This window comes from Balaenoptera borealis (assembly GCF_965194805.1).
Source record: "Balaenoptera borealis genome assembly, chromosome: 20".
NCBI classification, from domain to species: domain Eukaryota; kingdom Metazoa; phylum Chordata; class Mammalia; order Artiodactyla; family Balaenopteridae; genus Balaenoptera; species Balaenoptera borealis.
Window position 1 is genome coordinate 34414387 of NC_138879.1, and position 144179 is coordinate 34558565.

Consider the following 144179-nt stretch of genomic DNA (forward strand, 5'->3'; position numbering starts at 1 on the left):
ACCCACACACTCAGGCTTAAACTTGGTGATTTCTTTCCATGCCGCCGATATAACATGCTTTTTATTTTATTTTCCATTTCTACTTTACTGGAGTTCGGAGTCATCCCAGTTTAACAAAGTTTTCCTCTCACACACATACAAACACACTTGCCCGTGCACACACACACGGATATAATTTTGAAACATTTTTCTCAAAATTGTTTATTTAGGTTTATTTTCTTTCATTTATTTTTAGCTTTGTTTCCCTCCCTGCTCTGGCCTGGGTGCAGGTAAAGTGGGTGTACAATGAGGGAGAAGTGTTCAAGAGAGGGGATGGGGAGCAAAGAGAAAGATAGTGTTTCGGGAGGGGTAAGCTGGAGTTTGCTTTGGGGATAGGGTGGGCAGCAAAAAGGTAAATGCTAATCGTGATCACTACTATTTATGGGGCACCTGCTGGGTGCTAGACAAGTCATAGATATCCTTATAATCTCTTATAATCCTTGTAAGCACTACTAGACAGTCATATCATTTTACAGATGAGGGTCACATATTTTATACAAAATAGGACTGGGATGCTAGCTCAGGATTGCTTTATTTAATATCCTAATTCCCGCTTTTCCTGTAGTAATGGTAACAGTAATAGTAATTACTATAGTAATATAGTAATAGTTATTCTATTCCTCCAGGACTCTTTACCCCATTTCTTCTCTTTCATATTGCGTTGTTATTTGCACGAGAAGAAGGAAGACAGAAGAATGAGGAGGGTAGGAAATTAAGATTTATTTATCTATTTAGTATCTCATTTAATTCTCCCACTAAATCTTTGAGGTATAGTTATCTCATGGTACAGATGAGAAAACAGAGGCTTAGAGAAACTAAATAACTTGCCTAAGGTAATGGTTATTGGCATCCAGACTATCTGATTCCAGAAGCAAAGCATTTCCTACTATAAAATGCTGCCCCGCCTCCATAGGGAGCAGTTGCCAGGAAATGAACACTATGAAATCCCCTCTGACCTAGCTCTTGTGTGCGAGGTGAGCTGACTCATGCCAGAAGGCTTGCAGAACTCTCCTTCCAGGCAGAGAAGTTTAAAAAGGCTGGTTAGCCAGTGAGGAACACTAGGAGGGGCATACTTTATGTTTATCAAATTCTATGCAGTAGATATTTACTAAGACCTACCTAAATACATTCCACTGTGGTTAGAGAATATACTTTGTATTATTTCAATCCTTTAAATTTATTGAGACCCAAATGTGGTCTGTCTTCTTATTGGTTACTATTTGTATGGTGTCTCTTTTTCTAGCCTTTTACTTTCAACCTATTTGTATCTTTGAAACTAAAGTGTGGTTCTTGTGTACAGCATGTAGTCAGATCATGTTTTTTGTGCATTCTGCCAGTCTCTGCCTTTTAATTGGAGCATCTAATCCATTTACATTAAATTACTAAAAAGATAGCATTTACATCTGCCATTCACTACCTATTTTTATGTTATATATCTTTTTTGCTTTTCAATTTCTCTATTACTGCCTTCTTCTGTGTTAAATATTTTCTAATATACTCTTTTTATTCCTTTGTTATTTCTTCCATCTTCTTTCTGCCCTCCTTCCTCTCCTCTCCTTTAGGAACTCACATCATGTGTATGTTGGTGAGCTTGTTGATGTCTCACAGGTGTTTGAGCCTCTGTTCATTTTTCTTTATTCTTTTTCTTTTCTGTTTCACAGACTGGATCATCTCAGTTGATCTATGTCCTGATTCATGAATTCTCTCTTCTGCCTGATCAAATCTGCTGTTGAGCCCCTCTAGTGAATTTTTCATTTCAGTTATTGTACTGTTCAACTCCAGAATTTCCATCTGGTTCTTTTTTTTTTTAATTTATTTATTTTTATTTATTTATGGCTGTGTTGGGTCTTCGTTTCTGTGCGAGGGCTTTCTCCAGTTGTGGCAAGCGGGGGCCACTCTTCATCATGGTGCGCGGGCCTCTCGCTATCGCAGCCTCTCTTGTTGCGGAGCACAGGCTCCAGACGCGCAGGCTCAGTAATTGTGGCTCACGGGCCCAGTTGCTCCGCGGCATGTGGGATCCTCCCAGACCAGGGCTCGAACCCGTGTCCCCCACGTTGGCAGGCAGATTCTCAACCACTGCGCCACCAGGGAAGCCCCCATTTGGTTCTTTTTAAAAAATAATAATAATTTCTATTTCCTTACTGATACTCTGTTTAAAGAGACATCATTCTCATGCTTTCCTTTATTTCTTTAGACATGATTTCCTAATGTTCTTGGAACATTTAAAAATAACTGATGTAAAGTATTTGTCTAGAAAGTCCAACATCTGTGCTTACTCAGAGACAGTTTCTGTTAATTTTTTTTTCTTATATGAGCCATGTTTTCTTGTTTCTTTGTATGTATCACCAACTGTCATCAATTTTTTGTTCAAAACTGGACATGGACATTTAAAATAACACAATGTGGCACTGTGGACACCAGATTCCCCCCTTCCCAGGGTTTGTTGTTGTGGCTGTTTGTTGTTGTTATTTGTTTAGTGACTTTTCTGAATTAATTCCGTAAAGTGTGTATTCTTCATCATGTGTTTCTCTAAACTCTCTGCTTGGTTAGCTTCCTGATCAGCTAATGACTAGATAAGGATTTCCTTAAGTGCCTAAAACCAATAAGCTTCCCAGTGTTTTCCAAGGACTTGGAGTTATTTGCAGACTATTGGTTTTTAAGACTACCATGGAGCTAGGGTGGGGGTAATGGGAAAAGGTCAAGTTAAAACCCCACAAAGGGCTTCCCTGGTGGCGCAGTGGTTGAGAGTCTGCCTGCCAATGCAGGGGACACGGGTTCGCGCCCTGGTCTGGGAGGATCCCACATGCCGCGGAGCAACTGGGCCCGTGAGCCACAACTACTGAGCCTGCGCATCTGGAGCCTGTGCTCCGCAACAAGAGAGGCCACGATAGTGAGAGGCCCGCGCACCGCAATGAAGAGTGGCCCCCGCTTGCCGCAACTAGAGAAAGCCCTAGCACAGAAACGAAGACACAACATAGCAATCAATCAATCAATCAATAAATCTTTAAAAAAAAAAAAAAAAAAACCCCACAAAGCCTGCTGTTCTTACCAAGATTCAACCACTTTCTTTGAATAAGCATTTTTCTGAATTGTTGCAAGCTTTTTGCTAATTTACAGAGTTCTGAAAAAGTTGATCCTGACAATTTTTGCTAGTTTTCTTTTATGGAGGCAGAATTTTCAGGGGTCCTTATTCTGCCATATTACTCTTTTAATGTCAGTAGACTCTGTAGTAGTAACCCCTCTTGCGTTCCTGATTTAAGTAATCTGTGTTTTCTTTCTTTTTTCTTGATTAATCCATCTAATAGATTATTTATTTTATTAATTTTTTCAAAGAACCAGCTTTTGGCTTTAATTTTCTCTGCTCTTTTTTTCATTGATTTCTTCTCATATCTGTTATTTCCTTCTATTTACTTTTGGTTTAATTTGCTCTTCTTTTTCAAGTTTATTAAGCTGGAACATCAGATCATTATTGTTAAACTTTCTTCTTGTCTAATATAGGTATTTAAAAATATAAATCTCCCTCTAAGCACTGTTTTAGCTATATTCCACAAGTTTTGATAAATGTTTTCATTATCAATTTCATTCAAAATATTTTCTAATTTCCTTTATAATTTCTTCTATGTAATTTATTTGTAATTACTTATAAAGATATGGCTTCATTTCCCACTATCTAGTGCTTTCCAGTGTATCTTATTGTTATTAATTTCTAATTGAATTCCATTTTAGTCAGCTCTACTATCTCAGATGTTTGTCTTTTGAAATATGTTGAGACTGACAGGATGTTAATTTCAATATGATAATGAACTTGTCTATTTCTCACTTAGTATTTGTCCCTTTTTTCCCCCATGTATTGTGAAGCTTTATTATTAGGCACTATTATGCATTGAATTATATCCTCCCAAAATAGAGACACTAGGATGGCTCTAATGCTTTGGCAGCCAACATAAGCAAAATATATGTTGAAGTCCTAACCCCTGATTTGGACATACGGTTTTGCAGGTTTAATCAATTAAGATGGGGTCATTACAGTGGGCCCTAATTTGACATGATGTAGGAAAATGCCATGTGAAGACAAATGCAGGTGACACTGAAGGCAGAGATTGAACTGCTGTAGCTGCAAGCCAAGGGACACCAAAGATTGCCGGAAAATCCTCATAAGCTAGGAAGAGGCAAGAAAGGAGCCTTTCCTACAGATTCCAGAGGAAGCGTGGCCCTCTGATACCTTGATTTCAGACTTCCAGCCTCTAGAACTGTGAAAGAATAAATTTTTGTTTTAAGTCTCCTAGTCTGTGGTACTTTGTTATGGCAACACTAGGAAACTAATACAAGTACATACACGTTAAGGATTTTATGTATTTTTTATTATTTAACCTCTTGAAAGTCCCCCTTTATCTCTCATAGTAATCTTTCTCTTAAAATCTACTTTGTCCAATAGCAACATAGTTACCTAGTTTTCTTATCTTACTACTTGCATGGTATAGCTTTCTAACGTGTTAATTTCTATTTCTCTGTGTCTTTATGTTTAAAGTGTGTCTCCTGTAGACTGAAGGTATTTGGGTCTTGCTTTTTATGCAGTCTGACAAGCTCAGCCTTTTAATTAGTGTGTTTAGTCCATTTGTATTTAACGTACTTATAGATTTTAAGTCTACCAAAACGCTACTTGTTTCTTGGTTGTCTCTTTGTGTGTTTTTTCCCTATGTTACTCTTTTCCAGTCTTCTTTTGGACTAATCCAATATGCTGTACATTTCATTTTCATTTCCTCTTATTGGTCTTTTGCCTATACCTCTATTTCTTTCTTTTTTTAACTTTTAATTTTATGTTGGAATATAGTTTTTTTTTTCCCAAAGGTCAATAACTGGACTTAAATGAATAATTCTGGTAAAGCGTTTGTGCACAGATATGCAGGTATAAAACATATATCAAAAATGAACAAAAAGAGGGCTTCCCTGGTGGCACAGTGGTTAAGAATCCACCTGCCAATGCAAGGGACACAGGTTCAAGCCCTGGTCTGGGAAGATCCCACATGCCGCGGAGCAACTAAGCCCGTGTGCCACAGCTACTGAGCCTGTGCTCTAGAGCCCGTGAGCCACAACTACTGAAGCCCGTGCACCTAGAGCCCATGCTCCGCAACAAGAGAAGCCACCGCAATGAGAAGACCACGCACCACAACAAAGAGTAGCCCCCGCTAGCTGCAAATAAAGAAAGCCTGCGTGCAGCAATGAAGACCCAATGCAGTCAAAAATAAATAAATAAATAAAATGAACAAAAAGATTCCTTAAGTACATCTTAGAACAGCCATGACTAAGTTTAACTTGATATATATTTCAGAGCTTAAAACCCAAGAAACTAACAAATTTTTGCACAAGTTTAACTTGAGACACAAGCATTTATTGTCCTAACACTGGAAATACTTTCTTGACATTTGATTTGATACTCTTATTGGTAAGCTTTGCCTTTTAAAAGTTTTCCTAGGAGAAAATACAAGAAAAAAGTATCTATCCAGATTACCCATCACTCTTTGAACATTACTTAGGAATAACACAATCTCAAAATAGCTCAATTTTGAAAAACACAGAAAATGCTGGAGTGTTATTCTTATACTCAGGATCTCTTTTTTTTTTTTTTTTTTAAGACACCAACTGTACTTGAACATTTGTTACTTTTTTTTTTTTTAATTTATTTTTGGCTGTGTTGGGTCTTGGTTTCTGTGTGAGGGCTTTCTCTAGTTGTGGCAAGCGGGGGCCACTCTTCATCGCGGTGCACGGGCCTCTCACTATCGTGGCCTCTCTTGTTGCGGAGCACAGGCTCCAGACGCGCAGGCTCAGTAGTTGTGGCTCACGGGCCTAGTTGCTCCGTGGCATGTGGGATCTTCCCAGACCAGGGCTCAAACCCGTGTCCCCTGCATTGGCAGGCAGATTCTCAACCACTGCGCCACCAGGGAAGCCCCCAGGATCTCTTCTTGAAAAAGAAATGAGTATAAAAAAGTAATTTTGTCCTGACATTGGTGGGATGAGATACATTTGTACTGTTCACAAATTCTACACACAAGACTGTCTGTTTTAAATAAGATCAACACTAATAGGGAACAAGAAGTAGAGAAGCCAACTTTAGGAGATGCATTCATTCCAGGGTACTTGGTTAATGCCTCTCAGGTTTTACCAGCACATCTCTGAAAGGGGATGCACATCCTAATCTCACAGCTATTTAACAGTGATCACTTTCCTTATACACAGAAAATACGCTTACCTCTTTGACAGCTCCAGTCTTGACTGCAAAGAAAAGGTTATTACAAAAACACAATTCTAGGTGCCCAACTACATTTTATCATCACAAATAGCTCTCAGTGTTTCTTAACAGGAGGATTATTGGCATTGCGTGTAACATAATTCTTAGTTGTGGGGGACCATTCCAGACACTTAGCATTCCTGTCCTATTCACTAAAAACCAGCAGTTTTCAAGGTCACTGTGACAAGCAAAAACATACCCATATGTTTCCAACTGCCCCTTAATGAGAATCACTGAGATCCAAGATTAAAATCTATTAACTTCGTGACTTGCACAGAAAGCAACTGCTTCATTACCTTCAGTAACAATGATTGAAGAGGAATACTTTGTTTAAAAAAACATTGTAATTAAATATTACTTTGGAAAGACAAGCTGATTTCTTCAAATCCACAGTGATCTGAAAGGATTAGATGCACAATGTGCCATACTTATTGTCCCCAAATGCACACATACATTCACAGGAAAATGACTGTTTACCTTCTACTGGCAAATCTTAACCCATTTATCTTTAGTATAAAAATATGGGGCTTCCCTGGTGGCGCAGTGGTTGAGAGTCTGCCTGCTAATGCAGGGGACGCGGGTTCGAGCCCTGGTCTGGGAAGATCCCACATGCCGCGGAGCGGCTGGGCCCGTGAGCCGCAACTGCTGAGCCTGCGCGTCTGGAGCCTGTGCTCCGCAACAGGAGAGGCCGCGATGGTGAGAGGCCCGCGCACCGCGATGAAGAGTGGCCCCCGCTTGCCACAACTAGAGGAAGCCCTCGCACAGAAACGAAGACCCAACACAGTCAAATAAATAAATAAATAATAATTAAAAAAAAAAAAAAAAAATACGTCCATCCACTACAATAAGATAAAAAAACGTGTAGATCTTCTTGATAAATTCCCTCACACTGATGTTCCTGGAAACTGCTGTTGTCTTTGCTCCAAAACTTGCTGATACAATAGTTGTTGCTGTTTCTGTAAAAACTGCACCACTTCTGGACTTCTTAGTAAGAAGTCTGTTTTGATTTAACACTTGTTCTAAAAGAGTAGGTCTTGCAGGTTGATCCCCGAAAGATTCTGTTCTCTCTTTAACAGTGGAGAGTATATTATCTGCACTTTCCTCAAGTTTGACGTTTCCCGCGCTGCCAGCCTGGGCGGCCTCACCACAGTTCAGGGCCTGGTCACTTTTCTTCTTCTTGTGCTTATCCTTGTACATCTTGTTGCGGTGTTTCTTGCACATCCACGGCTTGCACTGTTTGGCCACCTGGCTCGTGGTCTCGCTGCAGCCCTCGTAGGTGCAGGCCTTGCTCATTCTGCCCCCGCCACTGCCCCTGCTCCGGGTTCTCGTGCTGCCTCCCTCTCCCCCAGAGTGGGTCTCCTCCTCCTCCAGATCCTCCAAACTAGCTGTGCTCTCGCCTCCCTCCGGGGTCCGAAGCGTCCAGCAGGTCTGTCTCGTCTTCCCCTGCCTCCTCCTCGCCATCCCCCGCCACTTCGCACAGGTACCGAACGGGCTTGCCCGCCCCGGCGCTGCCCCCCCAGGGCCGGAGCCTGCCGCAGGACGCATTTCGGCCGCAGCCTCATCCTGCTCTCCACAGGGGCGCATCACCAGCAGGGTGAACTGCAAGGTCGCGGCCGGGACGGAGGCTGGAGCCAGGGCCTGGCTGGGGACAGGGGCGGGGGCCCCGGGGCTGAGCGCGCCGCTAGCGGCGCCGGCCCCGCGCCCTCGGCGACAGCCTGCACCTCCGTGCTGCTGAGACCTGGCGAGGGTCCACGACCCCAACCTTTCAGCACCTGCCGGGCCCAAGAGCACTTAGCAAACCAAGACCCGGGACCCGCGAGAGGAAAAGGGGCTGGAATATAGTTGGTTAACAATGTTGTGTTAGTTTCAGGTGTACAGCAAAGTGATTCAGTCATACATATACATGTATCTATTCTTTTTCAAATTATTTTCCCATTTAGGTTGTTACATAATATTGAGCAGAGTTCCCTGTGCTATACAGTAGGTTCTTGTTGGTTATCCATTTTAAGTATAACATTGTGTACATGTCAATCCCAAACTCCCTAACTATCCCGTCTTTCAATTACATTTCTGGTGGTTGTTCTAGGGATTATAATATGCATCCTTAACTCCTCACAGTCTATTTAGAATGAATATATTAAATGAATGAATATGTAAAATATGAGAATCTTATTACATTAAAATTTTATTTACCACCTTTTGCTATTGTTGTCATGTATTTTACATATACATACATAATAAACCCCACACTATCGTGAAAGTCATTAACAAGGAAGTCATTAGACTAGGGTGGCTCTAATGCTTTGGTAGCCAAAGTAAGCAAGCCAAAACCTAAACCAGAGTCAATTTCTATAAATGCCTCAAGGGAAAAAAATCAAAACTTGAGAACAACCAATCTCAAACAGCCAACTAGAATTTCCCAAATAATGCAACTGCTCAAACTAGAGCCAATTCAATAATTTCCTTGCTTTGCTCCTGCGACTGCTCTGTAAAAGCCTTTTCCCTTGGCTCCTGACAGTAGAGTACCCTCTAACCAGTTTCAGTTTGGCACTGCCTGATTCAAATCAATGTTTGCTCCAATGAACTCTTCAAAAGTTTAATGTGCCTCAGTTTATCTTTCAACAGTATTATATTATTACATTTACTTTATTTTTTTATAAATTTATTTATTTATTTTTGGCTGTGTTGGGCTTTCTCTAGTTGCAGCGAGCTGGGACTACTCTTCGTTGCAGCGTGCGGCCTTCTCATTGCGGTGGCTTCTCTTGTTGTGGAGCATGGGCTCTAGGTGCAGAGGCTTCACTAGTTGTGGCACACAGGCTCAGTAGTTGTGATGCACAGGCTTAGTTGCTCCGCGACATGTGGGGTCTTCCCGGACCAGGGCTCGAACCCGTGTCCGCTGCATTGGCAGGCAGATTCTTAACCACTGTGCCACCAGGGAAGTCCTACATTTACTTTAAACAGTCAGTCACCTCTCAAAGAAAATAAAAGAAGAAGAAAATACGTTATACATAAAAAGATAGATATGTTCTCCACATATTTACCATTTCCAGTACTCTTCACCCTGCCGATGGCTACAAGTTTACTTCAGCATATCCTGTAGTGCAGACCTGCTGGCAATGAATTCTTTCAGCTTTTATTTATCTGAAAATGTCTTTATTTCATCTTCATTTTTAATGGGTAATTTCACAGAATATATAATTCCTGGTTGACTCTCCTTTCAACACTTTAAAGATGTCATTCTGTTGTCTTCTGTCCTCCATTGTTTCTGATGAGATGTCAACTGTCATTTGTATTGGTGCTCCCTTGTAGGTAATGTATTTTATTTCCTCTGGTGGGTTTTGAGATTCTCTCTTTAACTGTGATTTTCAGCATATTAACTATAATGTGCCTAAATGTCTTTTTTTTTTTTAATCCTGCTTAGGGTTTGCTAGGCTTCTTGGATTTGTAACTTGTTCTCTTTTTCCAAATTTGGGCAATTTTTTTTGGTCTTTGTTTCTTCATTTTTTTTGGCCTCATTTTGTCTCTCCAATTATATATATGTTAGCTTGCTTGATATTGTCCCATAGTTTACTGAGGCTTTGTTAATCTTTTTAAATCTTATTTTCTTTTTCTTCTTTAGATAGGATCATTTCTATTGATCTGATTTCAGGTTTACTAATCCTTTCTTCTGAAGTCTCCAATTTGCTGTTAATTCCCTAAAGTTAAATTTTAATTTCAGATATTTTATTTTTCCATTCTAGAATTTCCACTTGGTCCTTTTTTTATAGTTTCCATTGTTTTGCTGAAATTTACCATCCATCTATTCATTATACTATATTTTTCTTTAAGTACATAAAAATATTTTAATAGCTACTTAACATTATTGTCTATTAATTCCAACATTTGGGTCATCTTGGAGTCTGTTCAATTGATTTTTATTTGTTTGTTTTTCTTCATCAGGGGTCAAATCTCTGGGCTTTTTCACAGTAATAATTATTTTATTGTATGCTGGACATCGTGGGTGATATATTTTTTTAATATTTATTTACTTATTTATTTATTTATTTGGTTGCACCGGGTCTCACTTGCGGCATGCAGGTTCCTTAGTTGCAGCTCACCACCTCCTTAGTTGCAGCATTTGAGCTCCTTAGTTGCGGCAGGCAGGATCCTTAGTTGTGGCTCTCTGGCTCCTTAGTTGCAGCATGCAAACTCTTAGTTGTGGCATGCATGTGGGATCTAGTTCCCTGAGCAAGGGATTGAACCCAGGCTCCCTGCATTGGGAGTGCGGAGTCTTAACCACTGTGCCACCAAGGAAGTTCCCATTGTGGGTGATATATTTTAAGAAGTCTGGATTACATTGTCTTCCTTTAAAGAGTATTGATTTTTGTTCTGGTAGGTAGTTAAATTACAGGCATATCCTTTTGGCCATTTTAGCCTTGGTTTTATTCTTTATTAGAGTGGGTGTATTTCAGTTTGGACCTTTTTTTTTTTTTAATAAATTTATTTATTTATTTATTTATTTTTGGCTGCATTGGGTCTTTGTTGCTGCACGCAGGCTTTCTCTAGTTGGGGAGAGTGAGGGCTACTCTTTGTTGTGGTGCACGGGCTTCAGTAGTTGTGTCACGTGGGCTCAGTAGTTGTGGCTTGTGGGCTCACTAGTTGTGGCACGTGGGCTTAGTTGCTCCATGGCATGTGGGATCTTCCCTGACCAGGGCTCGAACCTGTGTCCCCTGCATTGGCAGGTGGATTCTTAACCACTGCACCACCAGGGAAGTCCCTCAGTTTGGACTTTAATCTTAGGGCTCAGCCCTTAAACTAAGACATATTCCTGACTTCTAAATTATGTCTTTTCTGGAGTCTCACCTGAAAGCCCAAAGTGCTCATAGAAGTCTCTGCACTCTGGCTTGACCAGACACTAATACCTCTCAGAACAGCACAACCTCTAGTATCACCGTTCAGCTCTCAGCCCACAACAGATCATCTTTGCTAGGCCTCCCAGAGCCTCACTCTGTGCCTGTGCAGCCTAGCCCTCACCCAGGGACCGTGGTGAATTCCTGTGCAACTTCCTCTTCTTTAATAACCTGCCCCCAATTTTCAGCTGCTTCAGTAGCCCAGTAACCCACTCCCTGCCCCCTCAGCTCAGCAAGCCATCCTTCCACTTAGGATTCACCTCCATGCACCACAGAAGAAATCTGTGGTGATTGTGAGGCTTAGTTCACGTGTTTCTTGTCTCTCCAGTATCATACCCCTACACCAACCACCTTTTGCTTGAAAAAAGGTGCATCACATATCTCGTTCAGTTCTATAGTTGTTCAATGAGAGGGAATCTTGTGCCAATTACTCTGTTATAGCCAGAGGTGGACATTATTATGTCTTTTTTTACTTTTTTTTAAAAATTTATCTTCTCATTTCTAATTTCTCTTTATTTATTTGTTTTGGCTGCATAGGGTCTTAGTTGCAGCATGCAGGATCTTCGTTGAGGCATGTGGGAATCTTTCTTGTGGCACAGACTCTTCATTGTGGCGCACAGGCTTCTCTCTAGTTGTGGCATGCGGGTTTTCTCTCTCTAGTTGCGGTGCTCGGGCTCCAGGGTGCGTGAGCTCTGTAGTTGCAACACGCAGGCTCTCTCACTGAAAAGTGTGAGCTCAGTAATTGTGGCGCACGGGCTTAGTTGCCCTGCGACATGTGGGATCTTAGTTCTCCAACCAGGGATCGAACCCACGTCTCCTGCATTGGAAGATGGATTCTTTACCACTGGACCACCAGGGAAGTCCCCTATTCTGTCTTTTTGGACATCAGATTCTTTCATAAGTTTTTGTTTCTCATGTTTTTTGTTTTTGTTTTTTTAATATTTATTTATTTATTTATTATGGCTGCACCGGGTCTTAGTTGCAGCACATTGGATCTTCGTTGCAGCATGCGGGATCTTTTAGTTGTGGCATGTGGGCTTCTTAGTTGTGGCATGTGGACTCTTAGTTGTGGCATGTGAACTCTTAGTTGTGGCATGCATGTGGGATCTAGTCCCCCAACCAATGACTGAACCCGTGTCCCCTGGGTTGGGAGCATGGAGTCTTACCCACTGGACCACCAGGGAAGTCCCTGTTTCTCATGTTTTTGATGCTCCTTTCTACTGGGGCCCTAAGCTTAGGCCTAGTCCACCATTTGGATAATCCAGCACCACCCTGTCTCCTATTCCAATCTTTTCCCACTCTATCTTCTAATCCTAAAAATGGATTAGGATCAAGAGAATAAGGAGACAAGCCACAGAATGGGAGAAAATATTGGCAAAACACATAGCTGACAAAAGACTGTTACTCAAGATATACAAAGAACTCTTAAAACTCAATAATAAGAAAACAAACAACCCAAATAAAATATGGGAAAGACCTGAATGAGCATTTTACCAAAGAAGATATACAAATGTCAAATAAGCATATGAAAAGGTGCTCCACATGATATGTCGTCAGGGAAATGCAAATTAAAGCAAAGAAATACCAGTCTACATTGATTAGAATGGCCAAAATCTAGAACCCGGACAACACCCAACAGGAACTCTCATTCATTGTTGGTGGGAATACAAAAATGGTACAGCTACTTTGGAACACAGTTTGGCAGTTTCTTACAGAGCTAAACATAGTCTTACCATTCAATTCAGCAATCATTGACATTTACCCAAAGGAGTTGAAAATTTATATCCACACAAAAGCCTACACACAGATATTTATTTCAGCTTTATGCATAATTGCCACAACTTGGAAGCAGTCAAGATGTCCTTCAGTAGGTGAATGGGTAAATAAACTTTGGTACATCCAGACTATGGAATATTATTCAGTGCTAAAAAGAAATGAGCCATCAAGTTACGACATGGAGGAAACTTAAATGTGTATTACTAAGTGAAAGAAGCCAAGGCTACATACTATATGATTCCAATTATATGACTTCCTGGATAAGGCAAAATATATGGAGACTCTACAAAGGATTAGTGGTTTCCAGAGGATTTTTAAGGTTATGAAACTATTCTGTGTGATACCATAACGGGGGGTACATGTCATTTAGTAATACATTTAGTAAATGCATTTAGTAAAACCCATAGACTGTACAACACCAAAGTGAACCTTAGCATAAACTATGGACTTTGAGTGATAATGATGTATCTATGTAGGTTCATCAGTTGTAACAAGTGTACCACCGTGGTCTCTGATGTTGCATGTGTGGGGTCAGGGGATAGATGGGAACTCTCCCACAGCACAGTTTTTTGCTGTGACCCTAAAACTGCTCTAGAAAGAAAGTCTATTTTGAAAAATGGATTAGGAGTCAAAATGATGCTGGATTAAACAAATGCTAGAGGGAACTCCAGCTAAAGGAAATGTAACACACTTAGGGAATTTCCAGGAGAATGTGTTGTTTACATGGGTTATGAAGCCATCTAAAGCTAGACAGAATTCATTTATACTTAGAACATTAGCCCATTCTTTTAACTGGACTCACAGAGGAAGCAATAGGTCTACGAATTCAAAACATCAAATAATTGCTTAACAACAAACAAACACGATGGGCATTTTGGAGCCCAGGAGTTTATCATCCTGAGTAGTATGCTTTAGACTAATTTTAAAAATGAGGGGCTTCCCTGGTGGCGCAGTGGTTGGGAGTCCGCCTGCCAATGCAGGGGACACGGGTTCGTGTCCCGGTCCGCGAAGATCCCACATGCCGCGGAGCGGCTAGGCCCGTGAGCCACAACTACTGAGCCTGCGCGTCTGGAGCCTGTGCTCTGCAATGGGAGAGGCCGCGACAGTGAGAGGCCCGCGCACCGCGATGAAGAGTGGCCCCCGCTCGCCGCAACTGGAGAAAGCCTTCGCACAGAAACGAAGACCCAACACAGCCAAAATAAATAAATAAATAAATATATTAAAAATGAGTTGTATTTCTATGTACTTTATCGCCAGTGATATTCATTGTGGCTTTTTTTCATAATAACAGAAACCTGGAAACTATCTAAACATTTAGTAATAAAGGACTGCTTAAGTAAATTGATACATCCATGTGATGTGACAGTGTACAAACCTTCACAAAAATGCTACAGGCGAATATTTAAGGACATGGGGGAATACTTTCATGATAACTTTATTTTTTGTTTAGTTTTTGAGGTGATTGTATTTTTATTCTAGCTTTAATTCCATTTTAAGAAAACAGTTTGCTAAAATGTTTTATTAAAAATTATAAAACATTTGGGGAAAACATATTTTTACTTTCTTTCCCTATCTCTCATTTTTTTTTCTTTTGAGAAAGACCAAAGACACACAATCATTTTGCATCTGTTATATTTACTTATATTCTTTTTTGTTGTTATTGTTCTAGCCATGATGTGATATTCTAGGTGAAGTTTTTTTGTTTGTTTTTTTTAACATCTTTATTGGAGTATAATTGCTTTACAATGGTGTGTTAGTTTCTGCTTTATAACAAAGTGAATCAGTTATACATATACATATGTTCCCATATCTCTTCCCTCTTGCATCTCTCTCCCTCCCACCCTCCCTATCCCACCCCTCTAGGTGGTCACAAAGCACCGAGCTGATCTCCCTGTGCTATGCGGTTGCTTCCCACTAGCTATCTATTTTACGTTTGGTAGTGTACATATGTCCATGCCACTCTCTCACTTTGTCACAGCTTACCTAGGTGAAGTTTTTAACCACTTTATAGCAACATCATTTGGGAGTAGGTTAAATAGCCATTTGCGTGTATTGATTTTATATTTCTAGATATTAATGTTTTTTCTTTTTTCCTTTTTGGTTTTCTTGAAGTATAGTTGATTACTGTTGTGTAATTTCTGCTATACAGCAAAGTGATTCAGTTATACATATTTATATATATATATATATATATTCCTTTTTTATATTCTTTTCCATTATGGTTTATCACAGGTTATTGAATATTAGTTCCCTGTGCTATATAGTAGGACCCTGTTGCTTATCCACTGTATATACAATAGCTTACATCATGATAACATTTTTTTTTAATTTATTTTATTTATTTATGTATTCTCTTTTGGCTGCATTGGGTCTTAGTTGCGGCACGTGGGATCTTTTTTTTTTTTTAATTAATAGCTACTTTTATTTATTTATTTATTTTTGGCTGTGTTGGGTCTTCGTTTCGTGCGAGGGCCTTCTCCAGTCGCGGCAAGCGGGGCCCACTCTTCATTGCGGTGCGGGGGCCACTCTTCATCGCGGTGCGCGGGCCTTTCACTGTCGCGGCCCCTCCCGTTGCGGGGCACGGGCTCCAGATGCGCAGGCTCAGTAGTTGTGGCTCACGGGCCCAGCTGCTCTGCGGCATGGGGGATCCTCCCAGACCAGGGCTCGAACCCGTGTCCCCTGCACTGGCAGGCGGACTCTCAATCACTGCGCCACCAGGGAAGCCCATGATAACATTTTTAAGTGAACAAAGCAACTTGCAGATAACATTTTTAAGTGAACAAAGCAACTTGCAGAAAAGTATATACAATTTGATCCTGTTTCATTTAAATTTGTGTGTACAAAGAGGTTATACATCAAAATGTTTAGTTATTTGTGGGTAAATGTATTATGGGCATTTTTCTTCTTTATCATTTATGCATTTTCTAAATTTGTACAAACAATGTATATATTGTTTTTAAGAAGAAAAATATATAATTTTTAAAATGAGTTGAATGATATGAACAAAAAGGAGTTAATGTTAGAAATAGGGAAGATGGCTGATTTTTATCAACTTTATTTCCACAGAAGAATGATGGCTCATGACATTAAGCAAAATGTTATTACATTAAATTAGAATCATACTAATCTTCTCATAATGTGCCCCCCGCCCAAAATAAGGAAGTAGTAAGTGGACAGTATTTTCTATAGTTTACCCTTCTTCTATAGGAAATGGCCGGGTATGCCTCTTATATACCAGGAGTTTTGTATCAATTTTTTAGGAACCCTCACAGCTCTGAGTTTGCATTCTCCCTGTTTCTTCAGCTCCCCGTTTCTTCGGAGCTGTTAAGTGACTTGTCCAAGTTCATATATGACTTTTATATGAGACATCTGTTAAAAACAAACAAAACAAAAAACAAAAAAACCCCCAACAACCTACATTATAAGATTCCGAAATACACACTTAAGCGGCTTAAGATTCTTGTCGGTATAGCACAGTGGTCAAAGACACCAACACCAGCTCTGGAGCTCAGAATGGCTGGTTTCAAATCCCAAATCCGCCGTTTATTCTGTGCGTCTTCTGGACAAATTACTTGGCTTCTCGGTGCCTCCGTGTGTTAGCCATAAAAGGGAGGCAACATGACTAAGGGTTTCTGTGAGGATTAAATGAGTGAAGGTATGTAAAGCACTTAAAACAAGAACTCAATAACTGGTAAGTGTCAGCTGGAGTCCAATGTCACATCCATTCTCTTCCATCCTAGGAGCCAGGTCATTGCTCAGATGCAGTATTGTGACTGGAAAGCAGGGCTCCAACTCTGCTGGTCTCTTGTTCTTAGCTCCTGTCTGCCAGGGAGCCCTCAGGAGTTTAAATCGCCATGGCCTCTGAGGGTGTGCGACCTACAAAAAGCCACCTTGAGGGTATGATCGGAGCATTAGTATACTCCTTCAGTTAAATGAGCCAAAAGAAATTCTCTAAGGTTGGAGTTTTTCATCTGAGGTCCTTGGATCTCCAGTGTTACCAAGGTATTTAAAACTGTGTTTGTGGCTGTCCTTCAAACCCACACAGTAAAATCAGGGACATTATATTATAGTTGTACCTCATTTGGAAACAAAGATGGTATCTCCACTTTGTCCGCCAAACTTGGCTGTTTCCAGAAATTAAATCTGGAATTCAAAATAGAAGATTAGCCATATTTTTATCACTGTCATTACTGTAATTATTTGACTAGCTTTCTCTAGATTGTTGCCCAAAAGGAGATCCAAATAGGGTTGGCAGACTGGCAGCTTTAATACAATAAGTGTTTGGAAATCCAAGGGTTTTATAAGACAGCATTTGTTTTAAAAAATGGGAAGGGGGAGCATGTTACCTATATTTCTTCTATTTCTATATTGTTGTTAAAAATCTTAATATGACCACGCATGACACATCATACATTTGGATTTATATGGAAGGGGAAAACAAAAAACTAAAAATATTGCACTGGTTATTATCATAAAGAAATTAAAAAAAAAAAAAGCAGCAAGACCCTTATTCATGTTGCACACAGAGCAGCTCATTCTAATTATCTATTAAGAGGCCAAAAACACATTCTTGAACTCAACTGTGCTTGGCTTTTTTTACCTAATGATTTTGCAAGAGCACATTCTTAAGAGATTTAGCTCCAAACCTTTTGCTCAGCTCCTAATGGTGGAATTTTGTTTGTTTGTTTCTTCTTGCTCAGCTACTAACCAGGTGATGGGGAGGTGGGACCCTGCACGTTTGGCCACACCCCATCAGCCACCGGCAACTGGCCACTGCCAGGTCTGGATGTCTGCGGAGGCACCATGATTGAGGCCCTGGGTCACATTTCCTTGGTGTCCCCCAGGCTCTCCACCCCCACAGAAGGTTATGCTTTTGGACAATTGCAGATCCCTTATTCTTTCCCCCGTCGCCTGGGGTAACTGTGGAGCCTCAGGAAGACAGAAACATCAATGATGGTCAAGGTTTGCTGTACATTTCTTACTCCATGTTGGAAATCCATCAGGGCCTGTATCACTAGCTGCTTCTGCATCTTCTCTCCCCATGCCCACCCCAACCCTACAACTTCTCTCCTTCCTGTTGCCCAGTAGTTCTACTTCCTGATGTTTTCCTAAGTAACATGCCTGATACCATATCCCTTTAAAACATACTACAAAATTATACAGGTATGGCATGCTTGTGGCAATACATTTACAGAGAGGAAGGATTAAAACAGTGAAAAGCCCCCCTCCATCAGTCCCTCTGTGCAGAGGTGACCACTATCAAGTTTCACAGAAGTCCTTCCAGAATATTTGTATCCATATCCTGTATCAGGAGCCTCTTTTTTAATGCAAATGGGAAATATACTCTATAAATATATTAATGTGCTACAATTTGCATTTTCACTTAATACTACATCTATGTCTTCCCTGGAATCTTCTACTGCTGGGGAGGTGGTAGACCTTAGTGGTTAAGAGGACAGACCCTGAAGCGGACAACCTAGATCTGGACCCCGGCTCCTTCATCTGCTAGCTGTGTGATGACAGGCAAGGGACTTAACCTCTGTACCTCAGTTTCCTCTTCTGTAGAAAGGAAATACTAACAGTTCCTATCTCATGTAAATGAATTAACACATGTAAAGTGCTTAGAAAAACAGCGGGCCCAGAGCTATCGTCATCATCTCTATTCTCCAAACTTCCCTGTCACGATTCTCATCTCCAGCCGTGGGTCTCAGTCTGGGGCCAGAATGGCAGCAGTGACCCCTCCTAGGCTATGAGGATGACCAGGCCAGCATGGTGGTAGGGCTGCTCAGAGCCCCTCAGGCCATGCTGGGTCCATTTCCTGCTCCTGAATGAACAGCTGTGTCATGAAACAGTGTCCAAATGTGTGAGGTGCCCAAAGGGCTCACGGCACCTGTGTTCCAAGACTTGGATCCCTACAGCTCTGGGCCAGCCAGAACCCATGGGTGGTCACCTCTGGCCACTAACAGCGTCATTTTCTCCTCCCAGTATGCCCTACCAATATAATTTTCTATGTGAGCCCCTGTGTGAGAAAGGTCACAAAGCACTGCTCACAGCACTCACTGAATGTATCAGTCCTGGCCCAAATAAAACATTCAGCCTCTGAAAGCCCTGAGCCAGCCCCCAGTTGGAGTAGCTGCATCACTGCCTTTTTCCTCTGCAATGAAAGGGAATCTCAGGTTTGCCAGGTCAGCCCCCAAGAGAAAGCTTCACAGCAGAGAGCAAGTGTAGTCAAGCAGAAGTCCCTCTGATTAGTCTGCTGGGCAGGGCAGTGCCAGCGTTCCGCCTGTGTCCTCCTCTGCCTCAGTACTTGGCAGATCTTCCTGTGCACGCGTCCCCTGTTTGGTTGGGGTTTGGTTAATGCAACTTCCGACACAGCAGGTCTGGGGTGGGCGGAGACCCTGCATTCCTAATCAGCTCCCAGGAAGGGGCCGCTGCTGATGTGTGGACCCACGGGAGCAGCAAGGTCTTGGCTTAGCCCACTGAACCCTTTCCCTTAGTGTTTGAAACCCAGGAGCCAAGAGAGTGGCCTGTGCCGTTGACCCTGAGGCTGTATCTCAGTGAAACTGACCTGGTTCAGTGGAAACTTGCTGGCTGAGATGTGTAACCAACACAACCAGTGCCTTTGGACTCTGTTATGATGGGTTTGTTTTTTGTTTTAAAAAAATTCAGACATTACCTTATAGCCACATTTCATATAGTAAAACCCTCCCCAAACCCTGCCCCAATCCAGTCACTCAACACGTGGGGTAGCATTACTGCAAGGTTAACAAATTTACCAGCCTGTGTGTCCTGCAGAGCAAACTGCCAATCCCCTTGTATCCCAAATGCATTTTTTCTGGGGTTTCATTATACTTATGTTCCCATAATCTCTCACTGGTTCATCTCCGAATGACTTTTCTGTTAACAGAAACAAAACAAAACAAAACAAAAAACCACCTGAGTTGTTTTCTTAATATAACCACTTTGAAAGTGGAGATCATGTGTTCTAAGTGGCTAGAGCCCTGGGAGAAAAGCTGTACCACTCAAACATTAGAATAAGACACAACAGTTTGGAGATAATGGGTGGATGTGCAGAAATGTCCAAGCCTCCTATTCTAAAGAGCATCACTGATGAGAATTAGATGACTGACTTCCTCCTACCTGAAAGAGGAAATTAGAGAAAATCTAAACATGACAACTATGATATGAAATATGACACAAGTTATTTCTAACAGGTGAAAATAAATTAAAAATAAGGGGGTTCAAGTGCTACCAAAAATTTGGAGCAGGACCTTGGGCAAGTTGCATAATGGAAACATAAATGATAACTAATGTCTCATCAAGCGCTTACTACGTGCCAGGGCCTGTGCTAAATGCTTTACATGCATTATTATCTCACTCAGTCCTCACCACACTCCTATTGGTGGGTATTGTGATGAGGAAACCAAGGCTCGGAGAGGTTAGATAACTTATCTTATGAAAAAACGACTAAGAAGAGTACAAGGCAGAACTGTACCTGGTTCATCAGACTCCAGCGCCCACGTTCTAACCACAAGCATCTCTGTTATTTCACCTATGCTGAGTCTGCCGTTTCAGGGTAAAATGGAGGTTGGGCTTCATTATTCCAAAGGTGGCTTCTGGCTTTAACATTTTGTGACCCTACAATGACCGAAGATTGTATGCTTAGATTCCAGTAAAGACTCACAGTTCAGACCGGAGCTTTATTTCTCCCTTGAGTCCACTGGGACACGGAAGAGATGATATTCTCCTGGCTGACCCATTCCCATGGGGGTGCCTGGACTGTTTAAAGAGCTGTGTGCTCCCTGTAACCCCACTCTCATTTAGGCAGTGAATCTTTAGAATGAACATTTTAGAAGAGGATACCTAAATATAACTTGAAAGTGAAATGAATCCACTGTAAAGAATATCCAGTGCTAATACTCAGTAGTGACTTTTCTTTCTGAAGGTTAAGTTGGAGTTTACTTCATTTTTATTTATTTATTTTCTGGGGCCACGCTGCGTGGCATGGAGGATCTAGTTCCCTGACCAGGGATAGAACCCGTTCCCCCTGCAGTAGAAGCACAGAGTCTTAACCACTGGACCACCAAGGAAGTCCCAGAGTTGGAGTTTATTATTATTATTTTTTGGCCACTCCACACGGCTTGTGGGATTTAAGTTCCCTGACCAGGGATCGAACCCAGGCCCTCGGCAGTAAGAGCAAGGAGCCCTAACCTCTGGACCGCCAGGGAATTCGCCAGACTTGATTACTTAGCTTCTTTCGAGTCTTATTAAAGTCTTAAGAGTAGACCAATACTTTCTGAATGTAACATTTTCAAGCATTACTTTAACCTTTCATTATAAATCTAAGGGTGGGTTAGTCTCATTCTACAAATGAAGACACTCACCCTTTGTCACCCAGCTCAGATGAGGACCCAACTCGGATTTCAAAACCCGTTTTCTTTCCAGCAGTTCTCCAGATGTAGTCTGTGGACTCCTGCAGGTCCTCTAGACGCTTTTGGGGGGGTCTGTGAGGTCAAAACTCCTAAGACATCATTTGTCTTTTCACATCAGCAAACACTGATGTTTGCAATGACGGTGCAAAAGCAACAAACTGCTGCACTTGAGCACCAATCTAGTCAGTGGTGTCCTTGGCCTCACTCACAGTAGGAAAGAAAAAAAAAAAGCCAGTTGCACTTAAGAATGTCCCTGATGGAGCAGAGACAATTGTTGTTATTAAATCGTGACCCTTAAAGGCACAGTTTCCACAGCATACCACAGTATGGCAGTTGTCTCAAGGAAAACCACTCGTGCAACTGGTCCCATTGTGAGCTGGACTGCCCCATTTTTCATGGAACACCAGTGTTACTTGAAATAATTACAGACAGAAAATCAGTGGTCATTCTGACATGGGTATTGGCAGACATTGTCTTGACAACGAATGAGGTGAGCCTCTCACTTCAAGAACGACTGACAGTGTTAGTTGCCAATGAAAAAGTTTGAGCTTTCAAGCAAAAATTAGAATTTTGGAAAACTTGTATCTGCTATAGTGAGCTGATAGCTTCCCAATACTTAAAGACTTTCCTGATGAGATGAGGCGCTTGGCAGTATTAATAAACGTAATTTTAAAATACTGCATAATTAAATGTGTCAGGATTTGAAAGATGGCAGATATCCAGCAACCCTCCCAACAAGGTCTGATCACAACCCAGGAGGCGAGGGTATCGCAGACTCTTCCTTGGGGGCTCTATCTCAGCCCCAGGGATTGTGGCTGCCCCTCATATATGACTCCAGCCCCTGCTATAGTTAGTAGTTCTCTGGTTGAATTACCGTGTGGTCTCTCTCTCTCCTGATTGGATCGAGGCTGATACAGCTGGCCTTGCAAGCAAGCGCTGAGATCAGTCACCAGGGAAGAAAACCAAACCAGAACAGTCACTGCTGTGAAGGGAAGAGAGCAAGGAGAGGGGCACGACCAACCACCCTCCTCATCTTTGTCAACAGCAAGAGCTGTCTATTTGACATGGAGGGGGGCGGGGAGGTGGTTTGAAGGAGAAAGTTTGGAACAGCTGCTTTTAGATGTAAATAAAGAATTGAAAATTAGACTCAAATAGTACCTACATCTTGAGCAGGCTAGTTCTTTCACCAGTGAAGAGTTTTTGTGATGTCATCCCTTCAGAACAGTTAAAGGACTAGGGAGTGAATGACCCAACTGGTTCAGGTTTGGAAGTAGCTTAAAAAGTAGTTAACAGGTGACGAAGTTACCATCACAGTGTCCAAGATGAGGACAGCACAGAGGAGACCAATCATATCAGTGATGTGAGTTGAACTGGAGAGCTTGAAGGTTTCACAAGAAGAGGAAAAAGATCCAGTGTGAAACTGGACCAAGTCAGGGTCAGAGTCTTTCTATACAGAGTTGAACAGCTGAGAGCTAAAGCAGTTTAGAACTTAACAGTGACCACGGTCACTGCAGCATTATTTACAATAGCCAAGATGTGGAAACAACCTAAGTGTCCATCCATGGATGAATGGATTAAAAAAAATGTGGTAATACATACCATGGAGTATTATTCAGCCTTAAAAAAGAAGGAAATCCCGCCTATGTGACAACATAGACGAACCAAAGGGCATTATGCTAAGTGAAATTCACCAGTCACAGAGGGACAAATACTGCATGACTCCACTTACATAAGGTATCTAGAATAATCAAACTCATAGGGGCAGAGAATGGTGGTTTCCAGAGACTGGAGCTAGGGGAAATGGGGAGCTCTTGTTCAATGGGTATAAAGTTTGTTATGCAAGATGAATGCATTCTAGAGATCTGCTGTACAATATAGTTAACAATACTGTATTGTGCGCTTAAAAATTTTGTTAAGAGGGTAGGTCTCATGTTGTGTTCTTACTACAAAAACAAAACAAAAAAAAAGTATATGGAAACTTTTGGAGGTGATAGATATTTATTAACTTGTTTGTGGTGATGGTTTCACAATTGTGTGCATTCATCAAATTGAAAACATTAAATATGTGCAGTTTTTGGTATATCAGTTATAACTCAATAAAGCTGTTTTTTAAAAAATTGTTAATCCAAACCAAAACAATAAACACTTGATTAAAAAAAAAAAAAAGAAAATGGTGAGGAGACAACCTGAAGATGGACAAAATTGGGCCATGGGGCCAGAAAGGTAATTAGCCATGAGCTCCCAAGGATAAAGGCAGCAGGGGGAAAGGTGAGGCAGGCGCCCTGAAGCTGCTTACACTCAGGCCAAGACAGAGCCTCTTTAGCGACAGCCACCATCCTGCTCTGAAATGACACTAGACTCTCCCTCTTCTGGTTGGGTGGTCTTTGGCAAGTTATTCAGTTTTGAGTTGAGAGGAGTTAGATGAGTCACTGCTTTGAGCCCAGAGAAAATCCTAGTCAGTCCCTGGCATGGGCTTTTTGCCTAGCACCTATGTTTTCACCTCTCCTCTTCTCTGTCACTCCTAGAATAAACGGTATTGTTTAGAGTTTCCACATCTGAAAATTATGTCTGATTTTGAGCAGTAAGAAATACATTTACATTTTACATGGTGATCCAGGACACAGATGGCTATATGTAAATTGTCTTTCATTAAGCAAACTGAAATTTACTAAATGTGGTGCACTATTTTTCTGTTCTATTTCATTTTTCAAAATGCAGGTCATGACCCCCTAAATCAATACCGTGACTCTTCTAGTAGACTGCTATTCGTAGTCTGAAAACCACCACCATAGAGGAAAAAGGTGACTCATAAACTGATTATAATCTGAAGAAAAGACACCCTGAGCTCAACACTTTCCTGTGGTCTAGTCAATGTCTAGTAGTTATCTTTTTTTTTTTCTTTAAACATCTTTATTGAAGTATAATTGCTTTACAATGGTGTGTTAGTTTCTGCTTTATAACAAAGTGAATCAGTTATACATATACATATGTTCCCATATCTCTTCCCTTTTGCATCTCCCTCCCTCCCACCCTCAGTTATCTTTTTTTTTAAAGAGGTATAATTGACATACAACATAAGTCTCAGAAGTACAATATATTCAGTATTTGTATACGTAGCAAAATGATCACCACAAAGTCTAGTTACCAGACGTAGTAACAATTTTTTTTTTGTGATGAGAATCTCTAAGGTCTACTCTTAACAACTTTCAAATACAGTATGCAACACAGTATTAACTACAGTCACCATGCTGTATGTTACATCCCCAGGACTTATTTTATAACTAGAATTTTATACCTTTTGACCACCTTCACCCATTTTGCCCACCACCCAGCCCCTGCCTCTGCCAACCACCAATCTGTTCTTTGTAAGTGGTTTTTTTTGAAATTCCACAGATAAGTGAGATCATACGCTATTTGTCTTTCTCTGACTTAATTCATTTAGCATGATGCCCTCAAGATCCATCCATGTTATCACAAATGGCAAGATTTCATTCTTTTTTATGGCTGAATATATATATATATACACACATACCACATTTTCTTCATCCATTCATCCATCGATGGACATCAGTGTTTCCATATCTTGGCTATTGTAAACAATGCTGCAATGAACATGGGGGTGCACATATCTTTTCGAGTTAGTGTTTTGCTTTTTTTCATATCTTTATTGGAGTATAAATGCTTTACAATGTTGTGTTAGCTTCTGCTGTACAACAAAGTGAATCAGCTATATGTATACATATATCCCCATATCCCCTCCCTCTTGAGCCTCCCTCCCACCCTCCCTATCCCACCCCCCCATCCCACCCCTCTAGGTGGTCACAGAGCACTGAGCTGATCTCCCTGTGCTATGCAGCTGCTTCCCACTAGCCACCCATTTTACATTCATTCGGTGGTGTATATACGTCAATGCTACTCTCTCACTTCATCCCAGCTTCCCCTCCCCCGCCCCCTTGCCCTCAAGTCTGTTCTTCACGTCTGTGTCTTTATTCCTGCCCTACCACTAGGTTCATCAGTACTGCTTTTTTTTTTTTTAATTAATTAATTATTTATTTATTTATTTTTGGCTCTGTTGGGTCTTCGTTTCTGTGCGAGGGCTTTCTCTAGTTGCGGCAAGCAGGGGCCACTCTTCATCGCGGTGCGCGGGCCTCTCACTATCGCGGCCTCTCTTGTTGCGGAGCACAAGCTCCAGACGCGCAGGCTCTGTAGTTGTGGCTCACGGGCCTAGTTGCTCCGCAGCATGTGGGATCTTCCCAGACCAGGGCTCGAACCCGTGTCCCCTGCATTGGCAGGCAGATTCTCAACCACTGCGCCACCAGGGAAGCCCCAAGGGGTTCCCTTTTTTGCACACGCTTTCCAACAATTGTTATTTCTTGTCTTTTTGATAAGAGCCATGCTAACAGGTGTGAGGTGATATCTCATTGTGGTTTTGATTTGCATTTCCCAGATTAGTGATGTTGAGCATTTTTTTTTCATGCACCTGTTGGCCTTTACTATTTGTCTTGTTTTCCAAACCCTGGAAAGAAAGCATGCTTACACAAGAAACCCAGTGCCAAGATCCCATCATTCATGTTAATCTCACTCTTTCTGGAGTCATACCTCTCAAATCAATAAATACACACTTTGATACGTATCGATGTCATGCAAATTAAAACTGGACAGCATCTCCTTTGGTCCAATAGCTCCCAAATCTAACAAACTCCACTGGACTAAACCTTGCAACACCAGAGTCTTTAGTCAAGGCAAACCTCGTTCCAGAAATTTTTAATCTTTTGCATTATTATAAAACAATATAAAGCAATTTGCAAAACTCAACCACACAAGATGACTCAGCACAGAAGTTTAGTTCAATATGACTTTATTTAAAAATCTGCAAAGCTGAAGGAGGGATCTGATGTTTTGTTAAAAGAAAACAATTTTCACACTGTATATTTTAGCCTTTTTAGCTCTGTGCTGAATAATAACAGAAAAGGAAGTTTCTGTTCAAGATCCTCATTCCAGCACACTCAGCCAGGTGCTCGGGACCTTGTAGCAAGATAACCCTGGTCTGAGCCCACAGTAAATCCTCTCCCCCGAGTGGAGCCCCAGTTCTTCCCCAGGCACACATACTTATTTCCACTGCTCTCCACAGGCCCTAAGAATCCTTCATTTTACAGTTGAAAAGAGTATGAAAGGATTCCTTAACTCATTGACTGCAATAAACCCAACTACTGGTTAACTCTTGACAATTACAAGTATAAAATACTTGAAATGTATAAGATGTTCCATACTGAATGGAACATCTTAAATGTTAAAAAATTAAGTCAAGTAACATGCTTTCACGTTTTAAAATGTTACTTAATAAAACTTACTGAGACAAGATATGCAGCACTTTTTTGTACTTGGTATTATAAACTCCTACTGACAATGGCTACTCGATGGTCCAAAAAAATAAAAAAGAGAAGAAACCATACATATTGCTTTATAAACAATGCCTGAAGAATGTCATGTTTTGAATTTTGTTACTAAAATTAAGCCTGCGGAAAAAAAAGAGGTCTAAAAAAGCAACACCCATGTTATTTTAAATGATGAGGTAGATTTTTTCCTATGCGATAAAGATAACCAAAAATGCATACAACTCTCAAATCTTCTTTAAAAAAAAAAAAAAAAAAGTTCAGGTTATAGTCACTTTCACAAATAAGACATCTATAAACCATGAGGTGGCGCGGTCATACTCAGGGAAGCTCCGCACTTTGTGTTACTTGGAGATTCGATAATCAGTCTTGGATCAATTAATTCTCTCCAAAAAATGGTGATCTGAGGAAAAACAGAAAATATTCAGTTTAGAGACTTCATTTTGAGGTCGTATGAATTGTAGTCATTTAAAAAGTCAATTTCCATTTGTGCAGAATGCTTGAAGACCTGGAGTAATTTGAGTCCCAGTAAACTCAGTTCAATTAGGGTAGAAGGTCTTTTTTACCTAGAATGCAGCTAAATTTTACATTAAACATATTTCATCTTTCTTTGATTTAGAGCTGGGGCTGTGCGGGGAGGGGTAGCTAGCTGGTTACAAAGCGGTCAGGAGGATTTGCCCAACAAGCCTCTGTGGAAAGGCAGCCCACAGATCTCCTGGGAGGCAGATGTGGCCCAGGAAGTTTATCACTATACTGTTGATGCCCTTTTGTGCAGCTCTGTAGTTCTCTTCCTGTGCTGCCTAAAAATAGGAGGTATTTCACATTTTACCAAGAGAAAGCAAAGCTAACATTGGCCATATGAATAATGAGAGCCATCTAGTGTCAAAAAAGGTAATTACAGGCCCTACTTCAGGCCGCTGTTTAGTAAGGCCTCCAAGAGGAAAGCCTACAACGTTTAATTTTCCAATGTAGTTTCCAAGAACACATTTCAACAAAAAAGTGGGGCTGCATATATTGCAAATGAAGAAGTACAGGAGACTGGGCAAAATCTGCTGAGCCTACCACAGACCCTAAAAATGTGCTTTTGGAGTAAATCCCTGAGTGTCATCTATCCCTAAGACAAAGCAAAACATACAGTCTGCTTAGGGTTTCCACAAATTCACGTTTCAGATAAAACGTGACTCTGCAATACTAAAACTCAGAATAATATCATAACATTTCAAGTATAAGCACCTTAAGAAGTGGTTTCTTAAATATAAATTCTCTTCACTTTAATGCTACCATACTCTAATGAGGCAGCCATTCCAGCAACGCTGGAAGTCTGGCCGCCTACAAAGCTCTAAACCATGTATTTCCTAAAATGGAAATTTAAGGGCTGAAACAAAATCAAAAGACAGATTCATCATTTTACGTCATTCTTCAAAATGACCTGTGCTGTTATAAGTCAGAATCATGGTTAACATTTGAGAGGTAGTTGTAACTGCAAGGAGGCGTGATGGAGATTTCTGGAGGGGCTGCTCAGGTGCTATTTCTTGATCTGGGTGCTGGTTACTACATGGGGTATGTTCACTGGTGAAAATCTCCCAAGCTGTACATTTATGTGTACTTTTTTTTTCAATAAAAAGTTGTTAAAATGCTACTCTTTTCTACTGACACCCTTATAAAACAGTGATTTGATCTGATTTGATTTGATATTGATTTTTGGCAGTGCCACATGGCTTGTGGGATCTCAGTTCCCTGACCAGGGACTGAACCAGGGCCATGGCAGTGAAAGCCCAGAATCCTAACCACTAGGCCACCAGGGAACTCCCAAAACTGATTTTATGCAACTGTACCCTCTTAAATAAGATTTGTGCATCTTGTCTTATAGGCTCTCTGACATTCAAGATGGCATCCTAACTTGGCACTGGGCACTGTTACAGCCACCCTGTAGGCACGACAGAGATCCCCAAGGCTGAGATCCTTTATGATTTTAATACAGGCAGTTCAGGAAGCTGCAATGTCACCTTCCAGGCCACCAGTAGCCAGTCAAGAGAGTGGACAACCAAGCAATCCCAAGAAGAGAAGCGTGCCTACCCTCTTCTCCTGCGTCACAGCGTACTCCACTACCTCAGCTCCATTTTCGTTGTGATAAACCAAATCAAATTTCCCAGGTTCTTTCACGGCTGAAACCAGACAGTAGGAAGGAGAGACAATAAGTCATTTCCCAGTAGTGAAATGTTCCTCTACAGGGAATTCATATCATTAGAAAAACAACCACAAACACACTGTCCATTGATGTGGAGGCTGGGGACACACATGGAAGTATGGAGTGCTCAGTGACGGGAGAGCCTTCGAAAACCCTGCATCAACAGACAGGAGCTTCTCGGCTCTTGATCAGTGACAATCTTTCCTTCATCAAAAAGAAATGAGCTTGATACGCTACCACTAGTAATCCCGGAGAAGAACGTGTAACCACAAGATAATCCCCAAAATAGCTGGTATGTTTCAACAAGGGAAGGTAATGTGAATTCTGCAAAGTTCTTATATCTTGCTGTGTCCTCAGAAATCACACAGGCGTCCTACTTGGTAATACAGCAGTCCTCACTTTACATGGTAGGGTGGGGCCGTTAAAGTGACCATGCAGGCTGAAATCATGCAAAACAATCTTAATGGGAAAACTTATGACTGTCTCATAATCTTTTAAATTTTTTGTCAAAACTTTAAAACCTTTACTGTACAGGGAAATGAAAAAATACTAAAATTGCTATTTATGTAGTACACTGATCTAATTTAAAACAGAAATACTGGGAATTAAAGTGTTCTATGTCTTTGTAAGAAACTTATCGAGGGTAGTTTGAGCAGTGCTCACCTTCTTGTCATGTAACCACAGTACAGAGTGAGAATCTTTTCTACGCCTTACACAACTGTCATACTCCTCTCAGTCTGTTATTCTTCGAGCTTTTAACGCCACGCAATAGCTCTGAGAGTTTCTTTTTCACAGTTTTGCGAAGTTTTTGCTGATGTCACTTCTAGGACGTCCTCATCCCTCTCATTACAACCACTTTCCTCGCTGACGGCAAGAAGCTCACATAAAGCTCAATGTCAACATTCCCACAGTGAGCTATTTCTTCTATGATTTCACTTAAACTCGATTTGGGTGTCACTTTTAGCATTATCACTTTTTGTTTCTTTGTTGTGCTTTCATCTTTGTTGGCCAATTCCCTATTTCAATTATCCATTTTTGTGAACTGTCACGTGGGTTTATCACTGAGAGACAAGGAAGCAGCACAACTACACACTTTGCTGTGTTACGGGAATTGAGTAACAGATGCACAGTGACCAACCACCAACAGACTTTGAAAGAAGTGATGTGACTTGTCACTAATCATATGGCCATGTGTTATTTGTGCAGTGATTTGTGGACGGGAGAGCTAGCAGTACTCTATACAATTACTCACAGTTAAGAGTTAACATACCAATGTCACTGGGGAGCTGGTTTTATTTAACTAAACCATGGTAACAGAAATTCATGTATATTAGAACCATGCAAGGTGAGGACTACCTGTACTTCTGCTAGAAAACAGATAAAGTGTTTCTTGATGCTCCCAAAAAGAAAAGTCCTAACTGGATGTCATCACTGTCAATCACCTGACAAGAAGTGATCAGGCTGTGTCCACAGAATTTGACCATGGACAAACCTCTGTCCACCATTCCTAAGAAGGGGGATTTCTTCAAATGAAACCTAATCAGAAGAAAGCTGGAAAACCAGTGGAAGTTCTTGTGTGTGTGTGTGTGTGTGTGTGTGTGTTTTTTCTGGCCGCACCGCACGGCTTGTGTGATCTTTGTTCCCCGACCAGGGGTTGAACCTCGGCCCCGGCAGTGAAAGCACTGAATCCGAACCACTGGACAGCCAGGGAATTCTCTGAAAAACCTTTTTGAATGATTTCTATGTACTGGAGTTTTGAATCTTTTACTCCCTACCTTATTTAAACACAAACAGAAAATAATTAATTCCTTAGAGTCTGCTGAAGAAAAAGAGATCTCCTCTACTCCCTGGCCAGGGACCCCTGCACACACAACCCCAGTTAAGCCATATATAGTAAAAGCCCTCTTATTCCAGGATTTCAGAACCAATAATGGGTGGGGTGAATCAGGGATAAAGCAGGGAACCATTTAAAATAATGTGTGAGAGTGTGGATACACTTATACTTTAGACATTTTACTTTGACTTAACACACAGAAGTATGTTCATTTGCCAATCTTTTGAAACAGAGCTAGTAGGTCTTATGAGTCCACCAACTAGAGCTGTCTTTCTTTTAAAAATCATATCCTTAATGTAGATATGCAATTTCCACAATTTTTGAGTTTTGAGGGGTTTTTTTTAAGTGATGCAAGAATACAAAAGCTGGCAACGCAATGTAAGTGCAGAATCTTCCCAGATTTTTACCAAATTCCTCCCAATCTCTTATAGCTGACCCACCACATATAATTCAAAAGGGAATTTTTCAGTAACAATCCTGAGTCAGCATTCAACTTAGGTTTCACAGACATAGTTTTTTTTGCCATCAATTTTCATCAATTTATGTAATTTTACGAAATTACATAACTACAGTGACAACAACAACGTGCCTAACAGCTCTGGGAACAAACCCAACAACTCTTAGTAGACACGCACCTCCACTTGTGGGAGTGCAGCGCCCACCACCCGGCCGCTCTGTGCTGACAGAGGTATGCAGAGAGCCAGGCAGCCACGGGGGCCAAGGAAGACAGCAGCGCCTGTGTGTGAAAGCTGTTCAGAAACCAGTGTAGATGTGAAGAGCCTACATTGCCAAATTCTTTTCTAGAGCACTCACCAGGTAAAGATGAAAGAATTTCTATATCTACTTGCTGGGTCTCCGGATTATGGCTTAATATTTTTCCTTCCTTTCAAAAAACAAAAGTCCAAGTCAAAAATCAACATGTGAAATATTATGAATATACTAAAACCACTGAGTTGCACACTTTAAAACAGTTAAATAGTGAGTTTTGTTATGTGGCTTTTATCTCAACAAAAAAAGTTTTTAAATATATCAACATGCATTTGAAATAAAACTCCCACATACCAAGCCAGCATCTCCCCTGGTCTCAATCATCCCAGGAGCAGGTACCAAACAGGGACAGCCCCTATAGCCCACAGCCTGCTACTTAGTCAAACTAGCCGATCCTAAGCTGTCTCCCTCACCCTGCCTTGCCTACACCAAGGAAACCCCAATAAAAGCTGCTCCCTCCTGCTTCTGCCTCCCAGCCACAACCAGGTGCTGTCACCTGTGGTCCTGCCTGGTGTGGCATCCCCCCTCTTCTCTCGGGAAATGTAAGTATTAAATTCCTTTCTCAGTAGCACTGACTTCTCTGTGTCATCACTCAGTCACTTCCATAAATTAAAATCCCACGGATACAAATGAGACAGGTTAGGGGCTGAGGAGACTACATTCTTTGAAGGTAGATTTGACTTTTAAAGACAAGCTTAATGAATAAACCCGATGATCTAGCTGGATAACAGTACTTGACATCAAAGCAAAAAAGTGGTACTGATTTTCACCCTTGAAACGGTTTTGAAAGCAACTTCAAAAAAGTTCTAAAAATACTGGGAAATAAAGTAAGCAAATAGCTTTCCAAGATGATAACTATAATGACCAACATCCATTTAACGAGTTTTAAAAAAATCAATATCATCTAGAATCAACACTTGGTAGAGGCTGTGGGACATACCAATTCACGTTTATCTCCATTTCCTCACGTATCACAGAATTAAATTAGTCATCTATGGTAGGGTGAAAAAACATCCTGGTTTGCCCAACACAGGTCCATTTACATTTCCTTTCAGTATAATTATTAATACAATATTAATCCTTTTCACTCACAAGTGTTCTGATTTATATAAGTTATGTGGTCACCTATATTAAGAGGCTAAGATGAAAAAGATGATAAAACACCAGTTACCCAGAACTAACCAACCAAATCCCTTCACGAACTGATTCTTCTTCTAGCCTGCTTTTGAAGAAAGATTCTTACCAAGATTTTAAAAGGCTACCAAGGTATCAACTCAGATTGAATCAAATCTTCTTATACCTTATCTGTATTACTATATTAACGTTATCAATTATTCCCTTAAAAAAAATGGACTTACATTCTGAATCTCACATCAAAATAAGAAAGTATGCATTTTAACAAGATTTTCAACAAAATTTTGAATGGGTGAGAAAGGAAAGGAAACATGTAATTACTGATTGAGTCAAACTTTTACTGAAAACTGTGATAAAGTTCATATGCCAATATGAAGTCCCATACAAATATTAAGTGAGTAAATTCCAAGGATACTATTTGTGAATTACCTGTGGTTAACTGGTAAAGCAAAACAAACCATATTAGACGATAATAACCAGTAGTAATTCACAAATATATGAAATAGATTCCTATGCTGAAAATAATCATATTTTCTGGCTGAGAGCTATCTATTTTTCTCTTTCAAAGTTTAGGATCATGGGAGAGGGGTACTCAAATAACTTTGTGTATCTAAGCTGATTAGAAATAAATGAGTAATAAAAAAAAAATTAAATTTGTCATTCTCATTCTATATTCTTCCCAAGTATTAAGAAAAATAACACTGGGAGACTTCAAAGTGATACTATCAAAAAGTTTACATTTTGAAAATATTTTTATTTTCTACTTTATGACATTATTTACTCCATAAAAATCCATGTTATCCATATTAGCAGTATTAAATATGACTTAAGCTTCTTTAATATACTGACATTTGATGACTTTAAAATAAAGAAACTTACCTTATAGTCAGAAACATCAGGAGAATAATCGGATGTTAGTTCCAAAAGCTAAAAAAGAAGAAAAAAACTCACAAATACACATGCCCTGTGGCTCCTTTCCCCTACTCCTGAGAAAACAAAACACACAGTACTGGGGTGCCCACTCCACCACTCTGGGAGCCCTACCATAAGCCTGTGGCAAAACAGGTGTTCCAGTAGGAAAGGTTTTTTTGGATTTGGGAGGTTTTTGGGGTGATATGTAGAGCTTTTTTTTATTGAGCACTTGCTATGTTCCAGACACCAAGCTGAGCCATTTCTACTCATTCAGAAAACAATTACTAGGCACCTACTACATGCTAGGCAAGAGAACACGAAAGATATGATCCAGGAAGAGTTATTATAAATATGATATAATATAAATTAGTTTAATACATTTATTACATTTTATTAATATAAGTTATATTAAATTAAATATAAATGTAACCTGACATGCTAATGAGTAAGTTTATTTAGAGGGGGAATAATCTTTTTTGTTGTAACTACTGTTGTTTTTAAAAAATATACCTTAAATGCAATCTTTTCTCCAACTTGAGGGGCAGCTGCTAAAAGCGGTAAGAGACTGTAGTCCTTCTTGTGTGTCTCTATGGGATTCTGAAAAACAGTATTAGTCATGTGATTTTGTTACTAGTGAGAAACTGTGAACCCATGACGTCAATTCCAGAAACACTACGTGAGGAAAGGGGAAGAGGTAAACTCACGATAAATAATACTTACCTGGATAACAGTAGATGAGTTTGTCACCATTTCATTCAACTGCTGTTGCTTCTGATAATCAGCATTTCTATTTAAAACACAGGGAACAGCATGCCCTCGTCCTCGACCTCTGCCCCGCATACCCCGACCCCTCGCTCCCTTCCAAGAAAGAAGGTCCTCTCCCCTACTCCAACCTCTTCCCAAAGTGATGGGGAGAGTCACATTGGGAGGAGGACCAAGGGCCTGTCTGCCACCATTTGAGTCCGACTGCTTCCATCCAGCAGCATTTGGAACCTGTGCGGATGGCCCTGGACAACGTTTTCCTGCAAAGAGACCTACAGTCTTTAAGAAATCTGCAGTACACACCGGGGTGCTCTTTGACATCACACATTGGTCATCTGACTCTGAACTAGAGTCTGAACTAGAAGATGATGTTCTGGAGGTCTTGCCCTTGATGCGGGTAGAGGGAAAACCAGTTTTTGCAGCCACTTTGTCTGCAGTTGTGGTTTTCATAGAGGATCCTTCCTTTGATACTTCAGTCAAGATTTCCTCTGGGGAATGTCTGACCTCCAAGATGACATTGCTGAGACCATCACTGGTTGATTCATGATAAGACTCAGACTCTGAGGAGGAATCGGGACTATCTTTTGTATGAATGCCTGTGCGACCTTTTCTTTTGGCTTTCACAAGGCTGTTTCTAGCAGGAGGACCTTTTGGAGGACTGCACTTCAGGATGGTCCACTCTTTCACTGACTGTGCTTTAGAAGACTTGGGAGTCTTTGCCTGCTTTTTATATTCACACTTCTCCTTTTTCTTTGGTGATTTTCTTTTGGTCTCTCCACCATCAGCATCCACTACACCACATGTGGCTTTGTTTTTCCTCTTGTTTTTTTTACTCACACTCTGATCTGTGACAGCTTTTGGTTCTAGATCCAAGGTCTTCTCACTGTTATTGTTCTCACGCCTCTTCCAATGCTTCTTTGAATTTTTGTAATCTAGTTCGGTTTCTTCATCTTCCTCCAGCTTAAATGCCCGCTTCTTTGCTTTTCTAGGTAATAAACGAGTACTATCACCATTACTAACTGTTACAGGACTCTCAGCAACTCCTCTCTCTTCTAATTTAACTCTATCAAAAGAACAAGAGAGAAAGCTTTAGTAAGTAATTCATAAGCATGTCTCCAGGATGTAGTTATATACTAAGAGGACTGCAAACTGTCACTGTCATCAGGCAATGAAAAAATGTCAAATCACTTAAGGACAAAAGACTCTTCTTAACAAAATGGCCTATATGGCATCACTTATGGTCAACTTTCAACAAAACGGCCTATATGGCATCACTTATGGTCAACTTTCAAATGACTAGTTTTATTTATTGATCAACTACTGCATCCTAAACATTTTCTATAGATTTTCCCTAATCTAAACACCACCATGAAGTAGGTATCTTTCATTTTAAAACAGATCACAAAATTACGGTTCAGACACGTAACTGCCCAGGATCCACAGCTAATAAGCCACAGAAATAGGATTCAAACCTGTTTGTCTAACGCCAACATTCACAATCTTTCCACTACATTATGTGCCTACGCTAAATGGTGATAAGGCTAACTATCCATTTTTGTTTTTAACTGTAAGCTACTTTTTAAAAAAATCAGATTTCATTTTTATTTTGTTTAAATTTAGGAAAACACCAAACAATTTATAATTTATGTTCTCTGGGGTACTGACAACCATCGTAAAATTCCATAACATTTGGTGATTCTTAATTTTATGTGCCAACTTGACTAGGCCCTGGGGTGACCAGATATTTGGTTAAACATTGTTCTGGGCATGTTTGTCGGGGTGTTTCAGGATCAGATTAACATTTGAATTTGTACACTAAATAGAGTGCCTTTGTGAGCAGACGGTCCCAGCGTGAATGGCCCTCACCCAATCCACTGAAGGCCTGAACAGAATAAAAGGCTGAGCAAGAGGAAATTCGCTCTCCCTGCCTGACTATCTTTGAGCTGGGACGTCAGAAGAACTTCTGCCTCAGACTAGGAATCAGACTGAAACACACCATCTGCTTTCCTGGCCTTTGCACTTGGGCCGGAACTTTATCATCAGCTTTCCCAGGTCTCCAGCTTGCCGACTGCAGATCTTGGGACTTCTCTGCCTCCATAATCTCATGAGCCAGGTCCTTATAATAAATCTCATTTCTGTACCTAGAGCTATAGCTATGTCTATATCTATATCATCTCCTATTGTTTCTGTTTCTCTGGAGAACTCTGACTAATATACAGTTCGTCCAAAATCATTTCACTATAGTAAAGGAATTCTGTTCCTCCATGAACTGGCAACAGCTAATTCTAATAGGCACAGCCCAGTGACAGAGAGCTGAGTGAGTGTTGTCAATGTCAAGCACATACTGGGTGTTTAAAAATGCCTGCTGGGGCTTCCCTGGTGGCGCAATGGTTAAGAATCCACCTGCCAATGCAGGGGACATGGGTTCAAGCCCTGGTCCAGGAAGATCCCACATGCCATGGAGCAACTAAGCCCGTGCGCCACAACTACTGACCCTGCACTCTAGAGCCCGTGAGCCACAACTACTGAGCCCACATGTCACAACTACTGAAGCCCACATGCCTAGAGCCCGTGCTCTGCAACAACAGAAGCCACTGCAATGAGAAGCCCACTCACTGCAACAAAGAGTAGCCCCCGCTCACCACAGCTAGAGAAAGCCCATGCACAGCAACGAAGACCCAATGCAGCCAAAAATAAATAAAATAAATAAATTTATTTTAAAAAAAATGTCTCCTAAAAACATACATTATTCTTTCAATACATTTACATCCAGCTATATCTTTCATCAAGTACTTTTAGTGACCAGGGAAAGATGTCGACAATCATATTTGAAAATAAAGTACAGGGCTTCCCTGGTGGCACAGTAGTTAAGAATCCGCCTGCCAATGCAGGGGACACGGGTTCGAGCCCTGGTCCGGGAAGATTCCACATGCCGCGGAGCAGCTAAGCCCGTGTGCCACAACTACTGAGCCTGCGCTCTAGAGTCCGGGAGCCACAACTACTGAGCCCACGGGCCTAGAGCCCATGCTCCGCAACAAGAGAAGCCACTGCAATGAGAAGCCTGTGCACCGCAACGAAGAGTAGCCCCCGCTCACCACAACTAGAGAAAGCCCGAATGCAGCAACAAAGACCCAACGCAGCCAAAAATAAACAAATAAAATAAATAAATTTATTTTAAAAAAATAGAAAATAAAGTACAATTGGTGAGTAATAAGATAGATTATAGGCATTCTTTAAATTTTTTTAAGGTATAGTAATCCTGTGGATTTATCTCAATGCGGTAGTTGAAAAAAATCCTCAATTATTCTTCAGAATACATAAATACACAGACACATACAAATGAAGATAAAATAAAAGCTACTGATAGCAGGAGTAGGATGAAGAGAGAAATAAAACTCTGAAAGAGCAGGGACTTAAATAAAAACTCACTACCCCTTGTTCTCAGCTGTGGACCTTGGCACCTAGCAGCAAGGAAGTAATTCTTAAACGGGCAAAAGCTAGTTTGGCATACTGTGAATCTAAGAACTACTTAGGAACTTCCTGGATATGGAACTTTCCATAACATTCTTGATCAATTTGTTTTCACTTGTAGCAATGCTATGATTCAAGTTTCAATTCTGAGATGACAATTAGTACCAAACTTTCCCTCACACTTTGAAAATGGAAGCAAGACCTTCTGTTCAGTCACTGTGGTGCATTAATTCACTGCAACACTGCACGTGCTGCATCCCGTGTAGGCAGGACCCCTGGCTTTCACAGGCGCCTACAACAGCATCACGCTTTCAAGAGCAGCTCCTGTCATCAGCTCACCCATTCTGAAGATCATGGATCTGTGGATACTTGACCTGTGATTGCTGCAGCCTCGCTATCTGCTACTCCTGAAGAGAATAATTTCAGTTTGGAACATATTAAGACTGAGAAACAGAACATCATCCAGAGAACAAGAAACGTTCCACCTGGGTCTGCTCAGTTACCGTTCTTTTCAGGGTGGACACTTTCCCTGGCAATGTTCTTCATTTCTCCACTTGGATCACAGACAACAAATGTAACTGTCCTTTTGCAAAGAAAAGTGAATTACCTGTATAATTAGCAATGAAAGAGATTTGATTCCAAGAAATGTTTAAAACAGACTCTCCACTGTTCATTCAAACTCTTTGCAGGGCAAACTGGGCACTAGTATCAAAATGCAAGGTATTCCCTTTAAATCTGCAAGTGCACCTCTAGGATTCTTTCATACATAAATAAGACATGCCCATCTGCACTGCCTGACACCTCCCCACTCCCACTAGCCATTGCCTGCCAAGGCCAAAGTGACTGGATTCAAATCCTTCTTCTGCCTTTAGTTAAAATTTTAAAATATCATTACCTCAACTTTTCTCATCGGTACAAATGGGGGTAACAGTAATAAGTATAGTACTCAAATGAGCTATCATATATATTTAGAGCAGCGCTGGGCTCAGAGCAAGTGCTATCTACACATTAGCTCTAATTTTTATCAATACAGTGAATGTGGTTAGTCCTCTGCGGGCAGGAGTTGGTGGGCTTTTAATGAACTTGTCCCATCAAATGGAGGTGAAATCCAACAAAAAGGGTGGAAGCAGGGGCCTGCAATCTCTTTGGGCCCCACCTGCTCCCTGCAGCCTCCCTCCTGTCTAGCTGCTGTTTGCAGTGCCCTGCATTACCACCTTCAGAGAAGCCAGTTACCTGACCAAGGGCACACAGCTAGTGAGTCACAGAGCCAAGATCTGAATCCAGGGTTCTGATTCCAGACCCTGAGCTTTTAATCACTCTGCTCTCTTACCTTTCACACCATATTGAACAAAAGTAACGCATGTATTTTTGGCATAAATACAGACCTGTACAACTCTTCTGGAGGCCAACTTGACAGTACTTATCAAATTTTAAAATTTGACCAAGGAGTACCCCTTCTGGGAATGTATCTTACTGAATCATTGCCCAAGTACACAAAGATATAGAAGAATACTCACCACAGCAGTATGTAACAGTGAAAACCAGACGACAACTGCCAAGGTCTGAATGTTTTGGTGCTCCCCCCAAATTCATATGTTGAAATCCTAACCCCCCAATGTTATGGTGTTAGGAGATGGGGCCTTTGGGAAGCGATTACATCATAAGGGTAAAGCCCTCATGAATGGGATTAGCGCCCTTATGAAAGAGACCCCCAGGGCTCCCTAGTCCCCTTCCACCATGTAAGGACACAGGAAAAAGGTACCGTCTGTGAACCAGAAAGCAAGCCCTCACCAGACCATGAGTCTGCTGGCACCCTGATCTTGGGCTCCTCAGCCTCTAAACTGTGAGAATTAAATTTCTGTTGTTTATAAGCTACCCAGTTTATGGTATTTTTATTATAGAAGCCCAGTCAAACTAAGATTACAACCTAAAATGTCCATTAATAAGGGGCTGGTTATATAAATTAACATGGTCATGCAAAGGAATAATATAGCATTTAAAAAGAATGATGTAGCGATTGCATCACATATCGTATATACTAAAATGAAAGATACCCAAGATACGTTAGGTAAAAAAAAAAGTGAGGTGCAGGAAAAAATGTATATTATAATGACATGTGTATTTAAAAAGTGTAAGTATATATGTTTGTATATGTATGGAAAGGACACTCCAAATTTAACTGAGGATACTTCTGGAGAGTGGGGTGTAGGAAGAGTATGTGAGAAAAGAAATAAGGGATTTTGTACCCTGAACTATTTTGAAGTATAATTTTTTTTTTAACAATAAGCCTTTTTGTTTGCTTTGTTTTAATAAAAGAATAGGAAGGGACTATGAATGTTCCACAATGAAAGCAGCCCAGGCCTAACTTCCACTGGTCTCTGTTTACCCATGGGCATTGGACAAACACGCTCCTGAACATGAGAGAAGAGCTCTCAGTATTCTAAATCCCCAAAACCATCAGCACGCTACAAAACGAGATTTAGCGTCAAGAGACCCAGAGCTGCACAAGGATCGGCAGCCTTAATGGCAAGTACCTTCTCTGGCTCCCGAGGTTCCAGGAAACCAAACTGCCCTCAGCCTGGCTCAGACACTCTGTCTTCTTCACTCCCACTGCCAGCCTCACAGACATGTCAAGAGGGGCTTGGCTGGCTGTCCAAGGAGCCACTGATCACAGCAACATGAAATGAGAGCTCATCTCTAATGTTCAGTATTTAATAATCAGTATTAAATGCCGCACAGTCAAAAGAGTGCCAGAGGAGAGAAGGCATTCTGTTTCCGCACAGAATGACTCTTCAACAGGGAGCTCTCACTCCAGCTGGTTGCTCTCCAGGTGCTGCAGCCAGGCCTCTGTGAAGCTCTCTTCAGGGGGTGTTATGGGATGAACTGTGTCCCCTCAAAATTCTTATGCTGAAGCCCTCATCCATAGTACCTCTAAATGTGACTGTATTTAGACAGGGCCTTTGAAGAGGTAATCAAGTTAAGATGAGGCCGTTGACAGCGGGCCCTAATCCAATCTGACTGGCGTCCTTATGAGAGAGAAAATCTGGACACACAAAGAGACACCAGGTCACGTGCCTTTTTCTGAGGACAGAAAAAAGGTCATGTGAGGACACAGAAGAGAGACACCTACTAGCCAAGCAGAGAGAAACAAAACTTGCAGAAAGAAACAAAACTTGCCAACACTTAACCTTGGACTTCCAGCCTCCAGAACCATGAGAGAGAAATTTCGGTTGCTTAAGCCTGTGGTGTTTTGTTAGAGCAGCCCTAGCAGACGGATGGGGCTCCAGGCAAATGGGAGCACTTCCTCCTCCCAGGGGAGATGGAGACCGCCTTCAGGAGCTCCATGTTAGCAGCCTGGGGGCAGAGGAAGTCAGATTCTGGGGGCTCAAAAGAAGGGGCTGTGAGGAAGTGGCCATGGCACATAAGCGTGGAAATGCTCACGCCTCCAGGGCTGGGTCTCAGGATTCCCACAACCAGGCCCCGCTTCTCCTCATGAGAGCTCTCTCAGCACTCCTGGCAATCCCAACAGAATTCTTCTGCTGGTCACACTCATCCCTTCACCAAGTCAGGGTAGCTTTTGCCTCCACAACTGTACAAGGCTATCCAACCTTCAAGGTACTGTGAAATTCCCTGACCATTTGCGTTCCACGATGATCTCTTCTTTCTCAACCATCTTCTGCACTTAGCAGCAAAACCTGGTATGATTATCCGGTCAGATAATTATCCACTCCACATGACACAAGAAGATAATACACAGAAACACAAAACTAGTTATTTTGGTCTACTCCAACAATATTGGGTACCTTTGAGAAAAGAAACTGTTTTCTTCTGTAGCTCTGAAGAAAAGTGAGTCTGTCAGGGGAAGACAGAGAATGACTATGGACATGAAACCACAAAAACATACAAAACTTTTCCAAATTCAACTTTTTCCTAAGGTCTGCCCCATTTACCACTGAAGCTAGCTGCAGAGGTATTTCTTGCCATATGCAATTGTGCATTCTGGTGTTTAGGAGGAATTCTGCCTGCCATTGTGCTGTATTTATTTCCCATAACAGCTTTCATGGTTTGCTTTTGACATTGTTGACTTCATTATAAAGAGTCTAATTTCCAGATGATTCATTAAATGAAGTATAACTGCAGTTAGCCATCAGCAAGTTATTAATTCATTAGACAGGAGATAGATCAGAAAGCAAACTTAACAGGAGAGGATGCAGTCCTTACAACTGCAATATTTAAATAGTCCCTGAATTGCAGACAGAATGGAGATCTATTTCACAGTGAATAAAAAGGAAAAAGACCTCTTTTGAAACTTGGATTATTTCAAATTGTCACTGGAAACAGCTAAACATTATTAGTAAATCAGTGTTCCTGCTTTTAAAAGAGAGAAAGACTCACATATGCTCAAAGATGTAGCAGTTGTTCCAAGTTAAATTCCCTGATGCTCTGAAGAAATCTTATGAATCTGACATACTCTGGGGAAAGGAATATTCAACATGCAACAAATGGCAAGCAGAAGTAAGTAGCCTGGTTCACAACTCTAGAATTTTTTTCACTGTAGATGAAGCTTTTAAAAAGAAGCCCTGAATAAATCAGTCCAAGATATGAATCCGAACTGAAATGATCGTGTCTTACCATTTTATTGAGACAAATCAGCCACACGTGAGCAATTTACACCACAACCGCTCCTTGATACTCATCTCAGTATCATTTTTTAAAACTTCCAAAAGCATATTTAAAACTATTTTGTTTCCCAATTCACAACCCAAAAGGTTCCAAACACCTATTTAAGTGAACCCAGGTGAGACACAGAATGACGCCCACCAGTCCCAGGGGGTATCACAGGAGCTCAGAGATTGGACACGCTGCAAGTGGTGAAGAAAACATGACTGTTGGTCTGTTTGCTTGGGTCTCCGGCACCTGACCCTGCGAGCTGCCGGGAGAAGGCGGGGTCTCAGGCACGCCCGGCACCCGGCGCACCTAACACAGTGCCCGGCTAAATGAGCGCTTGCTAAGTCAAGGCTGCAAGAAACGCGAGCCCTGCCCACACCCAAGATCAGGGTTTTTTCCAAGTGTGGTCCACCAACCTTCTGCATTAGAAGCTTCCCGGGGAAAGATGCTCGTTACAAGGCAGATTCCTGAGCCCCATACCTGACTGGACCAATCAGAATCTCCGGGGTTCACGGAAGTGCAGTTTGACAGCGCCCCGCCACCCCAGCTCACCCCGACCCTCACCCGGACCCACACCCACACGCGGTCTCCAGTCGCCGGAGGCTCCCCCCGGGCGTGCGCAGGCGGGTCCCCGGCGCCCCACCGCAGCGCCCCCATCCCGCCCGCGCACCTGAGGCAGTCGTTGTCTCGTACCAGGCGCGCGCTCTCGGTGGGGGGCAAGAGCCCCCCCTCCAAGTAGAGGCCCAGGAGGGCCCCAGAACTGAAGCCGAAGCGCTGGCGGATGAGACTGATGAGATCCGTGACTACTCGGCATCTGTTCAAGTCGATGAGAAGCCAGAAGGACGTGCAGTGCGGGGTGGCTGGCGGCGGGTAATCGAATTGAAGGCGTAGCCTAACCGTCTCGGAGGCTGCCATCTTGCTCGATGCGCAACGGAAGCCGAGAGACTCCACTGGGCCGCCGAGAGGCGTGCGCGGGGCCCGCCCCCTGGAGCCTGTTAACGGGTGCCACCTGTTGGTGGCAAATGGCTGCTCCAGGCTTTGTGAATGATGAGAACGCGGCGCGGGATTGATTCAGGTCCGCTCAAGACAGGGCTAGGGAAGAGAATAAGCGAAATGCCTTTATTCCTTTCCTGCTGAGCCCTACGTAGGGTCCGAATTTAGGCAACTCTCTAGATAAACAAGCACTGCTCAGCTGTGGTCTTCTTCTAAGATATTTGCTCATATACATAAAATAATTTCAAAAACGTAACTCCCAATGCATCTAGTTTACAAAATGTTTCATCATACAGAGTTGCGAAAGATGTAATTCCTAATGTATTGTAAATATTGACATTTTAAAATAAAACCATTAATCACTCTTTTAAAAGTATCCAGTGGAATTTAAATACCTTAGCAGTTTAATACCTACCACCATGCAAATTTTAAAATATAAAAAATACATCCTCTTATTAACTCTTAGGTAAGTGAATCAGAAATTTTACATCACTTGAACTTCCATTCCATTTCTTCGACATAATATATTAACTCCGTTAGTTTTCATGACAAAGGTATGAATTAAGAGCTATTATTATTCCCATTTTGAAGATTAAAAAACAACAAAAAGTTCAGAGAGGTTAAGTAACTTCCCCAAGGTCACTGGACTAAGTACGTGGCTAATACCTTGCAGTCAGTAGATACGTTTTAAAAAAATTTTTTTTGTTTTATTTTCCTGTGACCCTAATGCTCTAGGTCTTCTGGATTGAGTTATTTCTGTTATTAGAGGTACACAATTGATCAAAATAGCATAAAACGCCACACATTTTGTTACATAATTATTAAACGGAGAAAATAAAATGGACATGGACCATATCTATTAATAAAATAAATGGAGCTCTGTGTGGGGTTTTTTAATTAGTCCAAGTCTCTGTGAATGGATATTGCTAAATGAGACAGGGCTCCCCATCAATTCTGGACCTATTTTTTGTTTTTATAGATGTGACGCCCTGAGAAAACACGTTCATTTATGTAAGTAGATAAGAGTGGAATGACTTATGTTATTGGCTATATCAGTCAATTCCTTAAAACTCTTTCCAACTTACATGCTAAAATCACCTAGAGATCGTTCGTTAAAAATTATTTTCAGTACTCCTTCAGTCAACAATTCAGTTAGGTTCAATAATGTTAAAAACAAAGAATTGGGAATCACATGACTTTCAAAGAAAGTGTTTACCCAGTCGCTAGAGTTGTTCAGTTTCTCAATATCTGGGAAGGCTCTACTAAGATTTAAGTGATTATTATACCACTTACTTTTACAATTAGAGGTGCCTGGTCCATGGCGTTAAAATTAGATGAAACTGGGGTAAAAATGACAATTCCATAAAAATGGGGATTATGATCAAAGACCTGTATATTGATGACAGATGGATAGAGAGATGGATGATTGTCAACTATTATATATAGATTTATTAGCAATTTAATCTGATAGTTGAAATCAATTATGTTTATAAATATTCATTTGATAGAATTGGAAGAGCATATCAACATCTAAGAAAGAAGAGTTAATCCCAATAAAATGAAGCTGAGTTCTCAAGTTCAGGGCATTGTTACATTTTTTGTACGAATGATTGCTGTTATGGACATGATTTACAGCAGAATCCACTACATGTTTCCCTAATCTAAGTTTAATAATAGCTGGTGGAAACGAACAAGTACAGTAGGTCTTGTAAGGCTATGTGGATGGGGTCAGGAGGGAGAAAGACACTTTGAGGAGAACAGAAACAGTGCACAGGCACATTCTCAGGCAATCAGCTGTAGGAAGGAGTCCCAGTGAAAGAGGGAGATGAACTGAATTCTCTTAAAACCACACAGGCCTACCTCTCCTTAGAAAGTGCATGCGACTCCTCAGGACACATTTACGCCCAGTTTGAAGACTGCTACTCCAAAACATGGAAAGTTACCTAAGCAGTGTTTACCTGGCTAGTCTTGTTTCCTTTCTGGAGATGTGCAAAACACCACCATTCCCCCTATTACCGGAACCTCGAGTGTGTCCTCCGTGGTTTCTGGTGAGAAATCTGCTATCCTTGGAATTGTCTTTACTTTATAGGTAAGGTGTCATTTTTCTCTGCTTTCAAGATTTTTTTTTTGTCTTTGGGTTTCAAAATTTTAATTATGCTGTGTCTTGGCATGGATTTTTTTAGGTTTATCCTGCTGGAGTTTCACTCAGCTTCGAGAATCTGTAGGTTTATATCTCATGCCAAATTTGGGGCATTTTCAGCCATTATTTCTTTGGGTACTTTTTCAGCCTCTCTTCCTAGGATTCCAATCGCTTAAACATTAGATCTCTTATTATAGTCCCACAGATCCTTGAGGCTCTTTTTTTTTTTTAACTTTATTTTCTCTCAGTTGTTCAGACTGCGAATTTTCTATTGTTCTCTTTTAGATCACTGATTATTTCCTCTCTCCCTTCCATTTTGTTGTAGAGTCCATCCACTGAGCTTCTTACTTTGGTAATTGTATTTTTCAGTTCTAAAATTTCCTTCTGGTTCTCCTTTACATCTTCTATTCCTTTGCTGAGACTTTCTATTTCCTTGCTGAGTCTTTCTTTTCTTTCACTCATTTCAACATGTTTATCCTGTCTGCTTTAAAATATTTGTCAGATAATTCTAACATCACCATTATCTCTGTGTCGGCATCTATTAATTGTCTTTTTTTCAGTTTGAGATCTTCCTGGTTCTGGGTATGAAATTGAAGAAGTTGAAATCTGAACATTTTCATATTATGGTCTGAGATTCTGGATCTTGTTTATTCTGTTTTAGCTGTCTTTCTCTGACACTGCTCTGGTGGGGGAGGGGAGGTACTGCAGGTGGGGATTGAAGTCCAAGTTCCTTACTTGGGCTGTGTTAACACCTGAAGGCGCAAGTGGCAGAGAAGCTCCTCCTTGCTGCTGCCACTGGTGGGAGTTCCCATCCTGGTTGACATGTAAGAATGGACTCAAGCAAACTCATTTGTCTCTGGTCCCTGATTTATTTTTATCTGAGTTTGGAAATTTGAGAAACAAGGTGCATTCTGATACACCCCACATATAGAGTTGAATTCCTGTTGTTGCACCTATAGGATTTAAATTTAGAAACTGAAGCTGAAAATAAGGAGCATGAAAAATAGCATTGGCCTCTCTGGGTTTTCCTTGCTCCTAAGAATCATTTCTAGTCCATTTCTTCTCTCATATTTTCCTGTTCTCACTCAGCTTTGTCAAGCACACTTTTATCTTCCCTCCTCCTTGACTTGGGGGCTTTGTTATGATTCCCTGCCTGCTATCATCCTGTTTGAGTTTTGGAAATAGTTGCTATGGCGTTTAGCCCGGTTCCTTCAGGAAATTAGCCCTGAAGAAGAGAAAAAACACTTTTTTTGCAACGATGAAACAAAATTGCCTGCCCCCGCAGATCTGGTCATGTGACTGCCTGCCTAATCCTCTTCCCCGGATTCACACCACCTGCAGTGAATCTTGAATTAGTAGCTTGTCAGCAGTAGCTGCATTCTGATCCAGACCAACCAAGATCCCTTGTACTTTATTCTCCAACAATTCCCTTATTACTTATAGCTCCCTGAATATGCTGGTGCCTCTGAGGCCCTGCATACAATAAAAGAATAATTTATCCCAAACTTGGAAAAAGGCAAAATGCTGTTTGCCTCTCTGATATCACGGCAGAGGAGTTTCAATAGGGCTGCATGGCTCTCATAGGATACTCTCAAATACTACTTCATGGTCAGGGTCTGTTTGGCCAACCATCCAGGACAGACTGATCCTCAATCTCATGGTGTCCACAGTTTAGTGAGGAAAATAAAATAAATAACCACACAAATGATTATTTTAAAACAATTATGGTGAGCATCAGGAAGTAGAGGTACAGGATGTTGTGAGATCCTATGCAGACTTCACCTAGTCTGCAGTGTTGGGAAAGGCTTCCCTGGGAAGTGACATTTAAACTGACAGCTGAAGTCTCAATAGTAACTAGTCAGGTGCAGGGGAGAGAAAACATGCAAAAGGGCAGTCCATACAGGGAGAACAGCACGTTTAAGTGCACAGAGAAAGACACACACAGAAGGAAGATGGTGTGAAGACACAGAGGGAAGAGACTGGCATGTAACACCCTGGATTGCAAGCCTATGCTCTGAAAATTCACTGGGAGGGCCTTTAACGAGCCCCCAGCCAAAGAGCCTCCATCAGCTTCTCATACCCTTCCCCAACATATAATTAAAAAAATAAAGTATTGTTGCAAACAGTTTTGAGATAAGTTCCCAATAGATTTCTTCCAATCCTGTTGCCTCCCCCAAAGCTCTATTACATTTTTGATCTGTCCCGAGAAGATGAGTTTACATCACAGAAATGCAAGTTCAAACTGAACCACAAGCATCACCTTAAAAAATGTTCTTTTGCCACTCTCCATGAGAGAAAATTCCATTGGCTCTTCGGTCTTGACTCTCTTTTGCTGGTCTTTCTGCACAGTCCCCTTCTTTTCATCTATCTCTCTTCTTTCCTCTCCTAGAAGGAAACCAAATTCCTCTCATATTCCTGTGCAGCACAGTTTAGCAATTCTTTGTTGCCTTGGCTGATGCCGCTATACTCTCAGCTCCCACCTCCTAATGTCAAGGAACCAATAGGTTTCTTTTTTTCTCATTATCGTTTATTACAGGATATTGAATATAATTCTCTGTGCTATACAGTAGGACCATGTTGTTTATGTATTTTATGTATAGTAGTTCGTATCTGCTAACCCCAAACTCCTAATTTATCCCTCCCCACACCCTTTTCCCTTTTGTAATCATCCATTGGTTTTCTACGTCTGAGTCTGTTTCTGTTTCATACATAAGTTAATTTGGGTCGTATTTTAGATTCCACGTATAAGTGATATTTGTCTTTCTCTTTCTGACTTACTTCAGTTAGTACGATGGTTTCTAGGTCCATCCATGTTGCTGCAAATGACATTATTTCATTCAAAAAGATATTTTTCTTAAAGACCATTCCAGTTCTTGGGAGGAACTTTACTACTGGCTCTTAGAATAATAATCTTTCACTTGGTTCCCAGGTGTGTTTTGTTGCTTTGATTGTAGTGATTATAAACTGTAAAGAAAAGGGGATATGTTAAGTGTTTGCCCTCATAAAAGACCACCCAGTGTTGAAGGCCAGATTAAAATGGAGATTATAGGGCACCTACTCACAGTTTGCTGTACTTAACACCACATTTATCTACACAGCCACTGTAAGTGACTCATTGTTTGGTGATTCTTGTGTCATAAGAGCATTTTGGGGATTCCCTTGTTTGGTTAGCCTTTGCTTATATCGTCAAAAACTTAAACAGATGAAACAGTATGCATTTCAAGTCCTAAGGCATTTTAAGAATGGACTTCTACAATCCACCAGAGGTCTAGTCCTACTTTTTCCTAGCTGACTTTTTCCTTATATCTTATTATAAAAATTTCGGGACACATATAAAGGTTGAAAAAAATATATAGTGAACACCCATATACCTGCCATCCATATTCTACCATTAACATCTTACTATAATACTTGCTTTATCACATATTTATCCATCTATTCATTGCTCTTTCCACCCATCATTCCATAGTATATTTTGGATTCATTTTAAAGATTGCATACACTTCCTCCTAAACACTTCAAACCCATATGATTAACTAAAGGTGAAGTTTTGTTTACAATTTTTCCTTTTCAAGCAAAATTTGCCTCTTATGAAATGAACAAATCAAGTGTATGTTTGCTGAGTTTCGACAAATATATACATCTGTTGTAATCCAAACACCTGTTAAAAACAAGACGACAGGACCCAAATGAAGTCACTTATGCTAAGCCCCACATCACCAAACCGAGACTTAATTACAGTTTTGGCTGTCCCAGAAATGGAATCTTAAACCAGTCCATCAGGATTTGCCTATTCAGCCCTAGTTAATCTGCCTGATAGACTCCTGCCATCCTGTAAAGGCAAGTAAACTTGCAATAACCAACCCACTTTTTTGTCTGTATAACTTCCTCATTCTGCTCCATTCTACCTATAAAATTCTTTCATTTTGTACATTGGAGCTCTTTTCTATCTGCTAGGTTGAGTGATGCCTGATTCATGAATCACTGAATAAAGCCAATAAGATCTTTAAATTTACTCAGTTGAGGGGACTTCCCTGGCGGCCCAGTGGTTAAGACTCCACCCTCCCAATGCAGCGGGCACAGGTTTGATCCCTAGTCAGGGAACTAAGATCCCGCATGCTGCAAGACGTGGCCAGAAAAAAAAAAATTTTTACTCAGCTGAATTTTCTTTGTTAACACACCTATCAAAATGTGCAATATTACCACTACCCCAGGAAATTTCATATCCCTTCCCTGTCAATGCCTGCCTTTTATCCCTTTGATCCCTGCCTTTTATCAACCACAGTTTCTAGTTGATTTTTACTCCGTCATTTTATCAGGGAATTCCCTCTCCTCCATTACTTCTGCTGAATAAGCCCATCCCATGATTTAAAAATAACACTTTTGGGCTTCCCTGGTGGCGCAGTGGTTGAGAGTCTGCCTGCTAATGCAGGGGACACGGGTTCGAGCCCTGGTCTGGGAAGATCCCACATGCCGCGGAGCAACTAGGCCCATGAGCCACAACCACTGAGCCTGCGCGTCTGGAGCCTGTGCTCCGCAACAAGAGAGGCCACGATAGTGAGAGGCCCGCGCACAGCCATGAAGAGTGGTCCCCGCTTGCCGCAACTGGAGAAAGCCCTCGCACAGAAACGAAGACCCAGCACAGCCAAAAATAAATAAATAAATACATAAAATTTAAAAAAAAAAAAAAAAAATAACACTTTTAATGTTGTATCCAGTCGCCCCTCAGTATCTATAGGGGATTGGCTCCAAAACACCCCACAGATACCAAAATTCACAAATGCTCAAGTCCCTCATATAAAATAGTGTGGTATTTGCATATAATCTCCCATATACTTTAAATCATCTCTAGATTACTTATAATACCTAATACATGCTATGTAAATAGTTGTAGATACAGGCATGCCTCATTTTATTGTGCTTCACGGGTATTGCATTTTTCACAAATTGAAGGTTTGTGGCAACCCTGTTTCAAGGAAGTCTATTGCTGCCATTTTTCCAATAACATTTGCTCACTTTGTATCTTGTGTCACATTTTGGTAATACTTCACAATTTGCCAATATTTCAAACTTTCATTATTATTATATTTGTTACGGTGATTTGTGATCTGTGATCTTTGGTGTTACTATTACAAAAAGAGTATGACTTGCTGAAGGCTCAGATGATGGTCAGTATTTTTTTTAGCAATAACATATTTTTTAATTAAGGCATGTACATTTTTTAAGGCATAATGCTATTGCACACTTAATAGACTACAGTACCTTGTAGACATAACTTTTACATGCACTGGGAAACAAAAACATCTGTGTGACTCTATTGTGGTGGTCTGGAATCAAACCTGCAGTATCTCCAAGGTATGCCTGTACAATGTTAATGCTATGTAAATAGTTGCCTGCATGCAGTAAATTCAAGTTTTGCTTTTAGGAACTTTCTAGAATTTTTTCCAAATATTTTTGATCTCCTGTTGGTTGAATCCACGGATGTGGAATCCACAGATATGGGACCAGCCAATAGTGAGGGAGGGCTGACTTGCAGAATAACGGTTGCAGCCTTTAATGCAATAGTACCACTTCTATTTTATCTTAGAGAAATAACCTCAAATATGAAAAATACCATATGCAAAATATAGATATTTATCATAGTGCTATTTTTCTGTGAAAAAGTGAAGCCGTAGAGTCTAATTATGGAAGAGTTTAAGTGTATTTGAGGCTCTGGTGACACAGAACAACTTTGAATGTTTAGATAGGAAAAGTTTAGGACAATCTTTGTTACATCATTACTTCTGTTTGACTAACGGTGTAACTTTTATATAAACAGTATCTTTCAAATGTTTCTCCAGAGGCTCATCCCCAACACCAGCATTATGGGATTTTACTCATTCTGGAGCATCCCATGCTAAAGTTTAAGAGAACCTGGTTGCATATTTCTCTTCTCTGGCCCAAATCTCAGCACCCTCCCCCTTCATCTGCAGGACTCTGCCATTTCACAAGGCTGCAGATGAAAACATCTGTCCGTTAATGACCTGCAGGGGCAGAGGGTTAGAGAAGGGAACAGGAAAGAGAGCTGTCACATGTACTTCATTTTTCTGTTTTGTCATGTGCACCTTTGAAGCAGAATATTTAGAAGTAACCTGACCCTCATACCGCCCTGCACAGTCTTGTTTCCTAGCTCTGAGGTGAGTTATTCTGTACCCCCTAAAATGACATTTAGACACACACACACACACAAGAAAACACCTCTCCCATCCTTTTTCCTCCCTTCCCCTTCCCAAACCTCTAATTGCCTCTTTAAAATGACTGTTGTCATGTTAACAAAAAGGTTAGGTGTCATTTAGGGGGCTCGGTCCTTTATGTCTCAGCGTAGAAAGAATTCATCGAGAGGCAAACTGATAGATAAGAAGTGATTTATTAGAATAGGACGCTTGCGAGGCTTAACAAGCAGTCAGGCAAGCGTTGCGATGCCCCGAGTACTTAGTGGGTTACATTTTTATAATCAGAGGAAGAGAGAGGAGGGGGAGAAGACCTTCTTTGTCTTTCTTGAGTAGATGTCACGCTTTCCTCATCAATTCCTCCTCCAGATTGGGTTTTTTGTCCCTACATGGTCAGGCCAGGACTGTCATGGCATTTTGGAAAAATTATTTCAGGTCTCAGTACAATGAGGACCTTTCACTTTGATATGTCACCTTTCCATAAATGACTTTTTTGTGTGCACAGAACATGTGCCGGTTGTCATTAACTTGATGACACCACTGGGCAGGATATAGGTCTCATGCCACCATTGTTGTATTGTTTTGGGGCATGTCTCATGCTTCTGTTGCATGATTTTGTTGCTAATCAAGCTAGCTTTATTTTCTTGTTAAGCAAGCCTATCTGGCTTTGATGCTAAGCCACTTGTTCTGCTTTATGAGTCAAGCAAACCCACATTTTTTCAGGATTTTCCCATTACTTTCTTGAGTGATCATTAATCTTACTGCGGTCTCCCAAAGTTCCCTATCAACAATCCCCTAATGGGGTTTCTAAGCTAACTATTTGATTAGCCTACTCAATCCTTATCATTAACAACACAGAATTATGCCAATGACAAATTATCGAGAAAAAAAACAGAATAAAAAATTTTATTATCGTATTTAAAAAGATGACGTAAAAGACAAGAAGAAAAAAAATCCCAAATGCCAACAATGTTTATGCAGTATCTAATTTTTTCCCCCAAATTTCCAAAATGTCCATTATATTCGTAATTTTATAAGAAAAATAATTTTAAGAACAAATCTATGAAAATGGAATCCCCCAGTTTCCAAGTTAAGCTGGCCAGGTTTAATCTGATTTGGGGCAGATGCAGCAGTTTGAAATGCCAGGTCTTTTGTTGAGGAAGGAAGAGATGGGCGGGGCAGGAAGGACGGTCCTCGTAGTTATTTCTCTGTAGCGTCTCAGTTCTGTCGCACAACCCAAGTCAAATCAATGCATTAAACGCCTCTTCCTTTCTGCTTGTCCCCAAAACGGCAAAGAACCACGTACTGGGGCAAAAACAACACCCCGAACACCGTTGCAGGAAACCTAGTGGGCGGGATGGGCAGAGAGCGCGCGAGACGTCGCTAGCCGCTCCACCCTCCCAAGCCCCGCCCACCCCGCCCCGACGCCCAGGCCCCGCCCCTGACCGCCCAGGTCAGGCCCCGCCCCCGTCCCGGCTGGGCCTCGCCCAGCCCCCCCCCACCGTCACGTGGTGAGGCGCGGGGTGCAGCCCGTAGCTGATGCTGGCGCGCGGTATTCATCATGGAGCTGGCGTCGCGGAGTTGTTCTCTGCCGCTGCTGCTGCTGCTCCTGGGCCTGAGCACGGGTAGGTTCGGGCAAAAGGTGCTTCAGCGGCCGGTGCCTCCTTCTCTTCTTTAGGGATGAGAATCTGTTAGTGGGTTTGTGCTTTTTAAAGCATATTCCTTTTCCCCTGTTTCTACCTTGCGTAATTATTTCGCTTTTGAGCCTTACTCTATTTTTTTTTTTTCCTGATTCAAAGTTCTTTTTCTACTTTATTCTGGCTCTGGGTGGTCTGCTGCCCTGTTTCTTCCCTGCGCGTAGGTAGAAGCAGTTTTGCAAAATGTAAGATTTGGAGAAGCTGCTGATCAATGAGGTTTCCACGATCTTAAGGCCACCTCCCTTTTCCTGCCGTGATTGGCTGCTAAATGAGATTATAAGGTCTTTTTATTTTGAGCTGAAACACACGGTACCAAAAGACTCTGAAAAATCCTACCACGAATGGGACGTTTAATTGAGAGTAAGCCTTTCTCCCTCTACCTGATCAGAACAGGCAAGATAATATGTCCCCTCACCGCAGTCCTTTTTGGCAAAAACAAATTCGTGTTTAATGGGATGACTTGCAAATTGATTTTCAGTCTTTTCTTTAAGCAAAATGAGCCCTGGTGTGAATCAAGAACTGAGAATTCGAACTGGCCACAAACTTGCCTTGTGATCTTAGGCAAGTTGCTTAACTTGTTTTCCCTTTTGTAAAATGGGGATATGACCCTTCGGCTTGTGTCTGGGAAATGTTGTCGAATAGGTTGCCCCCCAGATTTTTTTTTTAATATAAATTTATTTTATTTTATTATTATTTATTTTTGGCTGTGTTGGGTCTTTGTTGCTGCGCGCGGGCTTTCTCTAGTTGCGGCGAGCGGGGGCTACTCTTCGTTGCGGTGCGCGGGCTTCTCATTGCAGTGGCTTCTCCTGTTGTGGAGCACGGGCTCCAGGCGCGCGGGCTTCAGTAGTTGTGGAACGCGGGCCCAGCCGTTGTGGCTCGCGGGCTCTAGAGCGCAAGCTCAGCAGTTGTGGTGTATGGGCCCAGTTACTCCGCGGCATGTGGGATCTTCCCGGACCAGGGCTCGAACCCATGTCCCCTGCGTTGGCAGCCGGATTCTTAACCACTGCGCCACGAGGGAAGCCCTACCCGCCAGATTCTAACAGTGGTCACGGGCAGGAAAGGGAGGAGGAGGAGTGCCAGGGGTTAGGTCAAAACGGACCAAGCCTTATCTATCATTTTTAAGGAGACTGTAATCTTGTGTTACTTGAATGTAGGATCTTATAGCCACGTCTATAATAAATATTTTAGCCTTTCTGTTTTGCTTATCAGACCATTTTCTGCTTGTCTTAATCTTCATCCTTAACAAGTTTCAAAACAGCATTGTCTCCTCATATACTCCCTTCTCTTATTTTGGGGACCAGTTTTTGTTTTTTCACTTGCCACAGGGGCAATGAAATTCAAAAAAGGAGGAAGTAGAGGCAGACAACTCCAGTCACCAAGGATCACCCTCTCATCACCTTTCAACATTAGCCTTCTTTACCCACAGAGTAGTATTGGAGAAAAAAAGATACTGTAACTTGAAAGTTGTTACTTTAGCAAAGGTGACATAGAAAATGTGTTCAACCTGCTCTTATACACATTTTGCAGATGCTAGAAAAGTTAACTTTGGTTAACTCTAAATTGGAAGAAAATTGGAGTTGCGGGATTAACGAATATATATATATGGCTTTTATAAATTTTCTGCCAAACTGCCTTCCCAGTGTGCACTTTTGCCAACAGTGCTGAGGGCTGGTCTCCTGTCTCATTGTGGAGGTTGAGCCCCTGCCATCTGTCAAATAAGCAAAGGTTTTTTTAGTGACCTCATTATTGCTTTAATTTTCATATCTTTGAATATTAGTGATGTTAAACATTCTTTCACGTATTTATGACATTCGTATTTCCCTTTTCGTGACGTTTATCCATTTAATTATTAGGATCTTACTTTTTTTGTTGTTGTTGTTATAATTACTATTATTTATTGAACGCCTAGTAAGTGCTAGGTATTGTACAACTATCTTGATTGTTGCAAGGCTCTTGCATTTTTTAGTTGATCTAACGATTAAGGAAATACCCTTTTTCATATTTGTTGCCGATCTTTCTTTGTTGTTTTGCCTTTTATTTATTTTTTTTATTTTTTAAATTTTTTTGATAGATAAGAAATGGATTTATTTAGAGAGAAACACATCACAGACAGAGTGTGGGCCATCTCAGAAGGTGAGAAAGGCCTGCCTTTTATTTTTGTTGTACAGAAATGTAACAAGTTTCTGTCCTCAACTCTTGATATTTTGTTTTATAGTCTCTAGGGTATGCTTTAATCGTTTCCCCATCCAGCGGTCAAAAAGACATTCAACTCTATTTTCATATTATTTCTCGCATCTGAATTTTAAAATTGAAATATCTGATCCACTTGGAATTTATTTTGGTTTATAGTGTTAAGAAAGAACCTACATCTCTATTATTTTTCTTCAAAAATCTAACAGTTGCCCCAGAGTAATATAGTGAGTAATCTTGCCCCACTAACTTGTGATGCTTCTTTAATCGTATATTAAATGAGGAACAAAAATCAGCATGCTGCATTTTGAGATTTTTTCTTTTTTCCCCCAAGTGTAAATCTCTCTCTCTTTTAAACAGAATTATAAACACGTTTTATGCTTGCTGTTAAAAATCCAAACATTACAGAGGGTGTAGGTGAAAACGTGAAAGCCTCCAGCCCCCTGTGCCACTATTAAGTTTGGTATGTTTTTTCATAACTGAGTTTTTGGGGTTTTTTTTCCCTTATCTCCATAACATATTGGAGTAAATAAATTGTCTGAAATATAAACCAAATCATCACTAGCCTAGCCCAGCCATGTCTCCTGGGCTGGGAATTTAACTGGACATAGACATTCTTCCGGAAAATCGAATTGTGTTTCTGTTTCAGGAGCTGTCATCAGCTGGCCCACAAAAGAGGGCAAGGAAGTATGGGATTATGTGACTGTCCGGAAGGACGCCCACATGTTCTGGTGGCTCTATTATGCCACCAGCCCCAGCAAGAACTTCTCAGAACTGCCCCTGGTCATGTGGCTTCAGGTAAAATTGGTTTCACTGCCTGGCCTGAGGTTGAGGCCAAGTTTCCCCCACTTACCACCTTGCTTGCCCTTAAAGGCTCACAGCTCAGCAGTGAAGAACTGATGTGGTCCAGCAGCCAGCTGGGGCTCTCCTAGGCTTGGGGATTCAGCGTCCTTCTGAGGCAGGCAAAGGCGATGGTACAGCCAAGGAAGCCAAATCAGAGAGTGAGAGGTTCTAGCCTTTTACGGGGGTCTTTTTCTGTTGAGCCCAGCACAGGCAGCGGTAGGAACCCTTACTGGAAGCTCCTGAAGACACATTTGACAATATGCTGACAGAAAGTGTTTCTGGAAGGTTCCAAAGCAAAGACTGAGGTACCCTGACCAGCCCTTCCTCTCCCTCCCCTCCCAGTCCTTTCCTAGACCTGAATTCCTTGCCCCTAGAAAAACTGATATTTTGAAAGAAGTCAGCCTTTTGTATCTTAGCATTAAGTGTTGGGCCCTATCCTTCTCCCTAAAGAGTGTTTGCATTTTAATCTTGAGCTCTAGTGGTAGGATTGAAGACAGGAAACTGGTTGAAAATTATTTGAGGGCAGGCAAAGGATCCTTCCTTTCATTCCTGAAATGTCTGTCCAAAGGTGGCCCACACCCACCTGGAAGACCAAGATCTAGGGAGGGGTTGAGGAATGCGGGTCTTGCTTCACCTTCTGGAAACTATAGGCATGGCCCAGCTGGGGCGCCAGGTTCCTCACCAGTAAATAAGGCACCCTGATACTCACCCCCATGGGATGTAAATGTCACTTCCTCCAAAAACGTCATTATTCATAAGCAACCTCCCAGTGCTCCCAGCTTTGCCTTCCAGACCAGTGGCTACAGGCTTCCTGATGAGATAGTGAAGAAGAGCAGTTTGCAGGGAGGGGCCTTTCTCTCTTGGGATTATCGCAAGTATTTTCTTTGAAGGCTGCGGTGAGGCTCAGCCCGAGAGTGCAGATAGGAAAATGTCTCAGAAGAAGAACCCGTCTGTGTGGCCCAGGGAGCTTTTGTGCATCCCGGGCGGCTGGAGATGAAGCTGTGACAGGGCTGTCAGGGAGAGCCGTGCAGTGGACAAGCCCAGTTCTGCCTTCCTGCCACTTACAGCCGTGGCAAAACACTTCCCTTCTCTGGGCTTTGGTTTTCTAATCTGCGGGATTTCAGCGCTTTTCAAACTTTTTATTAATCAGCAGAACTTTTTCCACTCCCAAGTGAAAGCTTGCAGACCAGCCAAAGCAGAAGAAAGAAGTGCTGGGGCCGAGGTTGGGGCGGAGTGCCAAGTCCCACCCACTCAGCCTCCCCTTTGTCACATGCTACCCCTCAGGTACTTTTTGGGCTTCCAGGAACACAATTTGAAAACCACTGAATTTCAGAAACTGCAAACCTTCCTTCTGGTTGATTGCAGAATAGGGCAGTTGTTTTATTTGAATGAGTTACCAACATTTACAAATCAAGACGTTTCCTTCCTTTTTCCAAAAACCAGGAGATGTGATTACTTGGGGCCTGAACTTGCTATCCCGGAGCTGAGCGGTGGGGGCCCTCTTGCACACAGGCAGGAGCTTCTGGAGGAGGGGACCCACCTGCCCTCTTTGCTCCGTGTGGTGCACTTCTGGCCCCTCAAGACCGTGCAGTTTGTGACCTTTGGTTTCTGTGATCTGAGATGCTATTTGATGGTTATCAACTGGCCAGCTGGCCTGCTCTTCATCTCCTCAGAGGCCCAAGGGAAGAGGAAAAGCGTATGATTAAGGAAGAAATAATTAATTCAGGTTAAAAGGAGATCTGTCTTAGCAGCCTACTGAGAATCTGTGCACTGACTTCTCTGGACAGGTCTTTGGGAATCAAGGTCACATCATCTGAGTGGAATAGCTCTGAGTGATGTAGTGTGCTACTTTAGGTACACTTTCAAGTCATTTAAGCGTTTTAGTTTGTCCTTTGACACACTTGCCATATTTCAGAGTCACTGCATAGTCCCGGGCCATGACAGTACCCCATCCCAGAGTTCTAGATGAAGAGATTTTGCAGTGGTATGTTATCAAGTAGAACAGAACAGGAGAATGGGATTTCTCCCACAAAGACCATACCTCTAGGATTCCAGCTTCTCTCCTTTCACTTTGGTCCTATCCCAGCCCAGTAAGTCCACTAGGAAAAAGGGGCCCAGCTTTCACTCAAGGACCCTTGCTTTTATTTTATTTTGTTTTTGTTTTTGTTTTTTTGCTTTGCTTTTTTTTTAAATTGAAGAATAGTTGGTGTACAGTATTATATGTTACAGGTATACAGTATAGTGATTCACAATTTTTAAGGGTTCTACTCCATTTATAGTTCTATAAATATTGGCTATATTCCCTGTGTTGTACAATATATCCTTGTAGTTTATTTTATACATAGTGGTTTGTACCTCTTAATCCCCTTCCTTTACATTCCCCCCTCCCTTCCCTCTCCCCCCTGGTAACCACTAGTTTGTTCTCTATATCTGTGAGTCTGCTGCTTTTTTGTTACAGCCACTAGTTTGTTGTATTTTTTAGATTTTCCATATAAGTGACATCATACAGTATTTGTCTTTCTCTGTCTGACTTATTTCACTTAGCATAATACCCTCCAAGTCCAGTCATGTTGCTGCAATTGGCAAAATTTCATTATTTTTTATGATTGAGTAGTATTCCATTGTATATATATACACCACATCTTCTTTATCCATTCATCTGTTGATGGGCACTTAGGTTGCTTCCCATATCTTGGCTATTGTAAATAACGCTTCTATGAACATTAGGGTGCATGTATTTTTTCAAATTAGTGTTTTTGTTTTTTTCAAATATATACTCAGGAGTGGAATCACTGGATCATGTGGTAGTTCTATTTTTAGTTTTTTGAGAAACCTCCATACTGTTTTCCACAGTGGCTGCACCAATTTACATTCCCACCAACAGTGTTACAAGGATTCCCTTTTCTCCACATCCTCACCAACATTTGTTATTTGTGTTCTTTTTGATGATAGCCATTCTGACAGGTGTGAGGTGATATCTCACTATGGTTTTGATTTGCATTTCCCTGATGATTAGCAGTGTTGAGCATCTTTTCATGTTCATGCTGGCCATCTGCATTTCCTCTTTGGAAAAATGTCTATTGAGTTCTTCTGCCCATTTTTTAGTCAGGTTGTTTGTTTTTTTGATGTTGAGTTATATGAGCTGTTCATATATGTTGGATATTAACCCCTTATTGGTTGTATCATTTGCAAATATTTTCTCCCATTCCATAGGTCTTTTCATTCTGTCAATGGTGAGGACATTGCTCTTAATTTATTGCATGTTACGTGCATTTTTCAATGTTGCCATGTAGTTTATCATAGTTTGTGATCCTAAATAGCAGTGTCACATTCCGTCCTGTAGACATGTCATGATTTACTAACCCATTTCCGTACTGCGGGACATTGGAGTTTCATCCTTTTGCTGTTATAAATACCACTGCAGTAAACAGCTCCCTCTGACTTGTGAGCTTTTTACCACTGTATTAGGAAATCTTAAGATACAGAGTGCATATAATTAGAGGGATTTATAGCCTCCCAGTTTTATAATAGTTAGCTTGATGTCAGTTCAAAACATTAGTTTCATAAAGTCTCTCTGTTGGGGTCCTTTAGTTACCCCTGAGCCCTGACTATGTTGTCTTTTTTTTTCCTTTAGATTTCCCTGTACAGATTGCCCTGGCTTCTGTTTTGCCTGAGCTGTTTCCTTCCATCTTTGCGTATCTCCCTTTCCTATCCATCTTGCACAGGGAGACAACATCCTTTTATTCAAGGCCCTCGGCCTATCCTGTTGGCTCAGATGGCCCCTGAGGTTTTGTCCAGAAAAGCACTGACCATCCTTTCCCCTGACCATCTCCTGAAGGACCTCCTCCCCTCTCTTAGCCCTTAGAACCCATAGAACCTCTGCCTCTCATAGTCTGGGGCCCCAGCACTGAGCTTCTGTTCAGAATCCTGCCTCGCCCCTGGCCTTGGATGCCCACGGTATTGAGTGCTTCCTGCCCTGGGACTTCCGCATTTACTATGTTATATCCTGGGGATCATCTTGATCAAACTGCCCCTCAGTCTGGGTCCCTTGTAAATCCTCAGGGACACTGAGGAGAGGGTGGTGGAGAGTCACAAGGCCCCGGGTCCAGTCCTGGTGGAGCCCCTAATTGCCACGTTCCCTCTCTGGGCCATACTGCTCATCTTCGAAGGGAGAGGGTTTGGACGAGATGTTTTGAAGTCAGCAAACCCCACGTGAGGCCAAGGCTCAAGCTCAGAGAATCAGAGGTAGGAACGTTCCCTCTGGGGGCTCTTAGCCTGGTTGCTTCCTCTTTTTAGAAAGACTTGAGCAGTTACCAGGGGGCTCAGTTAGTGCAGACACTGGATCAATTGTGTCCTGTGTGTAAGGTTGACCCAGCCATCACTGACTCATAAATTGTTCATAGTGAATGGGGTCATGGTTGTAATGACGAAGGTTTGACTAACATTTTCTCTGACTTTATTTTTGTTTGTTGTTTTTTGCTTTCACAGGGTGGTCCAGGTGGTTCCAGCACTGGATTTGGGAACTTTGAGGAAATCGGGCCCCTTGACAGAGAACTCAAACCACGAAGAACTACTTGGGTACAGTGAGGAAGGCCTCGAACTCACACTGCCGTGTGGCCTCCCCCAGGCTGAGTCCCACCCAGCCCTACCCCGTTCTGGGTGGCGTCACAAGTTGAGCGATCCCACTCCACCCCCCTCCTTCTTCCTCTGTGTCCAGGGGGACCTTGGGTACTTGTCCACAGGCTTCCTCTCCGGCCAGCCTCTTCCATTTCTTGGGGCAGCTTAATCCCACACTGGTCACCTTCCCGACTCGGTGACCTTTCTCTCCACTTGCCTGCAGCAACCTCTGTCTACTCTAGCAGACACCCTGGACCTTGTCATTACCCACATATTGGCCATCCCTGCAATCTGAGACGCCAGGGTCCCACCTTCTGGCCACAACCTGCAGTCCTTTCCCCTCCTACTCTCCTGCTTCGATTCTTGTCTTCCTCAGGACTTCAAACCCCTTGTCCTCTGCCCTTCTGATGTCTCTCTAGCTCTCTGTCTCCCCCCGCCCCCTCATTCTTAGCTTCACTTCCTTACCTAACCCCCACCCCTGGTTCCCTCATCCTTCTCCCTCCACATCCTTGCCGCGCCCAGCCTGGGGTCAGTCCCCCTGTCCACGTGCTCGGCCCCTTCCTCCAGGCCGCCAAACACTGGTGGGCAGCACCACACCAGTGGGCAGGGTCCACGTGCTCGGCCCCTTCCTCCAGGCTGCCAAACACTGGTAGGCAACACCACCCCAGTGGGCAGGGTGGGGCTGTTGCTCCCAGCTGGTGGCCCCCCTCTGCTCTGTGCTTCTCCTCTGCTCCTCTCCCGTCTGTTGATGGACACTTAGGTTGTTTTCACCTTTTGGCTGTTGTGAATAATGCAGGGAACATTAGCGTGCAAGTATTTGTTTGGGCCCCTATTTTCAATTTGGTGGGGGGTGGGGAATTGCTGGGTCCTATGGTAGCTCTATGTTTAATACCCAAGTATTGTTAATGTTCTTCATCCACCCCTTTTCCATCGCCTCTCATGGGTGCTTTCAAGATGCACCCCCCCCACCCCCAATCCACTTCCCACATGGTGCTTGAGTGAAACCCTCCAATGCCAATCACTCCTTAGTTTACCATCTTTCAGTTCCCCAAAGATTGGATCCAGATTCCTGGGCATCAACTGGCTCCTGCTACCTCTAGCCACACCTCCCATCTTCTCTCCATGTGCACTCTTCCTTGAGGCCTCTGCGTGGGCCATTCCTGGGCTTGGACTTCATTCCTTTGGTCACCCGGTCACACCTAACTCACCATACTCACCTCTAAGACTCAGTGCGGGAGCACCTCCACCTGAAGATCCCCTCTGAGCCCTTTGATTTTCTTGTCTGTCTCCATACTGGTCTTCCTTAAGCACATTTTACTTACTCTTGCCTCAGGGTCTTTGCACATGCTGTTCCCTCAGCCTGGAACATTCACATACTCACTTCCAGTAGCAGAGTACCCCACTGGCTTGTCCCCAAGCCTCCCACGACTAATAGGGTAATGTGACTGGGACAGAGAGCCTGAACAAGAAGTGAGGAGATGCTGGCCTTGGTCCTGATGCTGCCATCACCTATCCAACTTTGTGACCTTGGACAAGTCCTGGGCCTTTTCTGGGCTTTAATGTCCTGATCAGTAAAGGACATGGCTGTAGTGTGTCATCACTGGGGATCCTTCGGGATGTAAAATTCTATAAATCTAAGCCTCTTTGGGAAAGGTGTTAGAATAAATTCTGTTCTTGTAGTGTTCAGCAAAGCCAGGCCAATGTGGAAACTGGATTCATCTTGAAGAAAACAGAGGTGTGGTATTCCGACCTCTCACTGCTTCGAGCCATTGCTCAGACTGACACCGCATGGTTCTACCTGCACGAATGAATTACATTCAGGACATTTGTAGTGTGTGAAAGTAACAGCCTAGATGCTTCAATCCCTGTGTATATGTTAATCTTTCCTTCTTGCCTCTCCTTTTCTTTGCCTTTCTTTGCCATAGTGGTCTATGTTCCTGTTCCAAATTTTTTTTTAATCCATTTTAGTAACAGATCATAACCACACTGATGTCCTCACATGTGTGGTTTTTGTTGAGCTCATATAGGATGATCAAAAGATAGTTGGTGACTGACTGGCTGATTGCAACATTTGACTTTCCTCTGTGGTTTATAGCTCCAGTCGGCCAGTCTCCTGTTTGTGGATAACCCAGTGGGCACCGGGTTCAGTTATGTGAACAAGAGTGACGCGTACACCAAAGACCTGGCCATGGTGGCATCAGACATGATGGTTCTCCTGAAGACTTTCTTTGAATGCCACAAAGAATTCCAGGTAAGCAAGCTCAGAGGGGGGCTAGCAGTTGCAGCACTGCATCCATCAGATGCAAACTTCCCCGAGAGTTACATGCCCAGCTGATTCCAGAGAAAACCTTTTTGCCCCCAGGATCAGATTGTGGACTCCTGTCTCAGTCATCACTAAAGGTGGTTTTAGCTTGAAAAACATGACCCTGCGGCCAGTATTCTAATTAAACATAATAATCAGATATGGGAGGAAAGATCAGCAAAAGCAGATTTGTTTTGTCTGGCCATTACATGCAATAGAAATTTGAAATTGATTCGTGTGAATTAAAAGGCATTCAGGATATTTAATTCTTTGTAAATTCCTTTTCTTCCTAGACGATTCCATTCTACATTTTCTCAGAGTCCTATGGAGGAAAAATGGCTGCTGGCATTGCTCTAGAACTTTATAAGGTAACAAGGAAGATGACTTTGTTTTGGTGTTGGACAGAAACTGATTATCTTACTTGTTGTAGTCACCTGATAATTGAATATTCTTTGAATAGGACCTTGTACATACAGAGTAAGTCTGTAATAATAACCATGAAAAGTTTCAAAAAGAACAATGAAGTTTGCCCCACCAGATATCGAACAGGCTATACAGCTAAGCGAGTAAAGCAATTTGGGGCTGGCATAGCAATGTATTATATACATTATAATATGTATATATATATTATACGTAATATATAATATATAATACATAATATATAATACATTATGTATTATATATGTATATGTGCCCAAAGGGGCACTTTGGCAGTATCTATAAACTTTTAAAATGTATGTGCCCTTTGACCCAAAAATTTCACTTCCAGGAATCTGTTCTGTGGGAATACTTATACATGTGTGTGTGTGTGTCAGAAGATGGTAAGTTCATCATTGCTTATAATGTCCGTAAATGGAAAACAAGATCAGTGGCTGTCTGTAAAAGATTACTTAAATGAAATACGTGGATCCTTCCATGATGGACACTTTGAAGCCATCAGAAAGAATGGGTAGATCTGTGCATATGTATACATGTATGTATATATATATGCTTGTGAAAACAAAGAAAGGAGTTAGAAGGATATATACCATGTTAACTGGTTAGTGAGTGTGAGGGTGCAGGTGGGGCAGAGGTAAAACTTTTTTCACATTTTCTCCTGTCTCCTTCTGTGATTAAATTTTTTACAGTGAGCTTGTATGAGCTTTTTTTTTTTTAATTGAAGTATACTTGATGGACAATATTATATAAGTTACACATACACAATATACTGATTCACAATTTATAAAGATTATATTCTATTTATAGTTGTAAAATATTGGCTATATTCGTGTTATACAGTATGAGCTTTATTTTTTTAAGATTTATTAATTCTCTTTAAAAATGAACCTTTTATAAGAAGCAGTATAGGTGCATAACAGAAAATTAGAAAATACAGCAAGCACAAATTTAAAAAATTAAAAAGAGATCACCATTGTTAACACCTTAGTGTATAGCCTTTAAATCTTTTTCTGCGCTCTTAGAAATAAGTAAATTTTTTAACCAATAGGAGATAGTAGTATACGTAATGTCTGTAGCCTGCTTTCTGCCGTCACTAGTCCTCCCTTTCCTACTTCAGTAAATTTTCATCTCAAATATTCAGGCTTTAATGATCCCAACACGTCCTTTATGGTCAGTTTGTTTAAGCCAGGACTCAGTCCAGATCCGTGAATTACATGTGGCTGGGATGTCCCTAAAGTCTGTTTTCATCTAACACAGTTCCTTTCTTATGACCCCCATTTGGTAAAGAAACTAGACTACTTACAGAATATCGCATTTTCTGGATTTGTGTGGTAGCATCTTCATGGTGTTATTTAGTTTATTCCTCTCTTCATGGTGTTTCCTACAAAACTGGAGGTCATAGTTAAAGGCCTGATGCATTCAAGGTAAAAGTTTTAGATAGAATATATTATAATAGGTCAGATTTCAGGAAACGATGGCCCATAGGTCAAATCCAGTCCACCACCTGCTTTTATACGACCCATGAGCTAAGAATGGTTTTTACATTATCGAGTGACAGTGGTGGGGGTGGGGTGGATTAAAAGAAGAATAATATTTCATGACACATGAAAATTGTGTGAAACTCAAATTTCAATGTCCACAAATAAAGGTGTTTTTTGTAATTTATTTTTAATTTATTTTATTTTTTTAACGTCTTTATTGGAGAATAATTGCTTCACAATGGTGTGTTAGTTTCTGCTTTATAACAAAGTGAATCAGTTATACATATACATATGTCCCCATATCTCTTCCCTCTTGCGTCTCCCTCCCTCCCACCCTCCCTATCCCACCCCACTAGGTGGTCACAAAGCACCGAGCTGGTCTCCCTGTGCTATGCGGCTGCTTCACACTAGCTATCTATTTTACGTTCGGTTGTGTATATATGTCCATGCTGCTCTCTCACTTTGTCCCAGCTTACCCTTCCCCCTCCCCGTATCCTCAAGCCCATTCGCTAGTAGGTCTGTGTCTTTATTCCCGTCTTGCCCCTAGGTTCTTCAGATACCTAGCATAAGGTATTTGTTTTTCTCTTTCTGACTTACTTCACTCTGTATGACAGACTCTAGGTCCATCCACCTCACTACAAATAACTCAATTTCGTTTCATTTTATGGCTGAGTAGTATTCCATTGTATATATGTGCCACATCTTCTTTATCCATTCATCTGTCGATGGACACTTAGGTTGCTTCCATGTCCTGGCTATTGTAAATAGAGCTGCAATGAACATTTTGGTACATGACTTTTTTTGAATTATGGTTTTCTCAGGGTATATGCCCAGTAGTGGGATTGCTGGGTTGTATGGTAGTTCTATTTTTAGTTTTCTAAGGAACCTCCATACTGTTCTCTATAGTGGCTGTATCAATTTACATTCCCGCCAACAGTGCACCCTTTCCGGCATTTATTGTTTGTAGGTTTTTTGATGATGGCCATTCTGACCGGTGTGAGGTGATATCTCATTGTAGTTTTGATTTGCATTTCTCTAATGATTAATGATGTTGAACATTCTTTCACGTGTTTCTTGGTAATCTGTATATCTTCTTTGGAGAAATGTCTATTTAGGTCTTCTGCCCATTTTTGGATTGGGTTGTTTGTTTTTTTGATATTGAGCTGCATGACCTGCTTATAAATTTTGGAGATTAATCCTTTGTCAGTTGCTTCCTTTGCAAATATTTTCTCCCATTCTGAGGGTTGTCTTTTCGCCTTGTTTATGGTTTCCTTTGCTGTGCAAAAGCTTTTAAGTTTCGTTAGGTCCCACTTGTTTACTTTTGTTTTTATTTCCCTTTCTCTAGGAGGTGGGTCAAAAAGGATCTTGCTGTGATTTATGTCATAGAGTGTTCTGCCTATGTTTTCCTCTAAGAGTTTGATAGTTTCTGGCCTTATATTTAGGTCTTTAATCCATTTTGAGTTTATTTTTGTGTTGGTGTTAGGGAGTGTTCTAATTTCATTCTCTTACATGTAGCTGTCCAGTTTTCCCAGCACCACTTATTGAAGAGGCTGTCTTTTCTCCACTGTATATTCTTGCCTCCTTTATCAAAGATAAGGTGACCATACGTGCATGGGTTTATCTCTGGGCTTTCTGTCCTGTTCCATTGATCTGTATTTCTGTTTTTGTGGCGGCACCATACCGTCTTGATTACTGTAGCTTTGTAGTATAGTCTGAAGTCCGGGAGCCTGATTCCTCCAGCTCCGTTTTTCTTTCTCCAGATTGCTTTGGCTATTCAGGGTCTTTTGTGTTTCCATACAAATTGTGAAATTTTTTGTTCTAGTTCTGTGAAAAATGCCAGTGGTAGTTTGATACGGATTGCATTGAATCTGTAGATTGCTTTGGGTAGTAGAGTCATTTTCACATTGTTGATTCTTCCAATCCAAGAACATGGTATATCTCTTCATCTATTTGTGTCATCTTTAATTTCTTTCATCAGTGTCTTATAATTTTCTGCATACAGGTCTTTTGTCTCCTACAGGTAGGTTTATTCCTAGATATTTTATTCTTTTGGTTGCAGTGGTAAATGGGAGTGTTTTCTTAATTTCACTTTCAGATTTTTCATCATTAGTGTATAGGAATGCAAGAGATTTCTGTGCATTAATTTTGTATCCTGCTACTTTACCAAATTATTGATTAGCTCTAGTAGTTTTCTGGTAGCATCTTTAGGATTCTCTATGTACAGTATCATGTCATCTGCAAACAGTGACAGCTTTACTTCTTCTTTTCTGATTTGGATTCCTTTTATTTCTTTTTCTTCTCTGATTGCTGTGGCTAAAACTTCCAAAACTATGTTGAGTAATAGTGGTGAGAGTGGGCAACCTTGTCTTGTTCCTGATCTTAGTGGAAATGGTTTCAGTTTTTCACCATTGAGGACGATGTTGGCTGTGGGTTTGTCATAGATGGCCTTTATCATGTTGAGGAAAGTTCCCTCTATGCCTACTTTCTGCAGGGTTTTTATCATAAATGGGTGTTGAATTTTGTTGAAAGCTTTCTCTGCATCTATTGAGATGATCATATGGTTTTTCTCCTTCAGTTTGTTAATATGGTGTATCACATTGATTGATTTGCGTATATTGAAGAATCCTTGCATTCCTGGGATAAACCCCACTTGATCATGGTGTATGATCCTTTTAATGTGCTGTTGGATTCTGTTTGCTAGTATTTTGTTGAGGATTTTTGCATCTATGTTCATCAGTGATATTGGCCTGTAGTTTTCTTTCTTTGTGACATCTTTGTCTGGTTTTGGTATCAGGGTGATGGTGGCCTCGTAGAATGAGTTTGGGAGTGTTCCTCCCTCTGCTATAGTTTGGAAGAGTTTGAGAAGGATAGGTGTTAGCTCTTCTCTAAATGTTTGATAGAATTCGCCTGTGAAGCCATCTGGTCCTGGGCTTTTGTTTGTTGGAAGATTTTTAATCACAGTTTCAATATCAGTGCTTGTGATTGGTCTGTTCATATTTTCTATTTCTTCCTGGTTCAGTCTCGGAAGGTTGTGCATTTCTAAGAATTTGTCCATTTCTTCCAGGTTGTCCATTTTATTGGCATATAGTTGCTTGTAGTAATCTCTCATGATCCTTTGTATTTCTGCATTGTCAGTTGTTACTTCTCCTTTTTCACTTCTAATTCTGTTGATTTGAGTCTTCTCCCTTTTTTCTTGATGAGTCTAGCTAATGGTTTATCAATTTTGTTTATCTTCTCAAATAACCAGCTTTTAGTTTTATTGGTCTTTGCTATCGTTTCCTTCATTTCTTTTTCATTTATTTCTGATCTGATCTTTATGATTTCTTTCCTTCTGCTAACTTTGGGGTTTTTTTGTTCTTCTTTCTGTAATTGCTTTAGGTGTAAGGTTAGGTTGTTTATTTGAGATGTTTCTTGTTTCTTAAGGTAGGATTGTATTGCTATAAACTTCCCTCTTAGAACTGCTTTTGCTGCATCCCATAGGTTTTGGGTCGTCATGTTTTCATTGTCACTTGTTTCTAGGTATTTTTTGATTTCCTCTTTCATTTCTTCAGTGATCTCTTGGTTATTAAGTAGTGTATTGTTTAGCCTCTGTGTGTTTGTATTTTTTACAGATTTTTTCCTGTAATTGATATCTAGTCCCATAGCATTGTGGTTGGAAAAGATACTTGATATGATTTCAATTTTCTTAAATACCAAGGCTTGATTTGTGACTCAAGATATGATCTATCCTGGAGAATGTTCCATGAGCACTTGAGAAGAATGTGTATTCTGTTGTTTTTGGATGGAATGTTCTATAAATATCAATTAAGTCCATCTTGTTTAATGTATCATTTAAAGCTTGTGTTTCCTTATTTATTTTCATTTTGGATGATCTGTCCGTTGGTGAAAGTGGGGCGTTAAAGTCCCCTACTATGATTGTGTTACTGTCGATTTCCCCTTTTATGGCTGTTAGCATTTGCCTCATGTATTGATGTGCTCCTATGTTGGGTGCATAAATATTTACAATTGTTATATCTTCTTCTTGGATTGATCCCTTGATCATTATGTAGTGTCCTTCTTTGTCTCTTATAATAGTCTTTATTTTAAAGTCTATTTTGTCTGATATGAGAATTGCTGCTCCAGCTTTCTTTTGATTTCCATTTGCATGGAATATCTTTTTCCATCCCCTCACTTTCAGTCTGTATGTGTCCCTAGGTCTGAAGTGGGTCTCTTGCATATATATGGGTCTTGTTTTTGTATCCATTCAGCCAGTCTATGTCTTTTGGTTGGAGCATTTAATCCTTTTACATTTAAGGTAATTACTTAACATGTATGTTCCTATTACCATTTTCTTAATTGTTTTGGGTTTGTTATTGTAGGTCTTTTCCTTCTCTTGTATTTCCTGCCTAGAGAAGTTCCTTTAGCATTTGTTGTAAAGTTGGTTTGGTGGTGCTGAATTTTCTTAGCTTTTGCTTGTCTCTAAAGGTTTTAATTTCTCCGTCAAATCTGAATGAGATCCTTGCTGGGTAGAGTAATCTTGGTTGTAGGTTTTTCCCCTTCATCACTTTAAATATGTCCTGCCACTCCCTTCTGGCTTGCAGAGTTTCTGCTGAAAGATCAGCTGTTAACCTTATGGGGATTCCCTTGGGTGTTATTTGTTGTTTTTCCCTTGCTGCTTTTAATATTTTTCTTTGTATTTAATTTTTGATAGTTTGATTAATATGTGTCTTGGCGTGTTTCTTCTTGGATTTATCCTGTATGGGACGCTCTGTGCTTCCTGGACTTGATTAACTATTTCCTTTCCCATATTAGGGAAGTTTTCAACTATAATCTCTTCAGATATTTTCTCAGTCCCTTTCTTTTTCTCTTCTTCTGGGACCCCTATAATTCAAATGTTGGTGCATTTAATGTTGTCCCAGAGGTCTCTGAGACTGTCCTCAATTCTTTGCATTCTTTTTTCTTTATTCTGCTCTGCAGTAATTATTTCCACTATTTTATCTTCCAGGTCACTTATCCGTTCTTCTGCCTCAGTTATTCTGCTATTGATCCATTCTAGAGAGTTTTTAATTTCATTTATTCTGTTGCTCATCACTGTTTGTTTGCTCTTTAGTTCTTCTAGGTCCTTGTTAAACGTGTCTTGTATTTTCTCCATTCTATTTCCAAGATTTTGGATCATCTTTACTATCATTCTGAATTCTTTTTCAGGTAGACTGCTATTTCCTCTTCAGTTGTTAGGTCTGGTGGGTTTTTGCCTTGCTCCTTCATCTGCTGTGTGTTTCTCTGTCTTCTCATTTTGCTTAACTTACTGTGTTTGGGGTCTCCTTTTCGCAGGCTGCAGGTTCATAGTTCCCATTGTTTTTGGTGTCTGTCCCCAGTGGCTAAGGTTGGTTCATTGGGTTGTGTAGGCTTCCTGGTGGAGGGGACTGGTGCCTTTGTTCCGGTGGATAAGGCTGGATCTTGTCTTTCTGGTGGGCACGTCCACGTCTGGTGGTGTGTTTTGGAGTGTCTGTGACCTTATTATGATTTTAGGCAGCCTCTCTGCTAATGGATGGGGTTGTGTTCCTGTCTCGCTAGTTGTTTGGCATAGGGTGTCCAGCACTGTAGCTTGCTCGTCGTTGAGTGGAGCTGGGTCTTGGCGTTGAGATGGAGATCTCTGGGAGATTTTCGCTGTTTGATATTACGTGGAGCTGTGAGGTCTCTTGTGGACCAGTGTCCTGAACTTGGCTCTCCCACCTCAGAGGCACAGCCCTGATGTCTGGCTGGAGCACCAAGAGCCTGTCATCCACACGGCTCAGAATAAAAGTGAGAAAAAAAAGAAAGAAGAAGATAAAATAAAGTAAAATAAAATAAATTAAAGTTATTAAAGTAAAAAATAATTATTAAAAAAAATTTTTTTAAGTAATAAAAAAAAAAAGAAAGAAAGAAGAGAGCAACCAAACCAAAAAACAAATCCACCAATGATAACAAGTGTTAAAAACTATACTAGGGAAAAAAAAAAAAAAACGGACAGAACCGTACGACAAATTGCAAAAGCAAAGCTATACAGAGAAAATCACACACAGAAGCATAGACATACACACTCAGAAAAAGAGAAAAAGGGAAAAATATATATATATCGTTGCTCCCAAAGTCCACTTCCTCAATTTGGGATGATTCGTTGTCTATTCAGGTGTTCCACAGATGCAGGTACATCAAGTTGACTGTGGAGATTTAATCCCCAGCTCCTGAGGCTGCTGGGAGAAATTTCCCTTTCTCTTCTTTGTTCGCACAGCTCCTGGGGTTCAGCTTTGGATTTGGCCCCACCTCTGCGTGTAGGTCGCCTGAGGGCGTCTGTTCTTCGCTCAGACAGGACGGGGTTAAAGGAGCAGCTGCTTCTGGGGCTCTGGCTCACTCAGGCTGGGGGGAGGGAGGGGTACGGATGTGCGGCGAGCCTGCGGTGGCAGAGGCCAGCGTGACGTTGCAGCAGCCTAAGGCGCTGTGCGTTCTCCTGGGGAAGTTGTCCCTGGATCACGGGACCCTGGCAGTGGCGGGCTGCACAGGCTCCCGGGAGGGGAGGTGTGGATAGTGACCTGTGCTCGCACACAGGCTTCTTGGTGGCGGCAGCAGCAGCCTTAGCGTCTCATGCCCGTCTGTGGGGTCCGCGCTGATAGCTGCGACTCACGCCGGTCTCTGGGGCTCCTTTAAGCGGCACTCTTACTCCCCTCTCCTCGTGCACCGTGAAACAAAGAGGCAAGAAAAAGTCTCTTGCCTCTTCCGCAGCTGCAGACTTTTTCCCGGACTCCCTCCCGGCTAGCTGTGGTGCGCTAACCCCCTTCAGGCTGTGTTCATGCCGCCAACCCCAGTCCTCTCCCTGGGATCCGACCGAAGCCCGAGCCTCAGCTCCCAGCCCCCGCCCGCCCCGGCGGGTGAGCAGACAAGCCTCTCAGGCTGGTGAGTGCTGGTCGGCACCGATTCTCTGTGCGGGAACCTCTCTGCTTTGCCCTCCGCACCCCTGTGGCTGCGCTCTCCTCTGCGGCTCCGAAGCTCCCCCCTCTGCCACTTGCAGTCTCCGCCCGCGAAGGGGCTTCCTAGTGTGTGGAAACCTTTCCTCCTTCACAGCTCCCTCCCACTGGTGCAGGTCCCGATCCCATTCTTTTGTCTCTGTTTTTCTTTTTTCTTTTGCCCTACCCAGGTATGTGGGGAGTTTCTTGCCTTTTGGGAGGTCTGAGGTCTTCTGCCAGCGTTCAGTAGGTGTTCTGTAGGAGCTGCTCCACATGTACATGTATTTCTGTTTTATTTGTGGCGAGGAAGGTGATCTCCATGTCTTGCTCTTCCGCCATCTTGAAGCTCCTCCACAAATAAAGTTTCATTAGAACTCTCACTTGTTTTCATATTGCCTGTGGCTGCTTTAGCAGTACAGTGGCAGAGTTGAGTAATTGCAACGTAGTAGACTTTTGTTCTTCAGAGCCTAGAATATTTAATATCTGCCCCTTATAGAAAAAATTGCCAGCCTCTGGTGTAGGGGATGTTGTGCACTTCATTTTGCTTTGAATCAGAGGGCACATAATATCCAGATCTAGTCTGATCCCTCCTTTGAACTCCTATACCCTCCGCCTGGACAGAAAATGATCTGAGTTGTGTTATTTTCACATGACATGGATGTCCAGTTCTTCATCCATCTTTCGCTGAATAATGGTTTTAACATCAATTTTTAATTCTTATGCAAGTCAGTAATTTCATTAGGAGTTTCCAAATGATGGTTTTCTCCTCCCTTCATTTTGTTCACATTTGTTAGCTGGTATTCTCCTATAAAGTGAAACTTTTCCTCATCAGCTGGGACTATTTAAGTAACTTGAAATAAGTTCCTTTTCGAAAAGCCAAATAATGGCATAATTTTTTCTCTTTTATTACCAGTGTTCAAAGTCAGGCTATTCATTGTTTTCTTATTTTAGATCTCTGAATAGCTTGTGCATTCACATAATTCAAAATTCAAAATATGTAAATGGTATGCTATAAAAATTCTCCATCTTGCCTCTGTCCCCCGCCCAAGGCAACCTCTATTAGTTTTTTCTGTACCTTTTCAGAGTATTTCATGCCTATATAAGCTAGTTCTTGTGTATTCTTTTCCCCCATTTTTATACAAATGATTGTATATACTGCACACTATTCTACATGTTTCTTTTTTATTTTAACAATATACCCTGGAGATCTTTTTATATTCGACCATAAAAAGCCTTCTCATTCCTTTTTTTAAGCTGCATCATGCACCATGGAAATAACCATAATTAATTTAGCCCATCCTATTGATAAATATTTCAGTTGTTTCCAATGTTCTGCTACTGGGCAGATGAATTCCTTTTAAGTGGATAAAAACAGCAAGGGGCATGAGTTCCCAGTCCTAAGGCATCCATCCCACCCTCAAGGACCTTCTGAGGAGGCCTCCCAAATCTCCAGTGACGGCCATGCAGACAGTGGCGATTGTACCCAGAGAGCCCGCAGAGCACCTTGTGAGAAATCAGAGACCTCCAGGGGAAAGGGTGCCAGCGTCCCTTCTAAGGAAGAGATAGGGGCTACACCAGATCCCCCGCACATCCTGCCAACACCCTTGGGAAAACTCAAACGGTTCCTACTCATTTTGCAAATGGCAGCAGGAAAGAGTTACTCTTACCCTCTAGTGGGCATCTGTTGTCTTTGGATATCCAGCGTATCCTGGGTGGGCAGGAGCTTTCTCTGCTCAGGAAAGGCAGTGTATAAAGGCTTGGCTCCCTCATGTTGAGGAAGGGATGGAGGCCCCTGGGTCTTCTTGACAAGGATATTTCTTGGTTTCTCTTTCAGGCCATTCAGCAAGGGACCATCCAGTGCAACTTTGCCGGGGTTGCTTTGGGTGACTCCTGGATCTCTCCCATCGGTAAGTAGGGAATTTTCAGACATTTTAAAATTCCCTTTCCCTACCGTTCGGGACTTTGGGCTGTGGTGTGTAGATCAAAGAACAAAGCAACGGAATTCTCTGGGTCCTTGAAGAAGTTGGCACAGAAAGTGTTTGCCCCAGGAGTATTCCAAGAAATTCGGGGGTGAGAACTCATTTACAGAGCACCTACCATGGACTGATACAGGCTGAACCGAGGTCTCTTATTTGATTTTCACAACAAAAGAATCAAATTTTACAGTTGAAGACATTCTAGAGACTTAGAAAGATGATGGAATTTGCCCTCTGACACACAGAGTGAGTCGCCTGGGCAGGATTCAAACCCAAGTCTGTTTGTCATCTCGTCCTGTCCACCATCCGTATGCTAACATGAGCATTTGGGGTGAAATTCCCACCTGTTGCTCATTTTGATGGTGAGGCAGGGCTACCATCTGGTCCTGTAACTCAGAGGTTCGAAATTTCATAACCTGAGCATCCTTGTTGGGAGTATAGATAAAAGTTGTTTGGATTGTATACACCCAGGGTGTGGCTTCAGGCATCTGAAATAGTCACTGTGGTAGGGTTAACTCTAGTGAGGATTTCTAAATCTCAGCAATGTTGATGTTTTGAGCGTCATGTGATTCTTTGTTGTAGGGGGGTGTCCTGTGCAGTGGAGGATGTTAGCAACATCTCTACCCATTAGATGCCAGTATTTCCACCCCAGCGTGGCAACCAACAATATCTCCAGACATATTGCCAAATGTCCCCAGGGGACAAAATCACCCCAGTTAAGAACTACTGCCCTAACCTAACAAAAGGTGACTTTTCACAGGCAAAACCAAACTGTAGAGTTAGATTTCAGAAGAGAAGTTGCCTCCGAAGGAGGGAGGGGAATAAGCTGGAAAGGGTCACGAAGGAACTTTTTAGGCTCTCGTTGGGTGGTTGTTACATGAGTGGATGTGTTATTCGAAACTCTTCTTAATGTATGTCTATGGTTTGTGATGTGTGATTATGCCTCAGGTTTTTAAAAATAATAATTTATAAAAGGTAATATTTTCCCGTTAAAAGATAGAGATTTGGCTTGTTACAGAGCCATGTCCCTGATGGATTCAAGACATTCTGAAGCTGCTTGGAATGGTTATTTCTTGCCCTCGTTCTTGGCATCTTCAGGGCAGGACTGAAAGGACAGAACTGAGAGCTCAGTCCACATTGTGAAAAGGGCTGCTCTTTGTGTTTCCTTCCTGGATGTACTTCCTAGGATGCCAAGATGTTGCAGAAGCCTTGACCTGAGGCGTGAGGGGGCCAGCAGGTTTCCTGCCAGGTGTCTCACTCAGAGTGACAGTACTGGCCTCACGCTTCCTTCGAGGGTCTCATCACAGCTGTGTTAATAACACTAGACACTTTTCATGTGTTAACTTCACTTAATGCTTGCAACAGCTCCATGGGATGCATGGTATTATTATCCTAGTTTTGGAGGTGATGAAATGGAGACTCAGAGAGGTTAAGCAATCTTCCTAAAGTCACACAGCTAAAGCCAGGATGCACATGAAGGCAGCAGGCACTGGAATCCATGCACTTAACCATTACCCTGCATTCCTTCCTGAGACCAGTAAGTTAGCCTCATGGCTTTGCATGTGCTCTTCATCTGGTCCAAAATCTCCCGAATTCACCTGGTTGTGACCCACCTCCCCTTTTGAATCTTCCTGCCCAGCTCTTAATCCCTCCTTCCAGGTCCACCTTGATCCTTCCTTCCAGATCCACCTTATGTATCACTCTTCCACCCCAGAAGTACTCCCTTTTTTGAAGAAGTACTGTTAATTTTCATAAGCGATTATTAATTGCTTGCTAGGGAGTAGTTGTTTTGTTGGGTGCTGGGAAAGATACACAGACATGCTTCATTTCTTCAAGAAGATCTGCACAGTTCAATATGGTAGCCATAGCCGCATATGACTATTTAAATTAATGAAAATACATAAACTTTTCCATCTTTCATTTGTACTACCCACAATTTCAAAGTGCCCAATAGCCATATGTGGCTGTTGACTACTGTTTTGGACCACACAGATATAGAACATTTTGGGAATTCCCTGGCGGTCCAGTGGGTTAGGACTCTGTGCTTCCACTGCAGGGGGCACAGGTTCAGTCCCTGGTCAGGGAACTACGATCCCACAAGCCTCGCGGTGTGGAAGAAAAAAAAAAGAAAAAGATATAGAACATTTCCATCATTGCAGAAAGTTCTGTTGGACATCAGAGGTCCACATCAGAGTTCAGCAAACTACAGCCTCCAAGTCAAGTCTGTCCTGCCACTCTGCTTTGGTAAATAAAGTTTTTACTGGGACACAGTCACACCTATTTATTTACATATCCTCTGACTGTTTGAAGGCTGCAAAAACAGAGTTGAGTAGTTGTAACAGAGACCCGCTGGCCTGCAAAGCCAGAAATATTTATTATTTATTTCTTTCTTTAAGAAAATGTTTGTCAGTCCCTGGTCTAGATCAAGCAGGGAATGGGATGCATTGGAGAACTGCAGGTGATTCTTTATAAGAAACTGAGGCACAGGCTTGATGGTTTAGGGTTTAGCTGGAGAGGTGAATGACAGCTAGGTCCTGAAGGACCTGGTGTGCCTGCATTTCTCAGGGTGTGCTCTGAAGAATACCAGTCCAATGAAGTGCTATGCAAAGGGCTCCATGGCCAAATAAGTTTCAGAAGTGCCAAATACTGGTCCCACTTCCTCAAGGTTCACAGGTACATTAAAGGCTCTGAGAAGTGCTGCAGTAAAAAAAAAAATGTGTTTTCTTTTGCATAACTCCAAAGGTATTTCACCAGCAAGTCATTTTTCCTTCTAATACTTAGGTTAACATTCTGTAGAACTGGGGTTATTTGAAACAGACTTTGAGATACTTGGGCTTAGGGGGAACCATTGAAGGCTTTTAAGCAAAGGAGTGACATGTTCAAATGTGCTATAAGTTGTGGTCCTTGATGTAAATCAACTATACTTCAATTTTTTTTTTAATTACAGAAGAGGAAAATCATATAAGCCAAAAAAAAAAAGTTGTGGTCCTTGCTACTTTTTTGGCACACCTCTCAATGGCATTAGCCATACTTAGTGTTATGGTAGTTGTGAACTTGTCCAAACCAAGCCCAACTATTCTCTTTGAAGTCAGGTCTTGTCTTACTCATGTTTATATCTTATAAAGCTCCTTAGTGGCTTTAGGCCCATAGTAAACTCTCAGTACATTTTTGGAATTGAAATGAATCGATTGGCAGTACAGCACAGACACTTGTTGTGAGGTCATTAGTCTTCGTCCTTAATTAGGAAGCTGGCGTCCCCATATTGGAGGAGCAGGCAGGGTGCAGAGCAGAACTGTGAAGGTGGGGAAATATTTTAGGCCGTCACAAAGTCTAGAAGTCTGCAGATGAGAGCCTCCACTGCACACGCACTGCTTGCCTGTGGTGCCATCCCTGGCGATGGCTCACTGGCTGCGCCAGTATCAGGCCAAATTAATGTGGCATTTAGTCCTGAGTCACCAGTAAGACCCCCACAGCCTCGCCCCACCTCCCAGCCACCGAGACATCAGCCCTGCATGGGCCCTGGTGAGTTAAGGAGCCTTCAGACCCAAAGCCACTGCATTTCTTCTGTCTCTTTCTGCTTTGGAAGGAGAACTAGTTAGGTATTTTGGGGGGAGGACAGAGCCACAACAAACTTATTTTATTCTTATGTGGTTTCCTTTAGATTCAGTGCTCTCCTGGGGACCTTACTTGTACAGCATGGTAAGTAGGTGAGTCCCCAGCTCTGCACCTTCTGTGGTTAACAGCCCAGCTGACCTCTTCTGGCTCTGTCTGAAGGAAGGACAAAGCTAGCTGGGTTTGCCTATGTGGTTGACACTGCCCCTTAGGGACTTATCAAATAATCCATATCAAATCAAAGACCCTAAGCAACAGCCGGCCTTGGGGACAAATTTAAAGAAATATCAGCACAGTTATCCCATTTCTCCAGGTACAAGAAATGCACATTTTTAAAATCCCCCCCACCAGCTTTTTATTACAGACATTTTTTTTTAAAGTTATTTTATTTATTTAATTTTGGCTGCGTTGGGTCTTCGTTGCTGCGCACGGGCTTTCTCTAGTTGCTGTGAGCGGGGGCTATCCTTCGTTGCAGCGCACAGGCTTCTCATTGTGGTGGCTTCTCTTGTTGCGGAGCACGGGCTCTAGGCATGTGGGCTTCAGTAGCTGTGGCACGTGTGCTCAGTAGTTGTGGCTCGCGGGCTCTAGAGCGCAGGCTCAGTAGTTGTGGTTCACGGGCTTAGTTGCTCCGTGGCATGTGGGATCTTCCCAGACCAGGGCTCGAACCCGTGTCCCCTGCATTGGCAGGCGGCTTCTTAACCACTGCACTACCAGGGAAGCCCCAGACATTTTCAAATATGCAGAAAAGTTGAAAGATCATGGTGAACACCCATATACCCATCACTTAGACTCAGTTACCATTTTCCTATATTTCCTTCATCTATAAACACAGCACTTGTAATGCTGTGCTTTCATATGGATGGTCCCCTTTCTCCTTCCTGCCACTCTTTCTGTTACCCATCCCTAACTGGAGCAATGCCAGATTTGTGTCTCTCACAAAGTGGGCCTTTTAGTTCTTGCTTTGCGTTCCAGTCTCTTCTCGACGACCGAGGTCTGGCAGAGGTGTCTCAGGTTGCAGAGCAAGTCCTGGATGCCGTAAATAAGAGACTCTACAAAGAGGCCACCGAGCTGTGGGGGAAAGCAGAAATGGTCATCGAACAGGTAAGAGGGGACACGCTCGGGGCCAACCTGCTTGGCTTTTCCCCTTGGATGAAGGGACCTTGGTTGGTGTTGTTAGGATTGGGATCTGTCCTGAGACTGCCCACAAGTCGAGAAATGATGTCAAACTAAACGATACATCTGACGAGTCTGAGCAAAGACAGGGTCAGAAAGCCACCCAGCCTGCAAGACTTGCCTGCCCCTCGACTGAAGGTATGGCTTCTATAAAAAAGAATATGTCCCACAGAGGCAAGTGTTTGGATCCTTGCCGAGCAGTGCTCTGGCCCCAGTGAGCCAGGAGGGAAGAATGCACAGGCTGAGGACTTGAGTGTGTAGGACACTGTAGCTCAGTTTTCCCTGGTAATTAACACACAGGCCCTTGATTTTCTCCTGCGGCATCGGAGCTCACTACCCCAGGAGACCAGGCTGACACTGCTGGTCTCTGAGCCTTCAGGGCTACATTTCTTTCTGGTCCGAGCAAATGTACAGAGTTAAAGCTGTCCTCGGATAAGGTGGAGAACCAGGTGCCGTTCTGTTTTGCAACTTTGATAATGAATAAATAAAACAAACAGCCAAATATATTTCTTCTGTATTTCAGAACACAGACGGGGTGAACTTCTATAACATCTTAACTAAGACGTCTCCCATGTCTACCGTGAAATCGAGTCTACAATTCACCCAGAGCCACCTAGGTGAGTGGACCTTGTCTCCGCCTCCGTGTGAGAGGAAACCAATTTTTTAAAAAGCTTTATTGATATATAATTTACATACCATAAAATTCACCCATTTTAAGTGTGTAATTTTCCATGGTTTTTAGTTTATTTACAGAGTTGTACACTCATCACCACAATCCAGTTTTAGAACATTTCCATCACCCCAGAAAGATCCCACATGTCTGTCTGCAGTCAATTTCTGTTCCCACTCCCAGCCCCAGGCAACCACTGATCTGCTTTCTGTCTCTCTAGATTGGCCATTTCAGGACATTTCACATAGATGGAGTCATGCACTAGGTAGTCTTTTGCATCCGGCTTCTTGCACTTAGATAGCGTTTTGAAGTTTGGAAACCAGCTTCTGCACATTGAATTACGATGTCAGTTCTCCTAAAGGCTGGATTGAGTTGTCTTCCCTGCGGGTGCTGAGTGCCTGGTATCCTCCCGCCATGCCGAAGCTGCAGGAGGCCTCTAGGTTCCACTCAGCTGATTGCCTTTGGCCGTGCTGGATAATCTCAGTGGCCCCAGAGTACATAAAATGCAGCAATCAAAATCATTAAAGCATCTCCACTTGGAACAGGTTCCTGACTCCCCCCGCCCCGCCCCCGCCATCTGGGGGGAATCAGGGGGACACTTTTCTTTTTCCAGGTGCAGGCCTCCCTCTTACAGCATCCCCGGCAGCTTAGAAAAGAGGTTCGCTTGGTCTTATTTCCAGTCCTTTGACTCACCGTGTACCAGTTTGTTTTAGTTCATCTTTTCCAGTGCCACGTGAGACACTTACAGCAGGATGCCTTAAGTCAGCTCATGAATGGTCCCATCAGAAAGAAGCTCAAAATTATTCCTGAAGATTGCTCCTGGGGAGGTAACTTGTGTGACCTAATTAAAGCGTCTTTTGTAGAGCTGGGGGGTGAAAAAGGTGGAAATTCAAAGGCCTTAATTTGTTGAATGGGTTTTGGTGGTGGCGATAGTGTGTTGCAGGTAGAACAGTATCGGCATTGATAGATGAGCAAACATAGAAAGACAGTAAATAACATGCCAAAATTGGTTCAAAATCGGGGGTTGGTAAGGGAAGTGGGTGGGGAGAGAAATGAAGCGACTTTTTATAAGTGGAAGCCTGGAGTGAGTACACAGGAATCATCACACCCTCCTCTTTACTTCTGTATCAGTGTGAGGTTTTCCATAATAAAAAATTGAGATTAAAAAAGCCATGCCCAAGGCCACAGTTGGTTGTGGGTAAGACTTCCACACAAAGGTCCTTTTGGACAGGGTTTGAGAAGCTCTCTCTGGCTGGCCTCTGCAGGCATCCTGATGTAGATGTGGTCTGGCATCTATTGCATTCTGGTCTGAAGGTCATAGTGGGGAAATACTGGGGTCCTCAGGGACCGAGACCAGGTAGAAATCTTGCATAAGTTCCTGCTCAGTCTTACAGGGAAGCCATGAGTGGGACTCCCAGACTCCTGGAGGGGAAACACTCAAGCTGAGGAGGGTTTTGTTCATGTCTAAGAGACCCCAAAGCTATGCCTCTGTTAGGGCAGAACCTTGACAGCGGCGGAGAGGCTGGGACTTGGCTCTGGCCCTGGCTTCTTCAGGGGACGCGGCCATCCTCCCAACATGCAGTCAACAGAGGACTCGTCCTAGACCTAGTGTCTTCATTTCCCCCTCACCCCTTAGAGTTTTCTAGAAATGAGGGGAAAGTTAGCTCAAATAAAAGAATGTGGTGTCAGAGCTTTAAGGGGTACAGACACCCACAGGAGGTTGGATGCTGAGAAGGAGGAGATGTGAGCACCCCCAGGAGGCCAGGTGAAGGTCAAGCTCACAAGAGCACATCTTTTCGGCTCAACCCCCTCATCTTACCTTCATGACCGTGTTGTCCAGCCCCAGCTTCTCGCGTTATACGGAACCTCCCTCCCTGCCCAGTGTGGCTGGACGGGCGAGCCAACTACACTTTTGCAGATGAAAACTGCTAAGAGCAAACTCTCCCTGGCTCCGGGTGTGCCTGTGTATGGGTCTGGAAAGGACAGACTGCACTTTCCGGGTACCCTCAGTGTCCCAAGTCCAGCTTGTAGTTAAGGCCTACGTACTTCGGAGTCAGCCAGGCCTGCGTTCTGGTCCCACTTTGCCACTGGCTGTTTCGCCCGGGGCATGTTTCTCAGCCTCTCTGAGCCTTATTTTCTTTAGCCATTGCACGGGCTAAAGAACCTAACCTCGCAGGGCTGGTGAAGGAAGGAGGCAATAGGGTGTTGCTTACAGAGTGCTTACTTAGCACAGTGACTGGCAACTAAAAATCAATGATGGCTGCTGCCGTTGTTCAGTACGATGACAGTGGTGGTCAGGGATCCAGCAGGAAGGCTGTGCGGACCGCCTCCTCTCTTGCCTGGGGCTAGTCATCCACGCGACTTTACCAGGGGCCGGCTCCGAATTGGTTTAGGGCTGATTTGTTGGTTACTAAGGTAGCCCTCCTGGTTCAGAGCTTAAAACTTGGCCCTGAAAAAGCAAAAACAAAGCAAAACAAAAAAACCTTGGCCCTGGTATTACTCAGCAAAGGAGGAAAACTAATGTTGGCCCCAAATCAGTTTGTCCCCTGAGAGGACCAGCCCAATGGGTATTTTCTTTTTTTTTTTTTTTTTTAAATTTTATTTATTTTTTGGCTGCATTGGGTCTTCGTTGCTGCGCACGGGCTTTTCTCTAGTTGTGGAGAGCGGAGGCTACTCTTTGTTGCGGTGCGTGGGCTTCTCATTGTGGTGGCTTCTCGTTGAGGAGCACGGGCTCTAGGCACGCGGGCTTCAGTCGTTACGGCATGTGGGCTCAGTAGTTGTGGCTCGCGGGCTCTAGAGCACAGGCTCAGTAGTTGTGGCGCACGGGCTTAGTTGATCCGCGGCATGTGGGATCTTCCCGGACCAGGGCTCGAACCTGTGTCCCCTGTGTTGGCAGGCGGATCCTTAACCACTGCGCCACCAGGGAAGTCCCTCAAAGGGTATTTTCTAAACCTCCCTGTTTCCTTGGGTGTTAGCTTTCTCTGGGTTTCCATCCCTCATGACAAATGGCATCTGCTGTCATCACAAGCACCTGGATGAACAGACACGTGTGCTGTTTGGGCTCCCCTTCTACACGGCCAGCTCGGGGCACAGATTTCTGGGCCAGCTCGTCCCTGTTGGCGAAGCAGCTGTGTGTATTCGGTCTTTGTTAGGTGCTGCATGGTGGTCACTTGTGGGTGCTGGATGCTCTGGGCTGAAAGGTGCCTCTTGTTCTGGCAGGTTCCAAGCTGCTACCTCTTTCTCCTTCCCCTTGTACAGGCCAGGCTTCCAGTGTCTTCCTGAACATGGAGGGGGACTTCATGAAGCCAGTCATCAGCATTGTGGACGAGCTGCTGGAAGCCGGGGTCAACGTGACCGTGTATAATGGACAGCTTGACCTCATCGTGGACACCATGGGTAGGAGCCACTCGGGGCCCATAGAGCCAGTGTCGTGGGTTGAGCTGGAAGGGAACTGGCCTCTTGGGGGACTGTTGACATTGAAATGGCAGGAGGAAGGCCATCCACCCCTGACCTGACTCCTTGAAGAAGGTAGGGCTGCCCGAGGTTGTGACCCCTCAGAGAAGCCTGGCCTGTCCAGCCTTTGAGGCCTTGGGTATGATTACAGAAAAGGATGATACCCACCCCCACCTCGAAATTTAAAAAGAAGACATTTCCCTAGCCACTGGACAAAGGCACCATTTAACTGAGGGAAAACCTCGTTTTTGTGCAGCGTCACAGGGGATGGTAAGCACTGCAGCATGAATCAAGACAGCCCTGCTGACCCTGTAAAGATGAAGACCCAGGGGAAATGGTCTTGGTGGGGTCCCTCCCGCAGTGGCTGCCACCTGTGCCCACCTCTGGTTTCAGGGAGGGCCAGGGAGAAACTCAGGCAGGTTCTCAGAACTGGCAGAAAAATCGAGGCACGTGGTCTGGCAGGCGTGAGCGCGCCTCAAAGTCAGCAGGATTGAATATTTTTGCGACTTGGGAGCCAAGGGTACTGAGGATGATGTGAAAAGGTTCCGTGTTTCTTCCATGAGCTCCCCCGTGTGATCCACCGTCTCCTTACCCTGAGGCTTCTCCATCCTCCTGGCAGCCCTGTCCACCTCCAGAGGTGCCCGATTTCCTCCCTACAGAGCATAGGGCAGTGGGAGGGTCAGGGGCAAAAAGTAGTCACAGCTGTTAGGTTCCTCCCGCGCAGCCTGGCTGTGGCTGGGAAACCCAGTGCTGCAAATGCAGAGTCCCAGGCCCTGCCCAGACCTACTGCATCGGAATTTGCATTTTAACAAGATCCCGGAGTGAGTTTTATGTACAGCCCAGCTTGCAAATTCCATGCCGAATCATGGGACCCAGATTTTGGTTTCTACTCCACTCAGCTCTTAATGCTGGGCCCTTCTTCATCCCTCTCGCCAGGTCAGGAGGCCTGGGTGCGAAAACTGAAGTGGGCAGAACTGCCCAAATTCAGTCAGCTGAAGTGGAAGCCTCTGCACAGTGACCCTAAGACTTCAGAAACGTCTGCCTTTGTCAAGTCCCACAAGAACCTGGCTTTCTACTGGATTCTCAGAGCTGGACACATGGTGAGAGAGGGTCAGCGTTTGTTCCAGATTTGCCACTCGAGCTGGGGGTGGAGGAGCCACACGCACTGGTCTCATAAGTGCGTTGGGTTTGGGGGTGTTTTGGGGTCGCTAATGAAACTCTATTTGTGCTTCATTGACAAAGTAAATCCTCCTGAGAGACTTAACGCTGGGTTCTCTATCCTCTGCTCTTTAGGTTAAATGCGTTGAATGTTACTTTCCTCTGGACAGTTTGTCCTGAAGGAACAACTTGTCCTGAGGGAGGGAGGGAGAAATCGTCTTTCCCTGACATTTTCAGGGAGCGAAATCAGAGCTCGGTGGTCTGTAAGGCTGAGCACAGTGCAGAGTACAAGTGTTTGTGAGGAGTGGTGGCTCTGGAACTTCAATTCAGAAGAGGCTTCACCTGCAAAGACGGGCACGGAGGCTGCAGCACTCTTGCACTTGCCTAGCGAACACGGTGTTTTCCCTTAGGCTGTAGGTGGACTGAGTAGCTTTCCCTGGGCTGAGGGAGATTATGGAGGGATGAATACACTATGCAAGCACATGCACACACGTGCACACGCATACACACACAGACTACCTGCAAAGGAGCCAAAGGCAGGGATGCCCAGGAAGCAGAAGGGGCCCAGGTGTTTCCCTCATGGTTATGCTTTGGTCCAGCCATTTAAATGCAGGCTCTCCTTTCGTCCCAGATGGCAGTTTCCTGGAGGAGATCTGTGGGAGGGATGGTAAGGCTTGGCGCCATTGTGCTAAGACAGAATCTCCACAGAGAAGGGGCTGAGGGACAGCTGTCTGGCTAGAAAGGAGGGCCTGAGGAACTGGCCTTAAAGCTTCATTTGCACAGTGAGCACATCATAGAGCATTCACTTGGACCGCCAAGGAAGTGCTGAGGGACTTGGGGGTTACCAATAGTGGTTCTCAACTGGGGTCAGTTTTGCCCCAAGGGGACTTCTGGGATGTCTGGAGACATTTGGGGTTGTCACAGCTTGGGGAAGGTTGCTACTGGTATGTGGTGGGCAGAGGCCATGGATCCTGGTAAACATCCTGCTGCACACAGGCCGGCCCCCCACCACAGAGAATTGTGCCGCACAAAACGTTAGTCGTGTCAAGGTTGAGAAACCCTGATCTAGAGGAAAGTGGGAGCTTGGGTATATGGTATACTTGTTCTCACAATATTTATTAGGTATCTTGACCATGGATAACTTGTCCTCAACCTCTCTGACCCTTAGTCTTCTTCTTTTTTTTTTTAATAAATTTATTTTATTTATTTATTTTTGGCTGCATTGGGTCTTTGTTGCTGCACGCGGGCTTTCTCTAGTTGCGGTGAGCGGGGGCTACTCTTCGTTGCTGTGTGCAGGCTTCTCATTGCGGTGGCTTCTCTTGTTGCGGAGCACAGGCTCTAGGCGCGCGGGCCTCAGTAGTTGTGGCACGTGGGCTCAGTAGTTGTGGCTCGCGGGCTCTAGAGCGCAGGCTCAGTAGTTGTGGCACACGGGCTTAGTTGCTCTGTGGTGTGTAGGATCTTCCCGAACCAGGGATCGAACCCATGTCCCCTGCATGGGCAGGCGGACTCTCAACCACTGTGCCACCAGGAAAGCCCTTCCCTTAGTCTTCTCTTAAGAACCTCCCAGAAATGAAGATGCTGCAAGCTTTGAGAGAAACCAAAGATACTCTTTGGTTCCTTTATTCACTGAGCAAACATTTGAGTGTCTCATAACCACTCATCCCTGTGCCAGGTACTGGGAGTACTCAGATGGATGATAACACCATCTCTGTCCTCCAGGAGCTCATGGACCGGAATGGCAGACAGGCAAAGAGACTCTAGTAACATGGGGTGAGAAATCCCAAGATGGGGCTTGGCCCTGGGAAGGGGGCCCAGCCCAGGCTTGGGGGTCAAAGACAAGGCCCTAAGGATGGGCAGGAGTTAGCTGGGTAAAGAGGAGAAGGTGTGGGGTCAAAGAGAGCAGTGCCTGCAAGTCCAGAGGCGCCTTCAGGCAACTGCGGCCTTGGAGGGTTGTCTCCGGATCACTGAGGAGACATGAGGCTGGAGAGGGAGAGTTTGCATACCTCTGTAAGGAGCTTAGACCTACCCTGAAAGCAATGATGTGCCACTGGGGAGTTTTAAGGAAAGGAGTAAAATTACCAGATTTGTCTAAGAAATAACATTCTAGCCATAGAGGACGTGGGACAAGACTAAAGCAGAGAGCTGATCTAAGATGCTTTTATGATAATGCAGACGGGAGAGACATAGAGGAATTTGATGTTAGAAGGGAGAATAAGCAGGACTTGGTAACTGTTTGTCTATAGACCAGCCGAGTGGGCTGTCCATAGGCAATTGACTATATAAACTGTGTATTTGTGGGTCTGGAGTTAAATGTTTGTCCTTAGAGATAGAGATTCGGGAGTCAAATATGGAAAAGGCGAGGGTCAGGGCCCTGGATACACCAGTATTTAAGAGGCAGGAGGAAAAAGAAGGACCCACAAATGAGACTTGAGAAGAGAACAGCTAGAAAAGTAGGAGGGAGACCAGGGACATCCCCAAAGCAGAGAGGGGCCAGTGGTGTCGAATGCTGCCAAGAGCTCAGATAAAGGACTGAAGTGTAAGCAGTGATTTGGGTGCACCGGTGTTGGTGGTAATTGTGGCAAAAGCATGTTTAGTGGATCGGCAGGCTCAAGCCAGCACGGAAAGGACAGAGCGAATGAATGAGCAGTGAGGGAGAGAACACAACTTCCCTTAAGAAACCGGAAGGAAGTAGTAGCCCACCCTTTTAATAAACTTGATCCGAAGAGACAGTGGACAAGGCAGCAGGACACAGGGTTAAGAAGGCATTTTGTCATGGCTCTGAGTACCTTCGGTGTTGACTGGGAAAAGGCAGTAGGAGGTCTTAGAGCACAACACTATTTCAAGAAAGGGTCTCTGCGGAGTCAGAGAGGAGGGGGAGGCAGGAGGAAGCAGCTGTGGGCTGTCACTGGTGTGAGGAGTTCAGGCCCGGTTCCTCTTGGTTTGTCACCAGTAGAACAAGGCATCAGTTGGGGGCAGCCTTAAAATAGCTGTTGGAGACTGTTATTAAATCATCCCCCAACCACTTCCTCTTTAGTTGATTAAGTGTCGTTTTGGCATACCCCACTGTGCCTGTGCCTCCTGGGGACCAAGCCTGGCAGGAGAGTCGAGGGCAGGAGTGTGAGAGAATCATGGAGCCGCAGAATTTCAGAACTTGGAGCCATCTACTCTACCCCCATCTTTGTGGAGGACAAACTGAGGCCCATGCCCCTCCCCCTTTTGATGGTGTGTGGGAAGGAGATTTTTTACAAGAATTATTTGAAAAATCTTACTGGAAAACAAAAAGTTGAATAACCGTGTAAAAGCAGGGGTGCCCCAAAGGGTCTTGTTGGTTTACAGATTTGCTGTTAGTTTCCCTTCCACGCTGGGACCCTTCCTACACAGAGAATCCTTTAAAGTATTTACAATCTTCCCTCTTCCTTGAACAGTCTGGATCCTAGTAACATAAGCACAGCCGTTATAAAGAAATCAACAGGGACTTCCCTGGTGGTCCAGGGGTTAAGACTCCGCGCTTCCACTGCAGGGGGCGAGGGTTCCACCCCTGGTTGGGGAACTAAGATCCTGCATTCGGTGTGGCCAAAAAAAAAAAAAAGAAAAGAAAGAAATCAACAGATCAGCCCCAAATGGAATAGGAAATTCCTTCCTAAATGCTGGCTTCTCTAGACCCCTGCAGCCCAGCAGGTGGGGGCCCAGAAGAGGATTTGTCCAGCGTAGGGTCATTTCACAGAAGGGACGCTCTCTTGAGGAGTGGCACCCAGGTGCAGCTGTCCTCCCAGGTTGCTGGCACAGAGCTGGCCCCCCCAGCTCTGTCTCGGGATGATGGCCCTGACCCCAGCCCCAGGCGTGGAACCAGGAGTGCTAATGCGGATACTGCTTGCTTCCAGGTTCCTTCCGACCAAGGAGACGTGGCTCTGCAGATGATGAGGCTGGTGACTCAGCAAGAATAGGATGGCCTGGGCTGGAGGTGAGCTGCTTGGCCTCGGGGCACGGAAGCCGAAGCAAGCACCCTGAAGGTGTAGGAACCACTCTTCTCCCTTCGAATCTGACTCCGGGGGAGAACCTGACTTGGGCTGTGATTGTGAAGGGTCCCATCAGCTTCGACAGAGGATAAAATCATTGCCTTTGTGACAACTTGGAAATCATTACTGCTTCTGAAAACTAAGTTTTAAAAAAATGGGTTTGTTTTCATCAAAATGAAGGGTTGAAATAGATTAACATTTTCTTATTACAAAAGCAAGTTATGCGATTTATAGAAAAAACAGGAAATACAGGCAAACAAAGAGCAAAATGAATACTCATATGCTCCCTTCCCAGGGATAAGCACTGTTACCACTTAAGTGTTTATCCTTGCAAATCTTTTTTTGCTATATATACAATATATATTTTTTACAAAAAACACAATCATTGCTATGTTATTTCACAGTCTATTTTGTTCACCCATCAGTATGATGTCTGCTGAGCATTCCATTTTATGGATGTACCATAATTTACCTACCAAATGCCCAGTTGTTTCCCATAAGCAGTGTCTAGTTTGTCGCTTTTATAAACGGTGCTCTGGTGATTTATCCTGTTAGTTACATTTTTACACACATCCTTATCATTTTCTTAAAATAATTTCCTAAAAGCATACTTGTTCAGTCAAAAAATTGTAACATTTCTTTAAAATTAAAATGATGAGTTCGGGACTTTTGAGTTTTAATTCATGGCTCAAATCTGCAAAGGGACCTGATAGCTTCTATGATAGCCCTGAAACAAATACCACTTCCTGTAGTTGTGGGGCTGAGATTTTGAAAACCAAACCCGAAGCCTCGTCCTGCAGTGTGTGAGGAAAGAGTTACTAACAGGTTACGCCTGCGTGACCAGCCCCTTCTGACCTGATACTAAAACAGGCTTCCTTGGGTGGTACTCCACGCTTTCCCCACAGTTTGGTTTGCTGTTGGGAAGAGAGGGCTCCTGTACTCCTGTGTAGACGGGGAAGAAGGCCAGAGGCTTGTGCTGGGTCCCCCTGGACTCCACCAGTGCGTATCGTTCTCCTGCTGCTTCTGCCAGGTATGATTTGCTGGAAAAAAATTGAACTATGAGTATAACTAGTTGCTGAGTCTTACGAGTCCTTCGGGCGTTGAATTACAACACAAGTTGAATTCCCAACCTCACAGAGTCTTTTTGTTAGAGGTTAAGGTATTTGGGGGGAAGGAGTGCAAGTTTGAACATTAGGATATGTCATATGGGCAGATTCCAATGAACCTGGCACCTCAAAGCTTTTTTGCCACTGGAAGCAGCCCTTCCATCCCTGTCTGAGGAGGTGAGTCTCTTGCCCTAAGATCCTATAGCAAATTCACAGACTTGCCTAAGGCCTCTGTTCCTGCTACATTGTATTCTCTCTCAACCCACACCCATGCCTTCATGGGATTCCCTATGATGTGTTGACTGAGGAAGGAGAGTCTCAGGCTTGGTTTGTAGATGGTTCTATGTGATAGGCATGCATCACCTGAAAGTGGACAGCTTTGGCACTGGAGTTCCTCTCTGGGACAGCCCTGGAAGGAGGTGGTGAAGGGAAATCCTCCCACTGGACAGACCTGGGCGCAGTGCACCTGTTTATTTTGCCTGCAAAGAGAGATGGCCAGAAGAAAGCGTCTGCCCCAAGTCATGGTTTGGTTGGGTCGTTGAACTGGAAGGAGCGCAACTGGAAAATCGAAAGGTCTGAGGATAGAGCTCTCTGATTGGCAGAGCCTGAAGATATTTGGGTTCCATGTGAATGCTCACTGAAGGGTAGAGGAAGGTTTTAAAAATCGGGTGGATGGGATGACCCATTTGGTAGACATCAGACAGCCCCCTTCCCCAGCAGCTTCTGTGGACTTGTGAACAGAGTGGCCCTGGTGACAGTGATGGAGGCTATGCATGGGCTCAGCAACATGAACGTGTGTTCACCAAGACTGACCTGGCTACAGCTACTGCTCAGTGCCCAGTCTGCCAGCAGCAGAGACAGCGCTGAGCCCCTGATGTGGCACCATTGCCGCAAGGAATCAGCCAGCTACCTGGTGTTAGGTTGATTACATTGGACCACTTTCATTTTGGAAGAGGCAGCAAGTTGCTCTTACTGGAGCTGACACTTGCTCTGGACATAGATTTGCCTTCCCTGCCCACAATGCTTCTGCCAAAACTACCATCTGTGGCCTTGCAGAATGTCTCGTCCATCATCATGGTATTCACAGCAAATGAAATACAGCAGTGGGTTCATGCTCTTGGAATTCACTGGTCCAACCCTAGTCTTCGTCATCTCGAAGCAACTACTTTGACAGACAATTGAATGACTTTTTGAAGATTCAGTTATATTGCTGAATAGGTGGTGACATCTTGCAAGGGCTGGGGCAGTGTCCTCCAGTTTGTGGTAAATTCTCTAAATCAGCGTTATGTTTCTCCCATACCCTGGATTCAGAAGTTCAGGAATCAGGGCTTCCCAGGTGGCGCAGTGGTTGAGAATCTGCCTGCCAATGCAGGGGACACGGGTTCAAGCCCTGGTCTGGGAAGATCCCACATGCCGCGGAGCAACTGGGCCCATGAGCCACAATTACTGAGCCTGCGCGTCTGGAGCCTGTGCTCCGCAACAGGAGAGGCCACGATAGTGAGAGGCCCGCGCACCGCGATGAAGAGTGGCCCCCACTTGCCACAACTAGAGAAAGCCCTCGCACGAAACAAAGACCCAACACAGCCAAAAATAAATTAATTAATTAATTAATTTAAAAAAAAACTGTAAATAAAAAAAAAAGTTACTAATCTATCTCTAGAAAAAAAAAAAGTTCAGGAATCAAGGGATAAATATGAAAGTCAATCCTCTCAGTATTAACCCTAATGATCCAATAGTCAAAGTTTTGCTTCCCATCTCTGCAGTTTTAGCATCTGCTCGTGTAGAGATCTTCATTACAAAGGGAGAAATGCTTTCACCAGGAGACGCAGCGAAGATTGCATTAAATTGGAACTTGAAGCTGCCATCTGGCCTCTTTGGGCACTGAATCAATAGGCAGAGTACTGGCTGGGGTGATAGACCTGACTATCAAGGGGAGACTGAGTTGCTGCTGCACGGTGGGAGTAAGAAGGGGTACTGCAGGAGACCCTTTGGGGTGCCTCTTAGTACTCCCATATCCTCTGATTAAGATCAATGGAAAACGGATAAACAACAAGGTCCTACTACTGTATAGCACAGAGAACTATATTCAGTATCCTATGATGAACGATAATGGAAAAGAATATTAAAAGAATATATGTATATAACTGAATCACTTTTCTCTACAGCAGAAATTAACACAACATTGTAAATCAACTATATGTCAATAAAACAAACAAGCAAAAGATCAGTGGAAAACTACAACAACCCAATTTAGACTGCTAATGTCCCAGATCCTTCACAAAGGGCTTGAGTCATTCCACCAGGCAAGGAACTATGACAACGGAGGTGTTTGCTGAGGGCAAAAGAAATATGGAATGAGCAGTAGATGATAGTTATAAACACTAACTGTGGCCTTGTGACCAGCTGTAGAATGAGGACTCTAATAGTTTAAAGTATTTCTTCCTTATTTTGATGTGACTATATTTTAATAAATATTAACCAAAAATTTTTTATCTCCTCTCTCAATCTCTATCATCTAACCTGAGATGTGCTCATAATCACTTTATATGTAAGTATTTTAAGTTACAAGATGTCAAAACAGGAGTGTGAATCAGCTAGGAAAAGAATGAACGTTATCCAAAGACAAAAAAGGGACCCTGATGCTCCCCTGGGGATGAGGTTAGAATGGTTTTGGTTGTAAGAGGGATAGTGTGTCATGTTAAGCAGAAGCATAGCTTTGTTTTTGTGTTTATTTGGAGATTAAATGGGGTTTCGGGCAACGTGTGGGTGGCCAGTTGAGAAGAGGTGGACTATAGTCTTTGTAATGTTTCAACTTGCCTTGGCCGAACTCTGTTTTCTGGAATTAAATTTCCTCTATGTTTCTGATTAGAGTGGCCCAGAAGACTGGAGATTCTATGACCTTTGGAGGATGGAAATTGATTTTTCCTAGTTATGCCAGCTGCTGTTTCACCTTATTAACTGTTGTCTTCTCATCTGTTTCTTAATTTCTTATTTCATGAACTCAGTGTTTGCTTTAATTTCCTTGAGAGGCAGCAAAGTGTTTAGTTTCCTAGTACAAACCTTCCAAGGAATGTTTCTCATCTGTTTCATCTATCTTTTGTATTTTGTGTTGATTTCCTCCCTTTTGGTTGAGGTTGGTTGTGTGTGTGTTTTTTCATGTTTATTATGTTTGCTTGTTTATGTATACTTATCTTTGAATGAGGGTAGTTACAGAATAATCGCATTCCCCATCCTGTTCATTTGGTTAATTTTTAGATTGTCCCCTTAGTTCTTATTCTGGAAGATTGGATGTTGTGGGTCCATATGGTCTGTTTAGTTGTTCAGGTGCCTAAGGAAAGTGGATGCTGGGATCTTGAGCAATAAGAAGAGATCTTCCTCGACTTTGATGGGGTTACATCCTGATAAATCCATCGTAAGTTGAAAATAAGTCAAAACTGCATTTAATATACCTAACCTACCTAGCTTACGTAGCGTAGCCTAACCTACCTTAAACGTGCTCAGAACACTTCCATTAGCCTACGGTTGGGCGCAATCATCCAACACAAAGCCTATTTTATAATAAACTGTTGAATATCTCATGTAATTTGTTGAATACTGTACTGAAAGTGAAAGACGGAATGGTTGTCAGTGTCTCATGATCATGTGGCCGACTGGGAGCTGTGGCTGCTGCTGCCCAGCATCACAAGAGAGCGTTGTACCAGGTATCGCTGCCCGGGGAAGGATCACAATTCAGAATCTGACGTATGGTTCCTACTGAATGCACATTGCTTTTGCACCATCTGAAGTCGAAAAGTTGTAAGTCAAACCATTGTAAGTCGTGGACTGTCTGTATTGGGAACTTTCCTTGGGGCCCTTATTCACTAATGGCAGAGGCACCTAGATTTTGTTGTGGTCACCTGCTGCAGGATGGACCAACCACTTTGGTTTTTTTCTTTGTTTGTTTTTTTGGACCAACCACTTTGGTAAGAAGTAAAGTCCAGAGAGACCTAGGGACTCCTTATTTGATGGATTAGTATTAGTTACCTATTGCTGCATAATAAATCACCCAGAAATGTAGTGACTTAGAACATTATTATCTGATCGTTTCTGTAGGTCAAGTTGGGGTCTCTCCTGGGGCTGCCATCAAGGTATTAGCCAGGGCTGCAGTCATCTCAAGGCTCAACTGGGGAAGGATATGCTTTCAAGCTCACTCATGAGATTGTTGGCAAGACTCAGCTCATCACAGGCGGTTGGACTGAGGGCCTCTCTCAGTTATTAGCCATGTGAATCTCTCCGCAGGGCAGCGCATGACGTGGCAAAGTGAGAGAGAAGAATCAGGGAGAGAAAGTGAGCAAGGTACAGGTCACCGTCCTTTATAGCCGAATCCCAGTGTGCCGTCTTATCACTTTTGCCTATTCTATTCTTAAGAAGCAAGTCAGTATGTCCTGCCCCGTTCAAGTGGAGGGAATTACACAAGGGCCTGAATACAGGAAGCAGACATCGCTGAGAGCTATTGAGAGACTGTCTACCAGGTGGGCCAGCACTCATTTTCTCATACCTCCCTCTGTCTTTCTTCACCTCAGAACTCTTCTTGTCATGAGAGGGGTCAGAGCAGAAAGTATGGTGATGTGTAGACTTTCAGGCTCTCCTCATGCCTCACACTCCTGAGGTGGAAGAATGGGCTTCCCCATGGCCTTAGGTTCAAGTCCAAAATCTTTAACCAGACCCAAAGGCCTAATAGAATCAGGGCCCTCTTCAGCCTCATTGGTGTCTCTACCCCTTTCTCTTTTCACTGCAGTGCTATTAGAAGTTGGGTTCTGGAGAGGGCCCTATAAATTGTATCCTCTTCCTTACCCAAGTTCTGAAACAATTGAAAACACAATAAAGTCAGCAGATAAGAAAACCAAAATAAATTGGAGGACATAGCTTAGTGTTTGAATCAGAACGCACTTGCTAATTCCAAATCCCCAGTCTTGACCTTGGACCAGCCCATCCAAGGGAAAGGTACAGTGTGTAGGGCAGACACTGCCTCCTGCTCATCCTGGTAGAGAGGGAAAAAGAAAGCCAAATCCCCCCAAGCCAGCATTCATGCTAGATTGACTCTACCCAGCCAAGAAATGTAGACCACCATCTGTGCCCCAGTGTGATGAACACTATGAATTAGCTTTTAACTGCCAGCCCACCCTCATAGGCACCTTCCGGAGTGCAGAGGTCAGAAAGCCAAAACTATACTCACAGATGCCTTTGTAGCTAGGGTTCGTGTTGTAAATAAGGTGGAAATTAGATGGTGGCCCTTTTGGGTTTTGTTTTTATTTTTTTCTCGCAAGCCAGGTTGTAGAATCGTGAGATTTTTCAGCAGCAGCGTTCCAGTACCCATTCTTCCTGTGTATGAAGGATCTTTTGGGGTGGCATCTTCTTGCCTGAGGGCTCCTGGTCCCTGACTTACAACTATGGTGGTCTATGTTAAATCAGTGTTCCAGTGGTAGGAGCTACAGTAGTGGATGAGTTCTTCCATGTTCTTGGACTCACCTCTGGAGATCCTATCCTCGAGCCATTTCTTCCCTCCTTCCAGTCTTTCCAATGAAGTAGTGAGCACTGATACTGATAAATCCTTTTCTACCCAAAATATCTACAGTGCTATTTCCTGCACTAAACTTTGGATGATATTGTAGTGTAAGTGCCTGACAATTAGCTTATTTGATTGTAATGTAGGTGCCTGACAGTAAACTTTCGATTGAATAAACACATTGCCAGCTACACAAGTACATAAAGAGCCAGGCCACCGCACCTATGAAGTTCCCCCTTTAGAAAGCCCTGGGTGACCTAGATGACTGACCGCTTGAGTGATCCTGCTTTTTCCCTTCCTGCTCCTTCATTCCCAATCCTGTGTTCTAAATTAACCAATAAAGAGTGAACTCATGCAACCCTAGGCACCCCACCTTGACCCCAGTAAAGGCAGAACCCAGGTATGCACTCTCTTTCTCTTTATCCATGACCTCAGTATGTAGGCCCCGGGCATGCCTGTACCCTCCAGGGCTTGTGAGTAATCAACCTTGCTTTTTCAAAGTTCCCTGAGGGTTCCTGTGAGGTGCATCTTGCAGTCATGATCAGAACCACAAGAGCTAATCCAGCCACAACACTGGCTCAATAGGGAAAGAGTAGGCTCACCACAAGTAGCAGGGGCCCAGGTGAGTGCCCGCAGGCATTCCTAGCAGATAGGTAGCATCACTGTCAATAGGCTGAGACTGCCACAAAACATATACCCATCAGATAACTCAGGCTTCCTCATTGCGGAGAATTAAAGTGGGGCAAGAGCTCTGAGTCTTCAGGAAGACTTAAAGCCAGACACAGGGAAGAAGCCTTTCCCCTCTCCACTCTTCAACACCCAACACTGAACTTTTCATGTGTCCTTCTTATTGAAAGACCTCCTGCCCCTCCCCACGTAGCTACTTTCTTACTCATCTTTGAGGTTTCAGCATAAACCTGACCTTCTCTCATAAGCCTTCCCTGATTCCCCTGGGAAATTAGGAGCCCCCTTACTTAGTCTCATAGCCCTTTACCCGTGCTCTGTGATCCTCAGTCTTCTAGTGATTACTTCCTGTGGCCCTGGTACAGGGTAGGCCTTCAGGGTTCGCTAGTTGTTTGGCTGACTGGTACTCCAGAGCGGGAATGAGGAATGAACACAATGGACCTCCTCCAGATTTTGCAGTCCCTGAGCTGCACTTGAGTTTGCTTTGTTCCAGGGGCTTACCTTCCTCATTGGCTCTGACTGGGATTTCACCATTCAGTGATACCCACTTTTTGCCGCATCTGTGCATGAAAATTTGCCACATTTTCTCGTTTCAGAAACTTGACCTTTTCATTTGTGCTGTTCTCTTTCCAACTTTGTTGGCAGATGTAGTTCACTGTTGCAGAAGTCTTGGGAGCAACGTCTTCAATGATAGCAAGAACAAGAAGTGTATTTCTCACGAGGAATTGTGCCCCTGACTTAGGGCCATCTAAGTTGCAAGGTTAGTTACACTTTATGGAGGTCTATCTATGCTGTAGGATAGGTAATCGAGCAGATTGTAGGCTGAGTATGCCAATATGAAATCCCTTCTGAATGAGGTATCACCTCACACTGGTCAGAATGGCCATCATTAAAAACTCTACAACAATAAATGCTGGAGAAGGTGTGGAGAAAAGGGAACCTTCCTACATTGTTGGTGGGAATGTAGATTGGTACAACCACTATGGAGAACAGTATAGAGGTTCCTTAAAAAAACTAAAAATAGAATAAAGATGCAGACGTAGAGAATAGACTTGAGGACATGGGGAGGGGGAAGGGTAAACTGGGACAAAGTGAGAGAGTGGCATGGACATATATACACTACCAAATGTAAAATAGATAGCTAGTGGGAAGCAGCTGCATAGCACAGGGAGATCAGCTTGGTGCTTTGTGACCACCTAGAGGGGTGGGATAGGGAGGATGGGAGGGAGATGCAAGATGGAGGAGATATGGGGACATATGTATACGTATAGCTGATTCACTTTGTTATACAATAGAAACTAACACACCATTGTAAAGCAATTATACTCCGATATAGATGTTTAAAACAAAAACTAAACTAAAAATAGAACTATCACATGATCCAGCAATCCCACTCCTGGGCATATATCTGGAGAAAACCATAATTGGAAAAGATACATGCACCCCAGTGTTCATTGGAGCACTATTTACAATAGACAAGACATGGAAGCAACCTAAATGTCCATCGACAGAGGAATGGATAAAGAAGATGGGATATGTATATATAATGGAATGTTACTCGGCCATAAAAAAAGAATGAAATAATACCATTTGCAGCAACATGGGTGGACCTAGAGATTATCATACTAAGTGAAGTCAGACAGAGAAAGACAAATACCATATGATATCACTTATATGTGGAATCTAAAAAGATGACACAAATAAACTTATTTATAAAACAGAAACAGACTCACAGACTTCAAAAACAAACTTATGGTTACCAAAGGGGAAAGGTTGGGGGGAGGGATAAATTAGGAGTTTGAGAACATATACACACTACTATATATAAAATAGAGGGGGTCAAGATGGCAGTGTGGGAAGACGTGGAGTTAGCATCTCCCCACAACTAGGGCACCTGCTGGCCGCTGGTGGGGGACTCTGATGCCCAAGGAGACGGGAGGAATGCCAAAGTGAACTGGTAGGATGTAGTGGGACTAAGGGGGGAGGAGAAGTGGAGGCCAGACAGGATTGGCGCCCCTGAGGGTGGGGAGATCAGGAGAGGCAGGTGGGAGAGACTCTCCAGGAAGAGCAGGAGAGGAGGGGAGGGCGATCGCCTGGCCCACTCGGGCCGGGGAGGCTGCTGAGCTCCCAGGCCGGTACGCCCCCTCCAAAGCCCCATCCAAGCCACGTAGGTCCTGGGGGCATAAGAGGGATGCTGGGGAGATCAGGAGAGGCAGGCGGGAGGAGCCATCCAGGAGGAGCAGGAGAGGAGCGGAGGGTGATTGCCCTGCTCACTTGGGCCTGGGGAGCCTGCTGAGCTCCAAAGCGCCTGCCCTCCAAAGCGCCCTCCAAACCCCTCTCCAGGTCGTGTCGGTCCTTGGGGGCATAGGAAGGAAGCCAAGGGGAGAACAGGAGAGGCAGGTGGGAGGAGCGGGAGAGGAGCGGAGGGCAATTGCCATGCCCACTCGGGAACAGAGAGGCTGCTGAGCTCCCAGGCTGACCCCCTGCCCTCCAAAGTCCCCTCCAGGCCGCGCGGGTCCTTGGGGGCATAGGAGGGAGACCGGGGAGATCAGGAGAGGCAGGCGGGAGGGGCCCTTCCAGACCGGAGGAGCAGGAGAGGAGAGGCGGGCGTTTGCCCTGCCCACTCGAGCCCAGGAAGCCTGCTGGGCTCCCAGGTGAGGTCCCCTGCCCTCTGAGACCAGGGATGCGTGGTATGCCTGGGCCCCTTCTGTTTCTTGAGCCTAAGCCCCACCCCCCACAGCCCCCAGGGCCTTTTGTGATTCTGTGGGTCCTCAGCATTGGCCCCACCCACCGCCCAAACCTTGCTCTTGTTTAGTCCCTGCCCTCCACAGCCAAGGCCTTTCCCCACCCTTTTTTTTCCTTTTCCCTCCTCCTCTTTTTTACTGTTGTGGTACTAATGTATCTTCTGGTTGTTGATTCATCTATATTTTTATTTTTATATTCTTCCTAACATATCTGTTAGTTTACTAGTCTAATTTTATTTTTTACTTTTTTTTTCTTGCTGCCCCAGGCAGCTTGAAGGATCTTGGTTCACGAGCCCAGGGTCAGGCCAAAGCTCCTGAGGTGGGAGCTCTGAGTCCCAACCACTGGACTAACAGAGAACCTCAGACCCCAGGGAATATTCATAGGAGTGAGACCTCACAGAGTTCCTCATCTCAGCACCAAGACCCAGCTCTACCCAATAGCCTACAAACCCCAGTGTTGGAAGCCTCAGGCCAAACAATAAGTAAGACAGGAACACAATCCCACTCATAAAAAAAAAAAAAAAAAGACAGCAAAAAAATATGTCACAGATGAAGGAGCAAGGTTAAAACCTACAAGACCAAATAAATGAAGAGGAAATAGGCAACCTACCTGAAAAAGAATTCAGAGTAATGATAGTGAACATGATCCAGAATCTAAGAAATAGAATGCAGACATGGATTGAGAAAATACAAGAAATGCTTAACAAAGATCTAGAAGAAGTAAAGAACAAACAAACAGAGATGAACAACACAATAACTGAATTGAAAACTACATGAGAAGGAATCAATAACAGAATAAATGAGGCAAAAAAAGGAATAAGTGAGTTGGAAGACAAAATGGTGGAAATAACTGCCAAGGAGCAGAAAAAGAAAAAAGAATGAAAAGAATTGAAGACAGGGGGCTTCCCTGGTGGCACAGTGGTTAAGAATCCACCAGCCAATGCAGGGGATACGAGTTCGAGCCCTGGTCTGGGAAGATCCCACATGCTGCAGAGCAACTAAGCCTGTGAGCCACAACTACTGAGCCTGTGCTCTAGAGCCTGTGCTCTGCAACAAGAAAAGCCACCGCAATGAGACGCCCACTCACTGCAACGAACAGTAGCCCCCGCTCGCGGCAACTAGAGAAAGCCCATGTGCAACAACGAAGACCCAACGCAGCCAAAAATAAATAAAAATAAATTTATTAAATAAAAAAAGAATTGAAGGCAATCTCAGAGACCTCTGGGACAGCACTAAACACACCAACATTTGAATTATAGGGGTCCTAGAAAAGAAGAGAGGAAGAAAGGGTCTGAGAAAATATTTGAAGAGACTATAGTGGAAAACTTCTCTAACATGGGAAAGGAAATAGGCACCCAAGTCCAGGAAGCACAGAGAATCCCATACAGGATAAACCCTAGAAGAAACACACCAAGACACATATTAATCAAACTAACAAAATTTAATTCAAAGAAAAAATATTAAAAGCAGCAAGGGAAAAGCAAAAAATAACATACAAAGGAATCCCCATAAGGTTATCAGCTGATTTTTCAGCAGAAACTCTGCAGGCCAGGAAGGAGTGGCAGGATATACTTAAAGTGATGAAAGACAAAAACCTACAACCAAGATTACTCTACCCAGCAAGGATCTCATTCAGATTCGATGGAGAAGTCAAAAGCTTTTCAGACAAGCAAAAGCTAGAGAATTCGGCACCACCAAACCAGCTTTACACCAAATGCTAAAGAAACTTCTCTAAGTGGGAAACCCAAAAGAAGAAAAAGACCTACAAAAACAAACCCAAAGCAATTGAGAAAATGGTAATGGGAACATACATATCGATAATAACCTTGAATTTAAATGTATTAAATGCCCCAACCAAAAGACACAGACTGGCTGAATGGATACAAAAACAAGACCCATATATATGCTGCCTACAGGAGACCCACTTCAGTCCTAGGGACACATACAGACCGAAAGTGGAGGAATGGAAAAATATATTCCATGCAAATGGAAATCAAAAGAAAGATGGAGTAGTAATATTCGTATCAGATAACATAGACTTTAAAATAAAGACTGTTACAAGAGGTAAGGAGGGACACTACATAATGATCAAAGGATCAATCCAAGAAGAAGATATAATAATTATAAAGGTTTATGCACCCAACATAGGAACACCTCAATACATATGGCAAATGCTAAAAACCATGAAAAGAGAAATCAACAGTAACACAATAATAGTAGGGGACTTTGACACCCCACTTTCACCAATGGACAGATCATCCAAACAGAAAATAAATAAGGAAACACAAGCTTTAAATGACACAATAGACCAGATAGATCTACTTGATATTTATAGAACATTCCACCCAAAAGTGGCTGAGTACACTTTCTTGTCAAATGCACAGAGAACATTCTCCAGGATAGATCATATCTTGGGTCACAAAGCAAGCCTTAGAAAATTCAAGAAAATTGAAATAGTATCAAACATCTTTTCTGACCACAATGCTATGAGGTTGGAAATCAATTACAGGGAAAAAAAACTGTGAAAAACACAAATACATGGAGGCTAAACAGTGCACTACTAAATAACCAAGAGATCATGGAAGAAATCAAAGAAGAAATTAAAAAATACATAGAAACAAATGACAATGAGAACATGACAATTCAAAACCTATGGGGTGCAGCAAAAACAGTTCTAAGAGGGAAGTTTATAGCAATACAATCTCACCTCAAGAAACAAGAAAAATCTCAAATAAAACAATCTAACCCTACACTTTAAACAACTAGAGAATGAAGAACAAAGAAAACCCAAAGTCAGTAGAAGTAAAGATATCATAAAGATCAGAGCAGAAATAAATGAAATAGAAATGAAGAAAACAATAGCAAAGATCAATAAAACTAAAAGTTAGTTCTTTGAGAAGATAAACAAAATTGATAAGCCTTTAGCCAGACTCATCAAGAAAAAAATGGGAGAGGATGCAATTCAATGAAATTATAAATGACAAAGGAGAAATCATAACTGACACTGCAGAAATACAAAGGATTATAAGAGACTACTACAATAAACTATATGCCAATAAAATGGAGAACCACACAGAAATGGACAAATTCTTGGAAATGTACAATTTTCCAAGACTGAACCAGGAAGAATTAGAAAATATAAACAGACCTATCACAAGCACTGTAATTGAAACTGTAATTAATATTCTTCCAACAAACAAAAGTCCAGGACCAGATGGCTTCACAGGAGAATTCTATCAAACATTTAGAGAAGAGCTAACACCTATCCTTCTCAAACTCTTCCAAAAAATTACAGAGGAAGGAACACTCCCAAATTTGTTCTACGAGGCCACCATCACTCTGATACCAAAACCAGAAAAAGATATCACAAAAAAAGAAAATTACAGACCAATATCACTGATGAACATAGATGCAAAAATCCTGAACAAAATACTAGCAAACAGAATCCAACAGCACATTAAAGGGATCATACACCATGATCAAGTAACATTTGTCCCAGGGATGCAAGGATTCTTCAACATATGCAAATCAATCAATGTGATACACCACAATAACAAATTAAGGAATAAAAACCATATGAACATCTCAATAGATGCAGAAAAAGTTTTGACAAAATTCAATACCGATTTATGATAAAAACTCTCCAGAAAATAGGCATAGAGGGAACCTACCTCAACATAATAAAGACCACATATGACAAACCCACAGCAAGCATCATACTCAATGGTGAAAAACTGAAAGCATTTCCACTAAGATCAAGAACAAGACAAGGATGTCCACTCTTGCCACTCTTATTCAACATAGTTTTTGGAAGTCCCAGCCACAGCAATCAGAGAAGAAAAAGCAATAAAAGGAATACAAATTGGAAAAGGAGAAGTAAAACTGTCACTGTTTGCCAATGACATGATACTGTACATAGAAAATCCTAAAGATGCCATCAGAAAACTACTAGAACTAATCAATGAATTTGGTAAGGTTGCAGGATACAAAGTTAATGCACAGAAATCTCTGGCAGTCCTATACACCAACAGTGAAAAATCAGAAAGGGAAATTAAGGAAACACTTCCATTTACCATTGCAACAAAAAGAATAAAATACCTAGGAATAACCCTGCCTAAGGAGGCGAAAGACTTGTACTCAGAAAACTATAAAACACTGATGAAAGAAATCAAAGATGACATAAACAGATGGAAAAATATACCATGTTCTTAGATTGGAAGAATCAATATTGTGAAAATGACTATACTAACCAAAGCAATCTGCAGATTCAATGCAATCCCTATCAAACTACCAATGTCATTCTTCACAGAATTAGAACAAAAAATTTTACAATTTGTATGGAAACACAAAAGACCCCCAATAGCCAAAGCAATCTGGAGAAAGAAAAACTGAGTTGGAGGAATCAGGCTTCAAGCTATACCACAAAGCTACAGTAATGAAGACAGTATGGTAATGGCACAAAAACAAATATAGATCAATGGTACAAGATAGAATGCCCAGAGATAAACCCACGCACATACAGGCACCTAATTTATGACAAAGGAGGCAAGAACATACGATGGAGAAAAGACAGCCTCTTCAACAAGTGGTGCTTGGAAAACTGGACAGCTACATGTAAAAGAATAAAATTAGAACACTATCAACACCATACACAAAAATAAACTCCAAATGGATTAAAGACTTAAATAAGACCAGACCCTATAAAACTCTTAGAGGAAAACATAGGAAAAATACTCTTTGACATAAGCCACAGCAAGATCTTTTTTGACCCACCTCCTAGAGTAACAGAAATAAAAACAAAAATAAACACATGGGATTTAATTAAACTTAAAAGCTTTTACACAGCAAAGGAAACTATAAACAAGACAAAAAGACAACCCTCAGAATTGGAGAAAATATTTGCAAATGAAACAGCAGACAAAGGATTAATCTCCAAAATATACAAACAGCTCATGGAGCTCAATATCAAAAAACAAACAATCCAGTTAAAAAATGGGTGAAAGACCTAAATAGACGTTTGACCAAGGAAGACATACGGGTGGCCAAGAGGCACATGAAAAGATGCTCAGCATCACTAATCATTAGAGAAATGCAAATCAAAACTCCAATGAGGGGACTTCCCTGGTGGCACAGTGGTTAAGAATCCGCCTGCCAATGCAGGGGACACAGGTTCGTGCCCTGGTCCAGGAAGATCCCACATGCCGCGGAGCAGCTAAGCCCGCAAACCACAATGACTGAGCCCAAGTGCCACAACTACTGCAGCCCACGTGCCTAGAGCCCATGCTCCGCAACAAGAGAAGCCACCACAGTGAGAAGCCCATGCACCACAACGAAGAGTAGCCCCTGCTCACCACAACTAGAGAAAGCCCGTGCACAGCAATGAAGAGCCATCGCAGCCAAAAATAAATAAATAAAATAAATAAATTTATTAAAAAAAAAAAATTCCAATGAGGTATCACCTCACACCAGTCAGAATGGCCATTATCAAAACTAGAAACAACAAATGCTGGAAAGGGTGTGGTGAAAAGGGAACCCTCCCGCACTGTTGCTGGGAATGTAAATTGATACACCCACTATGGAAAACAGTATGGAGGCTCCTTAAAAAACTAAAACTAGAACTACCAGATAACCTAGCAATCCCAGTACTGGGTATATACCCTGAGAAAACCATAATTCAAAAAGAGACATGTACCACAATGTTCATTGCAGCACTATTTACAATAGCCAGGGCATGGAACCAACGTAAATGTCCATCAACAGATGAATGGATATGTGGCACATATAAACAATGGAATATTACTCAGCCATAAAAAGAAACGAAATTGAGTTATTTGTAGTGAGGTGGATGGACCTAGAGACTGTCATACAGAGTGAAGTGAGTCAGAAAGAGAAAAACAAATACCGTATGCTAACACAGATATATGGAATCTAAAAAAAAAAAAAAAATTGGTTCTGAATAACCTAGGGGCAAGACAGGAATAAAGATGCAGACGTAGAGAATGGACTTGCGGACACGGGGAGGGGGAAGGGTAAGCTGGGACAAAGTGAGAGAGTGGCATGGACGTATATACACTACCAAATGTAAAATAGATAGCTAGTGGGAAGCAGCCGCATAGCACAGGGAGATCAGCTCGGTGCTTTGTGACCACCTAGAGGGGTGGGATAGGGAGGATGGGAGGGAGACGCAAGATGGAGGAGATATGAGGACATATGTATATGTATAGCTGATTCACTTTGTTATAAAGCAGAAACTAACACATTGTAAAGCAATTATACTCCAATAAAGATGTTAAAAAAATAAATATAAATAAATAAATAAAAGAATGTGTCTTACTCATCTTCAGATCCCAAGTACCTGTCCCAATGCCTGACACATAAGAGCACGCGGTAAATATTCGACAAATCAAACTAAATTATGAGCATCACGCAGGAAGCCTGGAACCTACTTAAGAAATGGAGAAGTGCATTTCCAGTTTAATGTTTCCAGTTTCATTTGGGACTTAGGTGATGTCAGACTTCGCCTCACCATGCAGTCCATCCCGGACGTCAATGGGGCTGCCTTTATGAAAAAACAGTTCACCTGTTCTTTTGCCCATCTCTCACATCACTCTGTGACTTTAGGGGGACTCTTGCCTGGTGCACATTCATTGCATCATTTATGTTATGTCTATTTGATATTTAGCATGGCCCAACTTGAAACCTAGCTTGGGTTGCATTTTTTTCTATTGTCTTCTTAGGGTCTTTATGAGTTTCTTGATGTGTCAAGTCTTATTGGAGATACATAGGACTCCGATTAGTTCATCAACAGATACTTGGTATTTTATTAGGCTAAAAATGTTTTCTTATAAATTTTTTTTCCTAAAACTGTTTGATCTTGAAACAATTTTACAAAAAAGTATTTGCCCTTCCTACCTCACCAGCTTACAACAATTTGCATTTCTTCATACACCATGCTAACAACTAACATTTATGGAATAGTTGCCATGTGTGAAATGCTGGACCAAGTGTTTACATGCCTCATCTCATTACTCTTCACATCAACCCCATGAAATGGGCACCTAAAAAAACCATCCCATTTTATTTATGAGGAAATAGATTTACTGAGGTTAAGTATAAGCTCTTCCAATTTTGATTCATAGTGGAATTTTTTCTCCCAGTTTTATTGAGATGTAATTGATATACAGCACTGTACAAGTTTAAGGTATACACCATAATGATTTCACTTACTACATCATGAAACGATCACCACAATAAATTTGGTGAACATTCATCATCTCATATAGGTTTAAAATTAAAGTAGAAAGAAACTATTTTTCTCTTGGAATGAGAGCACAGGATTTACTCTCTTAACAGCTGTCATATAAAACATACAACAGTGTTAATTATATTTATCATGCTGTACATTACATCCCTACCTAACATTTATTTATCTTATAACAGGAAATTTGTAACATTTGATTACCTTCATCCAATTCCACCTCCCCCCATCTCCCGCCTCTGGTAACCACAAATCTGATCTCTTTTTCTATGAGATTGTTTGTTTGTTTGTTTTTGAAGTATAATTACCCTAAAACACAATACTATGTTAGTTCCTGGTCTACAGCATTGTGATTTGATATTTCTATACATTTCAAAATGATCACCACAATGTCTAGTTACCATCTGTCACCATACACAAATATTATATAATTATTGACTATATTCCCCACACTATAATTTTCATACCCATGACCCATTTATTTTGCAACTGAAAGTGTGTGCCTCTTAATCTCCCTCACCTATTTCTCTCCTCCCCCCCACCACCACTTCCCCTCTGGCAACCACCTGTTTATTCTCTACCTCTATGATTCTGTTTCTGTTTTGTTATGTTTGTTCATTTGTTTTGTTTTTAGGATTCCACATATAAGTGAAATCATACAGTATTTGTCTTTCCCCACTTCACTTAGCATAATACCCTCTTTTCTTGTTTCACTTAGTGTAATTCCCTCTAGGTCTGTCCATGTTGTTGCAAATGGCAAGATTTCATTCTTTTTTATGGCAAAGTAAAATTCCATTGCATATATATATGCATCATATCTTCTGTATATATAGATCACATCTTTATCCGTTCATCTACTGGTGGACACCTAGGTAGCTTTCATATTTTGGCTATTGTAAATAATGCTGCTGTAAACATAGGGATACATATATCTTTTCTAGTTAGTGTTTTTTTTTTCTTCAGATAAATACCCAGTAGTGGAATTGATGGATCATATGGGAGTTCTATTTTTAATTTTTTGAGGAATCTCCATACTGTTTTCCATAGTGACTGCACCAATTTACATTGCCACCAACAGTGCGTAAGGGTTCCCATTTCTTCACACCCTCACCAACACATGGTATTTGTTGTCTTTTTAATAATAGCCATTGTGACAATTATGAGGTGATAACTCATAGTATAGTTTATTTACAGTGTTTCAGGTGTAGAGCAAACTGATTCATATGTATATTATATATATACATATGTATATATATAAAATATATATATATATTCTTTTTCAGATTCTTTTCCAATACAGGTAATTACAGGACATTGAATATAGTTCCCTGTGCTATACAGTGAGTCCTTATAATTTACCTGCTCACTGTGGTTTTGATTTACATTTCCCTGATGATTAGTGATGTTGAGCATCTTTTCATGTACTGATTGGCCATATGTATGTCTTCTTTGGAAAAAATGTTCTGCTCATTTTTTAATTGAGTGGTGTTTTTGATGTTGAGTTGTATGCGTTCTTTGTATATTTTGGATATTAACCCCTTATAGGAGATACTGTTTGCAAATGTCTTCTCCCATTCAGTAGGTGGCCTCTTCATTTTGTTGATAGTTTCCTTCACTGTGCAAAAACTTTTTAATTTGAAGCAGCCCAATTTGTCTATTTTTGCTTTTGTTTCCCTTGCCTGAGGAGATATATCCAAAAAAATATTACTAAGACTGATGTAAAAATGTAGTGGTTATGTTTTCTTCTAGAAATTTTATGGTTTCAAGTCTTTAATCCATTTTGAATTTATTTTTGTGCATGGTGTGAGAACATACTCCAGCTTGAGTCTTTTGCATGTAGCTGTCGAGTTTTCTGAACACCATTTATTAGGCTGTCTTTTCCCCATGATGTATTCTTACCTCCTTTGTCATAGATTAATTGCCCAGACAAGTGTGGGTTCATTTCTGGGCTCTCTATTCTGCTCCATTGATCTGTGTGTCTATTTTTGTGCCAGTACCAAACTATTTTTTTTTAATTTATTTATTTTTGGCTGCATTGGGTCTTCGTTGCTGTGCGTGGGCCCTCTCTAGTTGTGGCGAGTGGGGGCCACCCCTCGCCATGGTGTGCGGGCTGCTCATTGCGGTGGCCTGTCCCGTCACGGAGCACGGGCTCTAGGCACACGGGCCTCAGCAGTTGTGGCACGTGGCTCAGTAGTTGTGACTTGCGGGCTCCAGAACACAGGCTCAGCAGTTGTGGCGCACGGGCCCAGTTGCTCCGTGGCATGTGGGATTCCCCCAGACCAGGGCTTGAACCCATGTGCCCTGCATTGGCAGGCAGAATCTCAACCACTGCGCCACCAGGGAAGCCCCAGTACCATACTGTTTTGATTACTGTAGCTTTGTAGTATAGTTTGAACTCAGGCAGCATGATACCTCCAGCTTTGTTCTTCTTTCTCAAGATTGTTTTGGCTATTCAATTTCTTTTGTGTTTCCATACAAATTATAGAATTATTTGTTCTAGTTCTGTGAAAAGTGCCATTGGTATTTTGATAGGGATTGCATTGTATCTGTAGATTGCTTTGGGTATTATGGTCATTTTAACAGTATTAATTCTTCCAATCCATGAGCACCGTATATCTGTCCATCTGTGTCATATTTAATTTCTTTCATCAGTGCCTTACAGTATCCACCTACAGGTCTTTTACCTCCTTAGTTAGATTTATTTCTAGGTATTTTATTATTTTTGATACAATTTTAAATGGGTTTATTTTGTTAACTTCTCTTTCCAATAGTTTATTGTTAGTGTATAGAAACACAACGTATTTCTGTATATTAATTTTATATCCTGCAACTTTACCAAATTCTGATGAGTTCTATTAGTTTTTTGGTGGCATCTTTAGGATTTTCTATATTTAGTATCATGTCATTTGCAAACACTGACACTTTTACTTATTCCTTTACAATTTGGATTCCTTTTATTTCTTTTTCTTATCTGCTTGCTGTGGCTAGGACTTCTAATACTATGTTGAATAAAAGTGGCGAGAGTGGGCATCCTTGTCTTGTTCCTTATCTTAGAGGAAGTGCTTTCTGCTTTTCATCGTGGAAAATTATGTTCAGCTGTGTGCTTGTCATATGTAGCCTTTATTATGTTGAGGTATGTTCCCTCTATACCCACTTTCTGGAGAGTTTTTAATCATAAATGGATGCTGACTTTTGTCAAAAGCTTTTTTTGCATTTATTGAGGTGATTATATGATTTTTGTTCTTCACTTTGTTAATGTAATGTGTCACATTGATTGATTTGTGGATATTGATCCATCCTTGCATCCCTGGGGTAAATCCCCTGGATCATGGTGTATGATCCTTTTAATGTATTGTTGCATTGGTTTGCTAATATTTTGTTGAGGAATTTTGCATCTATGTTCATTCATCAGTGATATTGGCCTATAATTTTCTTTTTTTGTGATATCTTTGGTTTTGGTCTCAGGGTGATGCTGGCCTCATTGAATGAGTTCAGAAGCATTTCTTCCTCTGCAATTTTTTGGAATAGTTTGAGAAGGATAGAATTCACCTATGAAGCCATCTGATCCTGGGCTTTTGTTTGCTGGAAGTTTTAAAATTACTGATTCAATTTCTTTACTGGTAATTGGTCTGTTCGTATTTTCTATTTCTTCCTGATTCAGTCTTGAGAGGTTGTACATTTCTAGGAATTTGTCCATTTCTTCTAAGTTGTCCATTTTATTGGTGTATAATTATTCATGGTAATTTATTATGATCCTTTATATTTCTGTGGTTTTGGCGTTGACTTCTTTTTCATTTCTGATTTTATTAATTTGGGCCCTCTCTCTTTTTTTCTTGATGAATCTGGCTAAAGGTTTATCAGTTTCGTCTACCTTTTCAAAGAACCAGCTCTTAGTTTCATTGATTTTTGTTTTTTTGTCTCTATGTCATTTATTTCTGCTCTGATCTTTATGATTTCATTCCTTCTACTAACTTTGGGTTTTGTTTGTCCTTCTTTTTCTAGTTCCTTTAGGTGTAAATTTAGGTTGTTTATTTGAGATTTTTCTTGTTTCCTGAGGTTAGCTTCTATCCCTATAAACTTTCCCCTCAGAACTGCTTTTGCTATGTCCCATAGATTTTGGATTGTTGTGTTTTCATTTTCACTTGCCTCTAGGTACTTCTTTATTTCCTCTTTGATTTCTTTAGTGACCCATTTGTCACTTGGCTTAATTTTCTCTATTCCTGATGATCACTGTCTGAGTACAGTTGTAAAGAATAGCTACCTCCCAAATACTTTTCCTGGACTCATGGTAGTTTCACACCTTCTTTCGTAACTTCAGCCTTACCATCTGGGATCAAGAAGAAAGCAAACAAGCTCAGGCACCATGTGGAAATTTAATTTTTATGTGTTTTTAATCATCATGTATTTGTATTTTATATCCTATACTTTTTTTTCATTTAATAGTATTTCATATAAAACATTCCAGTTATTGGAACTTCTGGATTGGTGAACACATCAAGGTGCTGGGAGGGTGATGTGTCTGGAGAGGACATGGAAGCTGTGTACCCCTCACCCCATACTGTACCCTATGTATCTCTTCCATTTGACTGTTCCTAAGTTGTATCCTTTATAATAAACCAGTAATAGTAAGTAAATTGTTTCCTGAGTGAGTTGTATTAGTGAATTATTGAGCCTTGGAGATGGATTCGTAGGAACCCCCAAACTTTAGCCAATTTAGATAGAAGTGTGGGTACCCTGACCACCCCATTTGTGACCAGTGTCTGATGTATGGGACCGAGCCCTTAAACCTGTGGGCCTGATGCTAACTCTGGGTGGTTAGTGTCAGAATTGAGTTGAATTGTAAGACACCTAGTTGGTGTCAGAGAATCAGAGAATTGGTTGTTGGTGTGAAAAAAAACCCCACACGTTTGGTATCAGAAGTATTGTGCGTTAAAACAGCTCTTTTCAGTGTCAGAAAAAATGTGGGATTTGCTGAAACGGCCTTGCTCTCTGAAACATGTGATTTGGGAAGAGAAAAAGTGAGTGGAGTATAAGGAACCTTTAATCCCTGGGTAGTCATGTGGCCATCCACAGTACGGAGCAGCAGCTGTGGTGGGATAAATTACTAACAGTAAAAATTAATAGCTCCCAGGGAGCTGGTCCACTGGATACATAAGAGATGCAAACGAGGGCTTCCCTGGTGGTGCAGTGGTTAAGAATCCGCCTGCCAATGCAGGGGACAGGGGTTCGAGCCCTGGTCCAGGAAGAGCCCACATGCCGCGGAGCAACTAAGCCTGTGCTCCACGACTACTGAGCCTGCGTGCTGCAACTATTGAAGCCCGCACGCCTAGAGCCCATGCTCCACAACAAGAGAAGCCATCGCAATGAGAAGACCGTGCACCGCAAAAAAGAGTAGCCCCGCTCGCTGCAACTAGAGAAAGCCCACACACGGCAACGAAGACCCAAAATAAAATAAAATAAATAAATTTTTATTTATTTTTGGCTGTTTAAACTTCTCTTTTTGAAGTTTAAACAGCCAAAAATAAATAAAATTAAAAAAGAAAACAAAAGAAATGCAAACGAATAAGAAAAAAGCAAAACACACAGTCCCTAAGTTATTGTTATCTGTAAAGACTAAAATGAAATTAAAAGAGAGTGCTGGGTCAGACCTTGATACTGAACCATGCTCACATTTCTATCAGTCTGAGCTTCAGCCTCAAGCCTCAAAGCCACCCCAAAAGGATGGATTATGGGGGGACAACAGAGAGTAACTCCAATATCTCTGGTCACCAAGGAGGTGGTCCACACTGGGGGAGGGCAAAATCAAGAAACTATTGAAACCAGAGGGTACAGCATGAAGAATCCGTCTTATTTTGTGGATTGGTATCATCAGCTTCCTGAAGAACCTTTACTAGAATAGATTATGAGAGTAATTTAGGAGCACTGTCTTTGGTTTTGAAAGCTGCAAAGTGGAAGAGCATGTTTGGGTTGATGTAGGACCCACAGCTCATGATGGAACAATCACAGGTGGCTGTACAAGATTCAGAAACATAATAGGCTATTCCCAAGGAAACACCAGTCTGGTGAATGACTAAAAGTGAACGTAAGTTCTTTTTACCCTGAGAAGGGAGACTGTCTGACTCTCCCTATAAAGGCCAAGTGAACACCCCACATGAAGCATTTGATACGCTCTATATGCAAGCTGTGCGGGACTGGCTTTATGATGACCAGGGTATTCACCTGCAGCAAAATGGGTTTATTTGGGGGCAGCAAAGAACTACAATTCAGGACATAAAATCTTTGACGAAGCACCAGCAAGTCCGGAGAACAAAGGAGAAGAATGTTCTTTTATAAAGGAAAAGGAGGTGTTGGGAGGGGCTGTTGTAAATAAAGAGTCCATTGGAGGAAACTGGGAGTTCCAAGTGTAGTGACTTTTCATTGGCTGAGTGGTGACAGCCTCTCATTGGCTGGGCTGTTGCTGAGCAAGAAGAAATTCTTCCTTCTCCTGCTGGGTAGTAAAGTAGTAATCTTCTTCCTGTTGGAGATGCAAAGGTATGTCTCTTCCTATTGGGTCTGCAATTGACTACAAGTGCTAGTGCATAAGAGCTCCCCCTTCTGGCCTCCTGGCTCCATTTTATTTAATTAATTAGTTTATAGTTCCCCGACCAGGATTTGAACCTGTGCCCCCTGCAGTGGAAACGTGGAGTCTTAACCATTGGACCACCAGGGAAGTCTCATCCTGACTCCATTTTAAATGAGGTTTCTGTTTATTAATTTTCACACCTGTAACCCAGGTCATGGTAAATTCTGTGGTTAAGGGGTGCCCTTTTTCACTGGGCACCCTGTGTAACTTTACTGCTGCAAAATCAGCAATAATCCCAGAAGCCTTATCGAATTTGCTGTCTCAGTTTCTCCTCATGGGCTTTACAGATGCTAATAAAAACTCTAGGTTAATGAACAAGAGAATGTGGAAAGGTGGGGGGTGGGCGGATCAAGGGATGCATCCCAGCAGGATGGAAGTCCTTAGAAATGAGATAAATAAAACTGGACATTGATGGGATTGAAACAAAAGTCTTAATACAGCACGCTTGAAGGTTGGGTGGACAAAAGGGACCCCCTGGTGGGCCCCAAACAAGTCCACTCTATTTACTTCAGTTTGAAGAAATTTTTGTAAATTTAAAAAGCTGGCAGACAAAGATTACAATGAGAAACCTGACCTGGAGTAGGTTGGGGCAATAACTAGGCAGTAAACCAAGATGAAGACTGTTAAAGTAACCAGATTAGGGTCAAGATGGAGTCACTCACGCTAAACCACATGTCATCAAACCAAAACTTCACTAAGTTTTTATGCTGGGCTCTCCTGGAAAAGGAGGACCTAAGCCAACCCGTCAGCTCTTGTCTGCTCAGCACAAATTACCTGGCCCAGCTCTTCTAAGATTTCCCTTTGCTCCATGTAAGGAAAGAAACCCTGCCTTAACAAATCAGCAAATGCCCAACATAACTTCCTTGTTCCTGCTCCCTTCTGCCTATAAAATTTCTTGCCTTGTACAGTTCTTTGAGGCTCCTATCTATCTATTACTAGATTGATGCTCCCCAATTTATAAATCTCTGAATAAAGCCAACAAGGTCTTTAAACTTTACTCGGTTGAATTTTGTTCTCTAACACGCCTGACAAAGGGCCAGGGTCCCCAGGCTCATCCCCTTGCTGGGGACCGAACACGTTGTGTACTTGAGTGGGTGAAATGATCAGGGAGTGAAGGAGAAAGGTCTCTGGGACCTTTCTCCCAGACATGGAATACCCAAGCACTGTGGTACCAAAATGCATCAGTGAAGCCTGAGGTGGGCCTCAGTTAGATGGAGAGAATATAGTGATAAACAGATTGATAGAATTTAGATGGAGGTTTGGATGAAAATTGTAAGGTTGAAACTGTCTCCTTCATATGAATGGTCTGTGGGATGGATATCATGTCTGACTTGGGAACACCTCCCCAGCCTACAGTTAGGAATGTAAAGATTGATGGGATTAAGGTGAAAGTTTAGATGAAAATTCGTATATGTGAAGTGGTTGCATCTCTTTTATCTGAATGATTATGGGGCTGGACATTGTGCCTGACTAGGGAACTGTTTTTGAAAACAGAAAATGTGTAAATCTGCCCTTCAGGCAGTATTAATTGGATGTGCTAAATTGGAACCAATAAGACTGCCTGAGTGCTGACAACCTGGAGTGCTGACAGGGACAAATTCTCTGTGCAATAGCTGTGTGTGGAGCAGAGACTAGGGTTTATTGCAAAAGCCTGTGAGCACCTCCCCGCGTTGAGTACTAGGACTTTAGCAAATTGCCATCTGAGGGGCAATTACTAGCTTGCTGTCAGACATTAATTAAAACTGCCCCTGTGACTGAAGGATAGAAAATAATTTTGAGACCAGAAACGCCTATGACGTCTTGGATGATGTCAGAAAAACACTCTATCAGGGAGGGCAACGCCCAGAAGAGTTCCATAATAAAATGGGAAAAAAAACAACAACTATACTTCAATTAAAAAATAAAATAGAAAAATGGTTTATACAGAATCATGCTACCTGTGGAATGTAAGGATCATGTACTCACGAGCAGGGAGCCTCTTTTCCCCTAGGACTGACTTTGTATGAGGACCCACCAGATTCTGTCATCACTTAGCCAGTGCCCTGTAAACAGCTCTCAACCGACCAACGAAGAGCTGCTTGGTTTATGGATGGCAGCTGTAAGGTAAACGGATAACATCCTGTTTGGAAGGCCACCTCTCTGATCAAAGAAAGTAAAAAACAAATTAGCGAGGTGGGCTGAATTGCATGCTGTTTTCCTAGCAGTGGTGGGAGAATGGAACAATGATAAAAGCCCCTGTGTTTCGAGTTTCATCTACTTACGGGCAAAGACCTATGCCTATGTAATGAAACCTCCACAAAACCCCTAAACAACAGGATCCTGAGAGCTTCCAGATTGGTGGACGCATCGCGGTGCTGGGAGGGTGATGCACCCAGAGAGGGCATGGAAGCTGTGTGTCCCTCACCCCATACCGGGCGCTATGCGTTGCTTCCATCTGGCTGTTCCTGAATTGTATCCTGTATAATAAACCGGTAATAGGGACTTCCCTGGTGGTCCAGTGGTTGAGAATCCACCTTCCAGTGCAGGGGATGTGGGTTGGGTTTGATCCCTGGTTGGGGAACTAAGATCCCACGTGCTGCAGGGCAACTAAGCCCTTGCACCGCCACTACCGAAGCCCTCTCACTCTGGAGCCCATGCGCCGCAACTAGAGAAGCCGGAGCACCGCAACGGAGAGCCCATGCACCAAAACGAAAGATCCCGCCTGCCACAGTGAAGATCCTACGTGCCGCAACTAAGACCCAACGCAGCCAAATAAATAAATAACTAATGATAAACCAGTAATAGTAAGTAAAACAGCAACAAACTCCAGTTATTTACGTAATTTTTGAAATTATGTAATTTATTGACTCGCAATTCCATGAAATTGATATATAATGGTTTATGTCATTCATCTATTGTTGGCTTCTCTTTATATTTATTGCCACAAGCATTCTGTATCTACAGCAAGATAATAGTTTGAGATTATTAATCTTTGTGGCTTTCTTCTCTATTCTACTGAGTACGTGATCCTTCACCTAATCATCCAGAGACATCTTAAATGCCTTGGGAAGAATTAGAGTTGTTAAAACAGGAATGCAAACAGAAAGGAACAGTTAACTTTTGACTTTCCAACCTAAGCTCCTGAAGCGTACTTAAGAAACGTTGGGAAACTATAGCTTTTGATTTTGCAATAGAAAAGAAAGGACATTTGAAGATCAAAAAGATCCTGCAAGAAAAGGGCAGAGAATGTGTGCCTGAACAACACATGGTATCAAAGATAAACAAAGCTGAACACTAGCTAAAGTGGTGAGGCTAGACTTTATTCAGTAATACTATTGCAACAGGAAACAGAGTCCAGCATAAACTCATCTCAACTTCAATTTGTGCAGGGGTCTGAGATAGAATTATAAATTTGAGGTCAATGGTATATAAATGGTGTGTTGATTGCCTTCCCAATATCATTTCTCTTCCTTTTTTTTCCCAATTGAGATATAATTGACATATGACATTGTGTAAGTTTAAGGTGTACAGTGTGTTGGTTTGACACATTTCTGTGTTGCAATATGATTACTACAATAGTGTTTGCTAACACCTCTATCACGTCACCTAATTATCATCTCTTTTTTGTGATGAGAACAATTAAAATCTAGTCTCTTAGCAATTTTGAAGTTTATAATAGAGCATTGTTGACTATAAGTACTAGGCTATGCATTAGATCTCCAGAACTTTTTTATTTACTAGTAGCAGGTTTGCACCCTTAAACATCTCCCAGTTCCCCCACCCACCCAACCCCAAGCCCCCAGCCCCTGGTAACCACCATTCTACTCTCTGTTTTTAGTTCAGCTTTTTTAGATTCCACATACAAGTAATATCATATAGTATTTGTCTTTCTCTGTCTGACTTATCTCTTAGCATTATGCCCTCAAGTTCCATCCATGTTGTTGGATGCAAATGGCTGAATTTCTTTCTTTCTCATAGCTGAATAGTATTTCATTGTATATATATAAATTTCCTTCATTCTATCAGCGTCTTAAATTTGTTCAGGATACCATGTGCCCAGTTAAATATACCTTCCCTGACTTCCTGGCTGCTGGAAATTGCCGGCTCTGACCAAAGAGGTAAACAGAAGTAGCCAGGTAAGAGCTCCAGGAAAGTTTATACAAAGTGATAGATTAGGCTTTCATAAATTTTTGTCATTCCCCCATCTACCTGCCTGGAATATGAACTTGAACCTGGAGGCAGAGCATCTATCTTGTTATTTAAGGCAAAAAGAGCATGAGAATGAAAGCTACATGTGAGGATGGTGGAGAGGAACAGTCAAGGGTCCCTAGGACGCTGATGACATGGCAGAGCCCAGATCATGTATTTTTTTTTTAACATCTTTATTAGAGTATAATTGCTTTCCAATGGTGTGTTAGTTTCTGCTGTATAACAAAGTGAATCAGCTATACGTATACATGTATAGCTATACAGATACATATATAGATATATAGTATTTTTAATCTTACTAGAAAAACAAGCCCCCGTTTGGTTAAGCTAGTATAGTCACTTTTTTTTTATTACCCTAAAAATTCCTTCATTGATTCCCCAAGTTAAACAAAAAGCATGATAGAATTATTTTTTAATACCCCAATATTTAATACACTTAACAGCTCTTTCTTCTACTCAATTCAAAGTTGAAATGACAGCAAATTAAAAAGAAGGTCATTCGGGAAACATACACACACTAAAGGGAATTTCCAATTTGCAACCATTTCTTTTTTTTTTTTTAACATCTTTATTGGAGTATAATTGCTTTACAATGGTGTGTTAGTTTCTGCTTCATAACAAAATGAATCAGTTATACATATACATATGTTCCCATATCTCCTCCCTCTTGCATCTCCCTCCCTCCCACCCTCCCTATCCCACCCCTCCAGGTGATCACAAAGCACCGAGTTGATCTCCCTGTGCTATGTGGCTGCTTCCCACTAGCTATCTATTTTACGTTTGGTAGTGTATATATGTCCATGCCACTCTCTCACTTTGTCACAGTTTACCCTTCCCCCTCCCCATACCCTCAAGTCCATTCTCTAGTAGGTCTGTGTCTTTATTCCTGTCTTACCACTAGGTTCTTCTTGACCTTTTTTTTTTTTTTCCCTTAGATTCCATATATATGTGTTAGCATATTGTATTTGTTTTTCTCTTTCTGACTTACTTCACTCTGTATGACAGACTCTAGGTCCATCCATCTCACTACAAATAACTCCATTTCATTTCTTTTTATGGCTGAGTAATATTCCATTGTATCTATGTGCCACGTCTTCTTTATCCATTCATCTGATGATGGACACTTAGATTGCTTCCATGTCCTGGCTATTGTAAATAGAGCTGCGATAAACATTGTGGTACATGACTCTTTTTGAATTATGGTTTTCTCAGGGTATATGCCCAGTAGTGGGATTGCTGGGTCATATGGTAATTCTATTTTTAGTTTTTTAAGGAACCTCCATACTGTTCTCCATAGTGGCTGTATCAATTTACATTCCCACCAACAGTGTAAGAGGGTTCCCTTTTCTCCACACCCTCTCCAGCATTTACTGTTTCTAGATTTTTTGATGACTGTACAGTCACTTTTTTAGCTGTACAGTCGTCCCTCAGTATCCATGGGGGATTAGTTCTGTTGCAGGAAAGGGGATCCCTCCCAGGGCTCTTGTCTGACACTCAGAAATGAATTGTCCGAGGAGACGCATGTTGACAACGCAACAGACTTTATTGGGAAGGGGCGTCTGGGCGGAGAGCATCAGGGTAAGGGAACCCAGGAGAACTGCTCTGCAACGTGACTCACAGTCTCAGGTTTTAGGGTAATGGGGTTAGTTTCCAGGTTGTCTCTGGTCAATCATTCTGACTCAGGGTCCTTCCTGGTGGCCTGTGCATTGCCAAGATGGATTCCAGCAAGAAGTATTCTGAGAGGTTGGTAGGACGTATGGACTAGAGTCTCCTCTCTCCTTTTGACCTTTACCAAATTCTTCCGGTTGGCGGTAGCTTATTAGTTCCACGTTCCTTACCAGGACCTCCTGTTGTAAGATAACTCATGCAAGTGGTTACGATCATGTCTGGCCAGGGTGGGCGGTTTTGGTCAGTGGTTCCCCTAACAGTTCCAGAACCCTCCCCAAAAGGATGACAAAATCTAAGGATGGTCAAGTCCCTTATACAAAATGGCAGAGTTGGCCCTCTGTATCCATGGGTTCCACATCCATGGGTATAGAAGGCCAACTGTATGTAGGCAAATGCAGTCCTGATACTGATGGCAACTGAACCCAAGGGCCTTAATGCAATTGCACAGGGATAGAATCTAGACAGTGAGAGGAGAGGAGGGCCTAGGCAGAATCCTGTGAGAACTTGTAACACTTAACAGCCAGGTACTGGAGACTGACTTGCAAGGGAGAGTGTTTGAGAAAGAGTGCTTGGAAGTATCAGCAAGACCAAGAAGGAGAGGGATTAAAAGAACGAGCTTGGGCTTCCCTGGTGGCGCAGTGGTTGAGAATCTGCCTGCTAATGCAGGGGACACGGGTTCGAGCCCTGGTCTGGGAAGATCCCACATGCTGCGGAGCAACTAGGCCCGTGAGCCACCACTACTGAGCCTGTGCGTCTGGAGCCTGTGCTCCACAACAAGAGAGGCCGCGATAATGAGAGGCCCGTGCACCGCGATGAAGAGTGGCCCCCACTTGCCACAACTAGAGAAAGCCCTCGCACAGAAACGAAGACCCAACACAGCCAAAAATAAATAAATAAATAAATAAATTTAAAAAAAAAAAAAAAAGAATGAGCTCTGTCATCAGAATTCAATCCTGGCTCAGGTTACTACTAGCCAGATGACCTACAGTAATTGACTTAATTGTTCTGTGCCTCAACTTCCTCATTTGTAAAATGAGGATAATAATAGGCTTATTGTGATGATGAAATGTGAAGGGCATACAGTAAGCCCTCAGTCAGCACTAGCTGCTGTTATTGTTAATCATTCCACAGAAAGAGGAAGTTTGTGTTTTTTTGTAAAGGTTTATCTCTTGGGAAGCCTGGCAAATGGTATTATCCCCCATGAGATTATCAGACATTAGTCATCAGACAGGTCTAATGAAATTTCTCTCTATGGTGTCGCAAAATTCCTTTTCCAAGTCTTCCTGGTTGGCCCTGTAGTTGTACACTGGCAAAAAGTTTTCCATTCAAAAAAGCATTTAGAAGCATTTGTTGAACCCCTTTCATGTGCGAGGACTGTGTTGGGTGATGGTGGGATACAAAGATGAATATAATATTGTGTGTGTGTGTGTGTGTGTGTGTGTGTGTGTATGCATGGGGGAGGGGGCGGCAACAGCAACTGCTACTCTCTTGTTTTTGCTAGACTTGAACCAGATCAGATGTGAACCTGAGGAAGCACCTTGTGAAGTCCAAGGATGAAGCTAACTTGGCAGAAGGCAGAGCCAAGAGACAGAGAGATATAGAGAGTCCCAGTGCAATGGCATGTTTGAACCCTGGCTCGAACAACGCCTTGTGAAAATTAATAAAGGGAAACCCTACTAAACTAGAGTCAGGAGGCCAGAAAGGGGAGATCTCATGCACATACAATTCAGATCCCAACCGGAAGAGAGGTACCTTGCGTCTCCAGCAGGAAGTGACAATACTTTATCACCTGCAGAAGGAAGAAAAAAAGATTCTCTTTGCTTGGCAACAGCTCAGCCAATGAGAGACTGTCACAACTCAGCCAATGAAAAGCAACTATACTGGGAAACTTCCAGTTTTCCTCTAATGGACACTTTGTTTGTAATAGCCCCTCCCAACTTCCCTTCTCCTCTATAAAAGAGTTTCCTCTGCTTTGCTTTACCGGGACTTGCATGTGGTTTTCCGTAATTGCATGTCCCAAATTGCAATTTTTTGCTGCTCCCAAATAAACCCATTTTGCTGATAAAATAACCGGCTGTTTATTGTTTTAGGTTAACAAGCTGAAGAGAGTCGTATTTTCTAACTTTTCATGAATGGGATGCAATAAATTGCTTAAACCATTTTGAATTAGATTTTCCTTCACTTGGAATGGAAACAGCCTAAATGATGCCATTGATAACATTTGCCTCCTGCCTTAAAATTTACTAATGACTTTGTTCCCAGTTGTTAATGCCCTAATTAAAAGAACTGTTGAAGTTGCATAGTTAACCAGTTTCAGAAACTGGAGTAAATTCTAAGTATCATTTTTTTTTTAAATTATATTATGGAAAATTTCAAACAAATACAAAAGTAGAGACAATGGTATAATGAACCACTATGCTTCTCTTACTCTTTTCAACAGTTAATCAACTCATGAACAAACTTATTTCACCTAGCCTACCCTCCATCCCCTGAAATGGACTATTTTAAAGCATATCCCATGCTTCATGTCATCTGATTAGTGTGCCCGGATCATAGGACTGCATTGTATCTGCCAAGGAGCAGGGAGAGGGGACATCTAGCCCACTTTAGACCCCAAGACTCCTCCAGCAGAGGATTCCCCTTGATGGTGGTAAGTCAAAAAAGCTGACTTTCCATTTTAAGTGGTAATAACAGTAATACAAAAGAGAGAGAGGGTAATCAGGAAAAGCTTTTGTATAGGAAGAAGGATTAAACTGAGCTCTATGAGGTGGGTTGGATGTAGGTACCTAAAGAGACAAGAGAATAGGATTTATTTTTTATTTCTAATATAATAAATAAGTATAATAGTAAGAAAACTTGGAAAATAAAGAAATGTAGGAAAAATAGTCATTAAAATTCTTATTAACCAAAAAGCCATTGGGGTTTTAATGTTTGATTTTTAATGTTTGATTTTTTGGTTTTGGTTACTTGTTTTTTGTTTACTTGTTTTTTGTTTTTCTTTCTATATATAGGTTAATTGTAACTGTACTGCAAGTTTATATCCCTATATTTTTATTTAACAGGGTAAGCAGTTTTCTAAGTTACTGTGGACTCTTTGTAAAAATAATTTTTTTTTTCTGGCTGTGCCACGTGGCTTGCGGGATCTTAGTTCCCTGACCAGGGATCAAACCTGGACCCCAGCAGTGAAAGCACTGAGTCCTAACCACTGGACTGCCAGGCAAGTCCCTGTAAACATAATTTTTAATAGATGCATATTTCATTAAGGATGTATAGCATGGTTTATTTGATCAATCTCCCATATTTTGCCATTCTGATCCCTTTTATTGTGTCTGATTATATATAACTATGTAATGAGTATTTTTTTTGTTTAAAACTTTTTCTGAATTTTGAGTTAATTAAATTGTAGCAAAATTACTGGTAAAAGAGTATGAATATTATAGAATGGGGCATTTCTAATACTGATTTTACACCATCTTATATTGTTATCTCAAAAGGTGATTCAAAATTCTTAAGGTAAAATTGATAGAAACATTAATTTTAAGAAGATAAGACCTAGAGTGTATGTCATAGAAATATAATTTTGGGTTTGCTTTTTTTTTTTCTGGCCGTGTCGCACAGTTTGTGTGTGGGATTTTAGTTCCCCAACCACCAGGAAATTCCCCTAGAAATATAATTTTTAAGTGGGCACACAGCCATCCAGAAAAAAGGACTACATTTCCCAGCCTCCCTTGTAGCTAAGTGTGATCATGTGATTAAGTTCTGGTCAGTGAGATATAAGCAGAAGTGTTCTCTTGGCAGTGGATGGAAACCTTCCCCAATAGGTGCTTTTTGCCTTTTTTTTTTCCTCTTCTTTTTTTACTTTACTGGCTGGTGATATGGATGCCATCATTTGGGATAATGAGCATAAGGACAAAAGCCTAGTCACGGTGGGAGACAAGCTGGAAGAGGCCAGGGTCACTGAGAACTTTGAGGAATGCACCCACCATTCCACTCCCTCCACTTCCCTCCCCTTTGCATGGGAGAGAGAAAGTTCCATCTTAAGCCACTGGTGGTTTGGGTTTTCTACCACATACAGCCAAACCTTATTCTAACTAAATACGTGTGGCTTTAGAAACTGGGAATAGCATTGTTACACTCTTTTTCATCAGCCCAGAGAAGGGAAGAGTTACTGCCCTGGCAAAAAGCATTTCAAATGTACTTCGAGAACATGTCATTAGGTTTGGCTTAAGTATTGCTGATTCCAACAAAAAAGAAAACTTTAGTGTCAACAGCAGGAAATCCCAAGTAAAACTATAGGATTCATGATGTCCAACTTCCAATTTAGTTACCTCAAGTGTAAAAGAAAAAAAAAAGGGAGTAGGGGTAGGGTAAATATATCCCAGTTTATCTTGTTTCCAGAGATTACCATCCCTACTCCAAGAACTATTAAAAGGTCCTCTTGAGAGAACTGAAACCAAAAATAAAGTGGCATTGGCATCTCTCTGGGAACACATTTAACTCTGATCTGAGAAGAATAACCTGTTTTAATTTGCTAAAGCCCAAGTCTAGCTCTGTTTTCCTCTGAGCTGGGAAAAAGAAACCACTAAGAAAGTTTTTTTTTTTTTTTTAATTTATTTATTTATTTATTTATTTTTGGCTGTGTTGGGTCTTCGTTTCTGTGCGAGGGCTTTCTCCAGTTGCGGCGAGAGGGGGCCACTCTTCATCGCGGTGCGCGGGCCTCTCACTATCGCGACCTCTCTTGTTGCAGAGCACAGGCTCCAGACGCGCAGGCTCAGTAGTTGTGGCTCACGGGCCCAGTTGCTCCGCGGCATGTGGGATCTTCCCAGACCAGGGCTCGAACCCGTGTGCCCTGCATTGGCAGGCATATTCTTAACCACTGCGCCACCAGGGAAGCCCCACTAAGAAAGTATTTTAAAACAAAAATGTCAATCTAAAAAAGAGAAACAAAATGCCAGGTCAAAAGAAAGTCATGTTAGAATGTATTTTGGTGAAAGCACAGATAACTTTGGGGCTCAGATATGTTGGGAATGGGGAATCAGGGATTTTTGTTGTTGTTTGTCAAAAAAAAGTGCTCATTTCTGGGGGCAGCAAAGGGAGTGAAATGTTTTGCTGGGATGTTTAGAAGCAATCCTGGCCCTTGCTTTTTCCTGCCATTAGGAATTTGTCGGCAGTCAAAATCAGGGTCAGGGCTTCCCTGGTGGCGCAGTGGTTGAGAACCTGCCTGCCGATGCAGGGGATGCGGGTTCGAGCCCTGGTCTGGGAGGATCCCACATGCCACGGAGCAACTAGGCCCGTGAGCCACAGCTACTGAGCCTGCGCGTCTGGAGCCTGTGCTCCGCAACAAGAGAGGCCACGACAGTGAGAGGCCCGCGCACCGCGATGAAGAGTGGCCCCCGCTTGCCACAACTAGAGAAAGCCCTCGCACAGAAACGAAGACCCAACACAGCCAAGAATGAATAAATAAATAAATAATAATTAAAAAAAAAAAAAAAAAAGTGCGTTGTCCGAGGTGGACCTTTTAAAAAAAAATCAGGGTCAGATTCAAAAGCAAAGAGCAACCTGTAGGTGACCCTCTTCAGAATGAAATAGCATAGCCAATGACGTAGCTTAATTTGATGTCTTCTGATGTAAAGAACTCTCTCAACCAGACCTCCCCGCCCACTGTCCTCTCTGCCAAACCACATGTGATAGGTCTGGCCAGTTCCTGTAAGATGCCCTCTTTCCCTCTAACTCATCCTGGATTGAAGCTTTGGGTGCTTGCAAACGAGCTATAGAGGGGCCATCCAATCTGTGATTACACATGGCAAGATGTCAACCCGGGCCAGCTTCTTCCCGCCTGTCTGCACACCTCTGAACTACTCCAATCAGTGTTCACCTGGGGAAAGCAAAGTTGAGTTTTGTCTTAGGCAAAGCCTAACAGAGGTAGCAAATCTGTTTCCAAAATAAATCATATAGTGCATCTCAAAGCCAATGGGATTAAAAAGAAACCTGCAAACATCCTCAGCCATTCTATTATTGTGATAAATAATTAACCTTCAGCAAGTCAAATTTACGTATGGACTTTAGGAGGTTTCTCATGTCATAAGTCTTTTTAAAAATAGACATTTCACCTCTAGGGTAAAGGAGAGGGTTGTAGAACTTGGCGATGAAATCTATACTCTCTTGGAGAAAAAGAAAAAAAGACTGGGGCGTATAACTTTAATCGTTGATGGGTTTTAGCATTACATTCCAGTGTGTTCCACCAGCGACACAGCTCATTATTACCTTGGGCTTTTCCTTCAAAAGCCACCTGCCTGCTGCCCCAGCGCCTGGAAGGTTGCCCTTGTTCCTTGCTCACTTTCCCTTTAAGACTCGTTAGTGTTTCAGCTGGTAAAGGTCCAAGTGCCCTCTGGAATAATTGGCATGACATGCAAATTTTCCATTTCGGAAGCGAAAGAGCCAGTTCTCCAGGGAGGGCTCTTCAAGGTAATTGCTCTCTGAGAGATTCCTGCCACTACCTTTGGCAGCCTTCACCAGAGACAAATCCCTTTTGCTGTTAGGACAACCTAGAAACCCAGAGATGGAAAAACAGGGGCTCGGAACAGACATGCCAAGACCTTTGAAACCAGTGACCTTTCCAAACAGAGGAAATGGGGGAAAGGCCAGCGCAGGCCAAGGCAGGTGAATCCCGCCTCCCCGCTCCCGGCAAGACAGGCACAACAGCTCTGCCCCAAACATTTCCATTGCCTTCCTTTCTCAAAAGAGCTTCCTTTTTCGAAGGAGGGTTGGTAGAGGAAGCTAAGGTATTAATCAGGATTCCAAGCAGGGAGAGAACAACACTTATTTGGAATAAAGCCTTTAACAACTTGGGCTGGAGGGAGGCACCCAAAGGATGTGCTGGATGAGGAAAACTGGTTTGCTAACCCGAGCGCGGCTCCAAGAGGAATTTGGGTGAGAAGGGGAGAGTGAGAAGGAGAGACTTGGAAAAGAGGGAAGTCCTCCCTCAGCCACCACCTGCCACGCCAGGCAGAGGATGTGTGTGTGGGGGGGGGAGGGAGGCTGGAGGGAGTGGTGACAGAAGAACGGGTGGCAGGCTGGAAAGAAGCATGGAAGAACAGAAGTGGAATTGTTGTCTTCTGTGAGTTGTGCGCTGGAGATCCCCTTCCTCAGCTCTGCTTTGAAATCTTCAGTAATGTTTCTGTTGTTCCCTGTTGTGGTGAGTGCATCCTTTTGGGTTTTTTGTCATTGTTCGTTTGTCTGTTTTGTTTTGCTTTTTGTGGGGCTTTTTTGGTCCTGCTGCGCGGCCTGTGGGATCTTGGTTCCCCGACCAGGGCTCGAACCCGCACCCCCTGCATTGGCAGCGCTGAGTCTTAACCGCTGGACCGCCAGGGAAGTCCCGAGTGCATCCTCTTGGGGGACACTGGGGAGCTGCTGAGTTCTGTGGTCTGTCGACACTGGGTGAAAAGAGGGAGCGGCTGGACACAGGAGAGAGGAAAGCCCCGGCTGGGTTATGGCACTTTTGTTCCTCTGTGTGTGTACATCACAATCCTGGAAAACAGCAGAAGGGAAGTGACAGCCAGAGTTGTTTTGGGGTGGAGAAGGGAGGCTCGAAGCCCCTAAGGTGAGGGGAGATGTGAACTTGGAACTGCCTGACTCCAAAGCTCATGCCTTAATTATCTGGACAGTCACATCTTCCCCCACCCCCCTTTCCCAGCCCCTGCATGGAGCTTTGGGACTGTGGGAATTCATGTCTATGAGCTTCTGGCCCCTATTTCTGGTAGAAGGAGCATAGCATGGGGCATAAATGTGTGGGTTTTGGAGCCAGACTCTCTGGGTTTGAATCCTAGCTCGGCCATTTACTAGTAATGTGATCTTGGGCAAGTTATTCCGAGTTTCTGAACCTTTCTTATCTGCAAAGGCAAGACAATAACCATGCCTTCCTTATAGAGTTGTGAGGGGAAGTAATTGAGATGCGTACAGAAGAATTTTGGCACAATGCACTAAATGTTAGTTGTTATCATTATTTCTAACAACAACACAGGATCATGCCACGAACAGCCCTGCAGCTCAGTGATGATTACGGTACCCTTATATCCATCTTTCTGATCCACAGAGAGGGTTCAGGTTCTGAGGCCAAACAGACTGGGTTCCAATCTCAGCTCTGCCCCTTCTGGCTGAATCACTCTGGGCAAATTACTTAACCTCCCTGTGAAAGGGGTAAAAAAACACCTCACCTGAGGTGCAGGCTTGTTGGGCGGGTGAACTAACATGAAAAGTAGCTGACCAAGACCTGTCCATCTGTTTTGATCATGACACTGCCTGGGAGCTCCCCTGCCCTACTATGCTTTACTACACACATATTCTAAATAGCTCTGGGGGCTTCTAGCACATCAGACTTTTCCCACATTTGGTTAAGTTTGACTGGAGTCAAACTCAGTGAGAACTGTTCTCTCTGTTTTGTCTGGAAACCCAGTTGGCCTCATCTTAGCATCTTGCTGGGCAGGTTGGCTGAAGTATGACAAAGGCTATTTTGAGATTGCTGGGAAAACTAAACTGGCTAAGATGGAATAAACTAAGTCAAACACATTTATTACGAGACAGAGGCTTTTCCTCTAGCTTTGGTCAGTTCTCCATGTTAGCTGCTTCCTCTTCCCCTTCCAGGGACCTTCCCAAAGGCTTTTGTCTCTGATTGCCACCATCTGTAATGTTTATTCCTCCTAGGATACCAAGCCCCATTATAGTCCCTCTAGAAGGCTTGATTTCCCTTTGTGTGTTGTCCAGGGACCAAGACATTTTGTTTGGCTGTTGAAAGAGTAACCCCAGAAAGCTGAAGGACTTGGGAGCATATGTATCCCTGTATATGTGGGTAGAGATGCATTGAAATTGTCCTAGAAGAATACATCTGAAGACTAATGCAGCTATCTCTAAATGTGAGATAACATGTTTTGTTTTGTTTTTTTAATCTGTACTTTCTAATCTTTTCTACAAAGAAAAGTATGGCTTTTGCAATAGGGGAAAAATAATTGTTAAAGACAAAAGTGATATTTTTAGCTAGAAAATCCATCCAACAGATGTTTATCAAGGCTGTATTGTGGCCAGCACTGGGCGTGGTGCTGGATGAACAAAAGGGATAAGACCGCTGCACTCAGAGAGACTGTAATAAATCGAGGGAAACCTTGAGTAAACTAATAAATAGGTCATGATAAAATGAGATGCATGCTTTGAAAGAAATGACCTGGGTGCTATGGTTGAGAGTGATGGAACCTGCTTGAGAAAGCAGTTCACTAGGCTCAGATTTTTAGGAGGAAAAGGAGGCTGCAATGCACAGAGTGGGCAGAGGACAGTTCCAGACACCGGAAGTGCCTGCAGGATGGTCCTGAGACAAGAGCAAGCTTGACACATGGGAAGGAGTGTTTGGAGAGTGGAGGGGAGATTTGGAGGGGAGGGGCCAGTTCATGCAGAACCCCTAGGCCTTAATAAAGAGTTTTTTGGTCTTTATTCTAAATGCAAGAGGAAGACTGTTAGGAAGCTCTTGAAAGAAAGGAGGCTGGGATGGTGCCCATGGAGATGGAAAGAGGTGTGTGGATTTAGGGCATTTTGAAGACAAAACATGCTGTTGGACTGGACGTGGGGAATGAGAGAGGGCAGTGCCACAGATGGCTTCCCATTTCCTGGCTTGGAATTATCCATCAAAGTGAGACAGACTGTGGGAGGAACAGGTTTGGACTTAAACTTCACATGACTGGGTCTATTAAAAGGGCAGCATTCAGAGGTGGCTCAGACCTCTGATGTGATAAAGTTCAATGCAAACAAGAGAAACAATTCACCCAGTTGATTTGGCACAAGTTAACGGCTTTAAAAAGGTTTAGTTCCTTATTTATAGAACTGTTAAGGACTTGAAAGAGTCATGTATATGTTTGAGTTGTACTTGATTTCATTTTATGGCTGACAGTACGTGCTAGAGGGGCAGTTGGTGGTTTGAGGTTTCACAAAGATAACAGGTATAACCCTTGTGAAATAGAAGTCTTATTTTTATGGCAAGACAAGAAAAATTTAAACAAAACTCTCTGCCCTTTGGCCTCTTCTCTCCCCCACTGTGCATTGTGTATCTGCATTGTACATTGACCAGACCTCCCCCATCGGTAGAAGTACCTGCTCAGCCATAAAGAACAACATTCTCCCAGCATCAACAAGACAACTCTTAAAAGATAGCATTCCTTCTTGATCTTGTAAGGGGTCCCATGACCCACCACGATGAGGCTTATATCTGGATTATGTAAACTGTCAATAATATGTCATTTGAGGTACAGTCCTCTGTCTCAAAAAACTTATGTAACTGTGCCTTGACTTCTAAGGAGGTGGAACAGTTCTCAGAGCTTTCTGAGATGCTCTTCCCAGGTTATAATCCTCAAATTTGGCTTGAATAAAATTTTCCATTGTTTTCTTAGATTGAATGATTCATTTTTTGTCGACACCCTCATGAAAATCAAAGGTCTACTATAGATATACTAGACAACATATTTTGGACAAATTACTGCAATAATTTCCAATAAAACTTTATGGAAAATATAAAGTGGCTAGTTGGTATATAGTCTACGGATAGACAATAGTTGTCCTTTATCTAGCACTTAACTATGTGTCGCTCATTCTGTAATACACTGTAAATAAAAATCCTGTTTGAGCCCCACGTTATTTACCATCCAATTTACATGTGAGAAAAAAAGGCTCAGAAAGGTTAAGTAACTTCCACAGAGTTACAGAACTAGCATGGGGCAGAGTCTGTATTGGACCCAGGTCTGGGCTGACTAGAAAGCTTGGGCTTCTATGAAGCAGATGTTGTCTTTGGTTTGCAGAAAGGGTTATCTGGGAAGCATAGGCTGAGATGGGATTGGGAACAAGAAAGGTTTATTGGAGAGTGACACCCATGGAAAGGTAAGACTCCAGTGCAGACCTGTCAAAGTCTCTGGAGCCCAACATGGAGCTCTGTAAGCAAAGACAGAGATGGAGATGGCCAAGTCCTTGTACCACTACTTCAGCTTACCTGTTGGCTGGGGAAGGCGCTTAAGAAAAGTGTGATCTCAGCTTGACATCTGGGCTGGACCCCAAAGGCTGTCAGTTAATTGTACTCCTTGCATCTGGGCAGGAGTCCATCCTTAAATGGGGATCTGAACACTGCATCTCCTTGTTTGCCACATGCTCTAAAAATTGCCAGTGCTCCTTCATCCAAGAAAAGGCAGTGTATTAGTCATCCATTGCTGTGTAACAAATTGCCCCCAAATGTAGTAGCTTAAAACAGCAAACATTCATTATCTCATAGTTTCTGTGGGTCAGGAATCCAGGCCCAGTGTAGCTGGGAGCCTCTGGCTGAAGGTCTCTCAAGAGGTTGTAGTCAAGCTGTACTGGGGCCACGGTCTCATCTGAAGGCTCCACTGGAGAGGGAATACGCCTCAAAGCTCACTTGTGTGGTGGTTGGCCGGCCTTCGTCCCTCATCCCAGGGACCTCTCCTCAGGACTACCTCATTACATGGCAGCTGACTTCCCCCAGGGACAGTGAGAAAGAGGACCCAAGGTGGAAGTCATGGCCCTTTATAATCGAATCTTGGAAGTGACACCTTATCACTCCTGCCACATTCTATCAGGAGGCAGGGACCATTGGCAGCCATTGCAGAGGCTTCCTCCCATAGGCAGGTGCATATTCAAATAAACAACACTGATGACAATAATAATTTTAGCCACCATGTGTTGACCATTTGCTATGAATCAGGTGTGGGATTTGGCCCTGAATACATCATCTCACCACGATGCCTTCATTCACACAAGATTCATCAGGTATCAGACCCTGTGAGCTGCTGAGAACAGAATGATACATGAAGTGCACTTCCTGCCCTTGAGGTGCTCATGTCCAGGGATACAATTTGACAAAGGAGGAAATGAGAGGTCACACAGTTAGTGGGTAAGTGGCTGAGCCAGGAGGGCAAAACTGGTTAGTGTGACTTCAAGGCCAGTAATTTTTATGAAGACAGCCTACTCCAGAAAACATTGCTAGTCTAAGAACAATTGGGAGGAAGGAACAAGTCACAAAGAATATATGCAATATCATTCCATTTGTATGAAGTTCAAAAACAGGGGCTTGCTTAGCGGTGCACAAATAGTCATAACCCTAAAGAGAAAAGCATGGAAATGATTTCCACAGGTTAGGATAGTGACCATCTCTGGAGGAGGAGGGGAATATGATTTGGGATGGGGGCCTCACAAGGCTGAGTGCCCTTTTAGACCTAGTTGGTTGTTATATGGGTGTCCGGTTTATAATGATGCATTAAACCGTATATGTGTTTTTATTTACTCCTCTGTATATATCAGATATCTCACAATAAATAAAATGACAATAAAAAACCAATTGCATTGAGTGGGATGTTATTTGCCAGGTGCAGGCACCTGTGATGGCAGGTAAAGAGCTCTCTTTTATAGACATGAGGGGCAGAAGGTCTTTTTGCCTTTGGCACAGATAGATTCACAGCCTGGCTCACCCCTATGTTCTTAACATGTGTTACACCCAAAATAAATTCTGAGGAGGACAGCGCTTGGTGAGATCATCTTTCAATTTGATACAGCAAGTCTGAGCAAGTGGGGTTTTCCTATTGCAGAAAGGGCTGCTGGAGACGATTCCCATTATAACAATGGCCACTTAGATCAGTACAAAGCAAAGAGCAACTTTGTAGAAAAGTGCCAGGGAAAGCTCACTCCTGGGGTACCTCAGATTAATTAGGCTTTAATTTATTCCCTTTTAGAATCTGTCCAAAAAGCAGAGGGGTCTTTTAGGGTGGGTTCTGTGTGAGGCTCTGAAGCCAGACCAGCTGGAAATACTTGAGAGGGATTTGGAAGCCAATCTCTGTCCATGGGTAGGAATAGGGGCCTGGGGGTGGGGAGCTGGGAGATGTCCTATCTCTTTGGGGGATTTTGAACTCCTTCTAACCAGTCCCACCTTAGTCAGATGGAGCTTTGCTCTCTGAATTTCCAGCCCTCTAGATGCCCTGAGCTCATGACAGCGTCCTTCCACCATCAACTGCAGAGGAGGTAGGGTTGCCAGATAAAGTACTGGACGCCTGTTAAATCTGAATATCAGATAAACAATGAATAACTTTTTAGTATACGTATGCCCCAAGTATTGCATGGGACATACTTATACTAAAAAAATTATTCATTGCTTATCTGAAATTCAAATCCAACTATTCAACTGAGCATCCTCTATTTTTATTTGTGTATTTGTTTGGCAACCCTAGGGGAGAGAGTACCCAGCATCTAGCAAAGGAAAGGACAGCTGGATGCAGGCAAAATGCTCCTGGGCTCTGTGCAGCCAGCAGTGCCTACGCTTGCTTGATCTGCTCACGTTTCTCTCCCTTTTGCCAGCCCTTGGGGGTTTCTACCCAGTGTGCAGGATGCACACCTGCTTTGCACTGGATATTTGATAATATTCAGGAATTATTGTTAATTATGAAGTATAATAATGACATTTGGGTTTTTTTCATTTTTTTTTTTTTACTGTTTTTTTGGCCACACAGTGTGGCATGCAGGATCTTAGTTCCCTGACCAGGGATCGAACCCATGCCCCCCTGCAGTGGAAGCACAGAGTCTTAACCACTGGACCACCAGGGAAGTCCTGATATTATGTATTTTTAAGGAGCTCTTATCTCTTAGAAATGTATAGTAAAATATTTATAGATTAAACAATATCTGACATTTGCTTCAAAATAATATGAGGAGGGAACGTATGTTGTCCAAAAAAAAAAAAAAGAAAAGGCAGCTCATGGTTGCCTGAGAATGGCAGCAGAGGGAGGGATGGACTGCACATGGGCACAAGAAAATTTGGGGGCTGATAGAAATGTTTTGTGTTTTGATTATGGCAGTGGTTTCAAGGATATATACATCTGTTAAATCTCATCAAATTGTACACTAAAATGTATGCAATTTATTGTGTATAAATTTTACTTTAATAAAGGTATAACCTCAATAAAGGCATACCTCAATAAAAGTGCTAGTTGAAAAACTAAAATATGGAGGGGACATGGCTGGGGGTATGGATGAGACAGGGTTGGTCATGGGTTCCTGGTTGGGGGGGTGGCGATGCTTACACATAGGTTTCATTAACACTGACCATCTGCTCTTTGAACTATGTTCAGAATTCTCCATAATAAAAAGGTTTTCAAAAGATAATAAGGAAAAAAGAAGAGGAAAACTCCAAATTTGATGTTTTGGGATTTCTCAATAAGAGACAGCTGCTAAAAAAAAATTGGATTTGATTCAAATAACTGCAAATGACTGAAAGATCATTATTATCTGGGAAAATGCTATACTTAGATTTCCTCTGACTGCAAATTCTCACTGCACATTAATGAAAAAAAAAAAAAAAGAGAATCCAAAAGAGTGGGAATGCAAAATAATACAGCCACTTTGGAAGACAGTCTGGCAGTTTCTTAAAAACTAAACATAGTCTTACCATATGATCCAGCAATCATATTTCTTGGTATTAACCCAAATGCGTTGGAAAATTATGTCTACACACAAACCTGTATACAATTGTTTATAGCAGCTTTATTCATAACTGCCAAAACTTGGAACCAAGCAAGATGTGCTTCAATAGGTGAATGGATTAAACTAATCATGGTACATCCATACAATGTAATATTATTCAATGATAAAAAGAAATAAGCCACTTGGGGGCAGGGGTGGGGGAAATGTTGGTCAAAGAGTACAAACTTCCAGTTATAAGATTAACAAGTTTGGGGATCTGAGGTACAACATGGTGATTATGGCTAATAATACTGTTTCATTTACTTGAAAGTTGCTAAGAGAATAGATCTTAAATGTTCTCACCACACACACAAAAAAAAGGTAGCTATGTGATGGGTTGGAGGTGGTAGCTAATATTATGGTGGTTATCATTTTACAATTTATAAATGTATCAAATCAACACATTGTACACCTTAAAGTTACACAATATTATGTGTCAATTTATATCTCAATAGGCCGGAAGGAAGGAAAGAAGGAAGGGAGGAAGGGAGGAAGGGAAGAAGGAGGGAGGAAGGAAGGAAGAGAGAAAGCAAGCAAGCAAGCCACCAAGCCAGGAAAAGCCATGGAAGAACTATAAATGCATATTGCTAAGTGAAAGAAGCCAATCTGAAAAGATTACATACTGTATGATTCTAAATATATGATGTTCTGGAAAAGGCAAAACTACAGAGACAGTAAAAAGATCAGTGTTGTCAGGGGTTGGGGGCAGGGGACGAATGAGTAAGTGGAACACGGGATTTTTAGGGCAGTGAATCTATTGTCTGATACTGTGCATGACATTATGCATTTGTCAAAACCCATAGAACTGTATGTCACAAAGAGTGAGGCTTAATGTCAACTAGGACCCTTAGTTAATAATAATGCATAATTATTGATTCATTAATTGTAACAGGTATAACACACTAATGCCAGATGTTAATAACATGGGAAAGTGTATACTTGGGGAGAGGGGGTTATATGGGAACTCTTTGTACTTTCCGCCCAATTTTTCTATAAACCTAAAACTGCTCTAAAAAATGTCTGCTAATTTTCTAAAAGATAAGGAAAATAGAAGAAAAAATCCAAATGAGATGTTTTGGAATTTTTTAAAAAATAAAAAATTTTGGAATTTTTTAAAAAAAATCATTGGAATTAGATTTGGTTGAGATAACTACGAATGCCTGGAAGAAAATTATTACCATCTAGAAGAACTGTACATGCAGATTTTCTCTACAAATGTGCCCTTTGGTCTCTCTTTGTTTAGCCCAGCAGCATCTTGCCTATAACTGTCCAGTGTTTGCACCCTTGTTCTCTGGTTCAGAAGGGTGACTCCTGTTCACAAAGGGTGAAAGGGCAGGGTATGCAGGAGGCCTTCCAGAAATTTGACAAGAGTGAGGGGGACTTTGAAATATTAATCCAGCCACACTCACAAATCCTGCTGACAAGGCTGGGAAGTTGGGATACTGAGCTGCTATAAGCCTTCTCTCAGCAGGGGTGGCCTCCTTTAGCTGTTGGGAACCAGCCTCCAGCCTCGTGTCCGGGAGGACACACCCAGTTCTGACTAAATGAGAAAGTGAAAGGTTCTGACTGGATTCTGCTGGCTGGGAATGGAGCCACCTGTCTGGAGGAAGAACAGGTCGTGCCTAACTCAAGGGTGCTCCCAAGTGGCTGTGGACCAGCAATGGTCCCCTGCAGAGAGGCAAGAAATGTGAGCCCAACTCTACGTATCAGGACATGGAGAACATGGAGAAGCCTGGGATACAGAATCCTTGACTGCAACTTCCACTAGTGGGCTGGGTATGTGAGCATCACAGGGTAAACCAGAAGTTCAGAACAACTACTGATGGTAACTAATATTTATTCAGCACTTACTCTGTACAGGCATTGGGCTACGTGTTTAGGTGAAATACCTCATTTAATCTTCACAACCATCACAAAGCAGTTACTATTTGCATCTCCATTTTAAGAGATTAAGTAACTTGCCCAGGTCACATAACTATTACGTGGTAGAGCTGGGATTTGACTCTGCCTGCTGGACCTTCCAGCCTATCCTCGTAAACACGGTCCTAGTGAGGAGGAGGGCAAAAAGATTAGAAAGAGGGAGTGTTCTTTAAATGGCTACAATGGCTTTGAGTCATTACTGCTTGATGAGGGCTATAGATGGGTCTAGTGATAATACAAGAACTTGAAAGTGGGGGTGGGGGGGTGGGCAGGGGGTCGAGAATGGAGAACAGCTGTGATGAGTACCCTCTTGCTGGATGAAAGCTTTTCAAGAGCAAAAGTGTGGTCTCTGTAGCCCCAGTGCCTAGCATGGTGATAGGCATATAGTAGGTGCTCAATAAAGATCTGCTGAATGAATGCAAGAAAGAATTTTTTTGGCCATCAGAGCCATTTACATGGAACTAACCCATAGGGTCCTAATAAATACCTGATTGCCTGCTGGTGATATTTTTTATTATGATAAAATATAGATAGCATAAAATGGACAATTTTAACCTTTTTTTTCCAGAAGAAAGTAACCTGGCCTTTTAATGATATCTTCAGAGCTGTCATAGGGCATCATACCATATCCGAACTGGAGAGTGGAATTTTGAAATTTGGTATTGTTCATGGTTACGGTCCAATCAGAAACCTCATATATATGCCCCTGCATTGCTCTCTGTGCTGTAGTGGGATTGAGGATGGACAGAAGTGGAAGGGGCTACATCAGTCTGGTGCTGAGCTACGTGAGAGTGAGCAACTTTAAAGTGTAAATGAAGAGCATCATTCATGAAGGTGACTGATGTCACAGCTCCGGTACTTGGGATCACAACCTGCAGTAAAGTGGTGATGATACTGTAACCCCCTTAAAGGGGCTGTGCCATTTTAAACATTTTTTAAGAGTACAGTTCAGTGGCATTATGTATATTTACATTATTGTGCATGCTGACGATTTTTAAATGATACACAGATTAACAAAGCAATAATCCCTTTCCTTTCTAAACTAGTCTATATTAGTGTTGGTCAGGATGGCATAGGTTATGCTGTAGTAACAAAAAACTCCAAAATCTCAGTGGCTTGAAAAAAATAAAGGTTTATTTTTAACTCACGCTACATGTCCATTGCATGTCAGCTGGGAACCAGGCTGATGGGAGAGACACTATCTGGAGTATTGCTGGTTGCTACGGCACAGACAAAAAAGTGGCAGATCTTGTACTGGCTCTTAAAATATCTGTTCACACGTAATTGGTCAAAGCAGGTCCCATAACCACCCCTAACTTAAAGAGGATGTGGAAGTACAGTCTTATCATGTGTCTGGAAAGAAAGAAGCAGAGTATTTGTGAAGAGCCCTGTGAATGCTACAAGTCTCTTTCAGTTACAAATGGCAAATCATATTTGAATCGGCCAGAGCAGTAAGGGGAATTTGCTGACTCACCTGAGTCTAGGGGTCGTTTGGCTTCAGACACAGTTGGATCTCGGTACTCAGAGACGTCTTCAGTGATCCAGCTCCCTTTTGTTTGGGCTTCATTCTCAACTAGTGTCTCCCTAGTCATGATAAAAATAGCAACCAGCAGTTTCTTATTATCCACCAACTCTGAAAGGAAGAGTCTCTTCCCATTATTTCCTACAAAACTCCCTGGAATGATTTTCTGGTCCTCCATTCTCTGGGGCCTCCTCCAGTCTTGTGGATACTAGGGCCATAGGAGGGAGAAAGGAGGAGGGGAAGAGGAGAGAGGCTGACGGTGGGGGGGGTTCCCTCCAGGACTGGAGGATCAGGGGTGGCATGGAGGGCATCTCTCCCACCCACTTGGCCCCAGGAAGCCTGTTGGGCTTCTGGGTCTGGTCCCCTCCCTGCCTTCTGGGGCCCCCTCTGTCTATATGGCTACTAGGGGCATAGAAGGGAGAGGAGGGGAAGAAAAAGAGATGCCAATGGGGAGGGGCCCTCTGGGATCAGAGGATCGGGGGGAACGTGCCTAGCATTTCCCCCACCCATTCAGGCCCAGTGAGCCTGCTGGAGTCCTGGACCTGGTCCTCCGACCTCCAAGGCCAGAGGCACTCCTGCGCCCCTCCTGCTGAGTTAAGCCTAAGCCCCACACCCCAGCCAAGGCCTTTTCCAGCTTCTTCTTTTTTTCTTGTCTCCTCTTTTTTACTATAGTGGTTCTGTTTTACCTTCTGGTTGTTGTTTCATCTATATTTTTACTTTTTTATTCTTTCTAACGTATCTGTTAATTTTCTAATCTTATTTTATTTTTTACTCTTTGTTACAGTTCTGTTCCTTTTATTCTTTTCTTTTTTTTGCTGCCCCACACGGCTTGTGGGATTTTTGTTCACAAGCCAGCAGTCAGGCCAGAACTCATGCGGTGGGAGCTCCGAGTCCAAACCAATAGACTAACAGAGAGCCTCAGACCCCAGGGAATATTCATCAGAGTGAGGTCTCCGGGAGGGCCTCACCTCGGCACCAAGACCCAGCTCTATCCAACAGCCTACAAATTCCAGTGCTGGAAGCCTCAGGCCAAACAACCAGTAAGACAGGAACACAATCCCACCCATCAAAAAAAAAAATGAGATGACAAAAAAATATGTCACAGATGAAGGAGCAAGGTAGATACCTAAAAGACCAAATAAACAAAGAGGAAAAAGGCAACCTATCTGAAAAAGAATTCAGAGTAATGATAGTAAAGATGATCCAGAATCTCAGAAATAGAATGAAGGAACAGATTGAGAAAATACAAGAAATGTTTAACAAAGATCTAGGAGAACTAATGAACAAACAAACAGAGATAAACAACACAATAACTGAAATGAAAAACACACTAGAAGGAATCAATAACAGAATAACTGAGGCAGAAGAACGAATAAGTGAGCTGGAAGAAAGAATGGTGGAAATAACTGCCAAGGAGCAGAATAAAGAAAAAAGAATGAAAAGAATTGAAGACAATCTCAGAGACCTCTGGGACAACACTAAACATGCCAACATTCGAATTATAGGGGTCCCAGAAGAAGAGAGAAAGAAAGGGTCTGAGAAAGTATTTGAAGAGACTATAGTGGAAAACTTCCCTAACATGGGAAAGGAAATAGTCACCCAAGTCCAGGAAGCACAGAGAATCCCATACAGGATAAACCCTAGAAGAAACACACCAAGACACATATTAATCAAACTAACAAAAACTAAATTCAAAGAAAAAATATTAAAAGCAAAGGGAAAATCAAAAATAACATACAAAGGAATCCCCATAAGGTTATCAGCTGATTTTGCAGCAGAAACTCTGCAGGCCAGAAGGAGTGGCAAGATAAAGTGATGAAAGAAAAAAACTTACAACCAAGATTACCCAGCAAGGATCTCATTCACATTCAATGGAGAAATCAAAAGCTTTACAGACAAGCAAAAGCTAAGAGAATTCAGCACCACCAAACCAGCTTTACAACAAATGCTAAAGGAACTTCCCTAGGTGGGAAACACAAAAGACCCACAAAAACAAACCCAAAACAAGAAAATGGTAATAGGAACATACATATTGATAATGACCTTGAATGTAAATGGAATAAATGCTCCAAACAAAAGAAACAGGCTGACTGAATGAATACAAAAACAAGACCCATATATATGCTGTCTACAAGAGACCAACTTCAGACCTAGGGACACATACAGACTGAAAGTGAAGGGATGGAAAAATATATTCCATGCAAATGGAAATCAAAAGAAAACTGGAGTAGCAATACTCGTATCAGATAAAATAGACTTTAAAATAAAGACTGTTACAAGAGATAAGGAAGGACACTACATAATGATCAAAGGATCAATCCAAGAAGAAGATATAACAATTATAAATATTTATGCACCCAACATAGGAGTACCTCAATACATAAGGCAAATGCTAACAACAATGAAAGGGGAAATTGACAGTAACACAATAATAGTAGGGGAATTTAACACCCCACTTACACCAATGGACAGATCATCCAAACAGAAAATAAATAAGGAAACACAAGCTTTAAATGACACAATAGACCAGATAGATTTAATTGACATTTATAGGACATTCCACCCAAAAGTGGCAGAATACACTTTCTTCTCAAGTGCACACGGAACATTCTCCAGGATGGATCACATCTTGGGTCACAAATCAAGCCTTGGAAAATTTAAGAAAATTGCAATCATATCAAGCATCTTTTCTGACCACAACACTATGAGATTGGAAATCAATAACAGGAAAAAAACTGTAAAAAGCACAAATACATGGAGACCAAATAGTGTGCTACTAAATAACCAAGAGATCACTGAGGAAATCAAAAAAGAAATACAAAAATACATACAAACAAATGACAACAAAAACATGATGACCCAAAACCTATGAGACGCAGCAAAAACAGTTCTAAGAGGGAAGTTTATAGCAATTCAATCTCACCTCAAGAAACAAGAAAAATCTCAAATAAACAATCTATCCTTATACCTAAAGCAACTAGGGAAAGAAGAACAAAGAAAACCCAGAGTCAGTAAAAGAAAAGAGATCATAAGGATCAGAACAGAAATAAATGAAATAGAAACAAAGAAAACAATAGTAAAGATCAATAAAACTAAAAGTTAGTTCTTTGAGAAGATAAACAAAATTGATAAATCTTTAGCCAGACTCATCAAGAAAAAATGGGAGAGGATGCAATTCAATGAAATTATAAATGACAAAGGAGAAATCATAACTGACACCGCAGAAATACAAAGGATTATAAGAGACTACTACAATAAACTATATGCCAATAAAATGGAGAACCACACAGAAATGGACAAATTCTTAGAAATGTACAATTTTCCAAGACTGAACCATGAAGAATTAGAAAATATAAACAGACCTATCACAAGCACTGTAATTGAAACTGTAATTAATATTCTTCCAACAAAAAAAAGTCCAGGACCAGATGGCTTCACAGGAGAATTCTATCAAACATTTAGAGAAGAGCTAACACCTATCCTTCTCAAACTCTTCCAAAAAATTACAGAGGAAGGAATACTTCCAAATTCGTTCTATGAGGCCACCATCACTCTGATACCAAAACCAGAAAAAGATATCACAAAAAAAGAAAATTACAGACCAATATCACTGATGAACATAGATGCAAAAATCCTGAACAAAATACTAGCAAAGAGAATCCAACAGCACATTAAAAGGATCATACACCATGATCAAGTGGCATTTATCCCAGGGATGCAAGGATTCTTCAACATATGCAAATCAATCAATGTGATACACCACAATAACAAATTAAGGAATAAAAACCATATGAACATCTCAATAGATGCAGAAAAAGCTTTTGACAAAATTCAATACCGATTTATGATAAAAACTCTCCAGAAAATAGGCATAGAGGGAACCTACCTCAACATAATAAAGACCATATATGACAAACCCACAGCAAGCATCATACTCAATGGTGAAAAACTGAAAGCATTTCCACTAAGATCAGGAACAAGACAAGGATGTCCACTCTCACCACTCTTATTCAACATAGTTTTTGGAAGTCCCAGCCACAGCAATCAGAGAAGAAAAAGAAATAAAAGGAATCCAAATCAGAAAAGAAGAAGTAAAACTGTCACTGTTTGCCAATGACATGATACTGTACATAGAAAATCCTAAAGATGCCATCAGAAAACTACTAGAACTAATCAATGAATTTGGTAAGGTTGCAGGATACAAAGTTAATGCACAGAAATCTCTGGCAGTCCTATACACCAACAGTGAAAAATCAGAAAGGGAAATTAAGGAAACACTTCCATTTACCATTGCAACAAAAAGAATAAAATACCTAGGAATAACCCTGCCTAAGGAGGCGAAAGACTTGTACTCAGAAAACTATAAAACACTGATGAAAGAAATCAAAGATGACATAAACAGGTGGAGAAATATACCATGTTCTTGGATTGGAAGAATCAATATTGTGAAAATGACTATACTACCCAAAGCAATCTACAGATTCAATGCAATCCCTATCAAACTACCAATGGCATTCTTCACAGAATCAGAACAAAAAATTTTACAGTTCGTATGGAAACACAAAAGACCCCGAATAGCCAAAGCAGTCTGGAGAAAGAAAAATGGAGCTGGAGGAATCAGGCTCCCTGACTTCAAACTATACTACAAAGCTACAGTAATGAAGACAGTATGGTACTGGAACAAAAACAGAAATATAGATCAATGGTACAGGATAGAAAGCCCAGAGATAAATCCATGCACGTATGGTCACCTAAGTTTTGACAAAGTAGGCAAGAACATACAATGGAGAAAAGACAGTCTCTTCAATAAGTGGTGCTGGGAAAACTGGACAGCTACATGTAAAAGGATGAAACTAGAACACTACCTAACACCATACACAAAAATAAACTCCAAATAGATTAACGACCTAAATATAAGACTGGACACTATAAAACTCTTAGAGGAAAACATAGGAAAAACACAGTTTGACATAAACCACAGCAAGATCTTTTCTGACCCACCTTCCAGAGTAATGGAAATAAAAACAAAAATAAACAAATGTGACCTAATTAAAGTTAGAATTTTTTGCAAAACAAAGGAAGCCATAAAGAAGACGAAAAGACAACCCTCAGAATGGGAGAAAATATTTACAAATGAAGCAATGGACAAAGGATTAATTTCCAAAATATACAAACAGCTCATGGAGCTCAATATCAAAAAAAAAAAACACAAAAATAGGCGGAAGACCTAAATAGATATTTCACCAAAGAAGACATACAGATGGCCAAGAGGCACATGAAAAGATGCTCAACATCACTAATTATCAGAGAAAAGCAAATCAAAGTTACAATGAGGTATCACTTCACACCAGTCAGAATGGCCATCATCAAAAAATCTACAAACAATAAATGCTGGAGAGGGTGTGGAGAAAAAGGAACCCTCTTGCACTGTTGGTGGGAATGTAAATTGATACAGCACTATGGAGAACAGTATGGATGTTCCTTAAAAAACTAAAAATAGAACTACCATATGACCCAGCAATCCCACTACCAGGCATATACCCTGAGAAAACCATAATTCAAAAGAACACATGTACTCCAATGTTCATTGCATCACTATTTACAATAGCCAGGACATGGAAACAACCTAAATGTCCAAAAATAGATGAATGGATAAAGAAGATGTGGTACATATATACAATGGAATATTACTCAGCCATGAAAAGGAATGAAATTGGGCCATTTGTAGGGATGTAGATGGACCTAGGGTCTGTCATACAGAGTGCAGTAAGTCAGAAAGAGAAAAACAAATATCGTATATTAACGCATACATGTGGAATATAGAAAAATGGTACAGATGAACCTATTTGTAGGGCAGGAATAGAGACATAGATGTAGAGAACACGGTGGGGAAGGGGAGGGTGCAGCAAATTGGGAGATTAGGTTTGACATAAATACACTACCATGTGTAAAATAGATAGCTAGTGGGAACCTGCTGTATAGCACAGGGAGCTCAGCTTGGTGCTCTGTGACGACCTAGATGGGTGGGATGGGGAGGTAGGAGGGAGGTCCATGAGGGAGGGGATATAGGTATACATACAGCTGATTCACTTCATTGTACAGCACAAACTAACACACCATTGTAAAGCAATTTTACCCCAATAGAAGAAAAAAAGAGTTAAAGGGGAACTAAAGGGTAGTTTCTACTTCTCCGAGACATCCACAACTTATCCAGGGAAAGAATGAGAACATTTTCTACATCATTGCCTCTGACCTTACTCTCTCTTCTGGTTTTCCTTCTTTTGATCCTGAATTATATTGTTTTTCTCTCTGTGTGTGTGTGTGTGTGCACGTGTGTGTGTCTACAAATACCCATGCACATCCATGTATATGATGACATGCTCGACTATATTTACATATGTTTATGTATATCTTTTGATTGTTGATCTACCTACTACCTGTTGATCTATCCATGTTTCTAACTAAAAGGTTATTAGAACACTCAATTCTGCTAATCAGAATTATTATCATATTGGTTAAAAACCTGAGTTCTGTCAGCAGAGAGAACTGGGCTCCAATCTGCTATGCCATTTACTAACTCTTTGGCATATTTTAACTTATTCAATCTCTCTGAGACTTACTTTCCTAATCTGTGAAATGGGGATAATAATACCTACTTCCCAGGGTCACAGAAATGATTAAATGACATAGGTGAAGTGCTTAGTATAGTACATGGCACATAGAAGTAGCTATCATATACTGAGAATTCATTTTCAATAATAATAATTATAATAATATAGCAGAAGATTTGAAGCCATGAAAAACCATTCATAATATTATAGATTAAAAAGTCAGATTGTCAAAATAGCATTTACAACATGATCTCATTCTTATTAAAATACACACACACACACACACACACACACACACACACACACAACTGGAAGGATATACATCAGAGTTTACCAATGATAGTGTGGGTAGAACTACAGGTGATTTTTAAAATTATATTTTACTTTGCATATATGCAGCTGGCTGAATATTATTTTGCCAATCTGTAATTCCTCTAGTTTGTACAATACATAGCAACTCTTATGGAATGATAAAAAGAAACAAGAAAAACATGTCACTATAAAAGAAAGAGAAACAGTGAGTGATTTTTCTGGAAGATCTAGCAAAGCTTCATGACCAGATGCCATGGGATGGATAAGGTACCAGCCTATCTTGGCAGGCTTCAGTTGTCCTATTTTTTTGTTTTTTTGTGTTTTGTTTTTTGTTTGTGTTTTCACTCTCGCAGTCTGTCTTTGACGAATACAAGCACCGCTCTCAGGGAAATCCTACCACACAGACTCAAGGCATCAAAGAGCCTGGAGCAGTTTGTCGCTTATCTGGATGTGGGCACAGCTTGCCACTAAATTCTTCTCTTTGCAGCTACTCTTAAGGATCTGTGATAATAGAAAGGGGCAGTGATATAAAACATGAGGAGATCCTCCAAACCATTGGTGATTGAACCCAGGGTGTTCATCTACAGATACTTAGTTTTTGTTTTTTGAACCAGCAAATGTACTGCTCTGACAATTTGAAAGAGCTTGTATCCCACAAGAGAGTGGCTGATGAGAGAGGAAACCAGGCTGGGAACTTTGGGCAAAGGTAAGGGTCTAATTCACACAGGAGATCAGTAATTTGAATAATTAATACATAACTTCCCTGACTCTACACAGCCATTTGAGTTCACACAGATGAATGGCCATGATGTAATTAGGCTCTGGGTGAGGAAGATTAGTATAAACTTAAATCTCTCTTCACTTCCCATAGGTCTGGTACTCCAAACACTAGCTGTCTGGGAGTCTAGAGTGTGTGAGAAAGAAGTAGGATCATTTCATCAGCTGGTAAAAGTGTTCATCTGTGAGGCTGCTC

At 42.1% G+C, this 144179-nt stretch overlaps 2 protein-coding genes and 1 pseudogene across 3 annotated transcripts; 1 reads left to right on the forward strand and 2 right to left on the reverse strand.

The window, feature by feature from the left end:
* Positions 1-7153: 7153 nt before the first annotated feature.
* On the reverse strand, positions 7154-7909 carry LOC309619335 (regulatory factor X-associated protein pseudogene; annotated as a pseudogene). The gene has a single exon. The product of its transcript is annotated as a regulatory factor X-associated protein pseudogene (transcript).
* Positions 7910-26263: 18354 nt separating this feature from the next.
* COIL (coilin) lies at positions 26264-43540 on the reverse strand. Its single transcript, XM_082371548.1, has 7 exons — positions 43223-43540; positions 34372-35476; positions 34162-34248; positions 33619-33666; positions 31651-31720; positions 28892-28980; positions 26264-27218 (listed from the first exon to the last, which is right to left on the reverse strand). Exons 1-7 carry the CDS (start codon positions 43465-43467, stop codon positions 27108-27110), a joined length of 1755 nt encoding a protein of 584 aa, XP_082227674.1. The 5' UTR covers positions 43468-43540; the 3' UTR covers positions 26264-27107.
* A 9835-nt stretch (positions 43541-53375) lies between these two features.
* On the forward strand, positions 53376-89145 carry SCPEP1 (serine carboxypeptidase 1). Its single transcript, XM_082371897.1, has 13 exons — positions 53376-53519; positions 56431-56579; positions 61113-61202; positions 63337-63492; positions 63837-63911; positions 74256-74328; positions 78059-78096; positions 78982-79110; positions 79706-79799; positions 80566-80679; positions 83111-83248; positions 84242-84405; positions 88345-89145. Exons 1-13 carry the CDS (start codon positions 53456-53458, stop codon positions 88405-88407), a joined length of 1347 nt encoding a protein of 448 aa, XP_082228023.1. The 5' UTR covers positions 53376-53455; the 3' UTR covers positions 88408-89145.
* The last annotated feature ends 55034 nt before the right edge of the window (positions 89146-144179 follow it).

Bases quoted from the DNA above. Each gene is read 5' to 3' on its own strand.
- COIL (XM_082371548.1), bottom strand. From the start codon at position 43,467: ATGGCAGCCTCCGAGACGGTTAGGCTACGCCTTCAATTCGATTACCCG. The intron at 33,667-34,161 runs GTATATTTTTTA...CTTCTTTTTTAG, and splicing joins GAGAAAAGATTGCATTTAAG to CTTTTGGAACTAACATCCGA. The intron at 28,981-31,650 runs GTGAGTGCTCTA...GTCTGGTTTCAG, and splicing joins AATTCTTTCATCTTTACCTG to CCGTGAAAGAACCTGGGAAA.
- SCPEP1 (XM_082371897.1), top strand. From the start codon at position 53,456: ATGGAGCTGGCGTCGCGGAGTTGTTCTCTGCCGCTGCTGCTGCTGCTC. The intron at 79,800-80,565 runs GTGAGTGGACCT...AGTTTGTTTTAG, and splicing joins ATTCACCCAGAGCCACCTAG to TTCATCTTTTCCAGTGCCAC. The intron at 83,249-84,241 runs GTAGGAGCCACT...CCCTCTCGCCAG, and splicing joins CCTCATCGTGGACACCATGG to GTCAGGAGGCCTGGGTGCGA.